At 40.1% G+C, this 140,724-nt stretch overlaps 3 protein-coding genes across 4 annotated transcripts in view; 1 reads left to right on the top strand and 2 right to left on the bottom strand.

Moving 5' to 3' along the window:
* olfm2a (olfactomedin 2a) overlaps positions 1–16,995 on the bottom strand; it is a 21,554-nt gene extending 4,559 nt beyond the window's left edge. The window contains exons 1-3 of the mRNA XM_085352620.1: positions 16,576–16,995; positions 7,230–7,379; positions 824–979 (exon numbers count right to left, since the gene is read on the bottom strand). Of these exons, the coding sequence (XP_085208746.1) occupies positions 824–979; positions 7,230–7,379; positions 16,576–16,719 (450 nt within the window). The 5' untranslated portion in view covers positions 16,720–16,995. The remainder of the gene's footprint in view (positions 1–823; positions 980–7,229; positions 7,380–16,575) is intronic.
* A 50,532-nt stretch (positions 16,996–67,527) lies between these two features.
* col5a3a (collagen, type V, alpha 3a) lies at positions 67,528–116,339 on the bottom strand. 2 transcript variants are annotated; one of them, XM_085351706.1, is made up of 67 exons: positions 116,093–116,339; positions 105,077–105,241; positions 104,608–104,821; positions 104,242–104,404; positions 99,875–99,997; positions 98,048–98,461; positions 97,474–97,593; positions 97,249–97,365; positions 97,097–97,150; positions 96,969–97,010; positions 96,707–96,769; positions 95,247–95,321; positions 94,996–95,079; positions 94,797–94,853; positions 94,079–94,132; positions 93,878–93,931; positions 93,700–93,753; positions 93,071–93,124; positions 92,771–92,824; positions 92,199–92,243; positions 90,904–90,957; positions 90,667–90,711; positions 90,090–90,143; positions 89,557–89,601; positions 89,136–89,189; positions 88,294–88,338; positions 87,893–87,946; positions 87,387–87,431; positions 87,195–87,248; positions 86,978–87,085; positions 86,485–86,538; positions 86,090–86,143; positions 85,913–85,957; positions 85,645–85,698; positions 85,299–85,343; positions 85,135–85,188; positions 84,973–85,026; positions 84,788–84,841; positions 84,563–84,670; positions 84,215–84,304; positions 83,941–83,994; positions 83,637–83,744; positions 83,216–83,323; positions 83,077–83,130; positions 82,865–82,918; positions 82,657–82,764; positions 82,500–82,553; positions 79,125–79,178; positions 77,496–77,549; positions 77,315–77,368; positions 77,097–77,204; positions 76,936–76,989; positions 76,780–76,833; positions 76,574–76,627; positions 76,403–76,456; positions 76,200–76,307; positions 76,032–76,085; positions 75,856–75,909; positions 75,660–75,767; positions 75,521–75,574; positions 75,055–75,090; positions 74,545–74,598; positions 74,152–74,452; positions 73,821–73,933; positions 73,626–73,694; positions 72,649–72,882; positions 67,528–72,416 (listed from the first exon to the last, which is right to left on the bottom strand). In XM_085351706.1, exons 1-67 carry the CDS (start codon positions 116,175–116,177, stop codon positions 72,270–72,272), a joined length of 5,619 nt encoding a protein of 1,872 aa, XP_085207832.1. In that variant the 5' UTR covers positions 116,178–116,339; the 3' UTR covers positions 67,528–72,269. The 2 variants fall into 2 exon arrangements, with proteins under 2 accessions (XP_085207832.1, XP_085207833.1); XM_085351707.1 differs by lacking the exon at positions 98,048–98,461.
* Positions 116,340–126,103: 9,764 nt separating this feature from the next.
* rdh8a (retinol dehydrogenase 8a) lies at positions 126,104–132,567 on the top strand. The gene is made up of 6 exons (XM_085352619.1): positions 126,104–126,442; positions 128,670–128,831; positions 130,148–130,327; positions 131,113–131,206; positions 131,306–131,489; positions 131,596–132,567. Exons 1-6 carry the CDS (start codon positions 126,337–126,339, stop codon positions 131,821–131,823), a joined length of 954 nt encoding a protein of 317 aa, XP_085208745.1. The 5' UTR covers positions 126,104–126,336; the 3' UTR covers positions 131,824–132,567.
* The last annotated feature ends 8,157 nt before the right edge of the window (positions 132,568–140,724 follow it).

Raw genomic sequence — 140,724 nt, 5'->3', positions numbered from 1 at the left:
TTTCCCCTCTTTGTTGAATTAAGATAGATCAGAAGATATAACTCATTTCGTTCTGCATATTTTAGTCATCTCAGGCAGTGCTGATGAATTGGTTAATTTTATAAACATCTTCATTACCTTCTTTGGAATGGCTTTCATAAAACACACTGAAAGCAAAACACAGGCATTCGTGCTTGTCCTTGTGCTGCAGTATGGACCCAGCAGTAAAGCACACTTATCATTTATCAAGCCATCTTTTAATCAAACTATTTTATGGTCCATCTAATATCTGTAAGAGTGTGAGAAATGTTAAAAAACCCCAGTAGGACAGCCTGCTGACAGGAAGACAAAAAGGCTTACTAATAATGGCAGCTAAGCCCTAGCTTGTAGACAGATAAGGTAGAGATAAATGTGAATGTATGTGCCTGTTATCTAAAGGCAGACAGCAGAATGTTAAGTATATCAAGTAGTAAGCTCACTGAAGATAGAGAACAAATGGATACAAAGAGACAAATGCAACCCCCCTCCCCCCCATAAAAAAACCCCATACTTTTTCTAGGTCCAAGAATTTAATCACTCATGAGTGTGCGATTTACTTGGATTTCTCTGTGCATGACAAAAGAACTCATATAAGACTGGAAATGAATTTGTGTACCTATGTTTATGCTGCAGTGCATCGCGAGTCATACAAAATTTTATTGTCTGTGAAGAGCAAAAGAGATTGCAATGCATAAGTTTGGCGAGCAGTGCCAAATCAACAGTGTCTGCATTCACTTGACAATAATATACACACATATAAACACCAACACACACACTGTACATGAGGAGACACAGAGCCAATTACCTGAAAGCCCTTTGGATTGAGGCTGCGGGGATTTTCAGAGGCCACCTTCAGCTTTCCATCTACCACTTTCATTAGACTCTCTGTGTTTCTGACATACTGTAGATCCCTGTACGTCCTTAGGTCCAGCACCTCAATTGACTGGCTGATGTTCTGAACCTGCGTCACAAAAACAAAACCACAATGACACTAATGATCGCGGGTTATCTTAGAGGAGGAGTTTTTTTTTCTCATTTTACACCTCAATCACAGATCATTTATTGTAAGTTTCATTTTTGCAGTTGTTCATTATTTAGTTTAAATTGCAGTAAATGAGTCAGGCAAGAAAAAAAGTCCTGCTGTAATCCTGCCTTCGTAGTTTGGGGTTGGCATGGGTTTTCCAGATACACAGGTGGGGTGAACTGAAAACTTTGTGGCCTCAGCTGTGAATGTGAAATGTCTATAAACTTGTCCTTTACTTGTCTGTAGGCATCTTTTTTGTAGTACTCGTGTGCAGATACTAAAAAAAAAAACTAAAAAAAAACTTCTGCTCCCATTTCGTTCATATTCCAAGTTAAATATTACAGCCAAAGAAGAATGTGGAGGTGGCTCTGTTTTTGAATTTAAATATGTTAAGTTAAAGAAGTTGGTTGAAACTACATAATCTGTACTGTTTCATTCATAAGCTGTAAAAATTACTGAAATAAAGAATGGGCTTTAAAATGTACACTAATCACACTGAATATAGAATTAGGCATACAACTCTCAGTTTAAATAATTATGATGACAGGAATATTCAACAGTGATGACAATATTATTTCTATGGTTAAGAAATACAACTTCACAATCTATGAAATTTAAGAACATTCTTGAAGAGGTAGCTGCATCATTGTCACATTCTACAATCAAGAAATGCCTTCACGATAGGAAATACAGAGGGTTTACAAAATGTTACAAAATTGGTACAATCAAACACAGGAAGGCTCGACTTGGCTTTATCAGAAAACATTTCAAAGAGCCTACAAAGGTCTGGAAAGAAAAAGAAATCTACCTACCGTCTGTCAAACATGGTGGAGGCAATGTTGTGACATGGGTATGCGTGCTGACCAGTGGAACAAGGCAACTAGTGTTTATTGATGATGTGACTGCTGATAAAAGTAGTAGGATGTATTGCAAAATTTAAAGGGCTATATGCTCAGCTCAGATTCAACCAAATGGTGCAAAATTGTCAGATAGCACTTCCTAATGCAAGACCCAAAACATATTGGAAAAGAAACCCAGGAGTTTCTCCAGGTTAAGAAATAGGATATTCTTTACTGGCCAAATTATTAACCTGAAATCAATCCAACAGAGCTTGCTTTTCAGTTACTCAAGACAAGCCTGATTGCAGAAAGGCACATAAAGAAATGGCTAATGAAGGTGGCTGCAGTAAATGCCTAGTGGGGCATCTCAAGGGAGGGAATGTAGCTTTTCAGCTGAGTCTCTGAAAGTGGGGGACTATGTGCAGCTAATCTAATAAAACTAATCAAAATTAAAGCTGAATGTCTCTACTTTAATCACATTTTCACTATCTGGTCTATAATCCATGGCAATGGTGTGCAGAGGCAAAATTACATTAAAATGTGTCATTTTTCAAAAGAAGTGATATAGGGGTAGGATTTAGTCTATAACTGCTAACTGTGTGATTTGTGGACTTTAATACATTTAATGTGCTGCTAAACATTTTTAAATGTGCGTTTTGGCAGTTTGAGCACCACAAGGTCTTTTCCATTTCTTTTATTTATTTTCAAGGGAAGGCAGGCATTTCTACAGCTGAAGGTGTGCAAATCGCACATAAAAAACACTACAGGTCAGAAGAAAGTTATATATACTTTTATTTACTGTCAATTTATATATATATATATATATATATACATATTAATAAAAATAAGTAATGAAAAAGAAAGTTGGCAGCATGGGGAGGTTAAAAAGCAGCACAGTCCTATCAAATCTGTCGAGATAATAAACAAACAACGCAGCTATACATGACTTTCAACATGCAATGAAAGTCAACAAGTTTCACTCATATAAAAATGCTACAGCTATGAAAATAAGGATAGTAAGCTCATGATCATGACAGCGTGCAAAAGGTAATGGATGCCTATGAAATGTTACTAAACGAACCTCGTGGAGGAGCAAACATGCTGTTAAGTAGGCGTTTATTGAACACTCAGTTTTGCACTATGTTTAATTTTTACTAAGTACTCAGCTTATTCACTTTTGACAGCCCACTCTGTTTCTGCATAACCAACCTACTGATTCATGCACCCCCTCATCTCCTGCACGATGCACTGAACTGGCCAGAAATCAGTTGAACATTGATAAATATTACTGGGCTGTCGTGTATACTGGAGGCGTATGGGTACATATGTACAACTCCCCACAGCAACAGACGCCCACCCACAATGACATGCGCAATCAAAACTCCAAGCAAGCAAAATATACTTATTCATATCACTCCTAACATAAACAAAAAACAGGCCAAGCTCTCAAAGGTCAGCGTTTGGAACAAATTCTACTTTGCACCAAATGCTTTGCTTGCCTACTCTCTGACAACCCACTCAATTACTTTGTGTCCCTTGTTTTCTACAACCAGTTCATTCCTCATGTGCTTCATGAACCGTTCTGGTTATATTTGGTCAGAAAATATATCCCTTCACTAATTAAAAGTTGCTTTACAGCACTACATGTGCATTAGATGGAAGAATGTGGAAGGGTAAAATGTTCCAGCAGGATGGACTCTAAACAAATGCAGTGTCACCACCCTCCAGGGCAGTTGACAGCTGGGACCACTCAGTCCTCTGAGTTGTGGCATTTCATGCTTACCTTTGGTCACATAAGATTCTCTCTACACTCACCAGCTCAGATGAATCAGTCACAGGTGTATCTGCTTCTTGTCCAGCGCGATGACTCACTTTGTAACAAATCCTAAAAACTGTCTTTATGTGTATGGCTGACTTTGGCCTCATATCACTTTTTTTTTTTTTTTTTACCTCAACACAGTTACATAGAGAGGTTAAAAGAGTCCATAAGGTGTTTAAAAGTATGTTGTGAGCACTCTTGCACAGTATTCTTCAGGTCAGCTCTGCATTAAATGGCATTTTGTCTGGCTTTACAGAAAGATGAATAGAGATTTTGCACAAGGCTACTTTAAATTCTTTGAACAGAGGGGCTGTTTTGACATTGTTATTGTATCCTTGGCTTTCTTTGTCAGAGAGAGATTTTGTGGATCTGGTCCAATCAAACATTTCACCCGCATGCTCTGAGTTCAAATGAGGATGCTTGGTGGGCATGGAACTATAATGTGCTTATACACAGAGAATAACACGTAGTCTTTAAACTAACGTCTTGTGTGCAGCTGAAACAGCATTGACCCCAGGTGTCCTCAAGCTGGGCTGTGGACAGTAGTAGATGGGAGTGTTTGGTTCTAATAACTAGTGTCTTACAAGTAGTGTGCATGCAAGAAATTTAGTTTTTTCTTTTTTTTCTTTTTACAATGTTGCATAATTCCATTTGAGCATTTCACCCACCACAGCAATTCAATCAGGTCGATGTCTGGACTTTGACTTGACCACTGCAAAACACTGATTCTTTCAGTTTTTAGTTGTTCTGCTGTAGATTTGCTGCTGGGTGTCTTGTTGCATGGACACATTTTGGACAAGGTTTAGCTTTCAGACAGGTGGCCTTACATGAGCGTTAATATTTAACATGCTAACTGATGCCTGTAGAGTCTGAAATGTAGCTCTCGGGTTTTTTTGCCATTTCACTGAACATCACATTGGGTGAATTTGTTGTGATATCCACTCGAGGGAAGATTGGCAACTATCTTTTCCACTCATGCATAATCTTTCTCATTGTAGAATAATGGACTTTAAATAGTTTAGAAAGAGCCTTAGAGCCATTCTCACCAATATTTGCTTCTTTGAGATCATTCCTTTGTCTTTTCTCCATGGCATTGTGTTAACACACACCTGGCCAGGAAACTACCTCTGCCGTTATAGAGGTGTCCACATTAGATGGTCAATTAATCAAGTGCATTTGATTAGAAGGACTTGTCTGCTACTTACCCTCTTCATTTCTAAAGAAGCAATGTACTTAGTTTTTCAGAAGACTGCATTTATATATGATTGTATGACTCATTTGAATCACTAAGGGGAAAAAAATGGCAAAGTACTGTAAGCCATTTATTTATTTTAATTTAATCAATCGCTTACTGTTAATCAATGCAGGCTGCTTTGTTACAACAGTGAAAAATAAAAATCTGGAGAGGGGCAATAAACAAACTGACTTGATCAATCCATGCAACACTACTCCAGCCAGTCAGCAACAAAGGGGTGTTTGTACTTGTATGCAGGGCAGGAGGCCAGCGGGGAGAAAAGCTGACACCTTGCTTATACTGAACTCCAGGACATATTTGGAAACAATCAAAAAATAAAAGGTCAAAAGGGAAACCACTGAAAGAAACCACACTGGGATCTATGTCGGAAATGCTAATTATAATTTTACAATGGCATGCTACTGAAGAAAAAAAATCTATAAGAAACTACAAGCTTATTTTAATAAAATGTGTCATCCTCCAACCTGGATTAACAACACCGGTGCAACTGGCTGTGAGATAAGTGCTCAAGAACTGTATGCAAAGTACAACACCAAAAATTATATGTCGAAAATGACTTCACTTTCGTTAAATGGGTGGCACCAAAATCGAGCAGCCCTCTACATGCCGGAACATGGAATTAAAGGAATTAAAGGAAAAAACTCAGACAAAAGAGGGGGATGAGGAAATAGTATTAATGTGCACTTGCTTTGCATTCAGAATTAATCTAAAGTTTTCCAAATATAAACAGTATTTTATAATATGCACTTTTCATATACATTTTACCAGGTTATTTTTTTCCCAAAGGTTCAGAATGAAAATGAACTGAATCCTGTCAGTTCCCAAAGAATTATATTTACCAAAAATGAGGGGGAAAAAACATCAACATGCAAACAGACTAGTGCATTTTTATAGTGCATTATTATAAAACTGAACTTGCAGTCTTTTAATATATATAAAAATCTATTCTTTACACACACACACACACACTGTAAGAGCAAATATGGAGACTATAAAGGAATATATACTTTGCATCGCACAAATGTGTAGGTGAACTTCTCTCACCAGTTTTACTGAGTTTGTCTCTTTATGTTCAAGGCTCTTCCTTTTCTGTCGGAATATGCTTCGTTTCAAGTGTGGATGAGTGTGGATTTTGTTAGTGTGAACATGTGCTTTAAACAGGAGCAGACAGAGACTGTCAGGGGAAAAGGGAAACTTCAATGAGAATGAATGCAATATGTGAATTCAGGTGTCTCATTGATCCATCAGGGCCTCGGAGCTTATTCAGCATCTCAATTTACCACCACCTCTCCTCACAAGACCACATCAATGTCAACCCCTCCTGTCTTTCCTCTCCTCCATTCTGCTTCTTTGCTCCTAGGCTTTCAGTTACTCGGTGAAGCCAGCCTCTCTTTCACCTACTCACTGGTTTTGATTGTCCAAGAAAAAAAATCAACTGTACTATGAATGAACTGGAGAGCAGACCGAAGATACTCTGCCATAGCCCATCAAGTACTTGAAAGGTGTTTAACATCATTTCTCTGGTTTCTACTGTTTAAACAGACATGAATACAAATTAAATGAATTAAATAAATAAAAAGAGACAGGTGTGCTGCCTGTAGATCTGGATATTTAACAAGCCTCTGCGGGTCATTTATGAACCTACCTGTTGCCTGACCTTAGTTGTGTGTTTGTGTTTGTGCACTAGGTATTAGCATGCTCTACGTGTCAGTCAGTAATGCTTTACTGCATCTAAATAATGCCTAGATTTATTCTCTGCCTGTTGAAAACTGCATTCATAATACACACTACATCATTAAATGCTATCAATATCACAAGTAAGCACAAAAGCTCTAATGAAATGTCCTAATCAACCCAGATTTGGTGACACAGTATTTAATTTACAAGTCTCCACCTAAAGTACTTGTAATCTTCACTGACTTGTTAAAAGTTAATTTTATTAATTTCTATCTCATAAATTTATATTTATAATAGAAACATTGTAAGGCTAAGGTTCAGTGAATTCAATTACATGGGTTGGTTTTTGGATATTTTTCATTAGCAATTCATAATTCATTAATTTTCAGGTACTCAGCTGCTCAACAACAGTCTTCTGACTGGTGTCGTGTTCATATGCACAACTGATCAACTGCGGCGTAAAGGAAAACCGTTCACTTCAGCAGCCTTTATGTGACAGACGGCGTCAGACACGAGCCCAGTGTGGCAGTTTGTGCTTGCATGTCTGTGTGGGTAATACTCGTGTCCCAGTGTGGGTGTGTTATTGACAGCTGTCACCTTCTCCATGAGCTGGCGAAGCTGCCTGCTGCGTGGGTCGCGGTTACACATGTTCTGGGCTGGTGCAACGACGGTACAGATACACTTCCCATCTGCGTCCTGCGCTGAACTGTAGATCTCCCAGCCCTCCTCTGGTCTTGGGTATAGAGCCTGCAGAAATACAGAGACACATATATCTTACAGGCATAAAATAAAAAATAAAATATGGTTGTTTATGTCTGCAGTTGTTTATCTGTGCTACTACCAAATTGGCTTTTCAAAATGCATGAGGGCAGACAAGATATTTTATTCTGCCAGCACGCATCAACGGTAATCTGAAAAGTGTTCCACCCTTATAAAACGTGTCTAAGACAATAAATTTATCTAATACTTAAAAGTGTTGCATAAAGCCTTTTGAAGAAAATAAAAGACTCTTTTATACATCCTATATCATGATTGGTTGAGCCTATTCTGTCACCATAAATTAGCTGCAAAGTCATAATTTCTCTATTACATTACTTTTTTCTTTGTGACTCTTTCAGAAATGAATCCTCTCCTAAGAAAATTAATGACAATTGCTCACCCCAACTATTCAAAACCATTTGCAGTTTAATTTCAGTTTTAACTGGAGATGAAGAGACTGACAGAGCTGGTAGTCACAGTAGTAAAAGACACCAGCAGGGAGAGATAGAGGATAGAAGAGTCATCTAGAAGATAATGGAGAGGGTGAAAGCTGAAATGGGTGTCGATTAAGATAAGACAAGACAGACTGGTGGAAAATACACAAATGGATGGAGAACACATTGACGTGACAAAGACAGAGCAAGAATTTTGTGGAGGATGAAGAAAGACAAAGATAAATTGGTGGAAAATGGGGATTTCAAAGAAAAGAGGAAGGAAAAGGGATCAGAACAGGCTGTACAAAAGCACAGCATCTAATAAGTTTGGACACAGAAAGGAAATGGAGCTGTTCACGATCGATAATGCAGCCCCTTACCAGTGAAGGAGGGGAGAGGCTAAAAGGATGGATGTTTCTCTCTCTGTCTAATCCAATCAAAAGCAGCGCTGTGCGCTTGCAATCACACATGTATGCATTACACAATTTACGCAAAGGTTTTTCTATTCTGATTTGCTCATTTACATTGCATCTAGCATAGCCAGCATATGATGCAAGCTGTAATAAGACAAGAAAGAGCCGTTTTGGAGATGCAATTAAGACCCATCCATATAAGAGGTCGGAAAAGTCTAGAAATAAAATGTTATGTCTCAGCTCTGTGCCTGTCTCCTGCTTTCCTCTGAGCAGTGTTATGCTGTGATCTCGTCTCCTTGGGTCGGGGGATCAGATTAAAATGTCTTGGGGGACAGGGGGACTGTGTGATTGGAGTGTAAAGTAGCAACCACCCTGCGAGCCAATGTGCTCACTGTCACATCTTGTCATTCCTGCCAATCCCTTGGCACGCCACCCCCTCTCCACTCGTTCTGTTCCCTCTTTCACTGCCTTCTTCTTCCCTTGCAGTTGCAGAAAGAGCGTATCTTAAATCTGACTTACTTTAAATCGAGGGATGGCAAACAGACTATAGCTATGTAAGAGACTTAAATATCCTGTGCCAATAGCAACAATAAAGTTCTACGCGTAATTCTTATCACATTTTCTCTTTTTCATTATATTCAATGCATATTAAATAGACTCATGAATTATTTATATGACTGCATCTAAATTTAATTAAGCTAAGTAAGGAGAAATATTCTATTCATATAGTATTAAATAGATATATTAGCTATATTTCAGGATGACTGAATTTCTACTTTCCATGTGAAAGACTCACCGTGGAACGTATTGGCACACTGGTTAAAATATCTTTACAGTATTATCAGTTTTGCGGCATATTTTCCAGTCCCTGCAGTGACTTGCACTTTTTTCTGTCACTCAGTGCCTTTCTTATCATTAGTCTTCCTTCTCCGAGGCAATCGACCATCAAAAGTCTATAATATGGTGATACAGAGGCACAATAGCCAAAGCCAGAGTTAAGACAAAAGAGCCAGTCGCCACAGCAGAACCTTTCATCTTTGTCTGATGGTCTGTTTCATTCTGCCATTGCCTTGGCATGAGGGAGTTTGTATGTATGTGTGTGGGTGTGGGTGTGTTTGGTGGGGGGTGCATCTTTTTCAGCATCTACTTCCCTGCTCACGTCTCACTCACTGTCAGGTTTCTGTATGTGCTGAAGTCTGTGGCTATTCTCGCGTGTGAGAGCGGTCATCTGTGCTAAAACTTGTTCTGTCATAATGTCTATGTATATCAGTATGAGTATGCTTCAACATACAGTACTTACATACATTCTTGTGGAATAATACATACATTGTGGGATCACACTGAAATGCAACTACACATCTGATCCACACCCTCAAGATGCTATGTTTGGAAATTCCTGCAGCTGTAATGCATGCTTACTTCACAACTATAGAGTCTATGTAATGGCTGATATAATACTGTGAATGTGTGTAAAATACTAGAATGTGAAGTCACAGCTGGTTACAAGCACTTTCATTAAAACTGGTACCCTGCAGTGTGAACAGGTGGAGGTTTTCTAGATACAAACGGCAAAATCTACTTAAGCTGCTAATTCTTAAGGTGTCTGCAGTCTTCGGTAAAATAATTCTGCATATCCACACACCTAGGGCTTGTCCGCTTATGCACGAGATATTCACTTTGGGCTTAGCTAGATTTTTGCCAGTGGATGCAGAAGTGTGCATTAATTTTTCATATTGCTATCAGCTTCAAAGGGAGCCACGGTCGGTGTCGCACCAACTTTTTTTTCTTTCCCAAATGAAATCTTACGTAGCGGGCAGTAGAAATTCAGCAAAATAAAATCAGAGGCACGTTGGGTTTCGTCAGAAAGGCATCTACTGTAAAAACTTTGCCAAATAAAACATGTGGAGCTACTTGCTGTGGCGACCCCTTGCGAGTAAGGGAGCAGCTGAAAGTAGCTTCTTTTAATATCAGAGCCATGTCAGCCTATTATCATGCTTTCTTCATTTTCCAACATGTTTAATATCACGCTGTGCTCTTCCTGTGCTTTTCCAAGCCAGAGAGCTTTCACAGCAACCAATCTTCTCTTCTGTTCATTAAAGTTTCATAAATGCTGAGCTGAAATGAAGAGCTTATTTGAATCACTTCCAGTTTCATTACCACCCACCTATCCGTTCAGCACTAACTTCACCGTTCTCATCACAGTGACAGTTTAGGGAGCAGGAGAGAAAAGGTAATTCTTAAATGCAAATGTGCCTTGTCCTTATATGCTTTGTGCCCAGACGGATCTTTATATCAGAGCTAGTGATCTCTCACATTGAACATAGCATCATAAACTTAAATATGTTTTGGAATGTATTAATATGATATTAATATGAGGCATCTCTACAGAATGGGTCATTGACATTGGTTCATTTAAGACAGTCAAAACTATGTAGTCTAGCAAACATCTCATTAGTAATGAAAAAGGCTAATTTCTCAATATCTTCCTTTATCCATAATTATGTTCAAGATATGCAGAGTGAAAACGAGTGTGAGTAATGTTTGCATACTGTATGCAGCTCGTGTATTAGTTTGCTACACTTGAGTAGTGACGATAACATAACCTGAGCTGTCGCCGTGCTATCAGTGCGGCTATCTGGAGTACCTAAGGTTTAAAGGATGATCCTTTTCTCCCAGACACAGATGGTGGTTTCAGCAGAGGGAAGGCGTTTAGCTCCCTATACCAGAAATTTATCCATTAGATGTATGGGATGAAATAAAATATGTAATGGACAGGTTTGAAACTGTAACATGGCTGCTATGTAAAAGCCCATTAATGGCGAAGACAGCAGCAATGAAAACAACAGGAAACCACAAAGGGTTGGAGAAATTAAAAATCAATTGGGTTTGCTCACTAAAATGAAAATTACTCGTTAATATTTCTGGATTTCCCACTTTGTGCCAACTCAGAGTCTCCTCCATTTCCATGACCTCATATCAGATAGCCTGGATGCATGACGTCCCATCACCATCAGCTGCAAACATATCTTCAAACCACAAACTTCCATCCTCCCAAGGGAAAACTGATTAAAGGAGAAACTGCTTACTTTCATAAGCAGAAAAGGAGAAGTTGTGCTTTCAGAAAGGCTGACGGAGAAGAGAGAAGTGGCTCTAATTTCCTCTAGCTTGGTTTAAACGGTATTCAGTTACAATGCTGATTGACAACTTTAGGGGAATCTGTGCTGAGATAAGTGAAGATTAGATGCTTCTCCACTGTTTCCTGCTGCAGAGAAATCAGAGCTGATTCCACCAAAAAAAACTTACTAAGTTAAACCATTATCTGAGTGATTCTCTGTAGCACAAAGAAACTAAGACTGCTTGGTTTTGTTAATGATTAGCAAAGTTTAGAGGTATTATCCAATTAGACATTTGAGCTGGTGGTATCACTGCTGATTTGCAGGATGGACTTCCTCTGGCGTTTCATTAAACCAACCCTGGAGCTTGCTGCTGTAAAGCCAGAGTTAAATGAGATCATAAATCTACAGCTCCCTACTTTATGAGCATGACGGGAAGTCTATTATAACTTTCATAAGCAGCAGGCAGAAGGGGCAAACAGGCAGAGGCAGGCACAAGTTGTGAGATATGGAAGAGAGCTGACCACTACACTGTGAACTGTCAACACGGCTGAGAAATTGCAACACTACCGAGGATGGACAGGTTAAGAAGAGGAGGAGAGGTCGAGCTGTACACGGAGAAAGACAGAAGACATAGAAGAAGATGAAATCTAGACGTCATTGAGAAGGGGAATTCTTATTCAGGAAATAAAATATGAAGTTCTACCTAAATAATCTTTTTCTTTCCTTCATTGTCATCCAGCAGTGCCAGCTTTCATAAAAAATGCTTTACTTTCCTTTCCTCTCTGTCAGCAGAATGATGCTTTATGCCAGGCATTAACATCCATCAGTACTTGTCCCCAAAAAACTAGACATCTGTCTCTGTTGCACAGTGTTCGATTTTATCTATATTATACCCAAACAATCGGTTCTCATTTTCAGATTTGCCAGTTATTGCTATAATTGAGTGTATATAGATAAACATGTCAATGCACACATTCACTCTTCAAATGAACAATCAGTAAATCCCTAATGCCAAAGCCAGCTGCTGGGCTTTAAAATAATAAAGACACCAAGTGAAGTCCCAGGTCTCCTCTGCTCCCAAGGAAAGTGATTAACACAATCAGCTCAGCATGGTTGCCAGTCAATAATATGAGTCATAAACTCATCATGGCCCTGTCCCTACTGCCTCATTTTGGCTCCCTACTGCCTTTCTCTCCGTCTTTCTCCATCACCCTCATGACTGCCGCCTTTCTCAGTGGCGTCCTGCTCGCTTTCCATCTGCACCCACAACCCGTTCCAATCCACCTCACACTTGAGTGACAGTGGGGGTGGGCATATGCATCAAGTGTTTTTTGAAGAGGGGGGGTTCTTGGAGAGGTTAAAGAAAATGACACTCGCTGGCACTCGGCATGAGTGCGCAACTGCAACTCTACACTTTTTCCAGCCAGCGCCGTGCCAGGTGCCGTAGTGAAAAGCATTTGGATTCTGCTCTTCTGTTGCAGCGATGCAAGATAGCTCTATCATGTCTGGTGCTAAACACAGGCAAGAGAGTGCCAGGGTGGCTTATGTGAGAAAACACTGTGTAAACTGTTATAACACAGTTAGTGTTTCATTGGTAGAAATATGGATTACAGAATTGCTTTTGAAAAATGGAGGAATTGCAACAGGCGTGAGTCCTGCAGGGTGGAATTATACTCTTATAATGACAAATGAACCATGTCAAAACCCTGATTCCCTTTTCTGGGATCAATGCTTTATGCTAGACGATCACATAATTAATTAAAGTTTAAAACAATTGAAAATGATCTTTTATAGATTGGCTGAGCTTGTCGCTGTTCCCACTGCATCCCATTAACCTGACGTTAGATTACACTTGTCAGAATCCCAACTGAGATAAATTTAATCGAAAGCAGCACAATGAATGTAAAAAATAAAGTGTGCAAATAAAAGCCTGCAGTCGTATTTAATTTTTAATCCATAGCTGAGAATCAATTTTTACAATACACTTTATTGGATTCCGCAGTGGAAGTGATAAAGTTTACGGTCTCACATCCTGACAGAGGCTGCGTGATCCCAATCAGTTTCTGTGTCCTGCCTCTTTGTACACTGACGTTTGTTGTTCCATTCTCTCCTCTGATGGTGAGAATATTTTATTCAGACTTCTTCCTCACAGCTTTCTTAATTTAGATATCAAAGGGAGCGTCACCACATGCATACACATCCAGGCACCCTGCTGCAGTTTTATTGAGAGGAACCTATCTATGCCAGTCTTGTGCACACATACATGTATTTATTTATTTATTTTTATCTATAATGAGACAGTTATCCTTGACTTATGCTGTGTTCACTGAAAGTGTTGAGAGATTCAGTGATTATTATTATTATGTAGAAAAGCAAGCATTTTTCATCTCAACAGATTTTCAGCTTTAACTTAGAGCACAGCAGGGTTCGATTCATGGACAAGCCTTTTTTTATTATGTGTCTCGCACTGTGAATGTGTCCTTTTATTTCTATAACTAAGGACAGACAGCTCTTTTTTTTTTTCAACGACAGTTTTTGTAGGTTGAACATACTAAGCTGAAGAACGCCAAACTGCATTAGAGACTTGGTGTATCTTGTGTCTCACAATTTATAGCAGGTAATGTTTGAATTGCAGTAGTTGTTTATGGTAATTACTCTTTTTGGAAGGCAAATTTGGAAGTCTCATTATTTCTCCTAAACCTCTGCCCGAGATAATAAGTGCTCTCCTTGACACTGTTTTCAGCTTTGAACATCGTGCTACTTCTTTTACTTGAGTAGCACTTGTCACTTGTTTGTCTTGCGGTCAGACAGAGAAGATATATATGCTATACTAAGAAATTAAAACTCATTTTTAATCCATGCCTTTATGTCTCATTGACCAGAATTTGATAAATAATTGGAAAAAAGTGCAGAAATTTATCAGATATACCCCTGGTATCTGCTGTGTGTCCACACAGCACTTTAAGAACATTTCTTTTTAAATGTATAACACTCTTTATAGATGAATAAATCATTTTGCTATCATAATAAAAAAGATGATTTAGTGTGTACACTCTGTCTGGCAGGTTTATAGCTTTAACTTGTCTTAGCAATTCTTTATAGCCACGCTTCTTCTGTGTAAGTGTTTCCAGGGTCTCGTCTGCTCATTAAGGAACATGGTTCTGCACTACACAGATGTGTACAAGCACCCAGGCAGTGTTGTGCTCAGTGCCATCACAGAAAGGCCCACATGAATTCAGTCAGCTGTGTTCTTGGGTCAGCTGGTTAGAAGACAGGCACAGAAAGCAAGTGAAGCAGACTTGGAAAATAGCTCTGAGCTTAGAGAATATGCAATGCAGCATGCATGGGTGCCAGGGTGGAAAGCAGGCAGGCAACAGCTACTGGCATGTTAGCACCAGAGTGTCACAAGACCACAGCTAGATTGTCTTTGATTCAAACTCTAAACAATTTGTGAGTCATGACTGCTTCTAAGATCATCACAGGCAAAAGTCTCATTAATAGTGACGGGACTTTGAAGCAAGGTTTTACATTAAAGTTTTATTTGCTGCCATTGTTTATGAGCGGAGATTATCCCTGTCTCAAAGAGAAGACATTTCCCATCACAACAGACTGTTACACAGTAATAATTTGTGGCACCATCAAACGGGCTCATCAGTTTTGTTAAAACTTTGATGAAATGAACTTCAGTAGCAACATTTTTCCTCCTTTGGCAGTGAATTAGGGCTGCCTCAAAGAAAATATCCACTCATGACTATTTATTGTATTTTATTGTATCCAGTCTTTTGAAATGCAAATGATTAAGCTTCTGATCTCAAATCTTGTTTGGAAAGAGTTTATTGAAAATAAACATGGCGATGTTTATTTTTATCCCATCTGATCCTGAGCAGAATGAGTTGGTATAGAGAAGAAATCAGCGATTAACTAAGCCATAACCTCTAAGGAAAACTGGAATAATAGAATAATATAAAAGACTTATAATCCAAACATTTCTTACCTTGAGTTCTGCTCTAAATTACCCGACATATGCGCAAGTTGTTTGAAAGATTAACAGTTTGAAGCAATTTTCCAGGTGCTTGACATTTTCAAAAAAAGATATTACTGTCTGAAAGTGTTCTTTAAAGGGGAAACATTTCCACTGGCACACCACTGCTACATTAGGAAGACATAAAGTGGTAGATTTATGTTTTAACAAGCCACTTTACATCCTAAAACTCTTCTTACCACAGATGGACCTTCACCCCTGAGACAAGAATGTCTAAACATTCCGTGTGTACATGTCTGAACACACAAACACTGTCATGCACAATATGCATGCGAAACCACACATCCAGATGGTCACAGACCTCTTGGGACTTTCAATTTCATTCTGTCTTTTTGAACAGACCAGAACATTTACTTAATGGGTAAGCTGCCATAGAAAGACACTCAGGATAGAGGAAAAGCGATCACTTACTGCAGATGATCCGGAAAATATTACATTCATTTCTTTCTTTCTGTTTTTGTTTGTTCCCTGTCTGTCTCATTGTCTGTGTTACCTCATGAGAAAGAGAGTACAACATTATGCAAGCATTAACCACTAAAAAATATTCAAAATAAATAAATAAACTGCTGTTTTATTTATAAAACACCTTAATTGCCCTTATGACCTTTCAGGATGAGGCCAGTGTTTAATTTGAGGCGATAACAATCTAAAATGCTTAAAGATAGACATAGCAAGGGAGGAATAAGACATACTCAAAGCTGTAAAACTGTATTAACCTCTCGGTGTTCCTCATCACCTCCTTCCCACCCTGGAGGTGGACAGCTCTCTACCTCCTGTCACCCTGGCAAAAACATATGGTCTCCTGCAAACATCCACACTTAGACTGTCCGCCACTCACCATCACTCACAATCACAAGCCAACAATTCTGCATCCTTATACTTATGACTCTCCCACAAACATATGCATCATTCATGCTTCACTGAAACCTTGTTCTCACATGCGTATCTGTCTCCATCGTCTCTCTGTTAACACAACGTGGGCTCTTTTATTCTTACTCGCGTCTTCACACGTCTCTCTGAAACCTCTCTTCTGCTTCTTCACTTTCTCCCTCTGTCTGCTGCTGTGTCACTCTCTTTAATCTGTCACATTCTCGCTTTCTTTCTCACATTCACAACAGCATGCTCAAACAAAAACACTGCACATGCACTTGCAAATAAGCAAAAAGAATTGATACGCACGCTGACAATCCTTTCTGATGTGCCCCCTCTGGAGATGGTGGTTCCGTTGAGTCCCACCAGAGAGGGCAGAGTCTGAGACATCCAGTTGGTCACCATGGCCATGGTGCTGAGAACTGCCCCGATCTTTAGCATAGGAACGCTCATGTTTGCTTCCTGTGGGGCCCTGGCACAAATGGCCCAACAGCCAGCCCTGCCCTGCCCTTCCCTAGACCTCAGCTCCAGTCAACCCCACTCTGCCTCAGACAACCTAGCCAGGGAACCAGCCAGTCAGCTTGTGCCTGAGCCTGAGCAGCAGCAGCAGCACCCCCCACAGCTGGTACAGCACAATTACTAGACCCACACACCACTGTTTCAGTCAAAGGGATGGGCAGAGGCTGGTTAGAGGAGAGCAGCTCACATCCAAAAGCACCACACTGGAGCCTTCCCTCTCAGAGTGACTGCCTTAGCTTCACCCTCTCCCTCCCTCCCCCACATTCTCGCTCTCATCTCTCTCTCCCTCTCTTTCCACCTCTCTCACTTCCTTACTCTCCTCTTAGCTCTCTCCCTCTCTCTCCCCTCCTCTCTTCCTCAAGATGCAGAGCTCCGCATTGGCTGCCTCTCCGTCTCATCCCCTCCCAATCAGCCCTTCCTCTGTTCTTTCCAGCCCTGTTTTGCATGCATGTATCCATTCTTTTTCCTTCCCCTCTCGTTCGCTGACATTTGCCTGTTCTTTTATGACTCACATCTTGATGTGTGCGCGCGTGCACTTATTTCTTAAGCAGAGAGATCTGAGACTGATTTCATAGGACTGATCTGTGCTCTATGTTAAGTGACATGTGAATGCCCAGGGCAACTGAGTGCAATGTTAGGCACAGGAGACCATCCTGCAGTTTCATCATCGTGTTTGTACTAAAGACAGGACTGAGAATGTAGACCGGTGGGTGTTTAGATTAAAAGGTTGGCTAAGGGCTCATCAGTGAATATGGGCAGGTGGTTTGGCAAAGTGGGAGACATGATGTGGGAGAGATGCAGGTGCTCCAACCCACGGCTGCTTCTGACAGCTCATCTTTCATTCTGCTTCATGCCATATCCTAAATTAGCCTGTAGCTTGTACTTTTAAAGAATCAATGTCGGAGTGATAAGAAAAGTATCTAATGACACTAACTTCTTGATGCTCACTGTGTTAATTTACTCTGATGTTACGTCGTGTAATTGCAAACATCTGCAAGAGGACTGCTTTTTTTTTCCAACTTGGAATTTTGGCTTAAAGTTATAATAAACCTGCCTTTTCTCACTCATCCTGGTGCTGTGAGATGACCTGCTGAAAAAATGATGCTTAGATTACTTTTCAAGTAGCAGAGTTTTATTGTTGTGATCAAACAGAAGGTAAATCAGTATCAGATAGCTTACCAACTGTTTCTGTCTCATTTTACTGTCATTTCCCTTGGTGAAAGTCTGGTTTGAGCCTGTGTCAGGCCAGACATCCAGCATGTTCTGAAGTCTAGACCGATTTCGTGGAAACATTTTGTCTTTGAGATCATAGCTGCTTGAATTTTCCGCTCACCTCTACAATGGACCAGATGGAGCGGTATGAAAATTGAACCATGTCTCAAGCCTCTGCTCACAGCAATTACTGGAAAGTTATTTGACGACTGGCCGTGTCATTTTATGCCCTAAATGATGACAGAATGGCTTGCTCAGGCAAAACGGCCAGGTCATCCCCTTTTCTTGCCTTCTTCCTGGTCTGCTGACTTATTCATTTTGTCTGCCATGGCTGGGCTCCCTTTCTCAAGCAGTCACATTGGATGAATGATATGGGCTCTTCTGTGTGGGGTGTACAGTGAAGTGATAATCAGAAGAGACAGCTTTCTGAGCCCCATCCAAAACACGTCAGCCATCCTCAACTCACCTGCTATTGCCTAAGTCGTGCTTGTTTGTGCCCTACATGTGGCAACACTGACCCCTTGTGGTAGCCAGTGGAATTGTAAACAAGAGCCGTCAACATACAGCAGGTGATGGCCACTGCCTGTCGTTGTTATTGAGCAACACGGAATTTGTTGGCAGGTAGCTGTCACCTTATGAAAATTCTTCAAGGAGATATGAGGGTGAATGTGGCAGCACTGTTTAGAGTCACACTTTTCCATGTCTAACAGAGGTTTTAGTGAGAAAGGTAAAATGTAATGTGCATGATAGCACACGCACGCATTCACACGTGACCGCGCGCACATACACGTACATGCTTTCACCTGTTTCTTAAAAAGGTTATTCTAATGGAGCCCACGGGCATTTTAAAAATATACTCTTGTATTCATCTTTCATTATTAAATTAATAATATAACAGTTTGCTTCTTTTATGTTTTCTAACAAACCAGTTATATCTGTATATTTATCTCTGGATTATAATGTGCATATACAGGTCTCTAATGTAATTATATTTTTTAGAGCTGAGTCTTTTTGATTAGTTTCATTTTATTTCAGAAGGTTTTGTTCACATATGGAGGTTGAGGGAAGCAATATTTTACAAATTCCCTTACTGTTTGCTTCCTTGAACACATCATCTGTAAAGCATGCAGTATTGATCATATTCACAGGGTGGCAGCAAAGATTTAAGTATAGATACAGACATCTCTGAGTCTTTATTCCGTAATCAAATGAGCCAATCTTCTCAGGTTTCTCAAAGAAAAGCTGGTAACAAAGAAAGATGCCTGAGCGAAAAGGAAATTTAGGATGATGCTTAATATAGATATAGATATAGAGATCAAACATTCAATGTGCAGATGTGGCAACTAGAAGAAGTAAAATATATTTCACTTTGATTCGAAGAAAAAATCTATTTATTTGTTTTGTTCTTATTTTGTTTTTGCTTGTTTTTTTTGTTTGTTTTCTTTTTGTTTTTTTGTTTTTTTGTGGCTCCAATTTGTGCAGTTTGGCTGCTGAATAAGAGTTCAATAATGCATTATGCAATAGCAAGATAGCACAGAAAATGCTGAGAAAGTAAAAACACACACATTACTCTACACTTCCAAGGATGTTTTGACAGATTGCTGTTCCTAGCCCCTACTCAACAATTTCCATCATCAGAAAGACTGGCATCATGCCAATCTAAAGTAAAAACAAACTCTTATCCCCTCCTGTGAATGAAAATAAGGCAATACAGCTTCCGTTTTTCCACTATGTCATACTCAAAATTTCACAAAGCATAAAAGGACATACACAGATAAAAGTAGTTATAATTTGTCTTTTTTTTTTAAATCACAGACGCATCTTTGCATCAAGCTCAAGCTCTGAACTTTCTATTTTCAGATCTCAAAATAAACCAAATTGGTATCATTTAGGTCAGTTCAAAGAAAACTGTTATTTCCATCAGCTGTAATTTATATTTGGCAGCATGGCTCTCGTCTGCAACCAGCAGAATGAGAAATGTGGCATTAGGTACGTCAGATATGCCATAAAAGTTGGAGCTGTGGTGGTGGGTGGGCTGCAGAGTGGCCTGCAAATGCAGTAATGGTGAGAAGGCTAAAGCAACCTAAAGACCATGTCCTTTCTGAGATTTGCCAATTAGATGAGTAGAAGGGTATCAACTGAGCCTTCCGCTGGTGTAGGCTGACACAGGTCTATGGCTGAGCTGGATTTAATGGCCTGCCTGAACTATTGCTATGCTCAATTAAATAAAATGACCAGAGTTTTGATATAACCATCTACAGTCAGCAGCCATGAAGTATTCTGTACTAGTTATGTACTGCTCCAGCAATTAAACAGAGCCCCAGACATTGTCATATAATGTTCTCAGAAGTAATAGTCCAAATAGGTCAAACTAGCCAAAAAATAGTGTAGTCCTGTAAGGTTATTGTGATGGCTGCTTTGGTGTGCAGAACGGTACGACTGAAGTAGATTTGATATACATAACCTCAAACAGAGAAATGATTCATTCTAAGGAGCATATTTTTTTAGATGAAAGATTATGGCTGAATAAAAATGCATCAAGTTTCACATGGGAGGAGTTTTCTTAGCCCTCTATTTTCTACTAGCAGTGTACACAATTATGTATTCTTCAGTCTGATTTTTTTAGTGCCAGTAACAAAACCACATTGATTCCGTGCCTGCTAATTGTGCTGGTTAACAATATTGAAGGAGGCTCATGTAAGATCAAGCCTCATATCTTTTCCCCGACGTTTGACTTTTGCACATTTATCTTGCTTTTTGAAGCATCACTCAATCAAAGTCCGCTGCTGATAAGTGGTGCTTTAGCGGTTGCTGTATAGATCATGTTTCCACTGAGCTCTTTAAAATTCCTTTCACAGACTATGGGTCATATGCCATCTTTTGTGACTAGATGGACTAAATAAATGATGGCAAAAATGGGCGATGAGGACAATCTGTTATACTTCAAAGAATTCCAGCCTCTGCCAATCAACTGTCTAATCACAAAGTCTGTTGGCGGAACAAGCTTTTATTAAATATTAGCCAGAGAGGAAGTCAGCCATTTAACCTGTATTAATTTAATCCTTTTTGATTAATTTTCACTGCCATTCCATTCCATATCATTTTGACTCGAATAATTGGCCAGCATAATTTTCTGCATAACTCTGCTGTGTCATTGTCTGCAGTTTTTTGTCCCTCCCTTTTGTACTTCTTCACTGTAAATGTTATATAGCCTCTAAGAACCCTCACTGTCTCCCTTTTGTTTCTCTTTGCTTTTTGGGCAATGAGAAAAGATGCACATGATGTTTAACTCTTGTTCTGGCAATACATACATTACTGTGGAGGGATGCATGTTGCGAAGCTTTGCAGCACAGTCACACCAACATGGCCTTGTGTTGTTATTATAAACATCTAAAAAAAGGCCTTTCTGCTCTTGCCTGTGGGTGTGGATATAAAGGGCATTTTTAATCAGTTCAAATGGTGAAGCTGCCCTCCAACTACAGAAATGGAAACACTTGTGCACACCCATGGGTGGCAGTAGAGCGCTACAAAGTCCAGAGGCTATAGGGACAAGCTTTGGGTGAGACTACAATACTAGGGAACAGAAAGCACCAAGCACAAGCAACATTGTCACCAAGCATAAATACACAGCCAGCTACAGATTCACAGCTAAAACACAGAACCAAATTACACCTCAGCTAATTACACAGACCTCTATCATCATGATGCAGAACTGTTATGACTGAAGTAGCAAGGCTTCGCAGAAATAAAGCCCCCGCCTGAGCGCTGAACGATAGCGGAGTCATCTGGCTCTAAGAATACTGGCTATTTTTCTGAGTCATAATTCATTAATTAGCTGATGGACACGGAGGCCCACTTCCTTCTAAATGTATCAAGATCAAAATCAGCTTAAACAAAGTGTGACCTCATTACCATGGCAACTATTTAAATCCCGTAAATAGGTTGTACCCCAAGGTTCAGGCCAACAGACACACTGGTATTTGCAACATGGAATGATTAATCTATTAATTGCTCCTGCAGGCCTCTGATTAAGGAAATTCATCTGGCGTTTTACATTTTACAGTAGTGACAGAGACCATCTGAGGACTGTATACACAATTCAAGACTTGCGTGCATAAAGTACAGAGGACACGCCCTTTTCTGAAGAATATGGTCAATAATTCAAGTAGTGAACAATCATCTGACCGCAGAGATGACTGACGATGATGAGTATGAATAATGACAGGATATATGACGCTTGCATTCAGACCTTGCATGGGAGTCTGTTAATCTTGAACTTGCATCAGGGTAACTTTTAAGCTTAATTAATCTGATGACAATTAGGTAACCTTAGGTACATACTGCCCGTGAGAGCTACAGTACAGCCCATTTGTTATGTTCCTCCTACGTTTCGATTTAAGTGTGGGTGTGTTCACATATGCATGCCGAGTTTTGCCTGTGTATGTCAAGGCTTTTTCACATTTGTGTCCACTTCCATGAGCAACAGCACTTTTTCTCCACTGAGCTGTGAATTTTTCTGCATTACCCTTTTATGGTGCTTGCGTGACAGTCCTGGTTAAGCTGTGCAATGCGGGTTAAAGTAAAATAAAACAAGGAACGGGACAGCATTAGCATCAGGCTAAAAGCGCTTAGCTAAAATAAAAGTCATGAACAGGTGAGAATTTGTTCTTCTCACCTGTGGTGTAGGAATATGTAGTAAAGGAAATTAATTTGGTTAGTGTGTCTGCATGGCTATATTGACACCAACACAATACCTTACTGCTGAGCTTATTTACTGTCTTTACAATATAGCCCATAAATCCCATCTAATCAAATCACAATGAAAGCAAGAAGATCCATCCACAGACAAAGCAAGACTGAAGATTGAATACACATATCAGGCTCCTGAACCTCTAATATTCTCGACTGAGCTCACAGAATGGTCAAACTTACAGTAAGATTTCAAGAACTATTGTGCAGAGAGTGAGTAAAGCATTTAAATCCAAGCCAAACTCGCAGACAGTATTTCTCTTTTACCCAGCACACATGACATGAAAAAAAAACAATCTTGTATAATATACCGGGTAGCTTTCTGAATATACTGCTGGAACATGCATTCAAATTTATTCACAGAAGAACTGATTGCTCCTGATTGCTCCCTTGATTACAATCCTAACTGTCTATGGGGGGTTGTACAGTATTATTTGTAGGATACGATAAGCTGTATGTGTTTGGTTGAATCTTAGATAGCTCAATCAGGCACAAGCAGGGTGCCACATTTTGCTTTGGGCTTGGAAAAAGAAAAGCCTTGATCAAACCAATACACAAGGACTACATGTGGCAATCAGCAGCAATGCATTCTGCAGCCCAGCATGGCTCTATGTTCTGCTCCTTCTCGTGCCCTCATCACCAGCTGAATGTGACTCAGTGCAGCCCTTCCTGAGGCTTGATACGCCCAGTTAAATTGCCCCCCTCCCCACCCAGACACACACACAGAGCCACTGCACATATGTAGATGCGTGCAGACATGCATTGACACTTACAGATACTGTAATACTGTAGTCATTTTCTGGATATGTGACCTGTTTACCAATGTCCCACACACCAGACCAACAGCAGAGCCCATGCCACATATTGACCTTTTCTCCCAGCTAATCATTGATTCTCTGTAACATAGCGAAAGCTATTACTGTAAATGGAGTAATTACTGACAGCAATTTGGAAGTCTTCTTCACAACAGAAAGGTAACAAAAGCTCAAAGAAATCCTCCTAATTGAGACAGCCCCCCCATAGCTACCTGCCTCTTCAAAACAGCCTTTACTGAACTTACAAAATGATTTTTTTCATCCAGATTTTAACTTGTCTTATTCCGAGTGTTAGAAACCCTCAGATATTGAATCACTTTAAGACATTTCAGTTGATAAAATACATGTAATTGACATAACATTTACAAATCTCTATATACAATTTTGCTGTTTAGTCTTAAGAGCATTTTCAAATCTGCTTTAGCATGCAGCATAAGTGCTATTCCACCATCTTATCACTTTACTTTCAAACTGCTTTGTTTCATTAATGTTCTGTTCATGTGTGTTTGCAGTAGAGCTGGTAGCTATTCTTAGATAGCATGTATCTAGTACCTTGTTAGATGACCAAAGAGACAGCCAGTGGACAAAGTGGCTGTGTTTGGTCTTTGTCTGAGTCATTGTTTACAAATGTCACCAAGTCACAAAGTGAAGGTATCACAGTGATTAGCTAAGCACAGTGGTCGGTTACACAAAAGGAAAGTAAGCCAAAGATAACTCTGGAAACAGACAAAAAGGTTATAAAGGAAACTGTGATGCTAATAAGAGGCAGAGAGAAAGACAGCAAGACAAGGAGAAGGGTGTAAGATGTATTTTGAAGCTCCCTGAGGTAATGAATTTACATCTTTGTCGGTTTTCTGCCATGTCTGCAACAGTGAAACTAACAGGACCAGAGAGGAGTGGTGAGGTCTTGCCAATTGTACTTTGGTTTGCTGAGAGATTGCAACAGTCAGATACTAAAAAAAGAAAAAAACATGCTTGACATAGACAAGGAGCAAACAATGACCAGAACCTAACAGCTATGTACCGTATATTAGTAATTAAGGGACAGAACCAGCCTGCAGTCTTGTGTCCAACCTCTTTGTCAGAGCTCACATTGAAGCCTCCATTTGTATTCTCTGTCTTCAGGTCATTAATGCTCACAGAAGCTGTAACATTTAATTAGGGAGACATTATTAGTACAACACAGGCCCAGTGTGCAGCAGAGAGAAATCCCCAAACAGCCCCTAACTGAATATTACATTTACAGCCACATGGAAGTATGAGGGTAAAGGTTAGCAGAAACTTGTAGATAAACAAATTAGCTTGTCACTTTATACTTTTTTGAGTTGGGAAGAAAAAGCCTGAAAAAAAAGGCTTATTAGAATAAACAGTCCTGTAATAGCCTGTGTTCTTTCTTTGCCTTCCTCCAACTCCCTGCCGATTTCAGCCATATACTATAATCTGCAGTGTCTGTGCTGCACATCAAAATGAGGAGCCACTGATCCATTCAGTGATTACACAAACAAACAGACAGGAAAATATCAGCAAACTGCAATGCGGTGCAAAAATGAGAAGTTTGTACAAATATTATAAAGCGGTAATATTGTGTGGAGTTAGTCAAGTGTGAGATGAGAAGATTGGGTGAGTTAAGTGAGTGGGGAGGTGATAGTGGGAGGAGGGTGGATAGGCCCTAATGGTAAAGAGTAGTTATAACGTCTTCTGCTATACCACATGGGACATTAGTCTGGATCTCTCAGCAACAGATGTAATGTTTAGCAGTTACAAAGCCGTAAACTAATAACTGTAGTAGCATTTGCTATGGTACTGTCTCTAGTCAGTTCTTCTTCAAACATATGAATTACACTGCAGGATTTATGTGAGTTTGTCTGTGTGCTAAACAAAGACAAGCAGCTTTGTGGATTTGTCTGCAGAAATTCTGTTGATGCAAGATGTTGTACAGCCTGCGTTTCACAATGAAGGCACTGCAAGATCTGCAGTGCAACTCGTGAGCGAATGTCTGCGTTCAGATAAGATAAGAGAAAGGTCATTCTTTGCACTAATATTTCATGCAGCACCAAGCACCACCTTTCTTTGCTAATCAATAACATAATTACTTTCATTGGTGGTCTTTAGGACATGGCAGTCTCCTATACTGCTCGATCCTCATTGGACAAACCATTGTTGACTTTTAGCTGATTGCCATGGGTAAAATGCATTCAAAATAAGATCTACCCTTTAAACAAAGGAGTTTCTAATAACAGGGAAAAGAATTCTGGTGATATTTTTTCTCCTCATAGACTAAATCATTCATTTAAATTTTAACGACACCCGTGCAAGGACCCACATCTGAACAACAACTGAGTGTTTGTGTCATTTTGAAAAGGAAAGACTTATGATTAAAGATGGCCCTTCCGAGATGCAGTCAATAATAATTACATTTTCTAATTTCCTTGATAATTTCCACTTATAAGCAGTTACCAAAATCCAAATCCTTTATGCTTAGATTTTTTTTCCTCATTTTAAATGACCTCTTAATTCATCAAACTATGTATGGGCACAAATCGGTTAGTTTTACTTTGAAAGGAGTCCCACAGTTCACACGTAATACCCTCCTTCTGGGCTGTTTGGAAAAGTTTAGCCCTGATTTTAAGTATGGCAGCTGCAGATATTGATCCTGACATGCCAAGTAGAAAAATGTGGATGACATGTGAGATGTATTCTTCTGTGAAGATACTTGCACCAGCTCATTGCAAGCTGTTACTCTCACTGAGAAGAGTAAGAGATGAGAGCTGGGCCGAGAGGGCCGGTAGCCTGAGGCACTAAGGCGTAAAGAGAGAGACCTCTCCTGAATACCTATTCATCACGTCACCATTAGTGTGGCTAAAGCACTCAGCTCTGCTGCTCATACCATATAACAAGAAATACTGCATTAGATCCCATTTCATAGTTTGACATGACTATCACTGCTGCCTGATACACAGCAGTACTTCAACCTGCTTGCTTTTCTCACCTTGTTATGCAACGAGATACAGACATAGTTATCATGCAGCTCATCTACACACACACACACACACACACACACACACACACACACACACACACACACACATAAACTCAAAAGTAGACAAACAAGTGTGGACTCTAATCATCATGAGAGCAGGTTTTTATCAGAGCATGGCGCCTTTTTTTCCCTCCTCCAACAAAAATGCCACTCTACATCACATTCTTGTCGCATCTTGTCTGTCAACACTCATCCTGCTGCTTCCTGTGCCTCCCCCTCCCAAGCGACAGGATGCACATGTCATTGTTTTGTCATGGTCATGGCCGTATTGATTAAGCGATGTGAAGCTAATTAAAGACAATCTGCAAAAGAGTGTCGTTGCCAGTGAGGGGAATAAAATCACAATGACAAAGTGGTAGGCCTCTAATTATTATTCTCTTCTCGTTCAAGATGCGAGAGATAAAAACCCTGCAGACACAGTCGTAAGGCTCCCTCTGACTATTTCTCCTTCTGTCCCTGCTCACAATCTGAGTTTTCATTTTCAGTAACTCTACTCTGTCTTTCACTGTCTTTTCAGTTTCTCTCTCTCTCTTTCTATCACACACTCACTTACCAGCCATGCTGCCCTGCTCGGCTACTCCACTGGGCACTAATTCAAACTCAGTTTACATCCTTTCACTTTGTACTGATACTGCCCACCAACCCTGATCAACACAGCAGCTTTAGTTCACAGCATCTGTCCACAGTGTGTGTGCCTGTGTGGCAAAAACGTATGCATGCACACTATATGGTCTCGGTTATAGTGGATTAGCTTTTGGAACTACACTTTTTCCTACACACACACACACACACACACACACACACACACACACACACACACACACACACACACACACACACACACAGAGTAGCTTTAATATAATTTAGATGCAATATGCATACGCATTTCCAAGAGTATTGCTAAGGGACAAGAGGGGGGAAAGGATGCTTTCTTTTCAGTACTTGAAGTACATTTTGTCCTTTGTGCAGGATATCTTCGTGTTTCTGAGACTGCCATTATTTTTTTTTTAAATAATAATAATAATAATAATAATGGATTGGATTTATATAGCGCTTTTCAAGGCACCCAAAGAAAAAGATGAAAACATTTTTGTTATGAAAAGTTGCTTTGCTCTAACAGGCTTATCTAAACCTGAGCTTTCTAATCTAGCATTGTGTTATCCATGACCCTACTTATTTCAGGACATTCAGCAGTGTCATGAAATAAACCAATGTCCTGTGCATATCATAGTTCTTGGTTAATATATATTCATGTGTTGGTTTTTAGCTGCATCATGGTCTCTACTTCCAGATGTTGCATTCACATCCAGTACTGCGCACTAATGTGTCCATGTATGTTTTATAGAGTTGGAGAAATCCTGGGGGTTTAGGCTCAGCTATCATAATGTAATGCAAGCTGGAGTTCCTTCCACTGGATCATCTTGTTATCGCCCCCTCTCCGGCATGTAGTGTCTTTATCAAAGGACCTTTCTACCTTGCTCACCGTGGGGCTGCAAAGAGCAGCATTGCCAGCCTGCTTGATATGCAGCAGTGTCTGGTCGCTGCTGGGCTCCCACGCCTCCCTGACTGGAGCCTTTAAGCCCTGGCGCAGTCAGAGAAAGTGAGTCTCCCTCATCAATGGCCCTACTGAGTGCTGTGACAGTGCCACGTGGAAAACACATCGATTAAATGGTTCCTCTTGCCTTCTACTTCCTCCTCTACTGTGCTGTATAGCTCTCATCCTTCATTACCCAAAATGATCACCCTGCAATTGAGTTAGCTTTCAACATGGGAGGCAATGCTGTCACAGTCACACATGGCGGCGAGCAGACGATTCGATGGAACAAAGGTAGCAGGGATCACGAGAAGTAGAAGCAGGAAGAGATGAAAAACTGAGGAGATGAAAGGGAAATGAGAGAGAAGACGAAGGATAGCACAGTTTGAGCAATTCAACCAACATTTACTCTGTCACTTGTTTATCACCCCTCATTTAGTGTCAGTTACTGCTACAGCTCTCTGCTTCATACGATGGATGTCAGCAATTAACTAGGACGTTGAAAAGGAAAACAAAATCCACGACTGAGAATCTGACGTGAAAACCAACCGCTTTTAAAAGAAACAAGTTTGTATGTTGCCTAACGATATGAGCGAGCAGGTAGAGGCACAATCTGTGACTGGTGTTTTTGAATGCACAACGCTCCTTGATGTGTTTCTTCCAATAAAAGTGAAGAAATGTAAAGAGCAACGTTCAAGTAGCAGCTTGCCCAATCTGCTCAGTCTTATGAAAGCTTTTGTATCAGAGCGGGAAGAGGAGCTCTAGGCGCAACAGCCATATTTATATTCCAATCTTCTACACAGAAACCCACATTGCCAGGCTCATAAAAGATTCATCGAGCAGGGGAAAGCAAGGTCGTACAGAGAGCTGGTCAGGAGGTGCCTACTGCAATGCAAAAAAATAAATAATTTTTTTTAAAAAAGAGCCGATTGGCACACACAAACCCACACTCACGTACACCCCAAAACACTGGGTCACTCCCATAGTGACTGTTACTAGGGCTACATGTGTTGTTATCCTTATTACAGGCAGCTGTGTGTTCAGCACTGACCAAATGATCAAGCACGTCTGTGCACTAATTAGCATCTGTCACTTAGACCATGCACTTCAGCAGCCTTAATAGCTTTAGCCACGTTTGTTTGAATCGATTCTGTGAATTGTCTGGCTCTTTGTCTACTGTGGATCCGATTGCTGACATGCTTGGAAACTAGAGCGCAAAGGCGAGAGAGAAAAGGAGACAAAGACAATGTGTATTTGCGAGAAGAAAGAGTGTGCGTAGAGGTGCATGTGTGTCTGTGCTGGGTGTTGTCAGAGAAATGTCACTCTTGCTTAGAGTCACAGACATAAACCTCTGGGAGTCCTGCACCCTCGAGCACACTCACACAGAAGGAAAGAGAGAAAGTGGGGTAGAGAATGCGATATAGGGATGATATTCATCCCACCAGTCAAGCCGATGCTTCTATACTCTGTCGACAGGAAGCATACAAATAACATCCTATGCGTTATATTAGCAGCCAGAATGTTTTGAGAAATTATTTATGCATGAGTCAAACATTGTAAATGCTATAGAAGAGAGATCAGGAGTCAAGGAGGGGGACATAATTTCAAAATATTTTTTAGGTCTCCTGTATGATTTTTTTTTTTTAATCATCCAGTTATTGCTGGTTAAATGTCAGGTTAACCAACCATTTATGTAGAAATGACAAAGCTAAGCTTTCTAATAGTGATTGCAATCTGTCCTCCAGTCAGACAGCTTGGTCCATGTGAATTCTAATGGTTGTTATACGACAGCAGGCTGCTGGATTTTCAACACGACAGAAAACAGCAATAGAGGTCATTTAGGGCCCACACATGCCTTGAGCAAATGTAGTGGACAGTTTGTGACTCGGAATGAGTAAGCGGTCATTTAAAGTGAAACTAAACTGTAATGTTCTATTTGATGCTGGCAAGCCCCTTTTCAAGTAATATTTAAATGTCTGCCAAGTGTGTTGAAGGTTTTACAAAACCTATTTTTTGGTTTGGCAATTGCAAAAGCAAACAAAACAAACACATAACCTATGTAAAAAGGTTATTCCATATGAAGAGGTATGGCCAAGCTTGTGCTAGCTCTACCTCTGGAGGCAATCATGACAGGGAGGCAGTATTAGTCTGAGAGTCAGGCCACTGACCTCACATGCTTCTCTACTCAGCAGTGCACCCGTTAACCAATTACCATGCAGACCACTGCCTGCCTGTGAGGCTCATCCAAGGCACCGCAGTAGTAAAATCAGCTACCCGTTTCACTTTGTCATTGAGACACACCTCAAATAAACTCCCCAGCATCATCAGAACCTAAGTCACCCAGGAGTGAGTTGCGAACAAAGTGATGAAGAGCAGGTAAATCATCATTAAGAACTCAAAAAGCACAATAACCTTCCTTTATCTGTCCCTGCACAGTACTACTTGATCTAAATATAACCGGCATCATTCACAGCTGTCCCAACTTTCAACTTTAATTTTACAACTCATTTGCTCATAGTGGGGTCATCTAATTGCTGGGGTTTTTTATTGTGGGGTCTTTACCTTACAATGGAAACTGAGTCAAACTGAATTTAAGTTTTTTTTTTAAAAAAAAAGTCTTACAGCAAAAAAAATAACCTCTTCAAGTCCTGATTTCCGTTCTTAGTCGTGAATCCATACAGTGTCGGTGCTTGTGAAGATTATTTGTCCCTGCAAACGCGATCACACACACATAAAAACGCCTCTGATGATTAAGCAGCAGGCTACATGAAAGCACATCAAACATTAAGATGAGGGAGTGAACAGTGGACAGCACAAAGGCTCGATAGCTCTCAGTGCATCAGCCCCTTTCTTAAGCAGTATCTCTTTTATAAAACAAATCTCTCACACAATGTGGTATCATTATCGTGCCCTAATTCAGGCCCTACCCTAATCAGTCATGACACAAGCACATACTACTCAATCTCTCCAAGCAGCAGTGAATCAGATATAACGCAACCTCATTATCTGTGGCTGATTGTGAAGCAGCACCTTTGTATATTGATGGGGAGCGCATGAAAGTGGATGCACAGAGGCTAATATAACCCTGCCTGCTCACTTACTCACCCACATCATGCTAAACATGATTGCTTCTGAGTCACAGGCAACACAGGTATTAGTTCACATAGGTAATTATGTGGTGTTTTATTCAAGAAACAGATGAAATTTACAGTAAACTTACATATTGTTGCCATGTAACGCAAAATATGTCTTTAAAACCACATTTTTTTTAGCAGTGAGTCAATTGACTCATCAGTTATGTGTAAGCTACACCAATACTATGTAATGCTCTTGGCGTATGAAGATATATCTTTGTTGCTGCTTGACCTTCTAATTACATGGGCTTGTGTGGTCATGCAGTGTTAATAATTCGTTCAAGCTCTGGAGCTGTCTAGTCCAGCAAGGTGATTTTATCAGCTGTGTCTTTGCCTCTCGCTGGCAGATTTACACCCATGCTCCTGCAGCTTTTCATTTGTTTAATTCTCTAGTTGGAGGTTATGATGCGGCTTGGCAGAGCACACTCAGTCCAGCGTGCTACTTAGTGTCCTTCTTCCTGGAAAACATAGATTCACATCTCTATTCTTAGAACATTATCCAGCTACACGTCTGTTTTCTCAACATTTATGCCTAGTGGGTTCTCTGATAATAATGGCAGTGGGAGAATTTCTATAAAGAAATATTTCTGACATACAATTTTTTTCTCTTAGATTTCTACTGTAATAGGCTTTTGGTGTGGAGACGAGGATGAAGATTTAACATGGCTCTGTCACGTTCGTGTCTAGGGAAGGGTTTTTATTATGATCATGTAGCTTTGCTCTCATTCAGCTGGCACCAGGCAAAGCCATTTTTTTCCAAAGGATCAATGCCAGGGTGGTGGATTATTTAAAACTGTCTCATGTGGACATTCGCCAACCAAGCTTTTTGTCCTGTCTGACTCTGAATGAACAAAGGTCTGTCCTTTTTGTCCTCACATGTAGAAGCACTGTAAACAGCTTTACATTAGGTCAGCTTACAGCATTATCGTTACTGTTTTTTGCACTTGTGTTACTAAAAGCATCTAGATTCTCTGACACTTATGCTGCATCGCTAAACTACTGTATAATTAGCTGAATGTAAATAAACGGAATGTTTGTGCCAAATGATGTTTTAAACAGCAGCCTGATTTACAAGTGCTTGTTCTGTTACACTGCTCGCCTTTCAGCTATAAATTGGCCCTGGCTGGGCAAGTTCCTCCTACAATCATGACACCAAACTAGAATGAGGAAACAAAATTTAACAAGGTCTTACAGGGTAGTATTTTCAAATTGGTTGTTTATCATGATCACTGGCGACAGAAGGGATCAAGAAAATTACTGAAGAATCTAGCCAATTGCTTACACAGGCTCCTGTCTCCCTCTTTGAGAACAACAAGGATTTCTCCCCCAATGCACTTTGTGTCTCAACGGCAAAACACCAAAGCAAGTGTTCATTTCCATCAGTCTCAACCACACTATTATCGGCAGGCTTCAAGGTGAGGAATCTTAAACCAATAAAGGCATTTCTCTGGCACTCACTCACTCGTCTGGGATAGAAGCGTTTGTATTTATTTATTTATTTATCAATTTATTTATTTTCCTTGCCCCCAAAGCCTAAGAGAGAAAGTACACGAACCAATCACTACGCCTTAACCAGTAATTGTGCCGCTCTAGAAAATGAAACAAATAAATCATTTGTTTAATTGGAACAAAATACACATTACATCCCCATCAGGCCCCTTGCATGCTTTTTAAAAGAGCTTGATTGTCGAGCAGGAATATAGTATTCTTCTCAAGTCTTTGATTGTAACATTAAAGTTATATCTATTGATGAAGAAGTCACCTTATTATTCATCTTTATTTCAATTCAATAATTCATTATTTTTAATGTATTACATTAGAGTAATTTTCCAAGCTGCAATACATTACACTCCCTATCTTGTTAATGATGAAACAAACAAAGTATACAATACATGCAGTATCACATATTGATGTAAATCCTAGCTCTTGATTGAGTTTACCTGCATTCTGTCATGCGTCACTTGGTGTGCACATTATAGCAAGACATCTGTGCCAAGGTCAAACAGGTGCCCATTTATATCAGTGGCACTAAGGACCCCTGGGCTTTATGGGCACTTAACAAACACACGCAGTGAACGAACAAGTGCATCTGTCTCATTAAAGCTGTCTAAATATTTCATAAAAGCCTGTGTTGAAACTGTGACTGAAGCTTACTGTGGATATGAGCTCTGCTGGAGTGTTATCCCCGTTGCAGTACATATGCAAGAATTCATCAATACTTTATGTTTGCAATGCAATCTTAAGACGATGGGTGGTGTCATATTTTCTTTCAAACCGTTCAATATTTAATGTAAACACTTACAACAAATTGTCCCCCAAAGGCAACTACTATATAAATCCACTGAAGAAGAGGTTGAGATATAAAACTGTATCATCAGTTACGTTGTCAGGATCACATTTGCAAGTGTTTACCATTTATTGAAGTGCATCTGTGATGCCGTGTGAGTATTTGTTGAACAGAGAAAGTTGTGTAATTTACAAATTTCCTCCAATTTTGGCCAATTTTTTTGGTTTGGATTAGAATATATCAGTTTTTACTCCATAATTAAGCATCAGGGAAGTTTATTCATGCTGGGGTTGTGCTTGAAAATAAATTAGAGTTTTGCACGTTGTTACCACTCTAGGAGTTACACACAGTTCTCCTCTAATACCAGCTGTGCTGTACATGATTTATTTTAAATCTACCAAACAGGTGTATGGCACATCTACTCATCTCCTATAAATTGAAAACGCACAACAGCTTTCCCTCCTTTTACAGGTCAATTGTAATTGTTTACTCGGCTGGTAAACATAAATGAGTGATGTATGGCTAATGCAAATGCAATGCGAAATATTAGTGAATCTGAACAGTTCCAACAATATACTGCATTTTACAATGATAATCGACAGCTAAATGGAGTAACAGGCTGTGCTCATGTTTGAGATGAAAAGTCCATTAGTTTAACAGTATACATTTACTGCAAATACCTAAAGAGCCATTCTGAAAAAGAAATGCAATCGAAGACAATGTAATAGAGAGCTGATGCAATTCTATTGTCCATGAGTGACGGCCATATTATTCACTGTTATTTTTCATACCATTTTAACGTCGAGTATTTCACTGACCTTGTAAATGCACATATATTCCGTGTCATTTGATCTTTGGTGTTATATCTGCAAGACCCTGAGGCCTCTAGATGGCCTTTGCCAAATGGTGATACTCACCTCCAACGTATAAGGAGGCGCTGTCTTCGGTGCTAAATTGACTCAGGCGCGACACAGCGCTGTCCACGGTCCTGAATATAGCTTGGTTTGTTATTAAAGGTATAAACAGCGCTGACCTACAAGGACCATTGGCTAGTTTGTGTGATCCTAGTAAATGTGGAGAATTGTAGCTGGCTTCTCTGTAGACGTTACACTTTCTAATCCATCTGAGTTATGCTCATCACTGCACGTATGTTGACCAGCTGAACCCCTGCAAGTTCAAATGCTCTTGCCTTGGCCGAAAGCTTTTCTGGGTCAAATGATTTACCGTCCTTCACTTTAATTTACAACTGTCACATCAAAGCTCGTCATTTTTCCAAACGGGCACGGCTTTTCTCGAGTGTCATACACGAGAGCACGCCACACAAGCAGGCACACATCCCCAGAAACTACAACCATTTGTTAGCGCTGGTTTGGTACAGTATAGTAATTACTCATGTCTTGCATTCACGGCCACAAATCACACTTCGTTGCGTGACGCTTAAACAGCGCAATATCTGATTCTCGGTGAGCCCCGGGACCCCTCTGTCACTGATGTAGAGGTTGATAGGAAGATCTGTAAACAACGACCTCCAGGGCATCAAAAGCATCAGAGCGCCGACAAATCAATTACTATACTGTCAGAGGAAGATGGTACTTTATGTATTCTTACCATTCCCTTAAGGCAGTGACCATAAATTGCATGACGATATTCTTTTTTTTAATGTGTAAGGGCTCTAGTTTACGTGGATATGCCATCGACTGTTACAGCCCTTCTTATTGTTATGCTTGAACTTTCTCTCTATGTTTCAGTAGCATGATAGATTGCAGACTGAACTGCGATATTTTCGGATTAATAGGTCTTCGCAGTCGTTTAACATATTTTACCTTCTTTGAAATTGCGATGTTGTTCCAATCAAAGCGTTGGTTCACAGGTATAATGTCAATTTTGAGATTCGTAAATAGGTCCTTCAGGAACTTTTGAGCAATGCTTATTCATCGTATACATGCGTCCTTACCTCACCGGGCATGACAGCTAACATCACAAGTAGGAACATGGCACTGAAGAGATGCATTCTTGTCGAAATGTTCGCGTCCCAGCCGACACCGGTTCCGGCTGCTGTTCCTCCGTGTTTTTTTTTTTAATCGTTACTGGGGCGGTTTCTTCACATACAGAGGGATTCCTTCAATGCTGTATCGGCTGTGCGCCACCAGCCTCATCACCTGAGAAGGAGAGAAAGGAGGTGAGAGAGAGAAAGAGAGAGAGCGAAATAGAGCGCAAACTCCTGAGATGCTGTAATGAGTCAAAGTGAACAGACAGCGGTCCCCTCCGTCCTGCAAAATAACTGCGACTGAGCGCCAGGAGCTTGGGGGGTGGGGGACCAGAGGTTGGAAGGTGACTGCTGTGCTTGCAAGGTGCCGACACTAGGAGCAGCACGTCTACGTGCCACGAGTCCAGAGAACGAAGTACCACTCTTTGATGCAGCCGAGGTTGGCTGTGCACCTGTGTGTGTGTGTGTGTTTGTGTGTGTGTGTGTGTGTGTGTGTGTGTGTGTGTGTGTGTGTGTGTGTGTGTGTGTGTGTAATAGATAGATAGATAGATAGATAGATAGATAGATAGATAGATAGATAGGTCCTTAAGAATCCGACATTTAGCATTAATGTCTTCCTGCTCATTATGATTGATAGGTAGAAAGGCTGTTAGATCAACATTAATACCATCAATTCAGCTCTGACGTATATCCAATTACAACATGCCAAAACAAAGGGTTTCTCTTGGGTTTAGGAAAATGATAAAGATTATTATTGTTCCGATTACAATTAAAATAATGAATGCTCCAAGCTTTATCCACTCAATTATCTAAGAGATAATTATCTAAGAGATAATTGAGTGATTCTGCTGACATTCATTTAATACCTATTGTCCGAGCCAGGTGAATATAGAATGGGTGTGCACACAGCTTCTTTGGTGTGTGTTCATGTAAGCTGTGACAGGCTGTGTTTGTGGTAATGGTGATGCTTTCTTGGGTATAAAAAAAAAGTATATATTTCAGCCTCTGCTTCCATCTTGTCCTAACCTCTTAAGGATGTTCTGGCTTAAAAAGTCTTTGAGGTAAATGCAAAGTGTGTCATCTGTGGCTCTGGAATCTCTTGACTGACCAAAGACAGCTAAAGCTGCAAAGGCAGGACATGAAACTGATAGGTTTGTAGCTTGAACCCATCCGCTGGAACGTTGAAGACAATATAATTACACTGCAAAGCAAGACACAAGTAGGCAAGCTTCTTCATGTTTCTCGTGCACGGGAGAGAACCGGACAGGCACCGTTCCTTCGCTTGACCCCAGTTGCTCTCGTCCGTTCTCCCGTACCACTGTTCTTTTATTGAGGTTACATGAATATGCATAAGTTCATTAACATATGACGTCTACATACACACAAAGAGTACCTTGCCTGTGTGTGTGTGTGTGTGTGTGTGTGTGTGTGTGTGTGTGTGTGTGTGTGTGTGTGTGTGTGTGTGTGTGTGTGTGTGTGTGTGGACTGCTGATCAAAGGGTCAAACATCCTTGGTCAGGAAGAGGGTAGCCTCCCCCTCACCCTAGATGGTTCATCCTAGATAACACGGTGAGGAAGTCCTGCAGTTCATCTAAACAAAGAGCACTTAGACTAGAACAGACGCAACTACGTTAATCCTACCATAAAACAATAAGACACGGTATGACCTCTCATGCTCCCAAAGTGCTGTCTAATACACACAAAGTTTGCAGACTATCAAGGATCAAAACCTCTACCAATCTACAACTAATTACAAAACTCTAAGCATATATAAGTAAATATTTCTAAGCATAAATGACAATCAACAATACAAATCTAACATTTCCCCCCTTTTTGACCTTTATGCTAGAAAAGTTCCCAGGTATGAATACCTCATGTCTGACAGTTTCAATGCAAACCTTTTTATACTCAGCATATGTCAAATCACCCTAAATTACTGAAAAGGTACACAGTTTAACAAATGTATTAGCAGTTATCCCATTCCTCATTGATCTCATCTCATGGCAAACTGCATCCCACAAACAAACAAATTGTTAATTTAATAGTGAAAATAAGAAGATAACATTTCCAAAAACATCTCAGCTTGGTGGTGCTTCCTCCGGGTGTGCACATCACATGTCTCTCTGCAGAGTGGTTTAAGCTCTGCAGGGCATCATGAATGTCTCTTCCAGTTGTTTCCATCACTGTCCATAGGACCAGAGTCCAAATGTATGTAGAATAGACATTCAAACATACCAGTTGGTTTTGTTGTTCGTCAACATGGGTCTCAGCTATTTCCAAGCTGCAGACTTCTCAGCACTCTAGTTTTATGGCCTCTTACCAGCCCCCATCACCTGACTTCAGACCTTCGTCTTGTGAGGGGGATATTTATGACTCCTTAATTGTCCACGCTCTGCAGAAAAAGCTCTCTGTGGAAAGGGTGCTGGGTTCCGTCATGTTACTGCTGTTATGATCCCAGCAGCCTTCAGAGTGTCATCGTATGCACAGTACAGTGGCACAGCGTTAGGTGATGTTCATAGGAAACTGCTGTTATCACCACCATAGCTTCTGGTTCCTGTGCTTTTCACAGAATCATGACGTCATCCTCGAACTCCTTCTGCGCTGTCGATGGAGCTTGGCACGCTCCCCTCATCCCTCGAGTTTTCATATCCCAACGCTGCTGAAGATTTAAGGCAGAGCACGTCGTACACCTTAATTGTCTTTCTCAGCGTCAATATTGAATGTTTCATTTTATTTAACATCTTGCTGTGGGAAGTCTCCTCTTGATCTCCTGGAAGCTCAGTAGCACAGCTCTCTGTGTGATGTCTGCTGTGCTGAAGATGATCTCTGATCCTCCTGAAGCCTCTCTCCTGGCCTCAGCTCCCATCCTGTGGACGATCCTCTCAGGCACTCCTTCTCGTCATGCATAGTCCTGATTTTGGGCCTGCTGGATCTGTCTCTCTTAGGTGAGATTTGTCATGTGTCCATCTCCTCTGCCTTCCTCCTGGTTCAGCTGTTTCCGGCACCAGCTGGGGTCCTATAAGGATGAGCGTCGTAGTCAAGGTAACCAAGAGGGTCCTGGTCGCACACAGGTCCGTCACGCCTCGCACTTGGTTGCCCTAGAGTTGATCAGAGGCTGGAGGTTGAAGTGCGAGCTTACCCTACGGGGGCTCAATCAGCACTCCCCCCTCACCACTGAAACAACCAAGTGTGAGATTTCTCTATTGTGCTGTCTTGAGGGTGCCGGGGTTTCCTGGGACCTCGACCTCTTGCAGTGGCTCTGATAAATCCAGGAGGGTCTCTCGCTATTTTGCAGGCAGTTAAAATGGTCCTTGCTGTGGCTCCAAGGTCTGATCTCATGATGGGCCCCAACCAGCTTGACCTTTGACCTCAACCACTGCCTGGTCCTGTCAGCTATGCGCTTCTCACTGGGCCTCTGAAGATTTCTCAGGAGATTACTGCTGCACCTGTATTTCCTTGCTAGGAAGACAAACTATTTGGAGAGTATGTCAACAATCATCAAACCACATTCTTTAGTTCAGTGAACTTCACTTATAGGCCATCAAAGCCTCATCTGAACATGGGTGCACCACTTGCATAGGTTTAATATTTGTAAATAAAACGGCTAATCACACAAATCACTGCAACAATAATAGTAAACATTGCTTAATGTTACTCCTTGGACCCCACCTCTTGACGCATGGACACACTCATGCGCCAACACACCAAACCTGGATTCCTGTCTTAAAGAAAAAGATTAGCTAGATCATATCCCAGGCAACATCAGGGCATCTCCTCCCCTGGAGCAGCACCACCCTGGACCTATAATCCTGCAATAAAAATGTTAGTGTGTTTTGCATATTAAGTATGCTTAACACCTGGCTCTCCCAGGAGCCTGCATACACACCATCATGGCCTGGAAAGCAAAATCTGGAAGTAAAATCAAACTTCATACCTGTAAACAATTGTATCATAAGAACAATAAGCATTCAACATCAGCAAGACAAGTGTCATGTGCAGGTTTTCTCAAATCAGTAAACTACAATTATTTTCATAAGTCGCCTCAGACATGGATCATCCCATGTACTCAGGCAACATTAATGTAATCGGTGACTGCTCTTAAGCAAAGTCACTCCACTTATATATTACTATGGGCTCAAAAGTGGCCAGCTAATGAGCCCATATCAAACTATCCCAGAAACACTGTATCTCTTATTTGTTCTTCTCATGTCACTTGTCCGCTTCTGCCGAATCCTCTACACGCAGTCATAGAAAAACAAACATTAGCAACACAGTGACCATTGGTGGTCAGACGCAGGTCGACAGGTTCCAGAGGTGCCATAAAAAGACCATAAAGTTAGCCATCTATAGCTGTGGAAAGAAGTAACACCAGTTCTCAACACAGGAAATTTCACACATGTTATTCACATTATCAAAGTAACCTTCACATTTTCCCATCAGCACAATGCAACAGCATCACCACTCATAACCTGTAAACACAGTTTTCCTCACACATAAACCCAGAAATCCTGTAGTAGGAAAAAACATCAACCAGTTGTCCTGGTATAAATCGCATCATCAATTCACATGAAGAACTGGCATGCTGTAAGAAAAGAAAATGCAAATATTAGCGCTTGCGCAGGCGTATGCATACTTTGTCACAGTTATCTCTGTGAGCAACACAAGCCTATGAATAACACACCTGATAAATGCACAGACACAGAAAATGGCATTTAAAAGGTTAAATCATCATGCAACCTCGAGTGTTGCTGTCATCTTTCTGCTCCTGTAAAAGGAAACACATGGGTTCATCTGCACCTTTGTCAGGTGGGGGTTAACTTCACACAATCATGTTCAGTCAGTCAGTTATTTTAAAATTCTTACTCATTCACTCAGTGGTTCCTTCTTTTGCTAATTGTGGAAATTATCATCGCATTCGTTTCCACGCTCAGCAAAACGACGTTATTTCAAAAAGAAAAATAATTTAGACTGGATTTCCTCGTTGAATCCTTTTTGGGGGGGACTCTCATTTCCTAATTGTCCCAAATAAGTGGCTTTCTCCTGAGCCCATTTTAAATGTGGAGAAACTCACTTGCAACAATTGTCTTGACGACGTGTAACGCTTTTAATTCCCGACTTGCAGATCTGCTCAAAGAAAAGAAATTCACAAGCAAAAATCAGTGCTTGTTCAAAAATGAAAAATAAAAAATAACAGAGATTATCAAACCAAACTTTCAGTGCACTGTGAAAGTATCAAAATAAAAAGGCCTTGTTAAGTCATGACACAAACTCCTCATCAACTTCACAACAGGAGAAGAATCATCAGCTAGATTCACTCCAAACCAACCATCAGCTGCACAACACACCACACCACATAACTATGAGTTTAATCACCAGGTCTGTGCTCTTCACTCATTTAGGCCACAGATCTATTTTATTCAATTTTTCCTTTTTCCCTTCATCATAAAACATGTGACATGCTGTCATGCACTTCACAAAAGAAGTTTGTTCTGACGTATTCAGAGTTGTGTATCTAAATACAGGATTCACTCGCACATCAAAACAGGAAACTCAGTGTTTTAGAGTCTCCACTCTAACAAACTCCAACACATCCCATTCACTCGTGCTAGAATTCAGTCACCTTTCATTAATCTAAAATCCAATCAAATAATTTGCATATCGGCTATTAACCCACTAAGTTGACAGGACAACAGAAATGCATGTTCAAAATGTTATCACTAAAAGAGAATTTCCCTCATACAGTAAATTTAGTAGTAAACTTGTGCTGCATCAATCAAGCAGGAAGCTTCTCCCAATTTACTATATTAACACTAAATTTATTATCTGATCACTAGTTGGTCAAACCAGAATCTTTTTTCCCACAAAAGTTTAAATTGTTGTCCTGCAACCTAGAGAGTCAATTTTTTGCATTGGATAAATTCAGCATTTGATAACAAGTGTCTGCTAAATTGACACTATTTTAGCACTGATGAAAGATAACAAGCTAATTTTCATTGCATGTGTGTTTGTTATTAGGCAGGTTTAATGCATGTCTGTGGAGCTGCATATCCAACAGAGCATGTTCTCTGCCTTTCCTACACATTTCTCTGCTATTATTTGATCACTTCTTAACTAATGTGCTATGAGTCCACTGGTTTTTGCATCACACGAGGTGACTTGGACAAGATGATAAACAGACTCACACGCTTAAGATGTTGTCTAATCTTCATAAGCTCTCTTGTGTTTGTGTTAGTAGGGTTAATGCATGTTGTGCTTGTGTGTGTGATTTTGTATATGTTTCTATTTTTGCAGTGTTTCAGACTCCTTCACAATTTTCCAACTTAAGCAGTCAGTTTTGTTTTTCCCAGGTTTGCTAACCCAAATTTTGATTTCCCACATTAAATAATTCCTATGTGTTCTCACCTAGTCTTCTCACTCTGTTGTCCTCTCACTCTGTTGTCCTCTCCCACTTCAACAGTCCAACAGCCGGCAGTTCTCCTTCAGCTTTGTCCTGTATTCCACTGTCTCTTCTTGCCATTTTACTCCACAGGTGGCAAATGTCAAACTCCAACTGTTCAGTTCTCCTCAAACGTTTTCTTCACATGCACAGTGAAGTCACAGCCTGTTGTAAACACAGTGCCATCCATCCGATCAGTCAGGATGATGGGTTTGCTCTTCTTCTCTGATGCTGTTTGTCCACATTGCTGCTGCTTTGCTGGGACTCTTTGCTCAGGACTTGCTGCTGTCTCTTTATCATGTTATTGCTTTGGAGCTGCATTCCTTGTCTTCAGGGAGGGGTGAGAGCTTGCTTGCTTGTGAGGTTGAGAGACACATGGCGCTGTAAATAAGTCAGCCAGAAACTTGGCCTGCATGTTTCCAATGATGTTGAAATATAACTTTCTTCCGACTGCTGCATGTGGAAAATTGATTCAGGTCTGCTTTTCACCTGAAAGTGACAAACTAAGACATTTTCATTATTATCATCGCTGCTTAATCAACACACATCTCTCTCTCTGTTTTTGTGAACAATCCTTTCTTAAAAGCAAAAAATAAAATCGTGGTTGTTTTTGGCTGATCAACACAAAACCTTTTCCCTATGATTTATTTTTCATCTACAATATAAATTCTTCCTCTTTTTCATTTGCATAAATAAATCACATGGCCGATGATACCATGGTGATCCATAAATATAATCACCAGTTTATTAAATTATTTTTAACCCAACAAAACAAATAAACAAAAACATGATGCTGATGCTACACACACACACGAGTCAAGGTGCAGGAAAACTGCTCACGGGAACGCTGCACACTCTCTGTTTCCCCCTCTTTGAGTAGTTCCCAGACAGCTCTTGATCTGATAATGTGTAGCTTGCTCATCAGCTCAGAAAAAAAACTGCAACGCAACATCACACAGTAGTTGCATGCTCTGCCCACAGCGGCAAAGTCTTACACTTTCATATTCAATACAGCTTCTCCATCATGTACTTTTAGATGTTTCATACAGGGTTCAGCATATTAGTTGTTTTCACAGGTGTGCTCCATATCTCAACAATGGCTCATAACAAGACGACAGTCTTTCACACAGGTCAAGTGCCTCTATGCACTTCATTAGTTTAAATATTTACCTATATCACTTCACCTCACATGTCATTGTACTGAATTTAAGCAACCACAAGCTTAATGTAGATTACTTTTAACAACTATCCACCTCAATTACGTCTATGGTCTGGCACACAGGCTGTTGTCGATCAGGGCAAGCTAAAGAGTTAACATTTTGTGTCAGCTGCCAGGAGCAAAGTCCAGCACAAACGTCTGTCTCCCTCCAACTCACTCTTGGTTGCTTAGAAACCCATGATAACAACAACAGTCGGTGTCACAGACCACGTGTTCTGCTCCGCACACACTCACACAACAACAACAACAAAAACGACGACGACGACAACAATGACAACAACACAAAATAGGCCTACTCCGGACTCACACCGGACCGCTCGGGACCCTGACCCAGTTGTGGGACGCTCACCCACTCGCGCGACAAAACCCAATGAAGGGACGCTCGGGACACACACCCAGGGCGATTTCAAAACCGGACACTCACCGGACGCTTGGGACCCTTGGGCGATTTAACCAAAACCTCTTTTTCGGGACACAAACCCAGTTATCGCTCCACAAAGCAGCGAACTTCTCAACGCCTCACAAAATGGCGGAGACTGCACAACGACACGGTTATAGAGTCGGCCTCTTCAAACTTACTTGGCGTTGCTTAGCGTGTAATATCAGCTTCGAATCCCGCCGATCGCCATTCATCGAGGAGAAAGATAGACCGCGAATCCACAGGAACTTCCTGGCTGACGTCAGTCTTTCAGCGTGTCCCTCCTCCCCTCGGTGAATGCGATTCCAGGGCTCCGGCTCTCGAAGGACCAATTAATGATAGGTTTGTAGCTTGAACCCATCCGCTGGAACGTTGAAGACAATATAATTACACTGCAAAGCAAGACACAAGTAGGCAAGCTTCTTCATGTTTCTCGTGCACGGGAGAGAACCGGACAGGCACCGTTCCTTCGCTTGACCCCAGTTGCTCTCGTCCGTTCTCCCGTACCACTGTTCTTTTATTGAGGTTACATGAATATGCATAAGTTCATTAACATATGACGTCTACATACACACAAAGAGTACCTTGCCTGTGTGTGTGTGTGTGTGTGTGTGTGTGTGTGTGTGTGTGTGTGTGTGTGTGTGTGTGGACTGCTGATCAAAGGGTCAAACATCCTTGGTCAGGAAGAGGGTAGCCTCCCCCTCACCCTAGATGGTTCATCCTAGATAACACGGTGAGGAAGTCCTGCAGTTCATCTAAACAAAGAGCACTTAGACTAGAACAGACGCAACTACGTTAATCCTACCATAAAACAATAAGACACGGTATGACCTCTCATGCTCCCAAAGTGCTGTCTAATACACACAAAGTTTGCAGACTATCAAGGATCAAAACCTCTACCAATCTACAACTAATTACAAAACTCTAAGCATATATAAGTAAATATTTCTAAGCATAAATGACAATCAACAATACAAATCTAACAGAAACGAAAGGTGTATTGCTACTGAATAAAACATGCCTGTTTATAATTTTCATTGTCAAATCCACACAATACGGCAGTGTTGTTGTGTTTCTTATTTATTTTTCTTCTAAGGACACAGTAGTTAATTCCATAAAACATTACTCTTGAAAACAAAACCCCGTGGCTGCAGTTCAAAGCTTTCCAAAGCTAGAATAGCATAGAATAGTTCAAATAAAGGATATCAACTGTGATGAGTTGTTTCTACTATCCCTTTTGCCCCTGTATGGTTCGCGAGAGGGTTGACTTTCTCCACCCCTGCTGCTGCCCTCAGTGACATAGTGCACACCCCTCTATTTTCCCAGCAGGAAAAACTACAAGGAGGTGAAATGAGTAGCTAGAGGAGGGCGAAAGGCAATGGTGATATCTGAGAAAGACAAACATAAGAATGCATGAAAGATTCCTCCTTCCAGTCATGCTCTTTTCACCAGTGTTATTGTATTTTAGTGTTTCATTCTGGATGCTGTCTTTGCTCATACATACAGTAAAGCATGAGAAGCTCAAGATTGCCATAGTGTGTAAAATTGGTGATAAGTCATTGGCCAGGGTGCCACTGTTATTACTGAGGAAATACTGTACACTCTACTAACAGACTCATCCCTTCTCCTGGTTGCTCTACTCCATCTCCATCCCCTGTCACACTTTGCAGTCCTGGGGCATTCGGAAAATTGTGGGACTGCTTCTTGGGTAAATGCAAACAAAGCATGACCCATTTGTCAAACAATTGCACTATTTTTCTCTTGTTATCCTCAAGTCAGGCCAAAAAGGCCAAGGGAAAGAAGAATGAGACCTCCAGAGCCACTATATGTCTTCTCAGGCAAGCAGGCATAATCTCTCTGTTTCTGTATAAGGCAGATGTAGCACTAAAACCATGATGATCCCAGGGTTACTCTCAGTGATTATCTTATTAGTTGACTGATTCAAGATTCGGGGATCAATTTGACTGTGATCATGGAATATAGAATTGTGTAAGTTAAGTACAAACTTCTTTCATACTACTGACAAAAAACAAATAGATATATTTACATGGATGAATAAATAATTATTAAGAAATGTCGTGATATTGTTGTGGTGAAGGAATAATGTATTCTCACAGCCTGAGGAGAATACAGGCTGTGATAAAAGTTTGGTGGTATGACAGATAGCTCTATATTGCTTGCCAGATATTGTTTATAGCATCCTTTAGGCTTTGCTCAGACACCTCACATAACCAGAATAGCTGATTTAGCCATTTTTAGTTTTCATAAAAAGAACTATGTGATCAGCATCACAGGTTTCTGTGATATTGATTGCCATGAACCTAAAGCTGTTGACCTACTCTCCCTCATCTTCATGGAGGGAAATGTGTCTTTACCTTCTTTGTTCTATAAAACCAGCAGTCAGCTCCTTAGTTTTGTTTACTGAACAGTCGATTGATCTGGTGTTGTATCTGTAAGAGTAGAGTTCTCTCCTTATTTGGACAGTGCGGTTGTACTTCTATAGTATGAATTTGGGGTGGTGAATACACAACTGTAGGGAGCTTCAATGCTGAGAAGATTTGATTTGCGATCTCAACTGTCTGGTATTTTTTTGTTGGGATGTCCAGTATCCACGCCCAGGGAGGTTAATTTGTCAGTCAGTTTCATGGGGAATTTCTATTTAGGTGTTGTTATTTTCCAGACAGTATGAAGACAGGGAGGAGGGCATTCAACATGGCATCCTCTGTGGATGCAATGCAAACTGGTAGGAAGCTGTCTTTGATGTACTGGCGAACCAGCTTATCAAAACATTTCATCAGAATAGAGTTGATTGGTTGTGTGAATGCATTTCATGCTTTGTGGTTCAAGCTAGGATTACCTGAGGTGCTTTTCTCCGAGTTAGTGTGTGCATTGCTAAAATATTTGCAATAATGGAACACACTCAAAGTGGCCTAAGGACTATATTTAACAACCATGGCATCTTGGTGCTTAGGTGTATGTGTGTGCAAGTACGAGTTTGCACGAGTGTGTCTGACTGCCTGCAGGCATCTTGCTTGTCAAAGCATTCTTAAGCATTAAAACACAGCTGTGCAGATGGGGCCATTTATATTGAGCCACCGTTGCCAAGCCTATTATTATATAGATTTTCAATTTCCAAGACTTGACTCTCTTAAAACAATTGGAAAGCAAGAAGAATATTAAGAATACTCTGAGAATGAACTGTGGTATAGAAGCGCTAGAGAAAGAGTAACTACGCTTTGTTTGTGGTTCTAGTAAATCTAAGACAGGTGCATGGACCCAGGGAGTGACTAAATTGCAGAGCGCAGCACAGGCATACACAGACAGTCTAATTGGATTGTGTGACGTTGGAGTACATGAGTGGCTCCATCCATCTAGAAAACATTGGAGTCTGTCCCATAACAGAGCTTGTGGTTTTCATTGATCTTTGTAATGTTACTGCTGCTGCTACTGCAGCTGAGTTATTATGCAGTAGAACTGAAAGATCATGTGCTCCTTCAAAGTATCCAGATCTTTAGTCTATATATAGTATGTTCAGCTGGCATGTGGGAAAGTGTAGAGTTTATGGAGTTCTTAGTATCTGGCTTAGAATGTATGAGCAGACATTAATAACAATGTAAGATACTTCACTACAACATCAGCTTGTTGATAATAGTACAAATAGTGTAACCCTGGCATTCCAGAAAACATAACACAGATATCTAACAACAAAAAAGCAAAGTGCACAGCTTCCTAGAGCATGCATCTCACATTCATACTACCTAATGAATCTCTAATGCCTAAACAGCATGAAACATCTTATTCAGCAGTCCCAAAAGTACAGTGTCTTTGTGCAACCGAAGACTGCCACTGCTAACACTCAGCTGCCTGCTGAGTTTTCCTTTTCACTTCACTAGGGGAAAATCGTTGTTAATCTGACTTTGAAATTTTCAAATATCTAGTTCCAGAAGTCTAGGCTTGGTGAAAAGGGCAACGTGAAGTCATAAAATCTATTATCCTGATGTTTAAAGATTAATAATACAACAATGACAGCTTACTAAATCTCATCTTTCTCTCATATCCTGATAAACCTAGGAGAGAGCCTGGGTTTATCAGGATATGTCAAATAATATAAGGAGAAACACGTAAATGATGGCAAAGTTAAAGCAGTCAGTAGGACAGAAGGTTAAGAATGCAATGTGCCCGACGCAATTCTCGGCTGAGTGCCCAAAGGGAGAGGTGTGAAACCTTCAGTGTCTGCCTGAAGATAGAATTTAACATGGCTTTTCACACTCATCTTAAGCTGCTTCACTTCACTACCTGATCATAACCAAGGCAACGAAGACAAGGACAGCTCAGGTTCAGTTGGATTTTTTGCAAAGAGGCCTTGCCATTCTTCCTGTCTGCGCCTCGCCATAAATCAGCAAACATCATCAATCACCATCTAGAAGAACTGTATGGCAGTGTGCTCATGTTGCAGAATCAAAACGGCGAGTTGCTGCCCAGCACAGACTCACAGCAACATAACAAATGAGAGGAGACGCTGGCTGACCTATCAAACATAGAAAGGGATTGTTTGCCAAGAGTTCCATCCTTAAGTAAAGCTATGTACACGCACAATCTTCCTATTGTTTTATCTTGTACTATCCTTTTTGTTGTTCATTGTTTCATTGACAAGTCTTCCTCTGTTTTGCTCTGCTTTTCTCTCCCAGAGTGAATAGTAGTGAGATGCTCCCTGAGTTGTTCTGTTGCCTGTATTTGTGCTTAATTGGATGAAAAGATGATGCATAATGCGGGAGGAAAGAAACATGAGAGAACCAAAGTCCATGTCGCCTGTGGCAATAGAAACCAGCAGCTATTTGTTGTTGACATTTTTCTCTGCTGTTTTTTTTTTCTGCTCCATTGAAACTGTGGCAGCTTCCTGTTTTTTCATGCATTTAGGGTTTTTTCTCCCTTTGCAGCCTGTCTTGGCGGTAAAGTTCCCAAGCATCACAAGATTTCACTCTCCACTGCCACACTCTCAAGGGTGAGCATGTGTTTGTGTGCGTGGAGCTTGTACACTGCGATATGGTGATCTCTGATGTACTACCGAAGGGGAGCTTTGATGTGGGTCTATCTAAAAAAGAGTACAGTCAGGTTCTCTCCATTAGGGACAGAAAGAATGATGTTTACTTCATTGCAAATAACCCGCAGCAGCCAGCGCACATCTTCACTTCCATAAGTGTGAAGCAGGAAATGTGTACAAGTGAACTTGAAAGAAAGAAGATATGAAAATTGCATGCACATTTCTTTTGAGCTGTACTGTTCTTCTGATCAGTACTTAGGAGGGGTAACAATAAGCTCCTCCACCAATAAGTGATCAGGGCTTTGTGCTCATTTTTAAAGTAGCTCCAGCTAGTATAAATCCTTCAGTGCCCATTTTTATTACTCATTTGCCACTGTACTCTATTTTCCAACATCCACTGTACTCTATTTTCCAGCATCCATTAAGACCCAAATATGTGCCTCAGGTTGATAAGTCCAAGGATGTGTGTCCTTTTCTACTGCATTTTTACGATTTTCTTGTACATTATTTTCAAAATATGAGGCAGAGATAGAGATTGAGAGGGAGAGAGGAAGAGATAAAGACCTAGACATTAGTAGGATAGAAAAATGGTTTTACATAATTAAGCAGATAGAAGTGATTACAGCAGCTTATCCACAGAGCACGAACTGCTCACATTCAGCCTCATTATGATGTCAAAGACTCCAAACTGTCGCTGATGACTTAATTACAGTTTCACAGTGGTGCAAATGTTGTAGAGCCATTGTGGCGATTCACAAACCTTTCTCCTGAATGCAATCATCAGAGAAATCAGAGACGGCGCTTATATTCCACTCTATTTTTTGTAATCTTTTTCCTTCTTTTTGCTTTTCTCCTCCCACTGATATGTTTTATCATCTGATTCTGCTACATTTATGGTGAAAAATATAGAAATGAAGGGGATGGAAAGGTTCACTTTTTCCCTTCTGCTTGCATCACTAGGGCTCCTTGCAGTCCTCTGAGTGGTAGTTGTGGGCTGAAGTTGTCCCTCCAGCTTTTGCACTGCTTTGCCAAGCTCCATAGAGGAAGGCCGACAGGCAGCTGAGTGTGGATTCAGCACTTCTCCGGAGTTAGTTTCTAAAGCCAGTCACAGGGGTTCTTATTCTCCAGTCTGCTTCTGCAATATTGAATAAGTGAAGTGCCTGAAGCGTGGAACTGGACACAGCCGAGAGGCAAGATGCAGATTTGATTAATCATTATATTGCAGGGGAACACTGTGCAGAAACGACATGTAGAATATATACACTGGTAGAATGGATGGTATAGAACCAGAGCAAAGGATATCTTATATCTGCTACAATTGCTTATCTTTCCATTCTGCAGTTTTAAATGCCCACATATGTATATAGTCCTTGAGCGCGTACATTGCATATCACACCTGTACGTACATACAGTCACACACACATCCTCAAGCACACACATACAGATATAAAACACATAGTCCCGTGCTCCTTCCCCTGAAGGCCTTCATTAGATAAAAGGAAAACAGCTCTTTCCAGAGCTGCAGTGCAATTATTCAGTGTAGTCAAGCATGTCTCTGTGTGACAAAGCAAATTGCTTTTTCGGTTTGCTGTTCCTGATACAGATAGGGCTTTCAAAATCTGAGGGGAAGACTCGCGCCACTGCTCTCGATGCTGCAAGAGATACCGACAGTTATTTACCCCACTGTGTGTGCTCGTGTTTACAGATGACTTTATACATGCCTGTGTGCCACCTATTTGCGTGGAGATAGCAGTGTTTTGCGCTACATAGTGATGTGTGACAAATATCCTTACTGCATTTCACTGAAATCCACCTTGATTGATAGAGGTTTTGAGTGATATGGTCTGTTATAATCTGTGCAAAATAACTTCAGGCCCTGCACACTCCTTTGATAACATAAGATAAAACAGAGAGGCACCTGCTTTTTTCTGCTATGTAGTTTAGCATGCTCAGTACATTAAGGCTTATGTCCATAAACTTTGTAGCTGCAGTCTGTTTAATTTCAGTTTTAAAGAATAGACTTATAATGAGTTTCACTGACGAACTATAGTTCATACATAAAATATAATACGACTGAGTCGACAAGTTCTACCTTGAGTCTACAAGCCATTAAATTGTTGCTGAATCTAGTAGGTTTAGGAGCATGTTACAGTTGGCCCTGGGGATCCTTGTGGTGAAGGCAATAGTTGAGGCACTTTGCATGAAAGTAGCCTGAAAAAAATACATGACCACTTCCTCGAGCCTGGCAGATGATTATCCTTCCCTTCATGTTAGGGTGAGCGAGAGAGCTGTTCATGGCCACTGACTCTTTATTTATCTTATCCCTGCACCTTCCAGTAGGGTCCCAATCAATAACCTGGAACCTGAAGCGAGAGAGAGAGAGAGAGAGGGAGACAGAGGACAAGTCATCTGAAGAGAGGCAGAGAGAGGGAACAAGGACAGAGCAAAGCGTGGAGATTTATTTCTGCTGCCCGGTGGTTTGTGACCACACACAGGGAGACAAATGCATATGGGAAGCTTCAGGAATCTCCCCTGCAATTATGGAGACTGTCAATTGATTTTGTAGTGGTTTTCATCTCTGTACAATATTGACTAGCTGTATTTTATTCAGAGGTAATTTTAGTATATAATGAGACTTGCAAATAGGAAAACAGAACAATGAAAGTTTGGCATTTATTTGGAGGATTAATTATTGTTTTTGTCCAATAATCTTTTACAAAGACGTGTTAGATGGGAAGTCTTCATAGTGTGTTACTGTGGTGCTCAGTGTGTCTGTGAGAGGAGGAAAGGGCAGGTTAACCCCTTATGGCTCAGAAGGAGGTATTGATTATCATCTGCTCGCCTTTCACCATGTGACCAGGAAAACGCTTGAAACAACACGACATGTTCAAACAATAGTGATTATTGTTGCTGGCCAGCCTGTTGCCATAGGAACAGGTTGTTGTAATGCTGCCAAGTTAGGTAGCATATAAGGGACGGGGTGAGGGAGGAGACCATCTTTCAGGCTGTGAATGCACACAGCTCAGACAAGGAGGGCTTGGAGGTTACATCAGTATTAACATAGGATGAGAGACACATAGAAAAAGAGTCTCGAAGTCTGCTGAGGAAGATGTTACACACTTTGGAAAGCAAAGTAAAAGAAAGAAATTTGGCATGAAAATGGAGCTAGAAGAGGAGGATTTCATCCACTGGTTCCACAGAGCTTTGGCTGCTCACTATAAGCAGTCTGAAGAGCCCTGCATGGGCACTTCAAAATACTCATGATTTATGCCCATCAGTGCTGTCCATATGTGCCTGGAATATCTGATCAATTCTACTGATGTAGCTCCACGCCTGCTGGGTGGGGGAGGGATAGACGGATGGAGGGAGGCAGGAAGAGAGAGGGAGAGAAGGTTGAAAATGGTGGAAAGGGAAGTACACATAGAAAAGAACAGGACAGGATGAAAGAAATAACAAAGGAAGTGCAACAGTGAGAGAGAAAAGAAGCTTGGGCTCACATGAACATACTGACATTTGACTTAGAGATGCTAAAAAGAGGCTAAGAAATGGGAAGAGAGTGAGTGAATGCAGGGGAGATAGAGAAAGAGTGAATGTGAATGGTGTTAGACCCAGTGGAACCCCCTGACCAGTCTAATTACACCCTATTTTCTTCAGAAATAGTTGGGTTTATTGTGAGTCAGTCTTCTGGGACCAGAACCAGTTCCTCATTTTCTCTGAGATTCAATTCCACTCCATCCTCCTCTGTCTTTTACATATAAAACACTTTCTTCAATTATCCCTCTGACGTTCATATCTGTATTATTTGACGCCTTTGCCTATTCAGAGTGACTGCTCATTTCGCCCCACTCTTGTGTGACTAGAATCAATCCCAGGCTCATTCCAAGATGTGCGGAGAGAGTGAGCGTGTGTGTGTGTGTGTGTGTTGGTGTGTTCATACACCCTCTATCTAGCTGTGTGTTGAGTTTGATTGAAGATAAGACACAGAGCAAGATTGGAGAAAAAGACAGACCAGGGGAGGCAGTGAGGGGTGGAGGTGAGGGCGGATATAATTTAAAAGGAAAGTGCAAATGAGTGTTTTTGTGTGTGTATGTGCACGTGCATGGAAGAGTTAGGCCAAGGAAGTAAGTGTGCTGGAGTGTGTGTTTGGTGTAATGAAGGTGTTTCCAGCTTATCCTTGCCCTGCTCTCTCCCTTGTGTAGGACAGCATGGTTTATTTGAGATCAAATGAGGCTACAATTACACGGTGGATGCCTTTCTCTCTCAATCGATTACAAACAAAAGGAGCATTCCATCAGAGTATTTTAACTTGGCATACAGCTGCATGCATGGTCATCTATAGCTTACTCCCTTATTGTTCCTCAGCTTTGAATCTTTGGGCTGTAAGAATACAGAGAAAGTGATTTTAAAATGTTTTCCATCTAAATAGATGTTTAGTATAAAACTGAAATTGGACTAAGCAGTCTTTTGCAGTTTCTCTCTCACGGAAAGCAGGTACTAATTACTCAAAAGATCTAAAGAAGTGTTCAGCAGATACATTATTTGATCAGAAATTGAATATTAATGTATATGCAACTTAGTTTCTGTACTGTTTTGTGTGTACTAAGCATAAACATGAGATATTTGGACAAAGAAAAGAATTAGTCATGAAAGTAGAGTAACGTAGTATGTGTCACAAATAACCTTTCAAAGTAAATTAATTTATTCTATCATTGATGCATGATTATTAGAACTGAGTGAAAGCATCATGATGGCCAGGTAAGAGTGATTCTCAACACAAAATGCACACTAGTGTAAGAAAATATTCACAGCTCTTATAAAAAACTTGATTGTGTTATAAAAATGTAAATGAATAAAATTCTTATTTCCCCTGGTGAATGGTATTCAGCCATTCACCAGGGGAAATGTCAAAGTAAAAACATAATTTTAGATATCTTTGCTAATTAATAATCAAGAGCACCTAAGCGAGTCTAACCGAGACAAAATGAATGATTTGGCCACAATTAATCCTGAATAAGGCAGTTATATTTGCCCTCAAATTTTCTACTACAAGAAAACTATTAAAGAAAATCTTTTTAAAGTTTATGATTTGGTTCCTTCTGAATGGGAAAAAGTGGCTTTTTATTATTTTATAACTAGGTTAAAACACAGCAACTGATCAGTCGCAAAGTTGGTCCTGGCTCAACACAGTAACGCAGAGATATCAGATGTGCTCCTAGAATCAAAGAGCACTCAATAATTATGAGAGGGGAGCAGTTTTAAAACCAGCATGGCTGGAGGTGGCCAGAGAGATGACCAAGAATCCACTGATCTCTCTTAAAGGACTTCATAAATACCATCCACTTCAGTAAACCAGGCCTTTATGACAAAGCAGAAAGAAGCCACCCTGAGTTGAAAGCATATGACAAACCGCTGGAAGTTCCTAAAACAAACTCAGAGAGCATGGAGAGAAATATTCTTTGGTCTAGCCAGTTAGAAACTGATCTTTTAGAGCACTGCTAATAACATTACATTACCTTAATAAAGGAGAATAAATGTAGAAAAATACAAAAATGTCCTTGAAGAAAACTTGCTCCAGAGTGTACATAACCTGAAAACACAGCTACAACATACAGATAAAGTAATACTTTAGTGACTTTAGGGACAAATCTCTAACTTTTGGTAATTAACCAAGCCACAGTTCACATTAAAACCCCATTGAACATCTGTGGACAGTTTATAGATGGTTCTATTCTTGTCTGAAAAGCTCGGCATGATCCGTTAAAGATGAATGTGATTAATACGCATTTGTAAAGCCAGCTGAGTCTCTGGGAAGCTTTAAGTGCTGCAAAATGAATTTCCACTAAATTAAAGATCTGAATACTTAAAGCTGAGATTCTAGCTTTTGAAATTTAATTTTAGGGTAGAACAGTTGCGCAGTTGTTAGCACTGTAGCTTCACCACAAGACAGTCCTGGACTTGAATCTGGTCAACTGGGGTCATGCTTTGTGGAGTTTGCGTGTTCTCCCTGCATGAATTCTCCCTACATTTGCTGGCTATCACCCATGATCTAACCATGTGCATGCTAGGTTAATGGGTTATTGTAAATTGGCTATAGGTGTGAACAGTTATCTGTCTCTTTGTTAGTGCTGTGATAGACTGGAGACCTTTCCAGAGGGTAACTCAACTTTACACACCATGACAGCTAGGCTGCAGCCCACCCCGTTACCCTCAAGTGGATCAGTATAAAAATGTCATTATTTTGTGGTTCTAGGTTATTGAGTGTAGACTAATTGTAATATTCAAAACTTTTCAAATATTATATTATTATAGTATATCTAGTTATATTGCAACACAGTGTATGAAATGTGAATGAATCTAAACAATTATGAAACATAATGCCCAATCCAGATGTTTTCATTGCCAGATAATCTCTGTTATTTCTGTGCAGTTCTGCCAAAATGTCTGTAGCCTACATTAGTTTACCTGTTACATTATGATTGTCTTAGCTCTTGTGATTTTGTCCTTTATCCGCCTGTCTGTTCTTTGAAAAAACCTGTTTTTGAACATGGTTCTAAGTAGACTGTAACTGCCAAGTCCTTTGAAAGCATTTGAGTCCAGCGTGTGTCCTGTTGCCAGTTACTGTGAGCATAGCTATCCAAATGAAAGAGAGAGCAACATGTACACCATTGAAGTTCTCTCTCTCGGCACATCTGAGATTTAATGCTAGTGGCATTTGATGGCTGAAAAATATGTATTGACTTCTTTTATTTTCTTTTATAATCATTCACTTAATGAGCACTGTGTTTGAAGCTTTCACTAAACTGTTTTTTGTGATGTGTTTGTCTGAGGTTTCAGCAGGAATTAGCACCCCTTACATATTACTGACATCTTTTCATTTGATCATACAATCTAGTCAATAATGCTTTAACTGAATTTCACAACTATTATGCATAGTCAGTTTTGTTTTTGTTCTTTTTAGAGCTCTAATACTGATTAGATAATACATTTCCAGTACTCCATGGCCCATATTTTTCTAAATGACAGATTATTTGTAGTTGTAATTTCTTTTCACCTTTCTACCAGGACAGGTAGCATTTCATGCTTGTTGAGTTTAATTGTCTTAGCTGACAGTGCCAATAAAATAAGTTCAAAACAGGGATCAGTGCACTGAAATCAACACATTTCACACTATATTTGTTTTTCACACATCAAGCATCAGCTCAGTCAAGCTTCAAACATACGCCACGTATTACACAAAGTTATGCAATGGCTGAGTAAACAACTGACTTCCACACAAACAATAATTCCATGATTTCCACTATAAACCCTCAGAGCTCACAGAGTGTGAAAGCAAGCCATGCATATCTAAGATCAAAGACTACACTATTATACATGCACAAATTAGTTTATAAGAATGGTTGAGATACAAAAGCTTGAATTAGGGCCAGGAATGAAATGGTGACAGGGGCTAAAGTGACTGGGTGAATAGAGACGGGTGAATAATGGGCTTGGAAGTACTCTGGAAGTGAGACCGTGTGGGTGGGGTGGTGCTCATTGAGTAATGATGTCATCATTCAGCTATAGCTCCTGTACAATAAGAGGAGGAACTAGCATTTTGGGTGAATGGATGGTTTCTGGGAACTAATATAATTACAAAAGCTGCAGCACACGGACACCTCCACACATATATAGATAGGGGTGGAATTAGGGCAGTGGATGTTAATATTTATTTTATATTTCTAATAATTTTGTCATGCTTAATAAATAACTTCAGCATTCACTTCTGTGTCACTGAGGTCTCAGGGCCTTTTGCTATCTTTGATTGTAGTAATGAATGTTAAGCGAACAACCAGAGACAGGAACTCTGATTTAAGACTGTGTCTTATTTAGCTGTTTTGCTATTTACTTTTTGATAGATAGAAAGTTAGTAGTAAGGCTTTTGACAGATTTTTGCCTTCTGGCTTTGTCCGAACAGAGAAACAATATCAGCAGCTGCCCTCTGCATTTCTTTTTCCCACCAAGTAAGCTAAAGAAACTGTGAGGAAAGAAGAAAAAGAAACTTTCTTTTAAAAGTGTTCATTTTTTATGTCTTGACAGCTTTCAGAAATGGGATATGTTGTTTTAAAAGAAGAAAATGAAAAAGCTTACTTAACTTTTGACATGCCATGTAATATATCACATAATGCTTTCAGTATCCTCCTGGGTTTGCCTTCTGATTTCAAGGAGCTCCAGTTTCAGACTGAATTATTTGGAAGAACAGCATGTCACCATTAGAAATGTAATGAAACATGAATGTATGTCCAATATCTAGGTCACCTTTCTTTGGAATTTTTACTTTAAGTTGTTAAAATGAAAGAGACAGACTCTGGAGGTAGCACACAATTCCTCATAACAACAGCATAAAAAGTACTGAATGTCACTTGTTCTGCCTTAGCTGTAATCTTTTGTGCCTTTTGCACTCTGGACCTCATTCAGAATTTACATCTAGAAGGTTTTTCCATATTCAGCAAGGGTCTTGCCCCAGTGGGAGTGGTAGGTGCATACAGGTAATAGCACACGGTGCTCATGCTGTCAGAGGGAAAGGCATGATTGGCCTCCACTCGACAGCAGGCACAAGGGATCCAGATGAAGGGGATATGAACTGTGTGGATGTCTGTGTGGTGCTCATGTTGTTCACCAAATCCCCATAGGATTGCACATATGTGTGTGTATTTTCATATTGGTGTGTTTATGTGCAAATGTGTGTGTAAACATAGAGGAAGGGCTGCTTTTCCAGTCTGCTGGCTGACAGACAGTCTCTTGGTTAATGAGCAGCTGTCGGCCATCACTATTCATGAGCCCTGTCACTCACCTCCTCTCTCAGCGCACCAGCACCTGAAACCCTGAAACCCCTAGTCTCTCATTAGTACTGCAGCAGCAAAGAAACACATCAAAAGTCTCTATATCACAAGGATACATTCAGTCTACATCATGACTGTAATACTTGTACTTGCACATAAAAAAGAAGATATACCGTACGCAGAGCATAAATGAAGCCTGGATCTTCATTAGAATTCAAATTGAAGCATTGTGCATTAGAAGAGTAGGTTTATTCAGGAGGCAATGAATTCAATCAAAACATCATTGCATTTTCATCAGATGCTGAAACAAGCAGACATTTGAGACTTACTGTAACTAGAAACCTCTGTTTGGTGTGCCCTGGAGGAAATGAATAGAGAGCTGGGGGTTTAACTAAAGACCTCTGTCTGTGCTCCATTCATACGAGAAAAAGTGAAAGAAAGCGAAACACCAGCATGAGTTTTTTATTTGAACATTGGCCTGTTTGCTATGTCTTTGTCAGCTATATCCCAGAGAAACAGGTCAGGACTTATCAGTAACAAAGACAGGAACCTTTATCTATGTGTAATGAAATAAAAAATAACCTAATGTTTGAGGGGTTGAATTTACAGAAGACTTTGTCGAAAAGCTGGAATTCTTCATGGATTTCTTTAGATTGCAAAGTGTAATTTATAACAGACACTGATTCTGTCACCAAAAAAAGAAATGCTATTCATTATCAACTTTTCCTGGATGCTTTTGCACCAAAGAATTCCCACTGTAGCAACCAAAGCCAACAACACACTCCATTCGTATGCACAGTAAAGACAGCATGGGGCTTTTAAGCGTTAGTGTTCGATTATGTAGCGAAAAGAGGGAATCAGAGTAAGTGAGTAAGACAGACGGGTAAAAAAAACAGTGCCTGGAAGAAGACTAATTCCCAATTGTAGTCTGAGAATATTGCTTCATGTCTCCAGTTAGTTCTAAATTATTAAAGAGCGACAAAGTCAGGCCCAATTGTACTCATTACTGTTAAACACATGAAAGCATAATTCAAATGCTGTCAGTTGCGCTGTCAAGCCAGGAGCAAATGATGCAGTTTATCTTTCTAGAAAGAGTATTGATTACTTGGACTTATCCATTTAGGTAGTATAAATATAAGCTGGTATAAATATATAGATTACATTCCACTGGCAGGTTTATACAACCAACAGGGAAAATGTTATTTCCTACCATTGAATGGCGTCTAGCACCCGCACACTTCAAGCAGAGTATTTTGTCTTTGCAGTTCACTTCTGCTTTGCAAGATTTATGAAAAGCGTCCAGGTGCCCATGAAATGCTGCCACTTCTGATTCTCTCTGATAGAATAACAACCTTGTTAGTGCCACTACTGATGCATTGATCACTCAGTGAGTGAAGTGAAGACAGAGGGAAAGGAGGGGGAAAGATGGAAGGGGTGTGACTGAGTAAGAGGTGGAGGATTTCTTTGCATTCAGGTCCACAGACAGGAGACAGGACTCACTGAGGTGAATGGAAACAATTTGTTTCCCTCGCTTTTCAACTGAAGTCTGAGCCAATGTGTTCTCAGAGCTGAATCATTCGGTCTCTGTCTTTCCTTTTCGCTCTTTTGCTCACAGCCTTGTCTGAGTTATGGCAAAAAATCATTTTGTATTGAGCGATGGGGTAATGCTGCTACCACTCTCTCACTTACTCTTGCTCACTAACAAGTCAGAAGCACACATGCATGTGAAACATAGCTGAATACAAGCCCCCTCTGATTATTCCTCATGTCTTTCTGATCAGGGCTAAGTTTGTTCATTAACACTGTCTGCCTTGAATTTATGAACATCTGTTCATGTTCAAATTGCTCTGAGTAATTCATCCAACTCTTGCCTGTCTAGTGAATGACTACCACTCTCTTTTTCTCCCATCTTTCTGATTTTCTGCATTGCTCTACCTCTCATTCTGTCTTTCACCCAATCTGGTAAGTAAGACACACTGATTACTTTGGCTGTCAGGAAAGACCAGCAAAAAAAGTTGTCTTCCTTTTACTTAGGACTAAGTTAACTTAAGTGAGGCTGGCATGGCGGTAGCAGTGCTTGCGGATTTAGCCGTGGTGGTGCTGAGAGTTGCAGCAGACGGAAAATTACGAATAGGATGTGTGTGCTGGAGGTGGCGGGGGTGTTCTCAAGCTGTGTGTTTAAATCTGGGCTCTCTGTCTGCCAGATAATCATCTGACACTCTCAGACACACAGGGCCTTGGGCTTCCGAATCATCACTGAGCTGTTTGTCCACTCGCCCAGGGATTTCTGTTTCCCTCCCTCGCCTTCAAGTCATTTTTTCAAACTGCTTTACTAATGTTAGCTTTGTTGATAAGCGCTTGACGGAAAGGGCATCGGTGGAAATGATTCCCCCAACCCTTCATGAGATAAAGGAGCTGTGGATGGGACCTGGCAGGCGAGGTGCCTGCATGCACGCTAATAAGAGAACCCCTGCTCAGCGGCAAATGCTCATGATTTTTACATGCCCACACAGACACACACATCCAAGCCTATGCATGAAGGACCATGCTCGTGCTTGAAATGATCCAAGTTATTCCCCACCAAATGTACAGTACAAGATGCTAAACTGAGAGCAGCATGCACACGTGCACACACATCAGTGGGTTGGAAAATAATGTCTGCTGTTATCTACTGTGACACAACATCCGCATTTGGCTGGACGCATTGAGACCAAGGATATGTCCCCGTTCTCCCAGAAATGTAAATGTTTCCACTGACTCTCTCTAATTAATCGTAACATCTGTTTAATTTGTTCATTTCTCACTGTGACTTTGTGACACGTTCAGCTTAGTTAGAATCAATGTCACAGGAGAGGAGCTGAGGGAAGGGAAAACTAGAGGGAGAAAGCGGGACGACCAGACAGTCCGACAACAAACAATAGAAAAATATCTAACATTTTCAGCTCCAGAATAATGAGACACTGCGCAAGAGAGTAGCAGCCACAGGGAGCAAGATAAGAGAGAACAGAGTCAAAAAGGATAGTTCAGGAGATGCCATCATGTTCTTTTTCCCAGTATGTGGTATGTAAGAATTTTGCAGCTGCGTTACAAATGTAAACCTGGGTCAACTCATTTGTACCAGCTCCAACCATTCATAGGTCTTATCAGATTGTTCATGGAGTAGATGCAATGCAAAGCTAGCCAAGACCAAAGCTTACAAGGTGATATTTTGTGCATCACACGGGTAAGGGTTTTTGATTAGAGTGCAAACGTAATTAAAAAACAAAACACCACTGTACCATCTTGTGGAAATTGCGCCTTTAGCAGTATAACATTTAGCAGTATAACAATGGTCAGCAATATGAAAAAAAAAAAAAAGATAAATTCGTTTTTGTTTTAGTTTTTTTTGTTTGCTAATCTTATGCAGAATTATAATTGTAGAAAACAATTGCTTACATACAGTTTTACCTTTCTTTTCAACGTTATATCTTGCATTGGATTTTTTTTTAATTTGATATTGGTAATATGAAACACGTCTGAAAAGAAATAGAAAATCCGTATTTCATGGTACGTTGTTTTCCCATCCACAGTTTTAAGCACCACTCTTTGTATTGGGTATGTTCATATCTGCATGCTTAAAATGCCATTTTCCTGACACGAAAGAGCAATTCCATGGTATTCTCACAGGCTTTCACAGAGCTGAGCTCCCAGATCAGTCGGATGAAGAGCTCCTCTCAATGCTCTGTGCATCTGTGTGTGATGGTAAAAAACACACCACAGTGGTTTCCAAATGATTGTCATATTTGACATCGCAATTATGAGGATTTATTTGGCTATATCAGCATGTCAGAAACATTATCATCTATCAGCAGAGATGGTATTTGTGCACAGCACTAACAAAGGCTTAGCACACAGCAGAAACAAAATTTTGGAAACAATGTCACAGGAGTGGTGGGCCCTAAGATGGAATGTGGACAAAAGAAAAGGGCACAGTACTGTGGAAATACCATATTGACAGTCACATTGCTCTTCTGCTTGATCATTATTCTGAGATAGTGGCAACAGATGACCTTTCGTGGTCAAGAGCTTAGTGTGGTTAAAATTCAATTGAGTGGAAGAGAGCAGAAAGGAGAAAAACATGGTAACCTTTATTCTGCCATTGATGCTAACCTTGAACAATGGTCCCAAAGGGGATGAGAAACTTGTACTCTAATGTGAGCAACAGAATGGGCTTTAGAGTGTGTGTATATGTGAGTGCTGTGTATTGGAATGATTCTGTGAGAATTTACTAATCATTTGAGTCTATTTCACATAAATAGTCATTTTCACAGCTCTCCCTTTTCTAACAGAAATGATTACATTTCCACAGCTTATCGTCTATTTCTTTACTGACCCCGTCTCTTATTCCTGCTATCCACTGTTTCATCATTCCCTTTCTGTCTGATCTCCACCTTCCCTCTTGAGAACCAAAAGAGCGCTAATTGAAATAAATGAACTGGAGAACACATCAGAGTAGATTGCATCTTCTCTGTGAGGATTCTGACTGAATGCTTGTTAGGCGAATGTTGCAGAACTAGTTTGTATTGAAGAGCATGTCTTATGTATTAAACTTTGACCAGTCATTGCAGACAGTGACATGTAATCATGGCCGTTGTTCTAACCTGCTTGCCAGGTTGGGAGAGGAAAACAAAACTAAATAAACAAACAAATAAAAAAAATCTGAATTATTTTTGTTTGTTTTTATTTGGACACCAACGTTTGACAAATGCATTCGTTTTTCATTCACACAACAGGCTATTGCTCATAAAGTTCTGTACAGTATATAAAATTAGTACAACAAACACTATACATAGGAGGGGCAGTGCATGATGGGACAGGAGGAGAGGCGTTAATGATGGCACTGTATAAATGTTAGGAAAAAAAAACAGAGCAAATTAAACATGCTAGATACAATTAGTCAACTAATTATGTTACAGGAGGTATTTGGAGGATTAAAAAAATGTAACTTGCTAAAGGAAAAACTAATAAAACTTGCACAGAAATCTAACTTCTGTAATATTTCACAGCTCCATTTGTTAATTCAAAGAAGACTGTTTAAGCCAACGTACAGAGACAGACTGTAGTAATAACATTATCTAAAGCGAAATCCCAGAGCTGCTCCACAGACAGTGAATAATGGAATTACACTTGTGACACTACAAGTGCACCCATGGTAATTTTACAGAGACGTGACAATCTCTGATGCATAGCTCTACAATAAAAAGGATTTTGAAAAAAAAAATCTCCACGGAAAATGTATGATGGATCTACTTCTGCAACATTATTAACTCCAGTTTTGATGTTATAATTTCTACTTTAGGGGCTATTAAGCTGCTATCTAACTGTAATAGCAAAATATAAATTTGGTTTAAAGCTGGTTTTTCCATTTAAAGCCTAAGTGTTCTGAATTGTTCCTAACCTCCTCTTACAGGCCCTGTGAAATTGGCCAGAAGATGTGCAAAAAACAGGAGACTAGTCCCCATCCTCTGAGGATGGTTCATGCTGCTGAAAGAGCAGTAACCCTCTCACTCTCTAGTCCTATAATCCTGCCCAAAGATACAAACAAACAACATAGTGACACAAAAATAACAAAATCGTATTTAGCACCACTGAAGAGCAAATTGTTCCAAGTGAACAGCAATGCACTTTGCTCAGATAGCAAGATATGAACAATACAGAGAAACAAAAACCTCTGAGCAGGGCAGAAAAATGAAAACAGGTTGTGTCAGCAATTCTAAAAGCCTTTAAGAGAAGCTTGAAATGTCTTGTGGTTTGAAGGACTGCAGTTCAGACTAGAGAGCATTTAAACAGCATATTCTCAATTTGTGCCTTACCTCAATCCAGGTATTGAGGTATGCCACAGCAAGTATACAGTATACCACAGTAGGGACAATATTACGATGACTTACACACTACTCTGGTCTGTAGAAACATGGGCTCAAAAAGCAGTCCAATCAAGGAAACAACCTTATTTGTTCAAGTAAGTGTCGAGTTCAATAACTAGCTACACCAAATGAATACAAATCAAGGCAATTCACTGAGCAAACTGCAGTTGAAGGGTAAAAAGGATAATTTATCATTCCAGCACACAAGAAATTAATTATAGTGCTTCTGTGTAATTAATATGCAAGGCTAGTTCACAACTGCTATGCAATTGGCTTTAGAGTAAAATCCAAGCATGCAAGAGTGGCAACATCTCTGACTTTTTTCAGTCTCAGTCTTTGTTAAACATGAGATACGAAGCACCACTCAAGTGACCATTACCAGTAAAATACAGACTATTCCTTTGTGTGATTGGAGAGTGTTAGAGTTTGTATTGTTGATTGTTATTTATGCTTAGAAATATTTAACCATAGATGCTTAGAGGTGTATAATCAATTGTGTAGTGATAAGTTGTGTGATCTTTAACAGGCTACAGAGGCTTGGTGTGCATTCCACACTAGAATGCACACCTACATCCTGGGAGCACGGGAAGAGGTCGCATCTTGTTTTAATTGTTTTATGGTAGGATTAACGTAGCTACGTCTGTTCTAGTCTAAGTGCTTTTCTGTTTAGATGAACTGCTGGACTTCCTCACCGGGGGGGGTCTAGTCTACCCTCTTCCTGACCAAGGATGTTTGACCCTTTGATCAGCAACACACACACACACACACACACACACACACACACACACACACACACAGGCAAGGTACTCTTTGTTTGTATGTAGACGTCGTATGTTAATGAACCTATGCATATTCATTACGGGAGGACGGACGAGAGCAACTGGGGTCAAGCGAAGGGACGGCGCTCTGTCCGGTCTCTCCCGTGCACGAGTAACATGAAGAACTTTGCCTATTTGTGTCTTGCTTAGCAGTGTAATTATATTGTCTTCAACGTTCCAGCGGATGGGTTCAAGCTACAAACCTATCATTAATTGGTCCTTCGATGCCGGAGCCCTGGAATCGCATTCACCGAGGGGAGGAGAGGCACGCTGAAAGACTGACGTCAGCCAGGAAGTTCCTGTGGATTCGCGGTCTGTCTTTTCTCCTCGATGAATGACGGTCGGCGGGATTCGGGCTGATATTACACTCTAAGCAACGCCAAGTAAGTTTAAAGAGGCCGACTCTATAACCGTGTCGTTGTGCAGTCTCCGCCACTGTGTGAGGCGTTGAGAAGTTCGCTACTTTGTGGAGCGATACCCGGGTTCCTTGCTACTTTGTGGAGCAAGAGGTTCCTCGCTACTTTGTGTGGCGAGAGGTGAGTTCTCCGCCACTTTGTGGGGCGTTGAGAGGTTCCGCGGGGTCCAGACTGTGCTGGACGATAGGCCTATTTTGTGTTGTTTTTGTTGTCATCGTTGTTGTTGTTGTGTGGGTGTGTGCGGAGCAGAACACGTGGTCTGTGACACCGACTGTTGTTGTTACCATGGGTTTCTAAGCAACCAAGAGTGAGTCGGAGGGAGACAGACGTTTGTGCTGGACTTTGCTCCTGGCAGCACAAAGTATTTATGTAAAAAAGAGAGGGAGCGACGGCTCCACAGCTGCGCGGGTTCACGCGAGCGCGGTCACGCGGGTTTCACGCGGACCTGAGCCGTGCGGTTAATCGCAGGCTTAAAAATGGAAGAGATTAAAATGTTAGAAGTTTTCAGAAAACACACCAGCCTTGAAGAGCGTGTGGAGAAGGCCAGCCCACATCAGCAGCTATGCTCTGGTGGGTGGCTGTCCCCCCACCCCTTGCTGACACAAAACGTTAACTCTTCAGCCTGTGTGCCAGACCATAGACGTAATTGAGGTGGATAGTTGTTAAAAGTCATCTACATTACGCTTGTGGTTGCTTAAATTCAGTACGATGACATGTGAGGTGAAGTGATATAGGTAAATATTTAAACTAATGAAGTGCATAGAGGCACTTGACCTGTGTGGAAGACTGTCGTCTTATTATGAACCATTGTTGAGATGTAGAGCACACCTGTGAAAACAACTAATATGCTGAACCCTGTATGAAACATCTAAAAGTACATGATGGAGAAGCTGAGTTGAATATGAAAGTGTAAGACTTTGCCGCTGTGGGCAGAGCAACTACTGTGTGATGTTGCGTTGCAGTTTTTTTTTTTTTTCTTCTGAGCTGATGAGTAGGCTACACATTATCAGATCGAGAGCTGTCTGAGAACTACTCTAAGAGAGGGAAACAGCGCTATGATAACTGTGATAACTGGAGTGTGCAGCGTTTCCATGAGCAGTTTTCCTGAATCTTGACTCTTGTGTGTGGAGTGTTCATAGCATCAGCATCATGTTTTTGTTTATTTGTTTTGTTGGGTTGAAAATAATTAAATAAACGTGTGATCATGCCTATGGATCACCATGGCACATATCTCCAGCCATATGATTTATTTATGCAGATGACAAAGTGAGTGTGAATGTGTCTGACATCACAGTGTTTTTGTGCACTGTGCAAGAGTAATTGCCTTTGATTGTGAGTGACAGCGGTGATTTTGCAGGTCACCAGCTATTGTAAATAAAAAAAAAAAGAGTGAATAAGAGGGAGAATTTATATTGTAGAAAAAAAATAATCATAGGAAAAAGGTTTTGTGTTGATCAACCAAAAAAACAACTATAATTTCATTTTCTGCTTTTAAGAAAGGATTGTTCACAAAAACACAGAGCGAGAGAGAGAGAGAGATATGTGTTGATTAAGCATTGATGATAATAATGAAAATGTCTTAGTTGTCACTTTCAGGTGAAAAGCAGACCTGAATCAATTTTCCACATGCAGCGGTCGGAAGAAAAGTTATAGTTTAACAATTGGAAACGTTCAAGCCAAGTTTCTGGCTGACTTATTTACAGCACGATCTGTCTCAAAACTCTCACTCTTCCCTGAAAAAACCTGATCAGCAGCGGCAGTATCGGAGCAGAGGCTGCAGAAGCAAAAGCAGCAGAAGAAGAAAGCAAACCCATCTTCCTGTCTGATTGAATGAATTCCACGGAAGGGCGAGCAAGATGGCGGCGTGAAGAGGAGTTTTTGTTCGAGCGCTTAGCACGAGACACTTATTTGACGTCTTTCTGGCTTTCGGGACTTTTTTGGAGATCAGCGCGCTAAGCTTGCTGGATTTGAGGCCAGGTTCTGCGGCGGCAGCATGTCGAAATGCTCAGAAAGGACTGAGTGACTCGGGCAAGCCACATGCGGCTAGCATGCTGGCTAGCGACCATAGCTACATGAAAGAAATGGACCCTTCATGATGCGCTCAACGTGCCGGCGCTGTGGTGGGAAAGGCTCCATCATAAACACGCCCTGCGCCCTGTGCAGAGGTTCAGGCCAAGAAGAAGAAGACGACGACTTCCAATCCCAAGAAGGTCGGCCCCAGTGTGGGCGAGCTGATTGTGAAAGCCGTGGCCGCCCTCAAGAAGGCTCTGGCTGCCGGAGGCTACGATGTGGACAAGAACAAGGCCCGTGTCAAGACCGCCATCAAGAGTCTGGTGGCGAAGGGCACTCTGGTGCAGACCAAGGGCACCGGGGCCTCCGGATCCTTCAAGATGAACAGGGTTACTGAGACCAAAGCTAAGACGCCCGCCGCGGCCAAAGCCAAGAAACCGGCAGCAGCTGCTAAGAAGTCGCCCAAGAAGGCAGCAGCAGCACTTCAGCTACTAGACAGGACAAAGCTGAAGGAGAACTGCCGGGACTGTTGAAGTGGGAGAGGACAAAAGAGTGAGAGGACAACAGAGTGAGAAGACTAGGTGAGAACACATAGGAATTATTTAATGTGGGAAATCAAAATTTGGGTTAGCAAACCTGGGGAAAAGAAAACTGACTGCTTAAGTTGGAAAATTGAGACGGAGTCTGAAACATTGCGAAAATAGAAACATATACAAAATCACACACACACAAGCAGAACATGCATTAACCCTACTAACAATTCCAAACACAAAATGACTCATGAAGACTCATAGCACATTAGTTAAGAAATGATTAAATAATAGCAGAGAAGTGTGTAGGAAAGGCAGCTTTAAGAACATGCTCTGCTGGAGATGCAGCTCCACAGACATGCATTAGACCTGCCTAATAACACAAACACATGTAATGAAAATTAGCTTGTTATCTTTCATCAGTGTTAAATTAGTGTCAATTTAGCAGACACTTGTTATTAAATACTGAATGTATCCAATGCAAAAAATTGACTCTCTGGGTTGCAGGACAACAGTTTAACCTTTGATCCTGGGTTGACCACCAACCAGTGATCAGACAATAAATTTAGTTGTTAATATAGTAAATTGGGAGAAGCTTCCTGCTTGATTAATGCAGCACAAGTGATTTACTGTATGAGGGAAATTGTCTTTTGTGATACTATTTTGAACATGCTTTTCTGTCGTCCTGTCAACTTAGTGGGTTAATAGCTGATATGCAAATTAGTTGATCGGTTTTAGATTAATGAAAGGTGACTGAATTCTAGTATGAGTGAATGAGATGTGTTGGAGTTGTGTGTTGAGTGGAGACTCTAAAACACTGAGTTTCCTGCTTTGATGTGCGAGTGAATCCTGTATTTAGATACACAACTCTGAATACGTCAGAACAGACTGTTTTGTGAAGTGCATGACAGCATGTCACATGTTTTATGATGAAGGGAAAAGGAAAATTGAATAAAATAGATCTGTGACCTAAATGAGTGAAGAGCACAGACCTGGGGATTAAACTCATAGCTAATAAGGCATTAAGGTTATGTTGTTTTGTGCAGCTGATGGTTGATTTGGAGTGAATCTAGCTGGTGATTTTTCTTTTGTTGTGAAGTTGAGCCTGCCGATTAGTATGATGGTATGATGAACCATGCTAATGGTATGATTTACCCTCCTGAGATGAGGAGCTTGTGTCATGACTTAACAAGGCCTTTTTATTTTGATACTTTCACAGTGCACTGAAAGTTTTGTTCGATAATCTCTGTTCTTTAAGCAGATCTGCACGTCGGGAATTAAAAGCGCTACACGTCGTCGAGAAAATTGTGCCAAGTGAGTTCTCCACATTTAAATGGACTCTGGAGAAAGCCACTTATTTGGGACAATTATTAAATGACAGTCCCAGTCCAAAAGGATTCAGCGATGTAATCCAAACTAAAGTTCTTCTTTTTCTTTTTGAAATGACGTCATTTTGCTGAGAGTGGAAACTAAATGCGACGATAGGTTCCACTATCAGCAAAGAAAGAAAGAATGAATGCATGAATGAGTGAGTGAAAGGAAAACAAACTGACTGACTGGTAAAAGCTGACAAAAGCTGACAAGACTTTACTGATGTAACACGACTGTGTGAAGTTGACCCCCGCCTGGCAGGGGTGCAGATGAGTCTGTGTGTGCTTCCCTTTACAGAAGCAGAAAGATGACAGCAACACTCGAGGTTGCGTGATGATTTAACATTTTAAATGCCATTTTCTGTGTCTGTGAATTTACTATGTGTGTGTCATTCACTAGCTTGTGTGCTCACAGAGATAACTGTGACAAAGTATGCATACGCCTGCGCAAGCGCTAACATTTGCATTTTCGTTTTTACAGCATTACGGTTCTTCATGTGTTTGATCATGTGATTTATAGGAATACTGGCTAATGTTTCTCTACTACATGATTTCTGGGTTTATGTGTGAAGAAAACTGTAGTTACAGGCTATATGTTGATGGAGAAATTAATATAGTTTGAGACATACTGTGATGAGACCAGTGTTACTTTTTCCACAGCGAGTGTTAACTTTATGGTGTTTTATGGCACCTCTGGAATGTGGATGGCCGACGCCTGCCCACCAGGATGGTCAATGTGTATTGCTAATGTTTGTTTTTCTGAGACTGCATTTAGAAGATTCAGCTGAAGCGGACAAGTGACATGAGTAAAACAAATAAGAGATTACGGTAATTATGGAATAGTTTATTATGGGCTCATTTGCTGGCCACTTTTGAACCCATAATAATAATATATGAGTGGAGTGACTTTGCTTAAGAGAAGTCACTGATTACATTAATGTTAACAGAGTACATGGGATAATCCATGTCTGAGGTGAATTAGGGTAATAGTTGTAGTTACTGATTTGAGAAAACCTGCACATGACACTTGTCTTGCTGATGTTGAATGCTTATTACTCTTATGATACAATTGTTTACAGGTATGAAGTTTGATTTCACTTCCAGATTTTGCTTTCCAGGCCGTGATGATGTGTATGCAGGCTCCTGGGAGAGCCAGGTGTTAAGCAAACTTAATATGCAACACACGCTAACATCTTTTATTGCAGGGTTACGGAGCTACTCCGGAGGAGGTGCCCTGATGTTGCCTGGGACATGATCTAGCTAATCTTTTTCTTTAAGACAGGGATCCAGGTTTGGTGAGTTGACGCATGGGTGTGTCCATGCGTCAAGAGGTGGAGTGCAAGGATTAACATTAAACAATGTTTACTATTATTGTTGCAGTGATTTGTGTGATTAGCCGTTTATTTACAAGTATTAAACCTATGCAAGTGGTGCATCCATGTTCAGATGAGGCTTTGATGGCCTATAAGTGAAGTTCACTGAACTAAAGAATGTGGTTTGATGATTGTTGACATGCTCTCCAAATAGAAGTTTTTCTTCTTAGCAAGGAAATACAGGTGCAGCAGTAATCTCCTGAGAAATCTTCAGAGGCCCAGTGAGAAGCGTGAACCATTCCAGGCATAGCTGACAGCCAGGCAGTGGTTGAGGTCAAAGGTCAAGCTGGTTGGGGCCCATCATGAGATCAGACCTTGGAGCCACAGCAAGGACCATGAAACTGCCTGCAAAATAGAGGAGAGGATCGTCCACAAGATGGGAGCTGAGGCCAGGAGAGAGGCTTCAGGAGGATCAGAGATCATCTTCAGCACAGCAGACATCACACAGAGAGCTGTGCTACTGAGCTTCCAGGAGATTTTAAATAAAATGAAAGATTCAATATTGACGCTGAGGAAGACAACTAAGGTGTACGACGTGCTCTGCCTTAAACCTTCAGCAGCGTTGGAACATGAAAACTCGTGGGATGAGGGGAGCGTGCCAAGCTCCATCGACAGCGCAGAAGGAGTTCGAGGATGACATCATGATTCTGTGAAAGCACAGGAACCAGAAGCTATGGTGGTGATGACAGCAGTTTCCTATGAACATCACCTAATGCTGTGCCACTATACTGTGCATACGATGACACTCTGAAGGCTGCTGGGATCATAACAGCAGTAAGACAACTGAACCCTGCACCCTTTCCACAGAGGTGTTTCTCTGCAGAGCGTGGACAATGAAGGAGTCATAAATATCCCCCTCGCAGGATGAAGGCCTGAAGTGAGGTGATGGGAGGCCATAAAACTAGAGTGCTGAGAGGTCTGCAGCTTTGGAAATAGCTGAGACCCATGTTGACAAACAACAAAACTAACTGGTATGTTTGAATGTTTATTCTACATACATTTGGACTCTGGTCCTATGGACAACGAAACAACTAGAAGAGACATTCATGACGCCCTGCAGAACTCAAACCACTCTGCAGAGAGACATGTGATTTGCACACCCGGAGGAAGCATCACCAAGCTGAGATGTTTTTGAAAATGTTACTTTCTTAGTTTCACTATTAAATTAACAATTTCTTTGGTTGCTCGTAAGATGCAGTTTGCCATGAGATGAGCTCAATGAATGGGGTAACTGCTAATACATTTATTAAACTGTGTAACTTTTACAGTAATTTAGGGTGATTTGACATATGCTGAGTAAAAAAATGTTTGCATTGAAACTGTCAGACATGAGGTATGCATAACTGGGAACTTTCTAGCATAAAGGTCAAAAACGGGGGAATGTTAGAGTTTGTATTGTTGATTGTTATTTATGCTTAGAAATATTTAACCATAGATGCTTAGAGGTGTATAATCAATTGTGTAGTGATAAGTTGTGTGATCTTTAACAGGCTACAGAGGCTTGGTGTGCATTCCACACTAGAATGCACACCTACATCCTGGGAGCACGGGAAGAGGTCGCATCTTGTTTTAATTGTTTTATGGTAGGATTAACGTAGCTACGTCTGTTCTAGTCTAAGTGCTTTTCTGTTTAGATGAACTGCTGGACTTCCTCACTGGGGGGGGTCTAGTCTACCCTCTTCCTGACCAAGGATGTTTGACCCTTTGATCAGCAACACACACACACACACACACACACACAGGCAAGGTACTCTTTGTTTGTATGTAGACGTCGTATGTTAATGAACCTATGCATATTCATGTAACCTCAATAAAAGGACAGTGTTACGGGAGGACGGACGAGAGCAACTGGGGTCAAGCGAAGGGACGGCGCTCTGTCCGGTCTCTCCCGTGCACGAGTAACATGAAGAACTTTGCCTATTTGTGTCTTGCTTAGCAGTGTAATTATATTGTCTTCAACGTTCCAGCGGATGGGTTCAAGCTACAAACCTATCAGAGAGATCCATCTTGTTTGTGAAAGTGGTCATGGTCAAGTGGCATAGTCCTTGAAATTCAAGAGGATCATTTACAGCATAGTGAAACAATGAGGAAAAAAACAAAGACACAAGAACAAATTAAATATATTTAACTGAAATAATTCCCTTTGGTAAACGTGCTTTGTTCTCATTGTTGCATATCTTCTTTCTTACTATTATTCCCGCTGCTGGAAAGCCATAGAAACCATGTCATTGGCTGTTGAAGAGTCTTAAATAAAACCCACCACATACAGGATCATAACATAATAAATATTGTTTGGGGCAGCAGTTAAAGCCTAGTTTCTCTTGCTGAAAACTTGCTGCGCAGGCCTTTGTATGGGTTTGTCGTTGCCAAAGCGTTAACCATTGAAGCATACTTTTCCAACTTGGAATCCAAACTTCTGGTTGCTGCCGCCAAAGTCTGCCGGAGCAACATCTATAATAGGAAGTAATTCTGCTGAGGGGGAGTCAATCTCTAAGACAGTCTTTTCCTGACCTTTGCGAAGCTGAAAGAGAAGAATGAAAGCAATTAATGGAATTTGCTCGGTTTAAATCGACTACTACCTCTCTCCACTTTCCTCTTAATCCTAATTCAAGTCACTGATTTGGTAGTCACCCATGTACTGAATCAAACACTAGCCGACAACAGCAACACAATTGACAAACACATTAGCTTCATTAAGGTTAATTCCCATTTGTGCAGCTAGTCCCTTTCCCTGGCACTGTCACTGTACTGACCTGGCATCCATCATGCACTGCATTGATGAAAGGGCTTTTGGCTTGTGTCAGCTCCTCATCGTTGCTCCCCCGGAAGCGGAGGGCATGCTGGTAGGAGAGGGAAGTGCTGTCAAACCAGCCTGCTGAGTTCTGGCAGTTATAAGTGAAGGACTGCTTGGCCGTGGCACTTAGTAGTTTCAGGAAGGTCAGCTGAACTACATGAACAGGGTTCCCATCTCTGTCATTGTAGGAGAACTGAATGCCACAGATACACAGGTATTAGTGTTCAAGCTAAGCAAAAAAAATGTTCAAAACATCACTCAAATCTCACAGAGTACACGGAACCCTCCACTTTCACCCCAACAATAAGGCTGCACCTCACTGAGATTAGGAAAAAATAACTTGTTATTAAATAGTTTCAAATTATAATGAAGGCATTTACATGTGCAAGGGTGAAAATGACAGTGAAGGAAAATTAGAAAGCAATGGAATTAAGGGAAGGAAAAAAAAAATCTATTCCAATGACCTGGTGTGAATGAGTCAGTGAATTACAACTGGCAGCTCTGTGATTATCTGAGAGGGTTATGAGACCTCTAAATAGGTGCACATGAGAGACCACGAATACTAGTCAATGAGACACAGCTGCCAGTGACTGTGTGAGTCATTCTGACTGCTGAAATCAAAGGCTGGCAATATCATATTAGCTATGTCATTGCATGTGATCTACTAAATTATTATAAAATTACACAGTAAAGAGATTTACAGAGAAGCACAAAAATATGTTTGCAACCAGGTGCACTTGGATGGACACACAAACGTACATCTACAGAATCACATGAACATAATCCTAAACATTAGTATCACTCAGGTAAATTACCCAACAGCAGCTCGGATAAGTAGTTTACCTGAAAAGAACTGCCAGGCGTTTGGAACTACTTGAGATTAATGCTAGGAGGTGGGGTTGGTTAGGTTTAATAATATGTTTATTTTTGTTGTACCTGCTTGCCTCTCCTGAATTGGCTGTACCAGCTTCCTGGTTTCTCTTTGTTCCATGCTGCTAATTTCACCTAGATACAAAGAAGAACACAAGTACTGTTTGTAGTGCAAAATTATAAGGATCGAGGGATATAGTGAGCAATTTGTTGTCTGATTTGTGCATTTCAAAGACTTCTATCAAGAGACTGGAGACTCACCATCTCCGCCTTTTTGTCAGGGAAGAGACAGGTCTGTCCATCAGCAGTGAAATTACAGAACACCTTGATGGAGTCTCTGTTACACCCCTGGTTAGGATCTATCCAGTAGTCACCTGCAAAACCCACAGAATAATGGCATCAATCAATTACACCAAATGCTGATATAATGAAAACAACTAAGGTAACAAAATGGTGAGCAGCCTCTTGACTTAAAAGGGTGAGGGTTAAAGAAGATGCACATCACTTTTCTTTGAAGTAGATTTCTGATTAAATATTTGTTGGCACCAAGTGGTGAAAGAAGCATTAATTACTAAGCATATTTCTTGCTAACCATCTTTGTATTTCGGTTGAACCATCATGAGCTCTTTGCATGTCCGAGCAGGGCTCTCAAAGGATCCAAGAGGCCGTCTCATGAGCTCCACTTCGTTTTTCATAGAAGACAGCGTGGCAAACACTTCTTCCATTCCTTCAACTTCCTCCAGAGGCTGGTCTCCTTGGAGGGGCTCCTCCATGTCCAATTCTATATTGTCATCCCTAGGTGGGGCTGCTCTTCTTGTCCGTTCCGAGTGCCTTCTTCTCTTCCGCCTGCCTTCCATGATAGGAAGGGGCTCAATGATTGTTGCAGGCAGTCCCTAAGGGAAGCAGAGTCAAAAAGGGGTCAAATAAAAAGAAAGAGGATAAAACCAGAACTGAGGTCACAAAGTGGATTATTGCAGGTACTCACTGGAGGTCCTGGGGGACCAGCAGGACCCGGATCTCCTCTGGGACCAATGACACCCTGGGAAATAGAAGGGGACAAAACTTTATGTCAATCACGTCTCACCTGTAGCCTCTCTAGGGCCTCTAGGCTAAATTCTGACATTATCCGGCCAGATATGGATGCCGCTTTAAAGGATTATCCAGCTGTGTGCATCAGCACGCTGTGGTCAAAGCCTTCACTCTCAAGACACACTATACTAGTTTTCATAACATCACACAAACCAGAGCCAAATCCTATTAAAATGGAAAAATGGAAAAATCAGACACAAGGCAAGCATGGCTGTACAGCAGGCTTTTAGTTCCAAAGACATGCCGTAAACACAGCAGAGTATTATGATTATGAAGCATGGTACATTTAAGCCAACAAAGGTACTTTCTCTCTCTTCCCCAGCATATGTTCCCAGCAGCTGCTTACGAAGCAGAGGTGTGAACACAGGAAGAGCAATGTATAAATAAGAGAAATTACTTAGCTCACCGTTTCTCCCTTAGATCCTTTCTGGCCAGCTGCACCCTAAGAGAGGAGATGATGAGTATGTTAGTATTAAAAACATACATAAATTTTTAGCAGCTATTAAAGATTAGAAAATGATCTAATTACTCAAGAAAGCACTGCAAAATACTAATCAGGCACCTTCTCAATAGCAACAATAATCTGCAAGCCAGCTGCTATGTTGGGTCATAATAAGTTATTATTTATTATTTATGCATTTCAAGCTTGTTGAGGTGTGTTTTACATTTGTACAAATTATTTTACGAAAAAGTATAAACAAGACAAAATTTACTGACATAGCTGCATACAAATGCTCATGCAAATACTAATGTTTTGGCCTTAGCAAAATCTAAGGATCCACCATGTATGGCCACTCAAAACGATTATTTATACATGCATGCAGTAGATGAAAAAGAGGACACTGTCTTAAGGGCTGCTGTGTAACACTTACTGCGAGTCCAGGTGGTCCTGGTGGGCCAGTGGGTCCAGGAGGACCATTCATACCCTGGATATAAGCAAAGATTTATCATATCTTGTTTGTAGACTGACGTTCTGCATGTATTGGTGTTCCTTGCTGCAACCATATATACCTCATCTCCTTTGGATCCTTGTGCACCCTGGTTTCCTGGCAGGCCTCTGTCTCCTTTCTCACCTGGTTCTCCCGGGGGGCCAATTAGACCAATCAGCCCACCATGACCCTGCAAATAGAGACATGGTTCATCATCACTGTGTCATTATATTTAGACTGGTGCAAAACGGCCTCTCTGTCGAAAGCTAAACACTCACTTTATCGCCCTTGCTACCAGGATCTCCTCTTAATCCTGGGAGTCCTGGTGGCCCCTGTTTACACAGTCAAATGTATTATTTACATCAGTAATGTAGAGTGTACAAAATATAATTTTTTCTGTTTTCATTATTTTATGAAAACCGATTCAAATATTAGCCACATATAAGAATCCTACTATTGGTCCTGGTGGTCCAGTCTGCCCTAGCGGTCCATTTAATCCTGGTTCACCCTGCAAAAAACACACACACAAAATATCAATGTGTATGGTATTCAAAGTCAATTTCAGTTTCCTAATATTATGCCACCTTTGAATAAAAATACAATTTTGCATCCATATACATACCGCTGGACCTGGAATGCCTCGAAACCCTTCTGGACCAGACCTTCCTGGCTGTCCTTGGGGTCCCACTGGGCCTGTCTTCCCCACTGATCCCGGAGGTCCACTTGTCCCCTACAGAGCCAGGAGACAGATGCAAGAGCAAGGCATCAATAGCAAAATAGATCAAAAAAGGATTCTTCAGAGAGATCACTGTTTTTTGAGCTTACCTTAGCTCCCTTCATGCCTTGCTTTCCTTCTTTTCCTGCAGCACCGACATGGCCCTGAAAAAAACAGCAGAGAATGGCATGAGCATGAGTATTATCTGCAAATAAACACTTCATATACCTATACATGCAAAAAAATATATATACAATATATATACTGTAAACTACGATTACCCTCCTTCCAGGTGGTCCTGGAGGACCAGGCTCTCCTGAAGCCCCTGGCGGTCCCTGCAGAAATAAGAGGGGAAAAAAAGAAAAAGAAATTCCCATCAGTTGGAAAGAAACTGGCAACCTTTACTTAATGTCACTGTGTCAACAAATGAACAAGATTTCAATTAATCTTATAAAAAATGAATGTTAAAAGAAACATTGCTGTTTACTGCTTTGCCGGGATCTCCACTATCTCCTTTAGGTCCTGATGCACCATCGACTCCCTGAACAAATCAATGTAATGTAAGAATAGAGACTAAAAAAAATCAACAACAACAACAACAAAAAAACAGAATACGACAGTAAATAGAAACATTAGCTCTGACCTTGACACCAAGCTCACCAGGGGGCCCTGCATCTCCAGGGAATCCAATAGGACCCTACAGGCAAAAGCAGTGAGTTAAAAAAGCATCATATGTGGCACTAAAGGACTAGCCGGCCTAATAGCAAGAAAGCAATAAAATGTCACTGATCTGCAGAGACTAACAAGGTTGCCTTTGGGTCCGTCTTCTCCTGGTGTTCCTCTGGGCCCAGGGGGGCCAGCTGCACCGGGAGGACCAGAATCCCCCTTTTCTCCGACATCGCCTTTGGGACCCTGAGACACCAGCAAATGTAATGACAATCCTTGAAAGGTTAAGGAGCCTAAGGAAAGATAAAAATGAACTTAAAAAGACCAGAAGATGGCATAAAGGTAATGTGACTCACAGCAATGCCAGGCTCTCCAGCTGGTCCAGGGTCTCCAGCTTCTCCATCATCACCCTGATGGTGAGGGAAAAATTGATAACACTCTATACACACAAGTTCACGTTTACACACACACAAACCACTACTATTCTACTGTATGTGCATATGCACACACGTGTCTTTACTAATGGGAAACGCTGACCTTCTCTCCAACAAGTCCAGGCTGTCCGACTCCACCAGGCATTCCAGGTGGGCCCTGTGGCAGGAGGAGAGAGAACAGCTTGAACTGCAGCATCATAAAACAAGAGTGAGTTTCAAATATTCATCTGATTTTTGAAAATCAATTTTTGCAGCATTCTGCAGTATTTTGTGTTTGTTTGTCAGCAGTTTTCCCACAGAAGGCAGAAACTGGAACAGAGTTTTCACAACACAAGAAAATACTGTCAGATTTGCTGTGTGGATATTGTCTAAATCACAGAGGGTGGATATTCTATTTCCTCTCTTTCTATCACTTGGTTTGTTTGTTTGTGCAAGTATGTTATTATGCACACACATATGTCAGTGTACTTTGCCCTGTGTCTAGAGACAAACCCAGAAAAAAACATGTTTTTGGTAGAGTGCACAAGCCTGGGAGTTGAATACAGCCACGCACTACTACTGAACTCCTGCTGTCAACTGCTTTCCTCACATGCTGTCTCACCCCCATTTCACTCTTTCCCACTATTCCATGTACCGTCCATTTATGGATCCAACCACCTCTGCACCGCTGTATTTCCAAGCTTCCTGTGATGAAGCAAAAGTGTGGCTCATATGCTTTCTGCAACTTGCTGCTAAATAATTGACTGGCATGAGAGGCTGTAGAGGGACGGCCATTACTAGAGGTAAATATAACTGCCTCTCAAGGATAATAGTCTAATACTTCTTAATGATTCATAGAGCAGTAAATATAACTCTCTCCCAGGGATTATATCCTAATTCTATTTAATAATTCAAGTTTCAAAGGCAGCGTGGAAGGAAGTGCTGAAAAGAGACTGTATAGATGAAGGGCTGGAAAATACAAAGCATTGTGCTTTGTATTTCACCGCACGAGCTATTACATTGGTATTTTTGATAGTACTGTGTATCTGTTATTTTAATGCTTGCACAAGGTGTGTGTTACTTCAGTATTTACAGACTTTCTACTTTTAAAATGTATTAAATGACAAAAATGCTAATGAAATCTTAATGACTAATTTTCCTAAAGACCAGATCAAGAACAAAGAATAAATATTTTCAAAGCTCTGAAAATGATCTGAAAAGTTACAGGATCATGGCAGAGTAATTATGAAAAGTTATGCACATCTATTCATCACGAGAGGCAAATTAGAATATCTGGTAATACTGATTATGCTGATTAGCATTACTAAATCAAGCAAACTGTGCTGGTGCATTTATTGTTTTAACTAATTTAACACTTGTTTCTTCACTTTGTGCATTTTCCAGTCCATGTTTTGCATGCATATGAACAGCTTTATAAACATTAAGACTAAGTCCTGAACAAAAATCTATCAGAGAATTTTGTAGCCAAAAAAGATTTCAACTTTCAGGAGAAAATGCCTCTGACATTAAAATCAGTTTAGATGAAATAAAAATGAATTTAGATCATGCTCCACAATGAGTGCTTTGAGATTTTTCAAGACTATGGGCAAGTGATGGAACTTTTTGTACATGTATAGTTGTCTCTTTCTTTATGTTTATTGAAACTACCTTTGTAATAAATGTAGTATAATAGTGCAGTATTTATATCTAGGTATGTAATTAAAAAAGATATTTTAAAAAATGAAAAAACTACCTCTCCCCCAATTGGCCCTTGAGGACCGCGTGGACCCAGCTGTCCTGGAGGCCCCTGTGAAGACAGAAATGACATGTTTAACTAAAAATTATAACGATAATAATAACAACAGAAATGCAGCTGAATGTAACTGAATGTAAGTAGTGCATTAGCTAGTGCTTTTAAATTAAAGTCCATGTTGAATTGTTTATGAAATGGAACTAAGTATCTATGATTGCTATCGTAGTGACACGGTGAAGACATCCACACAGGTCAGACAGTTATCCTCAGTATGACACAGGCTCCGATTCGTTCTCAAATTCCCCAAACATCCTCTCTCATATTCTCTCTTATTAATAAGAAACATCTATCCTGTGATGTGCAAGACCATATTCTTCAAACCAGGGACAGCATGTGATTTGACTCTTCTGTGTTGCTCAAGAGAGCGCCAAGCAATTAATCCTAAATGTGCTCGGCTTCAGTTTCAGTTGAGTAGATGCTGAGCCGCGCTCTGAATCACTCTGAAGTCTTGGAGGGAACCTTGTGTTGCAAAGACACTGAAACAGAAAGACAGACAATCTGCCCAGAGAGAGACTATGTGGGACTAGAGGAAACACATATCCTTCTGGTGGAGAAATACTTCGGCATTAGGGGGAAGAATTCTGTGATCCGCGGCACTCACACATGAATGAAACTTCCCCACTGAGTCCTCAGCATCTCTCTTCTCTCCCTCTCTCTTGTTTTGGTTCCATTTTAATGCATTCCCTCCCTAATCTGGCTGTGGAGAAGAGGGGCTATAGAGAATCTTGTTGAGCGTGTGTTCATGGCTGACAGCGTTGTGAGATGACTGTCACAAAGGAGGATGCTCATTAGACGGCCAAGGCTGAGGCTAATCTGATTAGCAGCTGTCACACCGTCTTCCTGCTCACAATAAGAGCCCCGCCTCTTCCTTCCACTCCATTGCTCCACTGCCTCCTTTCTGTCACTGCTTCTTTTTCTGTTTTTATTTATCTTATTTCTTTCTTTCACATACAGAATGACCTATTCATTTCCTGGGATAATCTTTCTTACACATGAAGCCAAGGTCTATTGGGTACTACTACTTTTCAATCTTGGCCTTAAATCACAGATTAAAAATGATGTAGCGATATTACAGGTTAATGCATTTAAATAGCTTTCTTTCAACTAATAATAATTATTTATAAAATATAACCAAATGCCCAAATTTACATGCCAGATTTTAATGACTGACCTGTCAGCATAACATTGACTGCTATGGAGCTAATGAGGGACTATAAGAAGTCTTAAGGATTGCTCATTTGTTAAGCGTGTCATTATGTCACTGCTGTGATATGTCTCTACTAAAATCTTTTGCTCGCTATGATATTGTGCATGCTGGCTCTCTGACACGGCTTACTGGGATCATTACCTGGAGCGGAACCGTAGTTAACATTATTAGTTTCACTTGTGCTTTTGCTGTTATGACAAGTCACACTGCCTGCATATCAAAATGTCTGTTATTGGGAAAACACAAATATAGCTAGGTTTTCATAAATTCCTCCAAGGTGGAATTTGTCAGCTATTACGGTTTTCAAGCATGTTTTAAGGGGAACACTACTGGAGGCATTTTCTTAAGCACTTGTCCACATGAGGTCCCAGAGCAGCTGGAGCTCAGCTATCACTGGCCAGGAGGTGTTGGGCATCCTAGGAAGGTTGCCAGTCCATTGCAGGGACACATACAGTGATTCCCACTCACATCCATAAATAAAACCAATTTAGAATCACCACTTAATCTAATGTGCATTTCTTTCGACAGTGAAAGGAGACCAGTGTATCCACAGAAAACCTACACAAGCTTTGACAGAACACCCTTATTTCAGGATGTAGTTGACTCCTCTTTAATTTGTGTGCATTTGGCTCACAATAAACTGGAAAAGCCAAGACTGGATTTTCTTTGGATATCAGTCTTACCTCTTGTAAAAACATCAGCACTAATCACTGACCTCAGAAAAACCAGCCCCACGCAACAACACATCCCCCAATTTCAGGGTGGTAAATGTTAATGATTATCGGCAGAGGAAAGGGTGACTCACAAGTTTAAACCGCAGCAGCAGATTCAGCACAGCTGGTGCTAATGAACTAAATAGGTAGTACTAATTAAAGCTCAGGTGGGGCGTCTTTGTACCAACTATTGACTGCAGATACCTTAAAACTGTGCAATACAAACACCAGAATCTTAAAAATAAAACAATTTTGCCTCCTTTGTTGTCTCATTAGAAGTCTTTTTTTTTTCCATAATAAGCAATTTAAAGAAAAAATGTATATCCTAAAATAACATTTAGCTATTACATCTTTTCATTGGAGCCATCTCTCTAAAATAAAGACATATTCTATTATACACTTACTGAATTTCATCACTTATTCTTTCTTTAATTCTTTTTATGTTTATTGTCCTGGAGAAAACTATCATACTCATAGATATTCTATTATTTTTGTGCAGCTGTGTATATCTATCCAGAAACAGAAATTGTAACAAAACATAATGAACTAAATAGTGGTGCATTTTTTAATGAATTATTCTAATCTTGCCAGCTTTGTCTTTCCATCTCCTTTTAGTCCCACAGAAAGGGGATGGTATTTGTTGTTCCGCGGGAAAATGCAAAAGTAATAAGTCAAAAGGAATGCTGGGACCAAGAAAAAGCAGTTTCATTTGTATGAGCTGGGCAATAACTTCTATAATCTCACACATAATAATGCTAATAAGACCATTTTCCTCCACTTATCCAACTCGGGGCTAGAGTGGGGGCTGAAGCCTATCCCAGCTGTCATAGGACGAGATGAGGGTTACACGCTGGACATGCTAGACAGCCTGAAATTTGCACTCACACCTACAGCCAATTTAAAATCATCAAATAATATAACTCAGATAATTGCATGTCTTTGCACTGGGATTCAAACCTTCTTGCTGTGAGGTGACAGTGATAACCACTGCACCACTGTAATGCCCAATTTCCTCATCATGGATGAGGAAAAATGTATATCATGTGAATGTGTAAAGTGTAAATTTACACACTATTTGCAAAGGCTACGGATCCTATGGTCTAATATCTTTCTTGTAAATAATTGTTTCCCATTACTAAATACATACATACAGATACAGTTTTCAAAGAGATTAAACTGTTCTTGATAAAGTGAAAAAATTAAAGAAACATATTTAAAGGTTTTTAGATGAAGTGAGAAATAGTGTTTAATACTGAAAAAGATTATGGGTAGTCAAAAAGATAATGATGTAAGATCTCAGAGAAGTGATGAGTCAGAAGCAACCTGAAAGCAGCAGTGGACCTAATGGACATGAGATGAATGATGTATGTGCTGAGATTGCTGTGCAGTATTCACCATTGAGCCAACATGCCCACTCTCTCCTTTCTCCCCTGGTGGTCCTGGCATTCCCTACAAAGAAGTATAGTGATAGGCATGAGAAGGGAAAGGAAATACTCTATTATAATTATGGAGACATAGTCACTCTTGAAATTCAGTGCTTTTTTTTTTTTACCTGTAGTCCAGAAGGACCAGATCCTCCCTTAAAGCCTCTAGGTCCTTCATCTCCTTTTGCCCCATTCATGCCCTGCTGCCCACGAGGACCTGGTTCACCATCTGCACCCTAAAACAAACACAGACGCAGACAAGTCCGCATTGCACAATTGCACAGTTCAAGCCAACCTTTATGGGTTTTTTTATTGTTTTTAAATTGTGGCACATACCGGCAGTCCTGGCTGACCCACAGGTCCTTGAATTCCAACAGGTCCTGGGGGTCCCTATAAAGGAGCGGACTGAAAGTTCAATACATATTTACTGATGGAAGAACACGATTAAAGGCTCAGGCTTTCTAAATTATGACAAATCATTCATAACCCTTTATCCCCCACCTCCTGGTGATTCACAGTCATGCTTATACTTAAAAACGCATACTCACAGCTTCCCCTTTGTCTCCTTTGCTACCCTTCTGGCCTGGTACTCCTGTTTCTCCCTATCAAGGTAAGTGCAAACACATGAAAAACTAAGTCCAAAAATCAGCAAGAACAAAGGTTGCAAATGTTAACTGTTCACTACACCTTGTCTCCATCCTCCCCTGGAGGCCCAGGAGGTCCTGCAGCCCCTGGCAGCCCTCTTGGTCCCAGTTCTCCATCACGCCCAGCTGGCCCTGGAGGTCCTTTCTCTCCCTAGCAAACAGATAGCAAAACAGCATATATCTATATTATATATTATAACTGTTATTCTCATTAAGCAACACAACACATTGATTAATGTGTCACACCAGGAAAAAAAAACCCACTTTCAGGAAAGCAGACATGATCACACTTATATATCCTCTCACTGTCTTCTTTACCTTTCTCCTGCTCTCTGGCTCATAATATCACATTCCAAAGTGAGAGCACACGTTGCTTATTACCCAGTGGTGGGAGGTGATTGTACCATACGTGTTAGTGGACATTGTTGCGTAAGAAACAAAATTAGCAATGTTCCAAATCTTACTGGCTCGCCTTTCTCTCCCATCGGCCCAGCAGGACCAATGCCGCCAGGGCGTCCTGGCTGGCCAATAGCGCCAGCCGGCCCAGCGGGACCCCTCTCTCCAGTGGAACCCTGGAAAAAAGAAGAGATAGCGAGGTGAGAGAACTATATCACATGATTCACTATTTGATTTAACGCAACGGTCACGATCACTGGTCACCATGGAAACAGCCTCCTGCTTCATATGTCCTAGTATTCTATAAAACATAGCGGCAGAAAATGGAGCAGGGAATAGGATGGGAAAGCAATTTCAACAAATTAGACGTACAATAGGTCCAGCGACACCTGGTAGGCCTTCTCCCCCCTTCAAACCTGCAGGACCCTGGAGACACAGAAACAAACAGCCTTCACAATCCTGGGACAACAAATCTTTTTACACCTTTAATTTGCAAAATTCTTAACTTGGGATCTAAAGGCAATCACATGAATTAGAGTACCTATAGTAAATGTAAGTACTCTAATTAAGTGCAAAAACCTGACTCATCAATTGCTGTTAGCAGTCAGCACAGTATAGATATTAGGTATATGAAAATTTTTGTTACTGTTTGGCCAGGCGTCCCTCTGCTCCCTCTGAAGCCTTTAAGCCCAACAGGGCCACTCTTCCCAGGGGCACCTAATGGACCTGGGTCTCCCTAGAAAGAGCAAATAATTGGCCTTCATATACCAACCAGACAGTCACACCAAGGAAGAACATTTATCACTTATAGGCCATCATACACTCGAAACTGTCTGGTTTCATGTGTTGTTTATTAGAAAATTAGAGGACAGGATGAGATCCAAGAGATATTCTGGCAGTGCTGAGAGAGTCTTTGGGCTTTATCTAATATAACAGTGATAAGGCAATACTGGTAGGTGATTATGAGCCAAACATCATGATGAAAAGTACTCACCTTGGCACCCTCTTTTCCGGCAGTTCCTGGTAAACCATGCTCACCTGGTGGCCCTGGTGCACCTGGATGACCTCTATCTCCTGTTGGTCCTGTCTCACCAGATTTGCCCTAAAAGCAACCATAGCATACAGCACATAGCAGATGGTAGGTAGTTATTGTAGATGTCATTTGTGAAAAAACAACCAGTTTATTAAAAATTGAATTAAAAATTGTTGATTTTCTTACCTGTGGTCCAACCACACCCGGGGGGCCTGGGGGCCCATTCTTTCCTTGGAAGCCCTACAGAAAAAGAAGTGCTAGTTGTGACCCTCTGTCACAATTGAGGGGAGCTGATCCTTTTATATGATGATTGATTATCAAAAGGCATTGTGTTTTTATCAATTGTTTACAGTAGATCAAAAGTGACTCACTGGTTCTCCCCTCTGACCTGGATGGCCTGGTATTCCATCCTTTCCAGGTGGACCCTGCAAAAGAAGAATTTTCTGATATGACTATAATAAACAAATCATCAAAGGTCAATATAAATATTGGGTAAAGTAAACCAAAGGACAAACACATTGTAGCCCACTCACATTAGGCCCTTTAGGTCCTGGTTCACCGTGTCTTCCCTGTGGTCCTCGAGGACCCTAACAGATAAGGCAGGTTATCAAAACATAGCTATGATGCCAAGATTTCACACACAAAAAAAAAGGTGCTAAATGTATCATATTTATTATGAAGTAGTTAAAAACATTACCTGTTCTCCAGGGGACCCTGGAGGACCATCTTGTCCAGCAGCACCCTAACAAATTAAAAAGGCAAAAGGCAAATGAATGTATAGCTAGACTCAAACTCAACTCAAACATTTTTAGTTTTCGGACTGCCAACAAATTTTTAGCTTTCCCAAATTGCTCTTTGAGGGTGAGAGTATAAATTGAAGTATCCCCTTCTAGACAGTAGCATGCCAGATGGCCTGCCATCAAGAATTGCAAAGCAACAACCAGTTTGCACTTTGTCAAAGCATTAATCCATACTTTATGAGTTAGCCAGGTGTGTGTAAATGTGTGCATGGACATAATCTTTGTTTATGACACTACATGTACCTTTTCTCCAGGCTTTCCAGTTGGTCCCTTTCCTCCTCTTCCCCCGTGGGCTCCCTATTGGAAAACAAACAGCAGGCTTATTAGCACATTGATGAATTATCAGGAGGTGGAACACAAATATGTTGTAATATGACAACATTGTAGTGATGTAACCGTGTGAGTCACAAGTTATCACATTGATATACCATATATAATTAGACTGAGTATACTTGGGTTTCTATATTAAAATAAAATGGTGTGTAGGCAGGGCACCTAAAGCTGTACTCACAGTAGGACCTCTTTGCCCACCGGTGCCTTGCTGACCAGCTGGGCCCTGCATTGTAAAGGGTAACAAGTATTCATCAGTCAGTTACTTCAAATACATATCCCCTACATAATAAATGTAAATGCAAATCGTGTGAAAGTCAGAATGTAATGTGTATTAAAATGTTCATATAGCTCTCACCCTTCGTCCTTTCTCTCCTGGGACCCCGGCCACACCAGGGAAGCCAAGTGATCCCTGGAGACACAAGTAGAGGTTAATCAGCCTCAGCCCTCCATTTATCAGACATCACCCCTAATGTCTCATTAACTTATAATTAACTACTGTATCAAATTAAAGCAAATCTAATCCATGAGCTCAACACAGCCTTAAACACACCATTCATCAACATGTAATGAATTGATGTCACTAATGAACTATAAATAAAATAGCCTTTTTTAATATGCTATTCATCATCCTTTATTTTTAATCAGACAGGAAACAGTCCAGCCAGTGACACACATCTTTCTTCTTAAAGCTCTGATAAAGGACCAGGGGATACATTAACTGATCATAATAGCCCATCAACACTAAATCACCTTAGGACCTTGTCTTCCTGGGTATCCTGGCAAACCGGGCACTCCAAGGTTACCCTGGAGAGAGAAAAGACAAAAAATTGAGAAGGAAGAAATAAGGCAAGTATTAAATAGAAAAACCCATAACCAGTCAAGATATTTATAATGTACTGCACATTATTATTGTGCCAAACCAGCAAGCAATGTCTGTATTACTGCATAAAGTGATGACATAAAGATTAATAGCTAATACATGCACACCGGTGCAGTGGCAATTTCGCCTCAGGACTGGGGTATAATGCGTCGTAATAAATGTAAGGCCATTAAAATCCATATGTTCAGTATTTTTGTGAAATTTTAAACTGTGATTTTATAGGAAAGGTTTGTCATTAAATAACTGAAAACTAAGCAAAACTAACACATAACTTCGCTGCTCAGTTAGATACAAGTTTTCTTCTTTGGCAGTCTATCTTGAAGAAAAATGTTTGTTTGTTGTTGTTTTTTTTAATAGCTCCACCTTCTCGCCAGATATCCCTGAAGCACCAGTATCTCCTATGGGTCCAGCTTGACCCTTTGATCCCTCTGGTCCATCTTCTCCACGAGGACCTGTAACTCCATTATCACCCTGAAGTCATGAATGAGAGCAGAAAGCAAGTAAGAAAAATGTATCTTAGTCAAAAGACAATAACTAAGAGAAAACAACATAGAGGCTTGTTATTAGATGTCACTCTCACCATGTCTCCCTTGACACCCATGTCACCCTTGAACCCAGGGAAGCCATCTTCTCCCTGTCATTCATTGTGAAGTGGTAATAACTGGACTTTAAACACCATCATAACGATAAAATTTGTCAAGTGTCCTTGTAGTTGCAATCCATTGTTTGGGCATCAGCAGAAAAAGAGAAGTTCACAATCTATGTCACTCACTTTCTCTCCTTTGCTCCCCTTTAGACCTCGAACTCCATCTGCTCCCTTTGAAAAACAAAAACATCCAGTTTAAGAAAACTAAGAAACCAACATTCAAGAAAAAAACTCTGGACTTTATATATTATGCAACTCACCTGTATTATCACAAATGAATCAACTTAAAATAAAACAACTGTAAATCTCTATTGATTTTCTCTTTACATAAAATTGATCCATTTTCCAGCAGTTATTGGCATTACATTCATTTCATGGTAAAAAAATCCAACAAGGGCTTCCCCTGGAGGATTTAAGAAACCCAAACCCAAGCAGAAAGCCTTTCTATGACAACTTCATATTTTATTCCACTCTTTCAAAAGCATAGTCAGTCAAAATGGACTACTTTACTACTGTATGTAACATTTGTTCTATCCATCAAATGCTTCTCATTTGTCTATTGGCAGTCCCCTTGAGAACTGAGGTGCTCTCCCTCCATGTGTCACCATGTAGCTTGTCCATCATTGTCTCACCTTTACTCCCCGAATCCCTGGGTAACCAACTGGTCCCTGAGCCCCTGGTAAACCCTACATGAAAATATAACATTATTATAGTACTCTTTTTAAAATAAGAAGTAGCCAGCAAAGAGGCAATTCTCTTATTAGATATGGATAAACAATGCACTCAGTGACTTTTTCTCTTGTCAGACAAAAAGGAAACAAGACAAGCGGATGAATCTGAGTGCATGCTGCTTACACTAATGGACTTAGGCTTTTTTATAATAAAGATGGCATTGTAGGGACACAATGATCATAATGATAAGCCTTAATGTTAATACACAGATGTAGATTTGGAAAAAAAAAATATGACATTGGCATTTTGATATCTTGATCCATTACTGCAATAGACAAGCTTCAGACATGCAGATACCCACTTGGATGCCTTTTTCTCCTGGGGGGCCCTCTCTTCCTGGGTGACCCTAAGCAGGAACAAAAGTACCCGTTTGACTTATCAGTAAAATACATGATTATTATATCACCTCAACATAGGAATTTCTGTTTGAAAAGTGAAAAGCAGGAAGCTGCATCAGGGCTGAGAGTGAAGCACCATTATATCTCACCAAGTTTTGCAAAAAAGTAATACAAGAACCATTATGTATAAAAATGTGTTTGACTTCCGTCTAAAATTAATCCTTGTAAATGAGAAAAGCTTCACTGTAAAATGACTATTATTCAAAATGCCTTGCCTTGGATCCTTGGATCCATTTCAGAAAATGCCTCCTATGTCCCCCTACCGGCAAACCACAGAAAGTGTAGGTTAGCCAATTTAATCCTTGCCTACTTTTCTGCATTGTGTGTGTGTGTGTGTGTGTCTACATACAAACAGCTGTATGCATACACAGTTTGCTTAATTTGCAAGGCAAGTTAATTTATATTGCACAATTCAACAACAAGGTGATTCAAAGTGCTTTACCTTAGAAATTAAAAAATAAAAACATATAAAAAGGATGATTTAAAATGGAAAAAAAGGAAGTTTTAGAATTTAAACTTAAAAATGAAACAGATGCAGTGGGTAAACAACTCTCTGTTTCATAAGCTAGTATCTTTGTCTAGATACTATTAAAAATTAATAAATAGGCTTATTTATTAAAATCTGTACATAAATGCTATGTTTAAACTGATTGCAGTACATCAGCTGATGGTGACTGGTGCATCAGTAGAAAACTCTGATACTGAATATAAGTTGTGCACAGACACAGGTTTGCGTGTTACTTACGGGAGGTCCGTCAATGCCTGGCAGTCCCTGCATGCCTTGTTTCCCCTGGGGACCCTGTATGGGACATAAAGAGGTATTAATACTAGAGTCAAGCTTCAGATGCATAAAACCTCAACTCATCACTGAGTGAACAAAATTTCCACTTTGCTGCTACATATTGTATTTGTGACCAAGTCTTTATTATTTCTTTTATCAGTCTGGCTTTATGATGTGCAGCACCCAAGACTGTCCCAGGTGTCTGTTATGCCTGTGTGTGTTTCTTGTGTATTGATTTCTTGTCTAGCTCCACATTGCCTGAATGGGAGCCAGAAGTGGCTTGGTCATACTCCCCTGTTCAGCCTGTCTCCTTTGAGTGTGTGATGACAGGGTTCATAAGGGCACAGCTTTAATTTTAAAATTAAGTGAGAGACATGCTCCCTACCTTCTCTCCTGGCAATCCAATGGGACCCTGAGGACCAGGCAAGCCCTACACCAAAACAAAGCATCAATCAAGTTAAGTGTTGCGTTTAGCAGACGGCTGGGAGCCTAGATTTGCATGACTCTGTGTGTTTTAATATGGTGCATTTATGTAAGAGCCGTGAATAATAATAGGATCTATCTGAAAATATGACAAACACTTCTTTACATGACTGTAATGTCATTGACAGCATTTTAAAATGACACTTTGTTGCTGTCGGGTACAAAATGTTGTTTCTACTGAAACAGTCCTTTCGTTAACTAACAAAACAGCCTCTTATATTGAATCCTTTATTGAGTCATGCAAATGTATAATTAATTTTTATATGCCCAAAAGGCCAAAGATACTTTTTAAACCTAGAGAAGAGCAAGTAAACCGTGAGATGGAGTAACAATGCAAAGAAACAAGTCTTCATGCACAGAAAATGCATTCTCGATGCCAACTGTGTAATACTGAGGCGATTAACTCTCAAAGTAACTTTTCTGATGATGAAATACCTGCACTCCAGGATTCCCCTGTTGACCTGGGGGCCCCATCTCTCCAATTGGACCCTAAGAACAAGAAACCCTGGTGATCATACAGTCTGTCCTCACATGATCTTGGTCCAATGGTTGTATGCTGACATCACATGGGGCGATCGTGGCTCAAGAGTTGGGAGTTCGCCTTGTAATCGGAAGGTTGCTGGTTCGAGCCCCGGCTTGGACAGTCTCGGTCGTTGTGTCCTTGGGCAAGACACTTCACCCGTTGCCTACTGGTGGTGGTCAGAGGGCCCGGTGACGCCAGTGTCCGGCAGCCTCGCCTCTGTCAGTGCGCCCCAGGGTGGCTGTGGCTACATTGTAGCTTGCCATCACCAGTGTGTGAATGTGTGTGTGAATGGGTGGATGACAGGTTGTGTAAAGCGCTTTGGGGTCCTTAGGGACTAGAAAAGCGCTATACAAATACAGGCCATTTACCATCACATGACTGGTTAATATTTCCATTAGCAGTTAAACCTAAGTTGCTATGATTTTTCTAGTGTAAATAAAGCCAGTAATCATTGGTACATAATAGTAGGTTTGAGAAGATGTGACTGACCGGGTTGCCCTTTGACCCTGGTACTCCATCAGTTCCTTGAATTCCCTGACAAAAAATGCATGTCAATAAATGTTAGAAAACAGCAAATTTAATGTCAAAGTTTGATCAAAATATGGAGATAGTTCGACAGTTTTCTTGTCCATCTTGCATATCGATGATTCATGCAATAGAGAGGCCTTTATAGAGTTGAAGCAGCTGAATAGCTTTGATCCTGTAATTCAGTCGATGTTGACTTACCGGTTGCCCAGGTGGGCCAGGTGGCCCCCTTGGCCCAACAAGACCTCGAGGACCCTGGAGACAAAACACAGCAAATAGTCAGCAGCTAGCCTGCATTCATGATGAGACTGAATGAGAGTGGAATACTAAATCATGAATAAAAACTAAGGAGAGGGAGAAAAACAAGGAGAGACATAATACACTTTGGTGTGTGTGTGTGCATGCATCTGCTTTGTATGTGCTAGCCACGGAGACTGTGCTAGCCTGTTAGCATGAGTGTGTTTGTGTGCTCTGTTTTTGTCAGCCTTCCTCTTTGTAGGCTGGCCAAGCCACCTGTTCCAAAGCCACATCTGTGATCTCCTGGGAAGTGATTGATATGGAAATATAATCATTCGGGCCAGGATTTTATCTCTTCTCTCTCCTACTCTCTCTTTCCACTTTCCTCACTCCATCTCTCTTATCTCATTCACCACCAAACAAATTTCTGTCTTGTGTTTGTCTCTTACTGTGTCACTTTTTCTATCTTCCTCGCTCTCATCAACAGTTAAATCCTCTCCTCTCCTACGACTTTGTAGTTGAGCACAGTTTTCCCAACATGTCTTACTGCGCTCCGTTTCTTCCTGCACTCAGTGATCCATTTGGAGGGACAGAACCCTGCTGAGCCCTAACCTCATCTACGGGGAGAAAGACAGTGTGACTCATAACCAATTAACCAATGTTCACTGCAGATGCACAAAAACGACAGCCTCTTCAGTGGTGCTGTTAAAATCTTTCAGGGATCCTATAGTAATCTCTAGGTATAATCTCTATGACAGAACTAGAATGCTATACCTTTGTATTTGAGATGCCTTTTTTCAGTGACCTTTTCATTTATAATGCAAAGGTGAACCCTGTGACAGTGTTACTTTAATAAGGTGTGACTGTCCTAGTGTTTTTAACTAGGCGCTGTGTATTGCAAAATATTGTTCAGTGTTTCTGTACATGAGAAATACAAGCAGCACAGTTTATACTTGTGTAAGTTCTGCTGTATGCTTTGGGCAGAAACTTCAGTCAGCTGCTAAATAAAGTAATCACCGGCAATCCCCTCTGGGTTTGCTGGAGAAATCGGTTTCTGTTTTACTAGTTTTTTATTTTATTTCTGTATTAAAGAGCGTTTAAAGCACAGACTAATGCATAGATTAATGCATCCTTTGAATCAAGAATTTATCCCGTTGAGGAACGCTACAAAATAAATATTTTCATTAGAGACATGCTGTGATGTGTAACTACATATATAAACAATATCACATTTAATTTTTCTGTATGTGGATACTCACAGGTTCGCCTGGTTGCCCTCGTGGCCCAACAGGTCCATTAGATCCCTAAAATAAAAGGAAGGACACACATTCGACACAGATTTTGTGTGCCTTTCTTACTCAACCTTAGGCAGGGATACATTTATATCCCCAGAGACATAATCTGTGGAAATAGCTCATTAAAGAAATTCACTGCCTGACAGATAAGGCTCAACTATCTTTGAGCAAAGACTAATAGACCGCCCTCTCAAACCTTACCCGCCAGCTTGCATAAATTGATACTATCCTGACAGAGCTTCTATCTTTCATATTTTCAATTCTATTGCAGGGTTGTATTAGCTAGCTTTTTAATGTATTTTGCAAATGTAGTTACCAAATGAACTCAGGCTAGCCAAGCGGAAATAAAAAAAGCAGGAAGTTATAATATAGACCTTTCATCTACTGTGAAGTCTGCTTCGACATGTCGTGGTTAACTGAATAAATGGTTTTATTTAATGCTCTGTGAAGACCTTCCCTTTAACTTTCCATAACAGAAAAATTAGAAAAACTATTTTCAGCGTGAAATTAAATTTTGAGAGGCATTGCACACTTACCCTCTCTCCTGGTTCCCCGACAGGCCCCTGAGGACCAGGCTTTCCTCTGTCCCCCTACAAGAAAAAAGCATTAGCGACAAGCCTCAAGATGTTTAGGTATGTTCTGTTTATAGCGAATGCTTTTTTTTAGTGCACCCTGTCATCACAGAAGTCACAACAACCATTACGGTCACATAATGGAAATAAACATCTGCTATACGATGTGTAAGGTATTCATGCATGCTATGTTATCATGTTGGTGTCTGAATGACTAAGTGCTTGAAGTACAGTGACTGTATCAAGTAGCCAAACGTAACTCACTCTGTGCCCCTTGTTTCCTGGGAGACCTGGGAGGCCGTCAAAACCCCTGTCGCCCTGCAAAGTAATAGAGAACCAAGTGCATTAAACCCTGAAACACACACATATGGTAATGTGTAAACATTAGCAGAATTGTAGTGAAAGTCTCCCCTGGCAGAGCCTCCCATCTGCTCAGACTGTGCATCGGGAAGAGAAAGTGTGAAGATTAGCTGTAGGTCTGCTAAAATGCTGCTTTGACTGATAAAGACTCTGCTGTTCTGTCAGACACATCAGGGAAGACTGAGTTATTTACTAAGCGCTTCCTGCATCTCTTATATATTGAGTTGCCTTGTTGTCAGTAACGTATAATAAGCTGGGGGACACTCGACACCTAAAGGCTTACTCTTGCAAGTGGAGATAGTTTGTTATTGTTTAAGACCTCGCCACCTAAACATGTGTGTTACTGTGTTCATGGAAACAGGACAATGAATTCAAGTAAAGTTAACAGGAACAACAATAATATCGTCCTACAAATTACAATGCAGCATTCACACAAACACACAATCTAAATGAGATTGTAGAAGAGCCAAATGTGTGTGTACTGGGTGTAGCTCATTTGAAGGGCAGTTCAGTATAATTACAAAAAAACTCACCTTTGTGCCAGTTTCACCTGGAGCGCCACGACCACCGTCCGCTCCAGCACGGCCCTATGAGATACAACATCCAGATCTGATTCACCGTAGGCCACTCTACGCTACAATATACTTTTTACACAAGCTGTAGACATAAATGTTTTCAGCACTTAAATGTCCAATATTTAAGATATCTCACCCTCTTGCCTGGCCTCCCATTAATTCCAGGGGAGCCTGGCAACCCGCGTGGTCCCTTCATGACAAATGAAGAGAGCAAGACAAATAGGAAAAGGTGTTAAAAGGAAGGCAAGAGGACAAATGGAAATCAATACCATGACAAAAAAGATAAAGAGGCTATAATCCAAGGTAGGCGTGAGGTAAAAATTATGTCTAGTCTTACAGCAGAGCCACTTTCTCCACGTTCTCCTTTGAGCCCAGAGGAACCTGGATCACCCTGGGAAATAAAAGGTCATGCATGACATGACAAAGAGGGGAAACTCAACTTTTTCAAATGTATAAGATAAGATAAGATAAGATAAGATAACTCTTTATTGTCATTGCACAGTCATACATAGTACAGTAGTACAATGAAATTGGAAAAACTGTCCTACGTCGGCACTACATATAACACAACACGACACGATATGACACATCACAACGTAACAAACAACACAACACAGTATATTAACTTAGTATAAAAAAGAAGAATAAGTGTATGTGTATTGCACACTGTTATTATTGCACATTAATTATTATTGCACCTTGTTATAAATATAAATATTATTGTTATCGTTGTATATACATGTATACAAACATACTCCTCAAATATAGACCCAAACCAAAAAATTAAGAATGAACTGAAAATAAATAATCTAAAAATTGTTTCATTTTTCCATCTCTTGGGTTTTTTTTGGTTGTTTTTTGGGGGTTTTTTTTTGGAAATACAGACAAATTTCTCAATTTAAATATACCGAGCAAGCGTAATGATGAGGTTAGGGTGGGAAAGAGTGACATGAGATTGAGCTTGGTCAGATAGAGTTTAAAGCTGGGGGTAGAGGACGTAGGAGCCCTTGAGATATGATGTAAATTTGATAAAGGTCAGAGAGAGAGATTCATACCAATGGGCCCGGTCGCCCTGTAAGACCAAGCGGGCCTGGAGGCCCCCTGAGTGACATCTGAAAGAAAAACAACATTATGCTTTATGTAAGCTAAAGAATGTACCTACTGACTTGCTACATGCTAAAAAATATTCTGATGGAGAACTAAATCTCAGTATGCAGTAATGTTGTATTGTGAATTTGCTTCTTTGAACTATACCTTGGCCTGTTGCAATATAGCTTGTGCTTGGGCCTGCTGGGGGGACACCACTGGCCCCTTCTGGGAATCACCTCCAAACTGAAACTGGAGGCAATGACAAGCAGAAGTCACTACTCACTGCAGATTTCCCAAGCATAAAGCTAGTTCAGTCACACAGCCCCCCCTTGTGGTCTTACTACTACACCACATGTGGAAAAAGTGTACTCTTTGTGCGTTTGTGTGGGCATGTTTCAGTGTGTTTAAGGTCTTACTGGTAGCATTAACAGTGTTCCTGGAGGGCCTGGAATCCCATCAGCCCCGGAAAGACCAGGCCGTCCTGGGGGACCCTGAAAAGTGAAGACAGGAAAGGGAAGAAAAATAGCTTGGCAGTGAGTGAGTGAGTAAGATTGAGAGAGTAGAGATTGAGAGAATTTTAAGAGGATGGGTTTTGTTTTTAAGATTAGGGGTTAAAATGTCACAAGATCCAGTTGTGACTTAGCTTGTGAAATCAATGCAAGTCAAGAAGATGTCCTGTGAAATCATGAAAGTTCTATGGTGTGTGCAGCATATCACTGGGAGAAAGTAAGAGAAACACTTGGAAGCTAGACGAAGAGGAAAACAATCCAATCTTTGAAAAAATAAATGTTGCTTTGTTTCTACAGCTTGTCTCACAAACGCACACATGCACATCCACACACAAGACTTTATATTCTGTATACACATTGTGTGAGTTGTTTTATATTTTCTGACTACTGAATGAATATTTTAATAAATCAATGATATTTTTCCAAAAGTTGCCTTTAGTCTTGAATTTTTAAACCATTTCCAACAGTAACACATAATTAGAAATATTTACAATTGTGTGATCTCAAGGGTAAATAACTTTCCTTATAACAACACGTTGAGAATAGCCAATAAAATAAGTGTTAATGATTTGCTGAAGTATATGTCGACAAAGTGGACTTGAGTAAGTGTTATATAGTGCGTTAAAGATATTGTCCGTGAAAGTCTATGTCAAAGCATGGAAAAACGCTGGAGCATAAACATCAGTAGAGTATCACCATAATGCTTTTCACATCTTCATTTGTAATACTTAGAATAAAAGTTAAGCTATCCAAAAGCATTATATGTGATAAGTAAAGATCTGTGAAGAAGAAGGGTTGTTGCATTTACATTAGGCTATTAAAATAATCCAGTAAATATTCTATCTCTATAAAAGTGTCAAATTGTCCTGTGATAGGAATAAATGTAATACTAAATAACTGTTCAGATGCAGTTCCTCAAAAGATCAAGCCAAGGTGAACACTAAGGTGGAGGAATGTTGTTAGTGCTGCTTGTCAGTTTGCCTTTGTTTCATTAAGATTCAGGTGCGACTCTATCTCTAAAACTGCAAGATAATTTTCCTTTGTGGTTGCAGTAGCATTTATTCATCCACTCAATTTGTTTTTTTTCTGCTACTAGGAAATGACAGAGCATCTGCTGGTGTCTCTGTATGTAATTTGGCATATTTTCTATGATGAATCATAGACAACAACATTTGTGAGCCAAAATGAATCCCTGAACTCCTGCAGGTTCATTTCAGCAAGCCAGGACATCTTGATACTGCGGATGTGTTTCACATTAAGGTCACAGTTAAATTCAGAGTTGAGTCTCACAGGTGATGGAAAAGACTGAGGTCAAACTAATTCGCTCTACATTTAATGAGTGAACCCAAGTCCTAAACCTCACTCACCAAGTCACCGGGATCTCCCCTGGGTCCTGGAGGTCCTACTGGACCAGCTGGTCCAGGAGACCCCTGTGGAAGATACATTTAGTCCATATTTGCTTACATAAACGCAATAATCGTTTAATCGATAATCGGCTATACATATCAATTCTACATACTAACTACTGTTCAAAAACTTAAGGTGCAAGTGTTAGGCATAACAATGCCTAACACTGAAAATCTCAGCATTTTGCACCTCATCTGAAAAGTTCAGGTGGAATTTGTTTACCTCTGGCCCTGGTAGCCCTGGGGGTCCTTTCACTATTGTACCCTAGAAAAACATGGAGAGTATCAAGTTATTTTCCATACTCATAGCCAAACTACTAGCCTATTCATTAAAAGTCTGTAACAGTTCACCGGTTCATGAATAGCTGGCTCTCCCTTCTGGCCTTTCTCTGCTCTGAGGTTACCCTGAGGAGGGGTAAAAGATGAAAAGATGCGGACTGTCAGAAATCACTTAACACAGGCATGACCACTCACTTGATGTATGAGGTCACTGTGAGATTTACCTCTCCATCCCATGTCTGAGCCCTTTCCTGCTTTGCAAAGTCAAAGCCATCCTCGTACATTTCATACTCCTCATACTCTAACTCTGTATCATTCTTGAAATCCTCATATTCAAGAATCTGTTAAGGAATAACAAACTATTAGCGACTGGTGTAGTGAAAGCCAAATAACCTCACAGTGTTTCTATGCTGTGCAGAAGACATTTCTTGCGTTTGCGTTTAACCTACCTCATATTCAGTAACATTTGGGCCGACTATTACTGTAGAAACTGAGAGATTATGATAAAGGTCTTCTAAAAGGTCATCTTCATACTCTTCCACCACTGGTTCCCTTACAGGTGTGTCCTCCTGCAGGCGAGCACACAGACTTAAGTGAGTCAGAGCAGAGATTAACCAGGCGGCACTGGGCATGTCTCTGTGCCATGCACTGCCTAATAAAAACACTGCATTGTACCACATGGATGTTAGCAAGACAGGTGGATTACATGGGAGTACACTGGTTAACCAAGATAAAAGCTTACAGGTGTGCAGTTAATTACAGTGTTTACAGTGTTATTAATTGACAGACTACATCAGAGTCATGTGACAGCATGAGAGAGGCTGCTGCAGCAGCAGAAGCAGTGTGAGTGTGACAAATTAGTTTATGTGCAAATTATAAACAGACAAATACATAGTGGTGGTAAGTGATTGCGGAGGTGAGAGGAGGAAGAGGTGCTCTCTAAATATTAGGGGAGTGATTGGTTAGAGCTGCAAATAGTGGGAGGGATTGGAACGGACAGCATCTACAGGCAAATTTGTCTACCTCCTCGGTAACCTTTGACACAGGCAATGTCCTAGGTATGAAAGTAGAGGCTTCAGTTGTGAAGTCAGGTTCATGTGTTGGTATCTCCGTGAAGGTCTTGTAGAAAACATCAGTTGGAATGGTAGTTTCTAGGGTACTCTTAATTTCTGGCAACTTAGTTGCCTGAAAAGTTTCCTGGGTTTGATATGGAGGCAGTGTTGTGGAAACTCTAAGGAAGCCTTCCTCCAGAGCTTCCTCTTCGTGTTTTTTCTTTCTGGATCCCCTCTCTCCCTTGTCCTTCCTTCTACGTTTGCCTTTAGAGTCTTTATCCCTCTTCTTTTTGTCCTTTTTTCCTTTCTTCTCCTTTTTGGGGACCTCCTTTGGTTCAGCTGGCTGGTCACTTTGCATCAAGGCAACAGACCCATATTGGGAGGTCTTTTATGAAAAAGTAGAATGCAAGATGAGGACATAGATGGAGGATGGAGAAAAAAACAAACACTGCTGTAAATGAAAATCATAGAAATAGCCTGCTTCAGGAAAGCCAAGAAATGTAATCAGGTCCCATGACACCCTTACAGATGCCCACTGTAAGTTCCAATGAGCTGATAAAAGCCTGACACAAAATATGAAATGAGAAGGAATACACAAATATAGATTCTAACAAAACACATTTACTTGATATTTACTTGTGTGCTTAGAGGTCACAGTGCCTTTAATGCTACAAATTTGTTAATTATATGCAAAAAGTGTTCTCTACTAAGTGAACAAATGTGAAGGACTGCACCCTCCACAGCAGCCGTAGTCTCTCATGTTGCCCCTTGGGAAAATTAAGTGCCCACCCCTGCTCCAGACTGACGTCCGTTACATGTCAGTGTTAGGAATGGCCCCTGCCTGAAAATGATGTTGTAGGTAAAGTCTGTAAAAGACATCAGCGACATGAATTAGAGCCACTTTTAAACAAGCTCAGCGTGTAAGGGAGAATGATGGGAAGTAGGTCAGTGAAGTGACAGATGCTGACATATTCTGGACTCAAGAGTTCATTGCTCAGCTGTAGCTCTTTAAAAGCCAGCTGGATGACTATCGAAATGGACACACAGTCCCATTAATGAACCGTTCTTACATGATCATCAGTGGCTTGGCTCAACAAGTTGTGCACTCATAATTTTTTCACCTATGTTCATGTGGCATATGCACAAAAAATAGACAAACACAGAAAACATTGCGTGTGGTTCATGAAACCGACACACACAGCTGCTTCCTTCCTTTCATCTTATCTCTATCTTTCATACAGAACCAAAGACATATACAGTAATTTATGTCTATGACAGATACATCCCTTAAGGAAAGGAAGAGCTATTATATCATATTTGAGTTATGGGCTTCTGGCACTGTCTATTTTGCCAAAAGAGCATCTGACCATAGAACTGCTCCACTGCTGGCTGTATTTAAAAGAAGATACACTTACTTGCCCTATTCTGTGGTAATCGTCCAAGTCTCTTTTTAAAAGCCCTCAGAACCTTTGAAACATGTAGCTGTGTGCTTTTGCTTCTTTAACTGATTGGCTGTGAATTAAGTGTTTGGCAGCCAGAGAGACCTGCCATTAGGGCAAGAAGGAGAATTTCACGATACTGCTTAAGCGTTAATACACAATGTTGGGCTAGTATGAAAAAAAGACAATGACACAATATGTACAGCATTTTAAAATTTCCAGGCCTTCATGTTCAGACAAAAATATAAGCCAGGATTCTACGGTTATTTAAGGTCACCAAAAGCTTGGCTTCACTGTAATGTTTGAAGTGTCAAACATTTTTCCAGTAGGCATCACCTCCTCTCAATGGCAGTACTGACCTCCTGCAGGTTCAGAGCTTGGCTGTGATAGGGCAAAGCTGAGTCACAGTCTGGTATGTAGTTTACACAGTAGTTGGCAGCAGCCTCACTGTCCTCCACAATCAGCAGTTGTTGAATATCTCCCTGAAATAAAAAAAAAAAGTCAAAAATAAAGAAATCATGCAGCTGCTACTGCATGCTGAAAAGACATTTGGGATGGAACAGAAAATAGAAATTAAACACTCCAACTTGACAGATGCTATGAGAACATCTGGCTACATAGCTAAATGTAAAGCAGAGGGTTGTAAAGGAGTGCCACAAACTGTCAGCAACAGTAAAATTGTTACTGACTATTGGACCTCTTTTTGGCCATAACCCCATGAGGGGCCCAAGTGTGTGCACGAAACAGTCAAGCAGCTCTCTACCATCCTGCCCTGTGGGCAATGCCAGAGTGTATATATAGACACACAGAGAGACAGCATGGCTGTACCCTGCAGCACTGAACCCAGAGCCTTTTTTGGCTTTAGCGGCCTTAAACGCAAGACAACTGTAAACTTCTATCAACATCATATTTCACATCAGTCCTTCTTGTACTAAAATTTACAAGGTTAATTAGTTTATAATGCCAATGAATACTCATGATACAGATATTATCAAGAAAAATATCAAAAATAATGTTTAAATAAAATTATATAAAAGTATATTTAAGAAAATGTTATATTTTAACTATTTTTTTGGCTGAGATCACAACATTTTAAAGGATGAATAAATACAAAAATAACAAACACAAGCTTCATAGTAAAAGAATAGGAGCTGCGGGGCTAATTTCTGTGAGACATGGATCAGAGAGTAATTGACAAAAAAACACAGTGCTGCCAGCCTCACAGGACAGTGGCTGATGAGGTTTTGATTGAATTAGTGATACAAATCTATGTAACTGACACGCTATAGCAAACATACTGCCTGGTGAAATGTGTCCAGGGACAGTTGGGCAACCATTTATAATAAATTAAGTTAGATTAAGCATTTGATTTTGTGGTAATTGTAGCCCCATTGTAATCTCTTTAATTAAGATTTAGCTGCCAGAGGTGAAATAAATCTAAACACATCACTTCTCCTTTACCCACCGCCTCATATTTCTTCCAGCACAACTCAAATCAGCAGCGCATGTCTATGCAAAGCCTTGATCATCGTGAACAAAACTGTAATCCTAGGAACTGTTCAAACAGTCATTTATGCTTTAATGTATTAAACATGAAAGGATTTGTTATCCATTTATCCCTTTTTTCTTCCTGTTTTGGCCAAAAGCCCATGTCAAGCAAAGAAAATTATTGCACTCTAAGGTGTGATAGAGAGAGAGAGGGAGAGAGAGTGAGAGCTGCAGGGAGATGGAGAGAGAGCGGGAGAAGGCAAAAAGGAGCTAATCCAATCTAATCCAATCTCAATTCAAGATCAAAGGAAATGCTTCCACAGACAAGTTTTCCTGTTTTTCTTGCCTAGCAGGAGCCCTCTCTTCTTGAAAAACACAGCAAGTGAGTGTTGCACCAAATTGTGTGTACGCTGCCATTATTCATTTAGATTGGGGCAAGGACATCTAAAGAGGCTATGTGAGGGCGTGTTGAAAAAGGAGTACACCTCAGCTGAACCTGCAAATTTCCAGTGACGCCCAATCTTCTTTCATGTTGTCACACATGTCACTGTGGGCACAGGCTCATTAATGTTTAAAAGTCCACTCCACTTCCCCCTGCTGTCTCATATAGGGTGTGTTGTGCCAGATAGCCAATAATCTTCACCAAATCATAAGTAACTAGGCCTTCTCTGTGGAGTTGTCCAGCCTTCGCCTAATCAGATTTCTTGTGTGAGTCATAATCTTGTGTGAGTGAAGGAGCTAGAATATAATAAGCGATCTCACTGCAATAAAACTGCATTTTGACACTAACAGATGCTCACGTCTAACCAAAAACATCTGACTATCATCAGCTATGAGTCATTAGCGAGACAAAATTAACTTTGACTTAAAGAGACTTTGATTAATACTTCTCTAGTTTTTTAATGGTAAATCTATGTATGCATTTCAATAAAGCTAAACTTTAAAGATATGCTTGACAAACTTTGTTTCAACATGCCTTACAAGCAGAGCCAAAAATATTTCTTATTTCCTGTACTAAGCGAGACAGAAAGAATTTCCTAACAAATAAATAGTGGGCTGGATTTTATCTGCGCAGTCAGCATGTTGGAGACATACAAACAGGGCACATAGCAGCCAAAAAGGAGTCCAGTCAGACCTAAAATTTGCTTTCCTATAAAGAGCAGGGTATGAATGCAAAACTTCTGCAGTCATTTGTAAGCAATCTGGAAGCAATAGAGACATTAGTGGCTGACCAAAGTCCCCATGCTCCCACGCTGAGCTCCCACGGTGGGAAAACTGGGCTGGAACACTGACCTCTTCCCCAGAACCAGGGTCTGGGAACAGAGGGCCAAAGGTCAGCCTACTTAATTTTTTTTCCCCTGTGGCACCAGCCTCACCCAAGGTGTACAACTTTGATAATCAGATAACATATGTGAGAAATGTGTCTTTTATCGACACTTGTATCAACAAAAATATAAAGTTGAACAAACTATTTTGGGTTACTTAACGCTCTACAGCAAACAAGATTTAAAGACTCTGATAGACTAAGCTGATTGCACACTTCCTTACACGTGACCACAAAAATTGCATGTATTAAAGTAAAGGATGGATCTGATTAAGGATGGTCTGAAGAGTATTAGTCATCACCACACATTTGGTATCATCATCATAACTTTTCACAAACGAAGACGAATAAGAGCATGGGAGTGTTTTTGGAGCAAAGCCAGAGATTAAACAGTCTCCATTGCTTCTGAACAGGGAAATTTATAGAGCCCACAAGGAGACACATTTCTTAACTGAAGTGGGGATATAAAATAATTTAACAACTGGAATGCCTGAGAGGAAAGGGTATGAAGGGAAGAGTGACTTACAACATGAGATGGTCAACTAGATTATTGCACAGGAAAGATTAAAAAATGTATGGACAGGGTTAAGGAATTAGTTATTGATTATATATGAGGTAATCTGTTTCTATTGGTCAAAAAAAAAAAAGACAGAGTGAAGTTATAATAACCCTTCCTCTGGATGTTCATAATTTCAGATGCAGTCTTCCTTTTTGCAGACTGTGTCGCTGATGGAGAAGGAAAACTATTTTATTAACCCAACTATATAACTTATACCTCTACTAAAATTAACATCTTATACCTTCTCTTTTTTAAATTTTTTCTTGCTCAATCGCTGAATAGAGACAAAGCCCTGGAGATATAGCAGGGGAAGGGGCTTGAGCCCATCTCTATTTTATGCTGTGGATGACAGACTTAGAGTGGAGCTTCATTGGGAATGACAATGGGGCAGGGGTTGTGTATTGTTATGGAAAGCACACAGAATTATTTATGACAAAACAGAGGGAAAAAAAAAACACAAGTTTTTTTGTTATGGGTTTCTTTTTTGGCTTCTCCTTTTTTCCATGCATATTGATACATGTGAACAAATCTTTGTAAGTGAACAAGGATTAAATCACCAGCTGTTTCAGGTAGTTATATGCTGGCAACCCCCCTCAAGAAATGCATAATTATTGGATTTGAGGTGGGCTTGATTAAACTGGTCATATCTCCTTGCTACTTCCTCTGAAACACATTTCTTTTTATATTTTTTTTGTCCAATAGCACTTGATTAACATTAGTGCCCTGTCATCCCATTCTTTCTGCATTTTCCCCTTTTTATTCTGTAAAATGTTGGTTTTTTTTTACAGTTTATACTTTAAAGTTTGTATTTTGTTGTGCTGTTTCACAGGCTGATGAATGCTATATTATGGCAGACAGACAGATAGATAGATAGACTCATCTTAGGCAATAAAGAGCTAAATTGGTATTAGTATAAAACATTAAGAAGTTCGAGAGGCTCATAAACACGAACAACTCATGCAAATGAAAACAAGGTCATCTTGTCAGATCATTCAATGTGCCCTGCATTGCATTGCATATCAGTGAAACTAGATATTTGTATACCTCAATAAATTAATGCACAAAGAATGCACACTTGATAGGAATTGACTGCATGGTTTGCCTCAACTAACTCTGGGATGCAATGTTTTGCCCAAGAATATTTTAGCATGTGGAGACTAGAGGAACAATTCATAGCCAACGTAAAAATAATCTATTCAAACTTTTATTTTTTGTCTGCTTAAACAGATGTGCAGAAATCTTGAGTGAATACTAAAAAACCCAAAACAAACAAATAAAAAAAAACAGAAAATTGTACTGCCTGAAAAACTATAGAAACATTTAGATTTGAGCTTTATTTTTTCATAATGCCCTACCTCAAATATTTCTTCATCCAGCAGCCGTGTCCCAAACACAGTGACACCCTCTGTGCTGACTACAGCATTGTCCCCTCGCAGCAGTTCAACGGTCTCTACTTTCTTGCAATCCAAGTAAAGGGTCACAGTTTTATCCTGCACACTATAGGCTATCCGGTGCCATCTGAAAGAAACAAAGATAAAGGGAAACTTAACAAGCTGCTAACCTTTGTCTGTTGAAGGATTAAGAAAGTTATTGCAAATGCAGTTAATATCATTTATGTATTTATGCTGGTGCGCTGGTTTGATCTACCAAACACACAAATCACCTTCACTCTAAATTTTTATAGGTCTTATGTAGAAGATATCAGCCCTCAAACTACCCACTTTCCATCAGCAAAGTTGACCTTCTTGAAAATGGGGTACAGTTCTGGTGCTGGCTGCCCGTCCTGATCCTCATATAGGAAGACAGGTGACCGGCCTACTTCGAGCCCCAGCTGTTGTACTCCCTGGTCATCATACAGCGAAAGCAGGAAAAACTGGGAGCCCTCTTTAGCTCGCATGGTAGTCATCAGGGAGAAATTCTCAGGAAATGTGGTATCTGAAGGGAGAGAGGAGACAACAGGAGAGAGTTGATAAGTCATACAAGAGAGAGCACAGCAGGGACCCGTCACCCTCACTATAGTGACAACTGAGTAGAAATAATAATGGTAAAAACTATTGCCAATGAAAGACGTCAGCCCAGGAGGAGCAGTACGTGGAGTTTGTTCATACTTCTCATGGAGTTTCTTTCTTTATATTACATTGAAAAACTACTCTGTATAAGGTCTTGTAGGAAAAAAAAATAGCCCATTACCAGGGAAGAGCTGTTTGGTGGGAGCACTGAGCTGGATCTTTTTGATCCTGTAGGCCAGGTCTGTCTCCTCTGTGTCTCTCCTGCTGGTGCAGAGACCAGCCTCCAAGGACACCCCCTCCATGTTCTCTGACAGCTTCAGCATTTGCAGAACATCAATGGAATTAGCTGGAAGTGAAAGAAAAGAAAATAAATTAGCCATCTGTCTGTAGTTCTACATCAGATAAAACAATTTAGTGGGTTTTTTTGTTTCTCATAAACTGAAGCTAATTTTCTCTCTTTCAACAAGGTGATGTTAACTTGCCTGACTTCCATATTTTAGCTTTATTTCTGTATTCTTGTATAAAGAACTATAATAAACATGCTGAGTGGAGGTTGTGTTTTTGCTTGTCACTTTAAAACTTAAATTCTGCCAGTGTGACAGCACTTTTGTGTCTGGCTGAGTTAAGTGCTGGTTGCTACCAAGCTGAAAGGCAGGGTTTAATGAGGCTGGAAGCTTGTTTGAAAGTGTGGAGCCTTCCTGCTTCCTAGGAGTCGGAAGAGAAAAGCTCCTCTGAGATGTGGCGGCAGGTGGCCAGACTACTGTGGGTGTTATTATAGGACTGGGGTAGTACAAAGCCTAACCATAATCCTGCTCTAGCACACCTGGCAGCTGACACCTGCACACCACTCACCCTGCAGCAGCTAGCAGCAATATGCCCCCCATCTTGTTTATCACACTGAACAATTCACTGGTTTAAATTAGTTCATCAGTGATTCATTACTTAAACATATTTAAGTAAGATATCTAATTTTAATATTAATTTTTTTCCTGAAAAATGTAACATCTATGGTAACGGGGTGACACTTCTTTTATTCCCATGAAATTCCCTTTGCACTTATCTGAACAATAGACAAAGAAATCAAATTAATACCATGACGGTACCTGATCACAGTAAAATGACTCATTCCAAAGCTGTTGAAATCTAAATGGACTAAACTTCATTACTACATCAAGCAAGAAAAATCTTGAAAGTAAGAATTTGTTTTCATGTAAACGCATATATCATTAAATTATACTTATTTGCAATAAGCAGAGCAACTTTTGGCCTGACGGATATGAAATGTACTCCAGTATTAAGTCTCTCTCATTATAATGAGCCTGTGCTGTATGCTGTTCGTGTAATTTTAGATGTTCCGCTGATAAAATGCTGCTATGAGCATTAGCCAGGATCAGAGCTTTGTGTGCAGCCAGTCCCCCACCAGCTGCTAGAGAGAGCCACTCAGCACTTAGCATTCCAGGCATCTGAAATGAGGATCCTAAACCCAAATTGCCTCCTGAAGCTCTTGTCCCTCGAACAGAACTCTCCTTTTATCTCCTTGTTAATTAAACATATGGAATGAGTTTACTGTTGTCCAGACAGTGCTTACCGAAAAAAACACTGTGTTACATTTTATGCCATTATTTATTTGCATAGCATACATCCTTTATTCAAATAAGCTCTGGGAGCTCACCCTCTCAGAAAGCCAGCATGGCAACAGGGTTGTAAAGCTAGTAGCCAGGCTTGAACAATGTAAAACAAAAAGGACAGATCTAAAAGTGTTTAAGATCTCAAAGATTAAATTTTGCATTTATGCGCAGTTTTAAACAAGCTTTGTAAATTAAGTAGTTACAGAAGGTCCTATCTTCTTTCAACAGAAACTTTGCACTGTTTTACTCCCACACACTGCCCACACTTATAACCTGATTGAGGACTGGCATTCCTTCCTGTTGCAAATTTCTGGTTGTGGTTTTCAGTTTCTCATATTCTCATATCTTTAGGGAGGCTGTGTTAGTTCTTATTATTTTCACTGTGCAACGTTTTAAGAGTTTTCCTCAATACCTCAAAATTATCAACAATAGTATCACAGAGATATGTTAGAGGTACCTGAGTTAACACTATAATTGTATTAATTTCATATTATCTTGTATGTCTCTTTGCTGCGTACAACCATCAGGTTGAAAAATAATGACAAATGGCTAATGGCAGTGTATTTATGTATGTAATCCTTACATGTAGCATTACACACGTAATAATGCTTTAATCAATTTATTTATTTATTTATTCCCTGCAAAAATACATTTATACTGAAACTTATTAAATGACTTCATTACAACACACAGCTTCTCTTCTACCAATCCCTGCACACTAACATCTATAGCCATAGTTACTATTGAAAATACACAAAAAAAATGCATTTAGTTGTACCTTTAATTTATAAATTTGATATTTACTAAGCTCAGTTTTCCTTCTAAAGATTTTGCTTACTTTGAAAGAAATATTAGAAAAACATGTTTTTTAATTTGAACTCGTGAGTATAATTAGGCAGAGAAGAGTGACATAATAAATTAAGCACATATTACGTATATTACAGGATCAGGTGCTGAGAGAGGCAATAAACAGATGGGTAGGAAAAGCATAGCAAGACTCTTTGAATTATTATTGAGATGTGATCAATAAAAAATTATATGCGCTGTCCTGCTGGTTAAATTTGCTACCAAAATGAACTTGTTATAATCAGTTCACCTTTGTGACACTTAATATAAGCAAGTCACCAAAAAAAAAAAAAACTAGGAATTTTCTTAACTGCATGTGCAGTTCAGGGTTGCAGGAGCCAATCACAGCTGTCAGGAGAAGAGATAGGGCACGCTGAACCTTAAACATGCAACCAGCCGACCATATGATGCCAGAAAACAATTCATCCTCACATTCATTCTAATGACCAATCCAGAACCACCAAGTAGCCTAACGTGTCTTTGGACTGTGATAGAAAGCCAAAGTGAATCCATGTACAGAACAGCCAACTAGTAAAGCCAAAACCAAAACATTTTGCCACGCGACATCAATGACAACCTATAACCACCACACCATGGTGCAAATTGATGGTCAGATGGATGGATGACCAAAAACTCTCTGTTGACTGCCTATGGAGAAGCAAAAGACGTAGCACTCTAGAGTCCCCTTTTTTCATCCAGCTAAATTCTCACTAAATAGTTAAGCGTTTACATTTCTGTCTTTATTTCTAACAAAAGTTTACTTTGGACTTCTCCTCATGTCTGGGATCTAATCCTTAATGTTTGTATTTCATTGAATTGGTAGATTCTCTGTCTAATCCCAAGAGAGTTCTTCATTGCTCTGGTGTGGTTTGATTCCTGACTGCAAATCAATTTCCTTTGCAAACGTAAGTCCAAATCCAGTATACACACAATGTTCCTCTGTCTGAGGATGCGAGGTCATGAGGCAATGATGTTTGGAACAGTCTGAATAATGTTTTAAACTAAAGTCTTGTGGTTTTAATTATAGAGGATTTGTAACATTCTGTCAGCAGAATCTAATATAATTTGCTTTTGAGCACAATTGTTAAATTACCATCCACAGATTCATTTAATAATGCAACTACTGAGTCATAGAAGATTTTTTTTTCCTCTAATCACTATGAGCTTTAAAGCTGTTGACCAATTCCAAGCATTTTTTTAAGTATGGACTGACAGGAGACTCTTGACCTCTGTCTTTCACAAGATAACAAAGAAAAGTGGGAAAACACAACAATGTCACGGGGAAAACTCTGAGACAAGCAGCAGGAACTCCTTCGAAAAGGATCCATCCATCAATTTAATGGGCTACACTGAAAGAAAGAGAAAAGAAATGGCCATGGATCTGTTTGGTAAGCTGACTCAGAGGGCATAGGAAGTCACTGTCCTGACTTCCTATGTCCTTAAATCAATCAAACTTTCACTGCTGTTACAGCTTGATAGATTTAAGGATGACTATCCCTATTTCACCTCACACCTTATCTGGCATAAAAGGAAGAACTAAGAGTGGTGGAAGATTGCCAAATGAAGTCTGGATCAGTGAAAGAATGTTATCTATTCCCTGCTTTGGAGTCTCTTATGTCACCTTGAGTTGTGTCAGTTCTTGCATCCTCCTTACCTATCCTGCAGTATTCGTGCCCTTACCTCACCCTTCAAATTATGTTAATTCTACAGAAACTTGGGAAGAGTAGCTGAGCATAAAAGAGAACATCTGGTACGGGCTACTGATAAACAAAACGGTCCCCACCATTTGGCTGAATGTGCTGTGAAACAGCATCAGAAATTCTCAAAGGACTGATGACTCAGAATGTTTTCCAATCACGCCAAAAGGTCAGACTGGAAAAGGGCTGAAATGTCCAGCAATTGCACAGACACCAGGCATTTTTTGAGAATACTCACAGCTAACATGCACTGAACACCATATGATGATACACAATCATCCATATAAATGCATACAGTTCAATGCCGTAAGACACTTGTCAGTCTGTTTTTTTGTTTGTACTTTTATCTTTGAGAACACCATGTCTGCCCCACAAGAATGACAGGCACAGTTTTCCTCATAGTAAAAAGCTCTGCAGTCCAACTCAGAGTTCCCATGTAAATACAGCCAAACAATCCACATCTCTCTGTGCCTTCTCTGGCTGTGTGACACTTGACATAATCTCTCCATCGCCTGCGGTCATACAACTTAGCACCACTTCAGTCGTAGATAGACATAATGTGTTCTCTGTGTTTGAAAAGCAAATGTCTCCAAAGACATTCTCCGTGACTCATACCACCTACGCTCACAACCATCCCTGAAAATACCCCTCACACACACACTACTCTGTCAAAAAGTACTGAATCCTGAAACTGGGGACTTTTAAAAAGAAATGCAGCCAGGAAGAAATCTCAGCAATAAGAACTTCCCATAGTATCTTGGGCCACACCCTGAGATGAGTGGAGGAAGAGAATCTCACATTTAAAGACTGAAATACTTTTCAGATGTAGCTTATAACAAATGAGACAGAAAACATGTGCACATGAAGCTGAAATACACAGGCAGTGAATTATTCTTTTTAGATGGGTATATGAAATCCATCTAAAATCTATTTATTAAAATCCAACTCACCACAAAATCTGCTGTTGTGACAGAATTTCTTCAGAAAATGGGAAATGTTGTAAAATATTGAATGGTATTGAAAATGATGACAGACACAGTGGTCGAATAAATCCAGACACATTTTCCCCCGTGGCTGCAAGAAAAATGGCCTTTAATCTAATTAAGACTTGGTGTGACCTTTTGTCTGGGTCACGACTGTGTGTGGACAGGAACTAAGAGAGCTAATGCATGCGGAAGAGACACGCAAGCACAGAAAAAGAATAATAAACTGTCTGCACACCTAGTCACAGCAGAATAGACAAAAACTGTTTATAGCTCAGTTCTAGCTTTAACATTCCCAGAGGAAGAGAAAAGCACTTTGGAACACTGCCTTTGTAACAGTTTCTCTCTCACTAAATTAATTACTGTGTCAAACACTTTACTCGTTTGCTTATAAATAAAAGTAACTGAAGCACAAGAATACATTTGTGCAAACTACTGCAAAAGCATTTTTTTCGTTCTTTGGACATTGCTTATATACTGAGGCCACAATAACCTAGTATTGACTAAATATCTCTCGTGCCATTAAATCATCAGTCATAGTCAAAGGATCTTTAGAGATCTGTGTGCATGTGTGGATCAGGCTTGTTCTGGCACATTCAGCTGAATCTCTCTGAGCTTAGGATCCGGGGAATCTGGAGGCTGGATCAGTGCCTTGGGCTTTTTGTTGTGTTCCTCAAGCTGTCCCTGTGCCATTTTTGAGTTGTGGAGTCGCTGTTTAATGGGGAAGCTGCTGTTTTGAGAGAATGCCTTTGCCTTTGGGGTTGTGTTTGGTCTGGAGCAATGTGTAGGTGAGAGTATCCCACACGAATGCCAGGACCAAGGACTCAAGGTTTTGCAGAAGACTACTGCATTTGAACAAGATGATCTGTGTCATTTATACAACATGGCAATGGTTTAAATGTTGTGGGTGATAGGATTATGTCTGTCTGTCTGGCTGCTTGTCTGTGGGCAAGATAAAGTCATCACACTGGTGACCAAAATAAAGGTTGACTATGAAGAGAAATATGTAACAGCCCACAAAGAGACTTTTTAGTAAAGGGCACCAGAAACAAACACCCAAAGTCCTCCTTATCAGATGTATGGATAAATATTGTTACCCTGCCAAGCCAACTTAAGTGCTTTTTTTCCACAGCATGTGACTGTCTAAGAAAGTGTGTTTCACAGTGTCATCATGGCAAAATTTGCTCTAAGATACACCTTGGGGGTGGGGAACGTCATTGTCATTTTGGTTTTTTGGCAGAAGCTTCAATGCCTGTCTGTATGTCTTTGACCGGATTTTGTCAATATGATGGATGTGGTCGGAGTCAAGTCAAAGTATTATTTTGAAAGCCTGCAGTGCATAAAAATGCAGAGATATTTATTACACTGAATTTGTTGTGTTTATAGATCTGCTTTTGGTTATCACTGACAGTTTAGGAGCGTGTCAAGTCAGCAGTTGCACAGATGGTGGCTGGGAATTTTTGTTAATCATTTTCTCAGGGGTAACGAGTTAGGAAGTCCTATTAATGGGGTCAATCAAAGCAAGGATGTGAGTAAACAGGACAACCTAATTGAATATTAAGTGTTCTGTATTATGTAAACCAGGTATCTATCATATGCTCTCTTCATAATAAGAACTTGATCTATCTCAAGTCTACGCTCAAAATGATCCAAACAGGTGAACGGAAACAAATATTACAACAACATTGCTGATTGTCAATGTAGGTCACTGGGCATATGTGGTTGTTTGGGCTAATGCCCACATCAGTAATACTTTTTGTGTTGACACTAAATGGTGGAATCCAGTTACACATTTTGCTCCAGTTCACATCAGTACCACATTCTTCAGTCTCCACAGTTTGTTTTGCTCATGTTTGCTCACAGCACGACAGGCTAACAGGCCAAAAGCTGTTTGGCCCATAGAGAAAACACCTGCCCGTGAAGGCCCATAACTGGACAGGCAATACACACAAACATACATAGAAACACACACATTTATACTACTAGGCTTGTCAGGACTTTCTTTCACTAATGTAAATCCATTATCTACTGCAAGGCTCACAATGGTCCTTGTTGATTCAAATCATCAAGCCCTGGGCAATAGTGAGGAAAAAACATGCACATCTATGCATGACCAAGCCCATTTTAGTTTCAAACGCAAGCTGTCATCTAGACTTTGATACATAACATTAAGGCAGCTTTATGGAGAGCAACAGGGTTTCTAAAATCAAAGCAGAACACAGTATTATAAAATAAAATATTCACAAACTATGTGTAATACAGGTACAGACATGACTATTTCATTTTTGCTCCAGAGAAACAGTATAAGTGGAACTCAGAGACCAAGATTACTGCAATGTTAGTGGTTGTACATGGTTTTAAATGACTTTGATAGGAACTCTTAACGATTATTCAGAGATGGTGCACGTGATGGATGACTTTGAAATAACTTTTCTGAAGTTCAGAAATGTGGATATTAAAGCAAATGACGTGAGGATACATGGACAGAAAGGAAACTCATCTGATGTTTGTTTATTGCAAGTCCACAGGAAGCCGTTCCAGCTAGTCTCCCAAAAAGCTGCTTGGAGCATCCAGTGATCAGGAACTCAGAGTCATAGAAGCCTGAGGGGAAGGGAGTTTCTGGAAGCCAGATGTCCATTCAATACTATAGATTGAGGTTTGGCGCCACAAAGCGTATAGGCATCATATCTAAAGATTAAACACTTGGGGGAATTCCAAACAGTCTGCTTCATCACAATGTCAGAGAAGCAGTTTTGATGTGATACTTGCAGCATCAGCAAGTAAGGACAGATATCAGCATATCTAACACTTCTCATGTTTAATGATTCAATTAGAATAGCTTGAACTCATTTCGCAGGAACTAACACTAGAGCTGTAATGCCTCTTTTCTCATTCTCTATGCTGATAAATGCAGCAGCCTTTTTTCATGTGTTTTTATTTGCCAGTAATTTGTTGCTGGATCAAAGGCGAACAAGCTTTGCTGCCATCCTTTGGGAGTCTGGTGAAGGATCGGCAAGAAGACTGAATCAAACGGGACACAGTGAGGGGGCTGTATGCACAATTTGCCCCCTATCACAGGCAAAAGCAAGAGGAGCAAGATGATGTAAATGATGTGATAAGGCACATAAAATAAAAACAAATATCCCATACACCCAGACTTTGAGCGGACTAAAAAAAGAAAACAAAGAAAACAAAACTGAGCAGAAACACATCGAGGCAGCACAACAGAGGATTCTAAAAGAAATGAACCATGCACATGTCCAAGAACATCGCACTTCCTGTTAGCAAACATGACTACAAAGTACTCTCTCATCTCCCGAACACACACAGAAAGCATATGGGAAAACATTCTTGAACTGCAGTACACACAACAAACACACACACACACACACACACACACACACACACACACACACACACACACACACACATGCATGCTTAAATTCACAGGCACAAGACACACACATTATCAGCCACATGTGCATATCTAAGACTGTCATATCTGTACCACCATATGTCCTATTCACTCTTTTAATCATGTGAGGCTCTCACTTCACAGATCCTCAATAGAAAGCAATGGACACCATGGACAACCGCTGTGCCGCCTGAATGCCACTTGTGTCTATTGGCTCACTTCCTCCTCTCTTGATGTTGTTTGAGCCAATGAATTCCAAAAATCTTGCCAGTCATAAAAGTAGGTGAAGCCAAAAAACCAAGACTGACAACAAAATATGTGTAACTACTTTGGAAAGACCACAAAATCCCTTCATCACCAAATCTGTAAACTGCAACTCTTGTAAAGAAGTAGTCTGCATCAGTTAATGATACTTGTGCCAGAGACCTGCGTGGGTGACAATTAGAAGTGAGCTACTTGCCATGTCGGCAACAAGCAACTCTTAAAATGGCTGCATCAATGGCTGGTTTTTATTTATTTATTTTTGAAAGTGCAACAAATGTGAAGGCCTGGACACTGTGACAGACAGATACAGCTGTTTGATAGTCACCAGATGTCTTCTTTTTTGCAGGTGGATAACTGGAAAATGTGTCCAATGATTACATTCCACCATAGTGGAAGTGGGTCATATCAGTTACTGTGCAAATGTGATCTGAGATTCAAGTCTGCAATAAAATACATCACTATAAAAGTGTACCAGAATCAGGAAGGCAGTAGTGATATGTGCATTACAGTTTTTCTCAAATGTTAAAACACAAAAGCCAATCCTGTAACCCAAATGACCAGTAGTCTAAACACATTTACTAAATGTAGCCACCATATTCCAGTACCATAAACACATGTCACATGAAGACACAAGTCACAAAACACAACCCTCTGTACTCATAAATCTAAACACATTTTTCCTTGCTAAAACACATGTTGCAAAACAACTCTGCTCATATCCTCAAATGAAAGCCCATGTGATGCAAAATGCTTGCCACAGTCACCAATCTTTGAACACAGGGAACACACCTGGAGTCATTCACTACACACAATGACTCAAAATTGAAGACACTTGTTGCTAATGCTGTACCCACATGTAAAAGCAAGTTCAGAGTGCACAGTATGCTGAAGGTTCCAAACAAACACAATGGATGAAGGCAGAGTCAGGGGAAGAGGAATTTGATGCAGAGGAGGGAGAAGAGCTGGCCCTGGAAGAAGAGGAGCAGGCCAATGAGGAAGAGGAGTTCAAATGAGAGGAGGAAGAGGAGCGACCAACGAGGAAGAGGAGAAGGCCAACATGGGAGAGGAGAAGGTCCAGGAGGGAGAGCAAGACAACCTCGCACCATCATTACGGACGAGATGCGAGCAACAGCTCAGCGACATGATGCCGCACAGTGATTGTGGTGTGTGTGTGGTGTGAATAACGTAAATAAAAAAACTTCACACCCTGTTCATGTTTTCAAGATTACTGTTGTGTGCAATAGATTCTGTTTTTGCATTGAGTTGTGTTACAGTAGTGTACGTACATGCAGGATTTTCTATAGATTTATACTACTCATATGAAACTCACAAATCTAAATGCCTAATCCTCTGCAGAGATCTACGACGATCCGTTACTGTATAGTTTCTAAAATATGCATTGGCAGTTATGAAACAAAGAACCTTCTCACAAATTGAGCATTGTGTTTTCAATTGTTTTGCTGTAGTGTGTAATGCTGTGTATAGTGTTTACAGTTTTGACAGCTTCGAGCTGCTCTCTTGGTGTGGGAGTTTGAGTTTTGCAGTGGGAAGGTGTGGTTGTGTTTATGTAGCTTTAGAGAAGGGTGTTGTGTTTGGACATTGGGGGACCTGGTGGTAACGTTTGTGACATGTGTTTTAGCATTTGAGAAAAACTGTAATTTAAGATCTGTGTGCATTAAACAGATCCATGGAAGGAATTTTAATCTGCCCACTTGCAGTGTTTCAGCCATTCGCAAGCCAACGTCAAACCCTCTTTCACAGTAAACCGACGCCGGTCACAAGCAAACTCAAACATGACATCACACATCTCCTTAAATCGCTGATTTACACCTGACGCATGAAGGACATAGCCCAATTCAAATCTTGGAAATATCTTTGATTAAAATGCAACAAGAACAGGAAAAGCTGAGGAAGCTGCTAAATACCCTCCCAGTGCAATGAGGCGGATAATTAATCTGTCATATGCAAGAAGGGGTTATATTACAATCATCTGCACACCTCTCAAGCATTCCGACAACTTCTAAAAGTCATTTGAGTCAGCTTGCAATTTTAATCCCAGCCCGAAGCGACTCTGTAGAACACGTAGCAGCATCAACAAACCATTTGCAAAGATTTAAATGAGTCTAACACACCAGGAACCAAACTGAATCTAAGATGAAGGTGTGAAGATCTGCGCTAATAACTTTGTGTTGGCTAAAGGCCAAGTTATCAATAAAAGAGTCTTTAAAAATAGTCAGGGAAACTTAGATGAAGGGGACAAAGCGTCAATCAGACAACAGAAAAGTCTATAAGGGGGCATAAAAAACATTTTTGCATTTTCAAGGATCTGTATTGTACATTTGAGTGTCCAGCTAAATACTTTACCCGCTTGTGTCGTTGTTACATGAAGCAGAACAAACAGAAACAGTGTTAGTCTCCAGCGCGACCAGGTCCTTATTAAATGGTCCATCTTTCAATGCGGGGACCTGTTTCCAGACCCAAAACTTTAGACTGCAGGCGTTGTTGCTGCTGGAACTAGGCAGCCATGCGCGAAGAAAAGGAGACAAGCCAGTGTGCAGCTCCACTTGCTTGACTGTTGAGAAGTTTTGTTGTGGTGTCTTCTCTGAGGTTCGCTCTGCTCCTCTAATTCAATTTCTCCCTCTCGCCATCACTCCTTCCCTCCCTGTTCTCCTCCTCCGCCTTGTCCCTCCCACTGCGTCGCATGGCTGCGCGGTGCGCCTCCAGGGACTCCATCATAAATCACGTTTATTACTCGCGTAATTTGTCAGTTCCCACTTCTGAGAGGTTGTCATTACCCACAGACAGCGTGTAAAGTACAACAAATTTACCTGGTAACTTGTCATATAGATTTTTTTTGCAGAACTAAATTAGAACAGGATGACACCTGAGTCAATTAGATACAAGATTTTTAAAAACGGATCACTGGAATTTTTCGTATTTTTATTTTACGTAACAATGACCCTACTAATGCTCATGTTGATGGTAATATATTTTTTAATATATGTAAATGTCAGTATTTCATTATTGTTATTTTGCTTGAACACTGTTTGTTTATTGGCTGAATGAACTCAGAGAATGAGCCCACCACAGCTCAGAGTCATCATTTTAGAAATTAATAAAAGGGGCTGGGCGGGTCCTAACTTTAATTTTAGTGGCTATCCCATAGTAGATGTCTCTAATTTAGTCAAACCCACGAGAAAATAGCAGGGCTCTATCTGCACAAAACACAAACATCCACATTGTCTCACTTTTTTGCAATTTTTAAATGCCAGTTAATCTGACTTAAAATATCAAGAAGTAATTTCTGTTTAACGCTGCTAAGAGGAATGAGAAGAAATGTCTTAGGTATAGGTGACATCTTTCCCAGTCATCTGAGCTCAAACGTGTAGCGATCATCACTTCTGGGAGCTGAATACATTCTGCCAAAAATCTAATTAATTCCAAGACAACTGTATTCAGTTGAGACATGCTTTAAGATAAGACTTGTGAAGGCCTTGTCTAATTGGAATATTACCAAAGATAATGATTCTAGAATCCAAGCTACAGAAGGCTTTTGTAAAAATAACTGGGAGATGAAATCCCAGAGAATATTAAAGACAAAATGAGCCAAGTCATAATATCTCAAGGGAAAAGAGCCTCTAACCACAGAATGTAGAAGGCCTCAACTCAGTCATTTTCCAACAGAGCGTTTCCATATCATTTCAGTCCAAGCCAAATGCTAAGCCCCAAATTATTCAACATCATTGACCTATGATCTGAATCCAGAATATGTTCTTTTTTTTCTTAATGGTTAAATAAATAAATTCAAACTGTTAAGTTCAGTATCATTAAAGTTTGTTATCATTTAATAATCTTCCTTCAAGTTCTTTAAAATAAGAAAACCTTTAGGAATATGAAATATAAATGTATTTCCTGAATTTCCTCAAAGTGAAATAGTCCAAATTGTGGGAATAAGTGTGGGCCTAATTAGAAAGAGTACAGAAAACTAGTGGTAGCAAGAGATTAGAGGAGCGTTGACAGAAACAGATGACTGGACACACTGATGTTGATTTGTTAGGTAAACAACAGTCTCCCTGACCTCCCACAGTACAAGTTTAGCTTTAGCCTGATTTAGGGCCACATTCCTGGTAGCTTTTAGCAGATAGTTACTAAGAGTCTAATAGGTAGTCTGAACTTTGAGTGAGAAATACTTTTAGAGCGTGTGCTATGTACCTTTGTCCTGTGTAACTTAAAATCACATAACGATGGACAAAAGAAGTTACAGTTTCTCCTTTATTCAAAACAAACAAACAAAAAAACATGACATTAATTTTTACTACGTGAATTGAAAATTGGGACTCAAGCATAATTATAATTATTCATATAATGTGATAACTAAAATTAGGTTGATCCTTTTGACTCATTGCAGCATTTTCTCATCTTCAATGAAGCAGAATCCATAAAACAGCCTGATGATTTAAATAGATTTACCTTTTCAAGAAATTTACAATAAACACACAGATGTTTAAAAGAACTCCCAAATCAGTTATTCTCTTTATCCTGAACTACTGGAGCCACTTTTTCTACAAATTACAACTCACGAGGAAACACAGAGACTTTTTTTTTGGTGTGCATTTATTAGTTTAAAAGTAGGAAATTGGAGATGAAGTTTGGCAAGAAATGAAGAAGAAAAAACAAACAAACAAATGAAGAATCTGTTTCTGTTTTAGTTTTCATCACTGACATTCCTGTTTCTACATTTTTATTTCCTGGAAATGATCAAATTATAAACACAGTAGTGGAGTGTAAAGTTAAAGGCATGTGACAGACTGAAAGCAACTCTTTCTCCCTCTGCAGGTCACTCTTTGCTGATAAATAACTGTCCAGTGTTTTTTATTACATTATCACAGAGAGAGTGGAAGTTAAGAAATCTGTTGTTATCATGTATTAGACTCTACTGCAAAACCCAAGTAATCCACAAGATGAGCACATGAACACTTAGTATTACATACTAGAGATACAAAGACGAGATTTCAGTAAGATCTGTCTGCTCCCAGTGTTGGAGAACTTGCTATAACAAGACAAGAGGCCAATAATCAGGAACAGAAATATGTATGTTTTCAGAAGGAAACAACAACTGACTCTCTCAAAATGCCAAAATATGATTTATGATCAAAGATACTTTTAAAGTATTTTTTTCTAGTATGCAGTCATTATGAAAAAGTTGAATTACAGAGCATCTCGGATCTCACAACATTATTTCCTTATGGGCTTTCAGTGTCATTCATTTACGAATGATATAAAAACAATGTTATTCACTTTAGCCACTGTGGTAACTAATCCACTATGACTTAATTACCATTACTTATGAAAGAATTATGACTAAGCCTTGGACAAAAAGTGTTGCATTTTTCTCTGCAGACTGCTAACATCTGTCTGTAATACAAATTACACAGAGAAGCAATGCGGATTCGGTGCTCTTAGTTAAAACAATGAAAGATGTGGTTGGATGTTGGCGAGTTCACAAGAAAAACAAACAACTGACATCCCTATCCGATCAACTGACGTTTCCTCTATTTGTGGAGAAAAATGTAGGTTAATCTGTCAAAGGCTGTAAAACCCCTGATCTGTCAACGCATCCCAAGAGATACGTGAGCGTGCCACCCACTGTCTGCTGATGATAGGACTTCAATATATCAGACAGCATGTGCTCTTACATAAGAGTGTTCACATAACCGCAATTACATACCAAATCATCACATAGTGGGTTCTTTTGCAACAACGAATGGATGCAGGATTGCTTCATTAAACATATAACTCTACTCTACACAGCTCTTTACCAAATCCTGCTATAGTGACAGTTTCCACATTGTTCCTCTGACTCTAAGGAAGTATGTGGAAATTTTCACTTTTGCATTTGGCTGGCAACTAAAGGAAAACCGCCAGTCTGGTGATAATTATAAACATTAGAGATGGGAGGGGGGGACTAAACTAATTAACATTTAAGGACCATGTCTGTTAAATGAGCTGCTCAAACAAATAGGCTAAATGAGCTGAACCAATGGCCACACTCATGCTTACCCTCCTGTGTATCCTTGTCTATGCCGTGCCACCATGATTGTGCTTTCTTCTCGAGACAGAAAAGTAATTAAGAGGAAAATTGGTACGGTAAAAAGAAAATTTCAACACCAAATGAAATTCTTCAACACATATCTGGAAAGCTGCAGTCATCCACAGTCCATGAGGACATTTAAAATCAGCAAATTATTTGGTCTAAAGAGTTACAGTATGGTTCCACAGTGGAAGAGTGAACAGCCCTCGCAGGGATCCATCTGTGTACTTTCTTGGCAAGAATCAGATGCAGCTGGCACCATGCTGTTGTTTGTCTTTGCTTTCTTTTTTGACCGTCCTTTTACTAACCTGTAGGTGCATGACAATGTTTTCCTTTAATTTATGCAAAGAAATTAAGGGCCATAGTAAATGTTTCTTTTTTTATGTAGCCACACAAAAAAGGGTTGTGAACCAATTTTTTTTGATCTTTGAATATTGAATGCTGATGTCCAAATTATGCAGAATCGTGAGCTGTTATAAAAAAGGGCATTTTTTGTGCTTAGAGTTGTGACTTTGTTTTTAGAATTGCTGTCAAGGTTGTTCATTGTATGTTCATTGAGTGATCTGTTACAGCAGCAACTTGAACTCTTCTTCTGGTGCAGCCTGTGAGCTTTTCTTTTAGCACTTCAATTAACACTTTTTTTGCCCCAGAAGCCCACAAACACTATCACTGCTTTCTTTGCACCCATTCTTCCCCTCTTCGAGTCTCCCTCCCGTGCATCGACCCCTAGCTTCTCTTTCCCTTCTTCTCTTTCTTCGCCTCTGTTCTCATGAAGTTTGCATTCCACACCTCCTCTGCAGACTGGACACAAAAGAGCAGAAAGCGCCACTCCTGACCTGTAGCAAACATTCCAGTCCTCTAGACCTTTTCAAACAGCTAGAGTCCATTATCCATTCAGGAGCATCAGCCAGAGCTGTCTTGTTTTTAATGTTACTGCACTGAGATACAACTAACAGAGGGTTAAAACGATTAAAGTACGCCTGGTACTGTTTGATGTGAAGTCGTGAAATATTACTGAGAGAAAGAAATGTACATTTTAAGCATAAAATTAAAAAAATGAGAGGAAAATGTTTAAATGCTTTGCTATTAATTTGTTATAACAAGTTTTAAATTTCACTGTACATTTAGAACAGTGTCTCTAATCACTAAATGTATGTTCAATTACGAAGGAGGAAAACTTTATACTGTCAGCTGGAAAAACAGTGGAAGCTCAAGGAGCATCTGTTCATGTATCCTTAAAGTCTGTATACAGGAAATTGACTATTAATCTATAAAAGTTAGGGTTAGAGGGAATAGGAGTGCCATTTTCATGACTTGGACTTTGGCAATGAGGTTAGAGATGATTTGGGTCTTTAGGGCACAGCTGTGCTCAGAGGTGTCTGAGTGAGGTGAAAAGTTCTCAGCAAGTATAATGAAAACCATTCTGCTTGAAATGAGGATTTGATGCTGCAGGCATACAAGTATAGATGTGCAGAAGAGAAGGTGGAGAGGAGAACATTTGAGGTTAAATGAGGAGGAGGGTTTACAACAAGGCATTTAAAGCAGAGAAAGCCTATGTCATGGAAACGCACGCATGGGCTTGCATTATACCTTCCCCTTTGTCTCTCCTAATTCCTTCTTTGTCTTAGCACCTCAGTCCTCTGACATTCCACACAAATAGCTCAGAGGCTGACGGACATCACTGACTGTCCAGTACACCTCCTTTTCTGCATCTACACCTGCCCATTTTGTCCAGAGGCACAAGAAAAAGCATGCAAGGAATGTCCAGGCATTACTCCAGCAATTTACATTTACATTAATTTTTCTTGTACAGTTCTTCTTGTATCCAGTGGCAGATGATCATCTGGGCTCTCTCAGAGGAGCACAACTGACTCCATAAGAAAAATAACAAATAAAAAATATAGACAAATGATTTTAACAGATGCGGGACACTTTCCCCCCCTAACAACCACCTTTAACGGCAGTTTAATTGGTCAGGAACCATGTTTGTTTTCTTGCATCCAACCATCAATAATGGGCAAGAATTTGGGTTTTACTCCCAATACCCCTACCTATTATCAAACTGTGGTAACTTGATGAAACCCATGCATCATATAGTTAATGTTGAGATAGGTGTTGTTTGTGTTGGATTTATATAAAGGAAAGCAATTTATATAAATTAAGGAAATTTGTGGCAGAAAAATTCAATCGTTGACCTAAAACTAGCACAACTGATGGTAGAGTTTTTAGATGTGCAGCAGATGTATCAAGAGGGCAATGTTTTTTTGTAAAAAATAAAAGAACAAAAAAGATATTATGAATGTAGAACGTAGTAGTCAATAGTGTATTAAATGTTGCCACAACTTCGTGTATCACTATGCAGGGATCCAATGCAAAATGTAACCTATTTATAGATATTTTCAAGCAAGAAATAGTGGAGTATGTTATCAGAATCAGAATCAGAATACTTTCTTAATCCCGAAGGAAATTAGGGGATTTTGTATGTTTTTTGACTTTATCATCTGTTTAATTAAAAAGAAATCCTAATTATTTTGCATATATTGGTGTTTATTTTTCTTTAGGTCTTATCACTTCACTATTATAATTCACTATTTGTAACTAATTTCACCTTGATTTAATTATGTATAAAAAAGACAATAAGGGGTACCACCAGTAGTTATAATGCTATTTTTTAGTTCTTGTTATGTATTTACAATTTCGATCTTAATATATTTTGGTTGTAAGAAGATCTACACTTCACTGTTTTCTTTTAAATTTGGCTGGACACTGACCCAAAAATCCACTTAATTTTCTTTTGCAGCTGTCTACCTGGCTCTTTTATGGAAGCCATCCCATCAAGTGCTATGTCATAGAATAGCTCAGCCTGTATTAGACTATATGTGTGTGCTCAGTTCAGTGAACTAACTTAAAGCTTTAAAGAAAAGTATAAATGTTTTTGTACTTTGCATTTTGATCTGTGTGTTATATTTATGAGAGTGAATCAAGGAAAATGTTCATAAATAAATGTTCCTTTAAACTTATATGTATTTATTTTCCTGTAGTTTCTGCAGGTAGTTTTAATATACACATTTATATATATCATAAACAGACAAGGAACCATATATATGCTTCATTGAATTTGATTTGTAACATAAAAATAATGCATTTTGGAAAGTCCATGTATTTTAATGAGTAGCCTATGTGGTGACTTATTTTTGTGAAGACGACTCTTGCTTTAAGACTAGTTTCTCCTAAGGTCTGAGTGATGTTTTATTCAATTTTATATATTATATATATGCTCAGGCCTCAATGGGCCATAAATAATATAAAAGGTCATTAATTTGTTGCTAATAATGGCACAGTTTTTTTCTTATTTTGCAGAACCATGAATAATATATAGGCATTTTTTTTTCATATATTACTACTTTTGGTTGCTTATGGTTTTACTGATCTGTTCTGGCACTTAAATATCAGTAAGCCAAATGATCGAGTATAACCAAGTATATAACCTTAATTTACACTGAAACACCTGCTGTTGTAAAAGTCTGGTTTATCTGACAATGCAAATTCTGTTACTTTAATGATCTAATTTTAATTTCTGTTTTCACTGTGACAATTAGGTTTTAAATAAGCTGTCATTAGCTTTGTGAGACAGCAAGAAAAAAACTGGGTCTCAATCAGTGTAGGCTGAAAGTCTGCTCTGTGTTGTCAGCAAAATATGGTCTTTATCACAAGCAGTGATGACTAGAAGTCTATGACAATCACTTTTGTACTGTGTGTTCTACTTTTGAATAGAACAGCCACAGAAAGCATTCAGACCCCTTCCACTATCATTTTAAATGAATATAATTGGCATTTTCCCAATGTACTCTTATGAACTCATGATAATAGTGCAATTTTGTTTATAGAAAGGATTAGAAATTTATTAAAGAGAAAAAAAAGAAAATCTCTCATATGTAGATGTTTTTATACTTTTTGCTGTGGCACTCTGGTCTGTAGTCGGGTGCATCCTGTTTGCTTTAAATATCCTCATGATGTATATACAGCTTTACTGGAGCCCACCTGTTTCAAACTAAATAATTTAGAAAGAAACGAATAGATCAGGGTAAAGCAAATAAAACCAGGAATTCAGAAGCATTTCTTAAGTATTATTTGTAGCGCAGTAGCCTCAGTAATGGATGAGGTTTGAAGCTACTAGTTGTCCTGCTGTATTGAGTAAAAGGGCAAACTGGGAGGTGACCAAGAACGCAAAAATCACTCTCAAAGAGCTTCAGGACCTGGAAGAACATGCCAGCACCTCAACAAGGTTAGCTGAATTTAACCAGTCTGGCCTTTACGGTTGAACAGTCCCTGAGCAGAAGGCCTCAAGATATATTTCCAAAATAGCATTTGAAAGCATTTGACAGATGACACAGATGACATTTCTTTTGTCCAGTGAGTGAAATGTTGATCTGGGCAGACCTCAAAACATTACATTTGCTTAAAACCAGGCACTGCACATCATTGTCTAATATCATCTGTTGTTGAAGTGTGGTGGTGAAAACATCAAGCTGTGGTGTGCTTTGCAGCAGTGGGAACAGGGAGCTAAAAGAAAACATGGCACTTCACACCTGCTTTTGAATCAGTCAGATTAACTTTGACAGGATTTGCCAAAAAAGTGTAAAATTGTGTAAAAATGGGTAAATTGTTCTATTTCAGCAGTGCGAATCGTGTAAGGACTAAACCAAAAAAAAATGCTACTGAGTGCCAATAGGTGCCAAAAGCCCTTAATTATCATGTTGAATTAAGGTTCTTATTTGATTTATTTAAATACAGTAGCAATCCCTAATGTCATGTTTTCATGTATTTAATAATTGTTGTCAATGGAAAAATGCTAATTCTATTTCTTAGCTGAACCAGCAATACCGGGGAAACAAGCAGCTACAGGCAGCTACAAGTTTACACCATCCAGGTCCACATAGTAGTTAAATAAATGCAAAGACTTTTGTAAAAGGGAAATGTAACCATAAGAATTGTAAGTGGAAGTATGTGAAATACTGATTACTTTCAATAGCTTATTCACTTATTAGTCACTTTAAAATAGGCTCCAGCCCCCGTGATCCTGATATGGATAAGCAGAAGAGAATGGATGGATGGATAATTACCTTAGATTACTCTTTAGAGCAAGGGCTAGAAGCATCCACCATATATGTCATACCATATAAAGCAGCACAGAATGACACCAAATGACCATTTCTCAGCATCTCTTCTTCTGACTATCACAGCTGACAAATCTTTCTTGACATTAACAAATGCAGCTGACATCAAATAATGACCCTTAACTAATCAACCAAACAAAACGACATTAACCTCTGAACAGACGTATTACAAACACTAATTCACTAATTTTATGTGTGCACTCTTCCCCAATCATATACCATCTTCCTGAACAACCAGTCAAAACTTTGATCAAAAAGCATAAATGTTTACTCTTCTACCATTGTGTGAGAATCATTCCTTTTTCAGTGTAACAGTTTGCACGTGCTTGCATCACATTTAGCAACAGGCCCAAACATGACAGACGCTGAGTACTGCACTACAGTATTTCATCAGAAAAAAGAAGCAAGTTTCATTTGAGGTCTTATCAGAGCACCTTTGACCCCTCACAACATGAGCCAAGAACAGAGTCCACTGGTCAACATAACAGCCATTCGGTAACAGCACTGCTGAAAAACAAACTCTGAATATTCTTCCTATGTTTTTAATAGCCTTATTACCTGAATGGACAACAATATCGCAGTTAACATTGTTTATGTTATTTTGTGCGGGCACGATGAGTTCAGAAAGCCTCGGTGCTATTTCAGTGCTCTGCGCCTACCTTACCACTAGGTGTCAGTGGAACGCAGAGCATTAAGTAAATACCTTTCAAACTAAATTTCAGCAAAGGTTGGAATGTTTTATAAATAACCTAAAGCTGGAGAGTATATGTGTGTGTATTTCTCCGTGTGTCTGTGTGTGAAGCTATATGTGGACCTGTTATTTTAAAAGCCCGTTTAAATAGTGTGCTTTAGCTTATTTTTAGTTTATGCTAAGTAGATTCTAATTAAATTAACGTATTACAGTGTTGAATCATAGGATAGGCAACTTATTGAAAAAGCCCTGATCAAGGTTTTATCTGGAGCATTGTGACGATTAACTCCATGATTACTGTTACAGTTGCTGGGGTCACCAACTCAGAAATCAAATAAGCACTGCCCCCTCCACGCACGCGCGTGCACGTCCACACATTTTTAAGGAAATTAACTAGGCTACTTTTTCTAGGGCAGTCGGCACCTATCAAGTAACTGCAAGGGGTGTTTGCGGTATCACGTCTTTTTTTGAGGGGGGGGGTGTGTTTACTGATTTTTATGAAACATGTGACTGAATTAGGCGCTCACATGGCTGCTGTGGCTGCATGATCGGCTTTAGTTTTTTAAAGTTCGGTTATCGGTAGCTCCCTCGGCTGGGACCATCTGGAGCAGAAGACCCCTGAAAAACACTGCGCGTATACGGACAAATCATGGCGAACAGTGGGCAGAAAGTTGTGCTGATCACCGGCTGCTCCTCCGGCATCGGGTTACGAATTGCCGTCATCCTGGCCAAAGATGAAAAGAGTCGTTACCATGGTAAATGCGCTTTCTTCTACATTGTTTGTTTGATCGGACCTGTTTGTAACAAGCCTGCAATATTGTGGTTCGCTTGAAATACAATTTCGTGCTTATTTTTCCCTGCAACACGCTGCAAGCTTCCTTTACGCATAAAGTTTGATCAAGTTTCATGCGCAACGCTCCGTCTAAACGCTCATACGTGATCTAGCGTGGGTTAAATTAAAATGCTAACCCCTGTAATATCGGATCCATATCCCTTTGTAAGCACTGGGATTCAGTCGCCCCTTTGACTCGACTATTATCATCTGAAAGCGCAGTTTCCAGGGTAGGGCTCTGTAAGGATGCCGCTTGCCAGGCAGGATTCATAAAAGAGGTCTTGTCAGTTCTCTTTCAAGTGACTTCTCCAGCACAAAGCCCCCTTTTATTGCAGTGAATTGTAGACCGCCTGCTCCGGTTTAGTGCCGTGTCTAATGTGCCCATAGTCCCCTCACTGGAGCGAGTGTTGAAAGGGGGACAAAGTTTGAGACCTGTACAAGCGAGGGTTCACTCTAAAGCAAGGGCCTTGTTTGAAGTCTTCATTGGTAGGCAGTGGAGTTAAGGTTTCACACTTTGACACTGTTGGTCCTCTCCTGCTTCCCAGCTATTATTAATGTCACTGGAGGAATTAGAACTGAATAAAAAAAATCCTCCTGTGTCAATCTGTGGAGCCTCAGACAGAATTATGTTAGAGGGGTTTGTACCAAGAGCCTTGTGACCAGATTTTGTTTTTAGCTATGACTCTAAACTGTATAATTTGCCATAAAGCTACAGTCAGCCCTTTCTTACTTTGACAGGTTATGGACAGTTAGAATTGTCATTATTAACATGGTATGAACAACTGGACAGGGTTCAGTAAACCTTGTTTTTTTATTTTGTTTTGTTTTTTTCTCTGTCTCTTGTTAGGGGCCACTGGGATATGATGGGATTTATTACTGCGAAATAGATGAGGAAAACAAAACCTCCCTCCCTCCCAACACTCGTTTGGTTTGAACAGTGTGACCTGCTTTCAATAAGGCCACATCTTGGCGATTGCATTGATCTGCTCTATTCCTTAGGAAATCCAGCCGAGATTAAATATTGCGTTGTGCATAAAGTAGGAATTAGTTGCAGTGACATGGATGAAATTCAGAGAAGGCCTTAAAATACCCCTGTGTTTGCAGTGTGGTTCATTCAAGAATAGTTAAGCTGCCCAGTTGTAATTCCTTCAGGAGCATTTAGAACAATAGACCTCTTGTTCATGTCTCAATCAAAACGCAAAGCTTTCTGTTGCTTCCTTGAAACCCTTCCTGGACACCCTGGTCTCAAGTAGACCCAATTACTCTTCATAAGATGTTGTTTATGCGTAGAGCATATATGACAGACACACAGACAGACAGATAGATAGACATTGTTATACATCATGTTGCATCAGTAACACTGCACAGCAGTCCAAGCCTCCACAGCAAAGTGGTCCAAATCTGATTACTTATCCAACCTCATCTCTGTTCACATGAGAATAAGGTGAGGATTTGCTTTTGTCTGCCAATGACAACAGGTAGACTTAGGTGAAAATTTGAATAAGAGGTTGTTTACTCCTGCCTATTGCCATTGTGCAACACCAGTGCCTCTGTTTTCTCAGTTACATAACGCCAGTCTGCCAAGTGTAAGCAGAGCACACAAAAAGGAAGAAGCTGTGGAAGCCAAGTCAGCGGCGCTTATATTCATTGTTGTTGGTCATGGTAGATTCCTCCGCTTTATGTAGGTTAATGTTCCCCAGCGGGTAAAGTTCAGAGGAAATCAATTCTGTCCCCTGTAAACTAACAGGCGTGGTCTTTTCCAGGAACTCTGACCCACACGTCTGAGTGTCACTATCTGAGCATGTGTGGGTGCTTGTTTGTTTTTACACTGGTGTGTTTGTCCAAGAAAAAAAGTTAATTTAGTAACGTCACTTGAGTCCTCTGTCACTTCCTCAGCATTAAAAATATAATGATTGCATTAATACTTTCATATTAAATGCAACAGTGATAGTCAGAAAAATGTGTAAAGGCATTAATATCTTAAAATAATAAACTATTCCAGTACTGATAATTTTAAGTGCTCCTCACATTCCTAAACATTTCTTTGCCTCTTCAAGTTGTGTTACATGACACTTTTCCGCTATCATATCTATTTTTGCAAAGTCTGAAGCCACATTATCTCCATACAGTTCTCTGTGTCTCCCTATCAGTCATTGCCACGATGCGGGACCTGAAGAAGAAGGACAAGTTGGTGGAGGCAGCTGGAGACGTATATGGAAAGACCTTGACGTTGCTTCCATTAGATGTGTGTAGCGATGAGTCCGTCAGGCAGTGCGTCAATAACGTTAAGGACCGCCATATTGATATTCTGAGTGAGTGGGACACAAAGTGTATATCTCTTTAAAAAGCAGGTCATGATGATCGATTCTCTGTCCTTGGATAAGTGTATGTTTGTTTTTTTATTATGTGTTTTACAAGAGTTTATACACAGAATTATTTTTTTAACATATGATGGAACACTATCGTTCTGCTTCATTTTATAGTTTTGCGTATTCAATAGAAAGTCTATGCTATTTATAATATCATAGACATAGATTTTATTTAATCACATACTGGGGAAATTCAACTGTTTACAGCAGCTCAAGAATTAGAGATGTATGCAAAAACACTATAATATGTACAGATGGTTACAATATGAACATAAAGTGCAGTGGGAATGATAATAATATACATGTATTTATAAAAAGTAAAGCCCTGTGCTATTGCTAAAGTTATAACAACAGTTCAGGACAAAGGCTTTGATTATTTGTGAAACAAATATTTTAAACAGTAGTTGCACTGCGCAGTTGACACTTAGAGTATGTGGAGGGAGGAGTCTGAGTCTTAAAATTCCAGTGGTCAGAAAGATTATGGACCAAAACTGAATGGGCTACCACATTAATAACCCGAGAGAAAGATAGCTGAAGCTAAGCTTACAGCACTGTGCAGCTGCAATACTTTATTTTTCTGAATAGTAATCCTCACAACTAAAATCTCACAATGTGTGATCCAGAATTTATAGTGCAGTAAAGTCCATTTTACCAGATCTTCTGAATACGTAACGCTTTTCACTTATGGTCCTTAAACCTTTAGCCTGGATAAAGTATCTATTTATAAACCTGTCTCCATCTTAGTCTAAATCCAGCATTAAATCCCCTTTCGCTTAATTACTCAAGACCCAAAGGCTCTTCAGCCTGGTGTTACGTCAGACCTTCATGTTGTTGTCACATACTGACATCTGGTGGCAGTATCAAGTAAAACCAGCTTTATCAAAGGAGCTTGTAAAGAAAAGCGTCTGGACTTCTTTAAGTTGCTTGAAGACGTTTCACCTCTCATCCGAGAAGCTTCTTCAGTTCTAAGGTCAATCTGGGACTCTCTGCCATTTGACCTTAGAACTGAAGAAGCTTCTCGGATGAGAGGTGAAACGTCTTCAAGCAACTTAAAGAAGTCCAGACGCTTTTCTTTACAAGCTCCTTTGACTACGATGACCTGGATGACTGAGAACCTTCACAGACATAAAACCAACAACTAACTAACAAATGGTCTAATGAAGTAATAAAGTCAAATATCGCTCTATTTCTGTTTGTTTTTGTTTTTTAATCATTGCATTTATGGACAATGCATTATCTGTGTGTCTGTTTCCTGCCAGTCAACAATGCAGGTGTGGGCTTGCTTGGACCTGTGGAAAGCATCAGCATTGAGGAGATGAAAAAAGTATTTGAGACCAACTTCTTTGGAGTGGTTCGTATGATCAAAGAAGTGATGCCAGACATGAAGAAGAGGCGTTCAGGGCACATTATCGTCATGAGCAGCGTCATGGGTCTTCAGGGTATGAGTATAATTAGTTATGCATAAGAAAATTTGTAGTGCTATTCTAACTGAACGTCAAAAACATTTTGAGAATGACAAATTACAATAAACCATGTAATAGACCGTTTATTGTAATCTATTAAGCTACATGTAGGTTCTAAATCTGGCAACTTTGGTTGGTATAAGGCTTACTGGATTCCTGCATATCAAAAGAGAACATATTGAATATACATTTTGACGATTAAACAGTCAACAGTCTCCATAATCACTCATAATGACTTGCAAAACACTCTGCACGTGTTCCAAAATTTTAGCTTGGTATAAGCTGACATTGTTTTATCCAAAAGGAAAGTTAACAGCAATTTTATCTTTATGGTTTGAAGTTATATCTGTAGATTTCGTAGATGAAACTGTTAGGTAATTTAAATGATTTTTTAAAATTCATTATTATATTAATATTATTATTCGTTGGTCTCTGTTTCACATTTCCAGTAAAGCTCTGACAACTTACAGTAATTTGAGTCAAACTGCAAGTTCTTGCAAAGAATTTTTAGTGTTTGTTTTAACTTGTTTGAAGTAGCATAATGGTGGCCTCCAGCAAAGCAGGTTGGACGCTTTCTGATAAACTGCTGAATTAGCTTGCATAATGTCTGACACTTGTGTTGTCCTGCCTGCTACTTTTTTTTAACCCTAGTCCTTTATCTGTAAATCAAGTGAGTGATTTCTATTCTTGATTGAGTACTTTGAAATCTCATTCTACGGTGCATTGAGCTTCTTTATCTCCTCTTGTTGTTCTTTAATCAGGTGTGGTATTCAACGATGTTTACACTGCTTCTAAGTTTGCAATGGAGGGCTTCTGTGAGAGTTTGGCTGTGCAACTGATGAAGTTCAATATCAGGTAGATTACCCTCTTTCCGCTAGTCTTCCTTCACATGTGTCTTTATTTTCTACTGAAAATACCATCCCCACTGATCACACTGTATCTAACTTACCCCAGGTTGTCCATGATTGAGCCTGGCCCAGTGCACACTGAATTTGAAACGAAAATGATGGAGGATGTGGCTAAGATGGAGTATCCGGGTGCGGATGCTGACACAGTTCGTTATTTTAAAGACGTTTACCTCCCATCATCAATAGATATATTTGAGGCCATGGGCCAAACACCAGATGACATAGCTAAGGTAAAAGAATTGGTTTCTAACTCCTACACTGAACCCGGTTCAGGAATTTGTGTTGATGTTCTGCGTGCAGCCGTTAAAATGTTCTGTTGCTTCTTATCTTTTCCAGTGCACTAAAAAGGTTATTGAGTCAAACAACCCACGCTTCAGGAATCTGACCAACAGCCTCTACACACCCATTGTGGCCCTGAAATATGCCGATGAGACTGGAGGCCTGTCTGTAAACACATTCTACAATCTACTCTTCAATTTCGGCCCTCTCATGCACATCACCATGAGCATCCTCAAGTGTTTGACGTGCAGCTGCCTGCGTAGACGCACCATCTCACCTAACTGAAGATGGAGTGTGTAATTCTGTCACTTAACTTTAACCTCCCAGTTTGTTGAACGGAGGTTTCCTGAACAGACTAGACTAGAGCAAGTAACCTGGAGAGAAGAGCCACCTTTTAGTTTAAAGACAGAGCCACAATAAGCTTCTCAAGACAACATGCACAGCTGCACAAGTTTGTCACAGAAATGTTATATATAGGGTGACCTCATGTACTGACACAGAAACATGCATACACCACAACACAGACATACAAACAACACACACATTGGATTATTGTATATATAATATGACGAGGAACTCATGCCAGAGTCTGGGTAGTATGACAAGAACTGAACAGCTGCTTTGTAAGTTGTTGGATATATATGTTGTTAAATGAAAACGTAAAGATGGAACTTAAGATTGAAACACATGGACAGATGTCAAAGCACAAGAAATAAATTAAGATGATGAGAGAAACCATAAAATTATAATAAATATCACAATCACAATACCATAAGTTGCAACCTAGGTATTGTTTCATTACTCATCAGAGTAATGACATATAAGACAGAGTCAGAATATATGATAAATATATATATAAATATTTCATCTTTTGTTCTTCAGTGCCCTTAATTTTATGTTCACCTTAATATAATGTTCTCATGGTCATAACTGCTGTTGAATCATATTTCTAATCTTTGATAAACTGAATGTTTGTTTGTTTTGGTTTGGGTTTGTTTTTTCAAGTTTTACAAAGGGCTGGATCAGATACTTTTACCAAGCAAATTAATGGAAAAAATAAAGTGAATTCTGATTTACTCTGAATGTTTTTTTAAGAACACAAATAACAAAAAACGTGACCACTTTGACTTTGAAAGCTCTCTGTCTGACAGACTCAGTCGACACCACAAGGGGGCGGCATTTCACTGTTTTACCCTGATTCCGAACCTGATTTTTACAGTATTATTCACACAAAAGCACAGTTTTCAACAAAATATTCCATTTGCCTGAAGTAGTTCTGGGGTCCTGACATTGTGCTTTCTGGCTCACCAGTATGGTTTACTGAGACATCTGGTGCAGTGCAATTTACTTCACCTGTGTTTTCCTACTGCTGAGAAGCAGCTGAAGTTGTCCAGGAACTGGTATCTACTTGAGACAGACAAGTAGGACAATATTTAATTAAATTAGTTTGAGAAACTGGCCATTACACTTATTTTTCACTAGCTATATTTGTAACAATTTATCTATTAGTAATAAATGTATCAAGGTTAAACCCTATGGATATTTTGAAAATACTGGTTGAAAAAAATATAATAAGAGAATGTGTTCAAAAATCATTTTTTAATTTCATACACAGGTCAAAACAAAAACTCCTGCATAAGGCCAATTTTTGAGCACACACTTAAATTTTTGTCAGTGAGACAAATTGTCTGTGCTCATGCACAAAAATTAGCATGTGTTTGCATGCATGTGAATGTGTTATAAGACCATGTCTATGGGCCAAGATAGTGATCTGTTGATGGATATAAAGAGGTCATGGCCTGCTCCCCATCAAAACCCCTCCCTTGAACCTCCAACCCTCTCACACACACACCCGGCTTTGTGCCGTGTGAGAGAATGTGACCTGGTTCCCATCCCTGAGGAGGGGTGAAAACTATTGACAACCTCAGACACATTTTGCGCAGCCCCGAGCCTCCCTCTCCAGCTGGCCCTCTTAGCCTATCAGGCCTGGACCCCCTGGTCCTGGTCCACAGTGGATGAGGCCTGCAGTATGGCCAAAGCAGTCTAGCCATTCTTCCTACGCACTCTGCCCTATCACATTTTGCTATGACCTTCCATGCACAAAGCTGTTTACGCACACCTAGTCTGAATGCACGGACAGTGCAACTGGTTGCAGACCTGTAATTTCTGCACAGTGTACAATGAGTGCAGTGCCTCGGCTCTGTGTATGTGTCTTCATCAGAGGCGACAGCTCTGCACAATGGAACAAAGACACTGTCAATCACAATCAAATGGGTGTGTGTACAGGGGTTGGAGGGGAAGGGGAATAGGGAATCTGAGGAGGTTGGGGGAGGAGTCTGTATGTTCTGAATGTTCAGGGGGATGCCAAGACCCAATGTGGGACACCGAAGGCTAATGGCAGGGGGTGGTGTGTGTCGCACTTGGGAAAATGAGAATTAGGGTGCCTAGACCTGAATGGAAGACCTATTTACTAACTGAATGAACACAAGAGTTAAAGCAAAGTCTCATTAAACAAGAGGTCTTATTAAACCATTGTTTTGTACCTTTGTTTCACAATTGAGAATGTCATTGCAATATAATGAGGGTAATGCAATGTGGTTAGGTCTTCCCTTAATTGTAACCCTGTCACAATTTCTGAGCCTGTAAACATACTCTGGCTCTGCCCTTATGCAGCCTTGATGTGTACTTAGCAGTCAACCACTTGCATTTTCGGACAGAAAATATATGAGTACAAACAGCTGAATGAAAGAAGGAGAACCTCAGTAGTTATCTTTGGCATGTTAGTGGGATACATTCTTTTCAATCTGTCTGCATGGGCATTTTACCACATCCAGCTTTCACTGTCATCATCACCACCAAATAACCACACCTAAGCCTGAAACCGACAGTAATAAGAAAACAGAGAGTCAAAGATCAAAAAGAAAAGATAGATGCAAAGGGCAGAAATTTGTGAGAACCAAGCTGTGAAAATGAGGGCAGACAGGAAGAGAAGGGAAGTGCAAAAAGGCAAAGAGAAAGGGAAAGAGACAGAGCCGTGGGATGCTACTCAAAGTCATGCTGACGTCTAGACAGGGTGCTTCAGTTTCATCCCAGGTCAGCTAGGATTATCCAACTTCTATTTTTACTCCAATTTCTATTTAAAAACATTTTGACTATCTGTGAATAATATTACAGAAAAAATAATAAAAACGGCTGCATTAATTTCCATAGGAACAGAAAGGTATAATTGAGAGATTAACTGTGTATGCCATAACTATACTTTGTACTCCTCTGCATCTTTCTGTGCTCTGTTGTCTTCTCCTTGCACACATCCTTACTCGTCTTCCTTTTTCACAGGAGGCTGCTGTCCTCATAAAAGTTTATCTGAGCAAGCTCCTCCTCCTCACAAATTGTTGCAATTTATTTCATTTTAAACAACACAGCCTGTGTGTACAGGAAACAATTGAACATCATCATATCAACCAAGAATTTGCAATTTGTTCAAAGGAGTCAGAAACTGCTTTACTGGTACGCAGTAGACATTAGACAAAATTTAAGTTAAAGCAACAGTTCTTAAAGGTTTAATGCTTATGGGAGAAATGGGTTTAAGTGGTCGAGAAAACCTGGAACGAGGCTGCATAGGGTGAACGAGGCTGTGAATGGAGATGTAGCCACATGGGGCACATAACTATCCTTAAAGTTGAAGTGAGGTCTGAGGGGAACTATCTGTCTTCATATAATAAAAACAGGAGAAGCCCTAGTTGCCCTGTGGCTGACTTTTGGTAGCTGGGTTCATTAGGGCAGCATAATCCACAGAGAGAAACAAAAAACACAACCTCTTCTCCATCTCCCTTGTTTTCTGTCACTTCTTGATTTCTGACATTCCCTTTCTCTTTCCTTTCGTTATATCTGAGCCACACTGTCTGGCTCCCCTTTCCACTGTCCTCGATAGCTCCACTGTGCAATGACCTCTTACAGACTCAACATGGGTCACTTGGAGAGGGCGTCATTATCTCACATTCTGAGTAGAGCTTGTTTTCAAGGTCATTCAGGATTATTTAGAATTTAAAAAAAAATCTTGGCCCTCGCCATACAAATTGTTTTACAGACACAGAACTCCTATTGTCACAGTCATTATAACATTAGTGTTGTCCACTTTCACCACAGCTCTTCCAGAACATAAACACTCTGTCAGGAATTTCCAGACCACGACTCAGTTTGCCTACTACCAAGTCGTATTGTTCTGCTTTGTTCATATTCTCAAAATTACCAGTTTGACAGACTGCCGTCCTGTGATTAGAGGGTTCAATCTGTGTACAGGCATTATACATCTTAAACAAGGGGATGGTGGTTGATTGTGCGGGGCTTAAAGATGATGTAATCTGAGCTGGGGTAACACGATCAGCTTTTTTTTTTTTTTTGGACAGTGAGGTCAGCCTGGTGTAATATTCCATAAGATAAGCCTGACAGCAAAGCCACTGGCGTCATTGCACAAATCTTACTCAAAACCAGAAACTCCTGTTTGAGAGGGCAAGACAAGGCAAGAAGCATGAGTCCAAAGAGAAATGAACAAAAGCACAATCACCAGTATGACCAGGTAGATTAACAAATCTCTCTTTTCATACTTTTTAGACAACTCCTGTTTCTTTCTCTAAGTTATAATCTCTCACTACATCTTCCTGTTTCTCTTACTCTGCGTTTTAATTTAGTGTCTGGGAATTTCATGCTGTGAAGCATTTATATTTTTAATTTACAGAAAAATAACAACAGGCTTTGCTTTCTGGTTCAACCAACACAGAGGAGGGAATATTTCCAACCATCGGATGCTTTTAATTTGTTTCTCAAGGATGGTTGTGTTTCCCCTTATGCCTCTGGCAGCCAGAGTTTAGTGGATGTTCATGTGCATGCATGGATGAGTCAGATGGAAAGAAGACTACACAGATAGCCCTTAGTCCTTACTCTCTGTGTGATACAGTTACCTCATCAGAGAATCTATTGCTGTTGAAGTTTTCCCTTGCCTGGCAACCCTGGCTGTATCCCAGCCTCTCTGATCAGCCCTGCCATGGGTATGATCTATTTACTGTCGCCAAAGATGAGAAACCTAAAAGGGTTCAGGCACACCCACGCCAGGAAGCCTGTCTTAACCCAAAGAGGCCAGATCATTGTTTATTCAGCTTGAGTGCATCACATTTTGGCAGCAACGGTGAGAGTGAATAGACATTCAAAATCCAAGTTCATAAGAACCTAATTATAACATAGTTTAAAAAAGTCCCTCACTTAAGCATATGGAACATGCTCACAGAATGCAGAACCAATAGGCATGTGATCATCTCCTTCATTTAAGATGAGATGAACAGTCTTCTTTGTGTGGCATTTATGGCTCCAGCAAGACTGATTCTCCTCACCCCCCCACACACACCCCCGATTTGATTTATTTATTTATTTTATCAAAACAAAAGAATGCCTCCTCCGATTGACCGTGAAAAGATGTTCATAGCTTTGTGCCGAGTGAAGAGATGTCTTTGTTGTTATCTCCACTGGTGTAGCCACCTCCATTTGGCTCAGTCTAATCAGAATACAAACACGCCTCTGTCATTTGGCCGGACTCCCTCTCCATTTCTGTCTCTCTCTCAGTGTGTCTGTTATTAACAGATACTTTCAATGACTTTCTTCTGCTTCCCCTGCTTCCTCATTTTTGGATTTTAAATTATTTCTCCTCCTAACTCTAAGCAAAGAAAATCACACCACAGCTCTCTTCTTCTCTCTGATTTGTTTTCTTGCTTTCACATTCTTTCTATCTAATCTACTAGATGATGTGTATCTCCCTGAGGCTCTAACAGAGAGACCTCACACACATTAACTTCGCTTGTATGTGAAAAGCCTGGTTGCGGTTGCTGGGGGGGAAGTGTTGCACTGTAAAGGGCACCCCTGAGGGAGAAGTACTCTTGTTCAAGCTTATAGTGCAGGTAAAGGTAGCTACATGAGCATGAATCAAAACAAAATGCCTTCAACAGAACCTGCTCAGAAATGCTCTGGACAAGGAAAATTTACACAGAATTTAAGGCAGTATCACTGAAACCCAAAATATATATACAACATAAATTTGTATGTATAAAGCTAGCACTTTTTAGATTTTCAAATGTCACTTTCAGAAATAAATAGTTCGCAGTTTTCAGTATTAAATATTTAAAATCTTATTGGGAAGGGCCTCGTATTTCAAAACAAGGACAATATGTGCGACTGCAACTGCTCTCCCTGTAAACTTCAAGCCTTCAGGCAGAGGGAGGTGGTCATAATGTTGATAGTGTATATGTGTTGTGAAAAAAATCTTTTGATAATGAAAATAAAACACATGTTCATTTTAAATATCACAGGTTAAAAAAAAAAAGGCATCTCAGCTTTGTGCCAGACTAAACTTAAAATATTTCTTTCACAGTTGGATTTGGGTATTTTCATAATTGTTTCTGCATAATGCTAGAAGCAGATTATGTAGTCATTTGCCAAATACTTACTGGGCTGTAATGAGTAAAAGAGCAACAATGGAGTTCACTTGGGATGGCAAAACCGCAAAAGGGGTGCAGTTCTCTGCAGGTATCTGGACTGCCAACAGACTGGGAATGCACTCTCCCTGCTGAACTATAAATTCCACTTAAGTATAATATTTATCATGGACTAAATTAGGAGAGGGTAGGGAGCAAAGAGGTTAGCTTAACTGGATGTAATAACTTATTTATTACAGAACAGACACTGCTGTGAAGCTCAGCTTAGTTCAATGTTCGTTATCTAACTTTGCAAACTTAATAGTGCAGTGACATCAGTTGCATGAATAAATTAGATAGATGGACAGTAGAGGAGATGTTAGTATGGTGGCCTTAAGAAAGTTCTGGGTTAGAATCTGTATGTCTTCTTAATTAATAATTCTAAATTGCTCATGAGTGTGGGTGTAAATTTTTATACTGGAAAAGAATCCCCTGAACTGGAAAAGCTGTCAAAAATGGATGTATAGCTAGACAGCTGCTTGTGAGAGCCAAGGGTAAAGAGATCTCCATGCTGGTAAATACTTGAAATTCACTAAATTGCATGGGAGATACTACTGTGGCATTGGCTGAATGTAGGCTATGTTAAATTTCTAAACCTTTCTGTATGCTACAGTAGTGCTATTCAAAGACTAATCACTCATCCTGCACATAACAGCAGCATATAACATGTCCTTATAAATAAAGTTTATAAATAAATTACTAAATTTGAATAACTTTCCCTATATCCTTTACATTTGTTTATATTTTGTATATATTTAGGGCCTGAGTTAAAACTAACTTGAGAAAGCTGTGTGGGGTATTTCTGTTTCTTCTGAATAATCCGAATAAATACAAAATATAGTTGTTTAAATTATGATTTGATTTGTTAGGGGAAAAAGAAAACAGATCACTCATAAGTCTGTGAAGGTTCTCAGTCATCCAGGTCATCGTAGTCAAAGGGCTTGCAAAGAAAAGCATCTGGACTTCTTTAAGTTGCTTGAAGACGTTTCACCTCTCATCCGAGAAGCTTCTTCAGTTCTAAGGTCAAATGGCAGAGAGTCCCAGATTTAAACCCAGTGGGAGTATCCCCCCCAAAGAGGGACAAAAGGACCCCCTGATGATTCTCTAATCACCTGAGCCAAGGTGTGAAAATGGGTGTGGGTCCCAATCAGCCAGGGTTTTGGATGAGCTCATTGTGAAACCTGGCCCACCTTATCATGCGATTTCCTGAGGTCAGATGGCCCAGGATGTGAGTGGGCGTTAAGGCGTCTGGGGAGGGAACTCAAAACTGGATTATAGATGGCAGACAGTTGGTGTCGCAAACCACCGCCTCTGTTCAAAGATGGTCGCTCACAGTGGACATAGATGGCTTCTTTCACTCCTCTTTCAAACCATCTGTCCTCTCTGTCCAAAATCTGAACATTGGCAACCTCGAAAGAGAGTCCTTTATCCTTAAGATGTGGATGGACTGCTAAGATCAGTCATAACTTTTTTTTAAAAGCAATACACTATGTTATAGTATTTTATTGCACTAATAAATGAGTTCAATTCCACCATCAGGCCGGGGTCTTTCTGTGTGGAGTTTGCATGTTCTCCCCGTGTTTGCGTGGGTTCTCTCCGGGTACTCCGGCTTCCTCCCACCGTCCAAAGACATGCAGCTTGTGGGGATAGGTTAATTGATTAATCCAAATTGTCACTAGGTGTGAATGTGCGAGTGAATGTGAGTGTGAATGGTTGTCTGTCCCTGTGTGTTGGCCCTGCGACAGACTGGCGACCTGTCCAGGGTGTACCCCGCCTTTCGCCCTATGACAGCTGGGATAGGCTCCAGTGCCCCCCGCGACCCTGAAAAGGATAAGTGGAAGCGAATGGATGGATGGATGCACTAATAGTTACATTACTTTCTCATTATTTCATAAAATGACCTGAAACACACTGTCTCATAATTACCAGTCAATAATATAAGCTCTAGGATCTTTCTTTTAGTATTTACATACAAGCACAAACCGATTCCACTCTAGAAACATGAACAGCTAGAAATGGAAGCTGCAGACTGACTGTTCATCATTGCTTTTGTTACCTGTTGAAGTTCAGGGTCTGGCTGCTGTGCTGAGGTTGGCAATGGACTCAGATTTATTATCATTGTGGGTTCTTGGCTAGCTTTGAATTAGCATGCTGTCTGTACAGATGCTTGCAAAGAGCTGAAGCTGAAAACAAGTGAATGTAGCACAAGAGCACAGAAGCAGGTTGTAACTGTAATGTTATTACTGAATTTAGTGCAGTAATAGTTACATTAGTTACATTACAGCAATACTGACAAATGTGTGATTATGGCAGACCCAACACTCCTCAAATGGCAATGTGAGAAAAAAAAGTAAAACAGCTAGAACTTGGAACAGTGGGGAACCTTATCAGGAGTCACTGGCCTACCAAACAGCTTGAAGAGCCCCACAACTTTTTGGGAAAATATTCTGGGGACTGGTGACACAAAAGTTGAACTTTTTGAAAGACTTGCACTGATTACATCTGATGTGAAACTAATACAGCATTTCATAAAAAGAACTCACACCAACAGTCAAACAGAGCAGTATTAGTGTGATCTGGTCACAGGATGTTTTGCTGCTTCAGGACCTGGATGACTTGCTTTAACTAATGGAACTATGAATTCTGCTCTCTACCAGAAAATCGTGAA

This window comes from Diplotaxodon limnothrissa, linkage group LG4, assembly GCF_057381915.1.
Source record: "Diplotaxodon limnothrissa isolate DT_005_m linkage group LG4, D_limnothrissa_male_GT1.1, whole genome shotgun sequence".
Lineage (NCBI taxonomy): Eukaryota > Metazoa > Chordata > Actinopteri > Cichliformes > Cichlidae > Diplotaxodon > Diplotaxodon limnothrissa.
This window is presented reverse-complemented; position numbering and strand designations above follow the sequence as displayed.

Coding starts and splice junctions, on each gene's coding strand:
- rdh8a (XM_085352619.1), top strand. CDS start 126,337: ATGGCGAACAGTGGGCAGAAAGTTGTGCTGATCACCGGCTGCTCCTCC. Junction 128,832..130,147: donor CCGCCATATTGATATTCTGA/GTGAGTGGGACA, acceptor GTTTCCTGCCAG/TCAACAATGCAGGTGTGGGC. Junction 131,207..131,305: donor CTGATGAAGTTCAATATCAG/GTAGATTACCCT, acceptor AACTTACCCCAG/GTTGTCCATGATTGAGCCTG.
- col5a3a (XM_085351706.1), bottom strand. CDS start 116,177: ATGGACCATTTAATAAGGACCTGGTCGCGCTGGAGACTAACACTGTTT. Junction 93,932..94,078: donor GTGGAGAAAGTGGCTCTGCT/GTAAGACTAGAC, acceptor TTTGTCATGAAG/GGACCACGCGGGTTGCCAGG. Junction 85,189..85,298: donor CAGGGTCCCCTGGAGAACAG/GTAATGTTTTTA, acceptor CTTATCTGTTAG/GGTCCTCGAGGACCACAGGG.